Source organism: Vulpes vulpes, chromosome 16, assembly GCF_048418805.1.
Source record: "Vulpes vulpes isolate BD-2025 chromosome 16, VulVul3, whole genome shotgun sequence".
Lineage (NCBI taxonomy): Eukaryota > Metazoa > Chordata > Mammalia > Carnivora > Canidae > Vulpes > Vulpes vulpes.
Genome location: NC_132795.1, coordinates 57,455,435 through 57,599,613, shown reverse-complemented (window position 1 = coordinate 57,599,613; position 144,179 = coordinate 57,455,435). Strand labels below are relative to the sequence as shown.

The following is a 144,179-nucleotide window of genomic DNA, read 5'->3' as shown; positions in this document are numbered from 1 at the left end:
TCCCCTGCGGAGATTCTAAAAAATATCAGCGCCCACATCTCTTCCCTGGGCCAACATCTCTGTGTAGCCGGCAGCCTTTAGGATGCTGCTGATCTGGCCCAAAACTCCCTGTCGGCAAAGGAGGAGGGCAAAGCCCAGGGCGGTGGGGAATCTTGCTCAAATTTCTACAGCAGGCTATTTACCCTTTGGAGCATCATTTACTCTCGCTATGTCTGTCCTCTGCCAGCATGAAATCCCAATAGGCAGGTTCTCAGGGCCAGTCAGGAAGGCCTCTGTGCATTGCGTAGCCTGCCTGGGAAGCCAGGGAGTACATAGTACATAGCTGGTGTTGGCCAAGCGGGCTTTCTGCCAAGAAGCTCCTCAACAGTAGGCATGGACTCAGCAGAGGTGTCCCTGTTCCCTTATGATCGAGAGAGACCAGGACCGTCCTGCAGAGTGTCCTGGCAGGTGACAGGGGATGAGAGATGCAGACATGGTTATTGTAGACCACCACTGAGAGGAGCCTGTGGGAGGGAGCATGAAGATGGGAAGGTGAGCAAGCCTCAAAGTCAAACCCATCTGGTTCTGAGCTCCCCTCTGCCACTGACTGGCTGCGCACCATTAGGCAGAAAGAATAAATGAGAATTTTGCTATTTAAACACAGTGTTTCCTGCCAGGCTGGCTCTGGCTCCTGCTTCTTAGAAATGCTTCCTTCAGCCCTTGTGTTCATCCCACTCCTTCGGATGAATCAGCCCTTTGTGGGCAAGAACAGTGTCAGGCAGGCTCCTTCGTCTATAGGGGCACAGCTGGGGAGTCAAAAGAATAAGCCTGGGTCTCCAGGAGAAGAGCAGGAGCAGAGGCACTAAATCCTCGGCTCCTGAAAGCCTGTGCAGGGGGGAAGCCCCAGGAGCAGAGCCAGGACTCTAGGAGGAAAGCCCAGAGAGAGAGAGTCAGCCCACCGAAAAGAAGAACTTTGTCAACCTAAGTTGCATAACACAGGAGCCAGCTGCCTGGTGAGGTAGTGAGCTCCCCATCACACTGGAATGACATTTGTGAAGGCCATGTGGCCACTTGTGAGGCTGGTATCAATGGGATTCCTGTTTTCAGTGGACACGTGGGCTGAATGAACTCCAAGGGCCCTTCCACGCTTCGATTCTGACTAAGACTCAGATATGACTCAGAAGGCCCAAGGATGAGATTTGCAAAAGGAGAATTAGGTGGACGGCCAAATCCTAACTTCTCTCATTAGTCGTTTGAACTTGAGCAAGTTATTTAACCTCTCTGGGGCTGTTCCTTCATTTGAAGTATTGAAAGAATTATTGTATGCATTTTGAATAAGCAGGGTGGGAATTAAACCATGTCCTGTACACAGAGTGCCTGGACAGCCTCATACCCAGTCAATTCTGAAAAGACAAAGCCCCCCCGCCACCCTCCTAGCTTCCATCAGCAGCTCCCTGGTGGTCCCCAGGTTTTCCAGGAGATGCACTCGTTAGGCAGATCAGCATATAAAACCAGTCGTCGCTCCCATCCTTGGATGCCCGGGATTAAATACCGTCACAGGATCTCTCCCCATTAAGCTCATGCCTTACAGGGCCCAGGCTGTGTCACAGGGAGGGAAGTCGTCACGGTGGCCATGCCGAAGGGAAGCTACCATGGAGAGGAGCTAAACTAGGTGTAAAGGACCATGACAACACAGGCTCAGTGTTTGAGCGAAAGATGCATATCGCTGAGTGCTGCTGTGCTCTGCGCTGCTGGCCCGGAAGGCCACTTCCTTCTAGATGTGGAGCAGAAGTTAAACACTCTAACCCCCAGGGCGCCAGCTGGCTGTCTCCTACGCCTCCTCCAGGCTCATGCTAAAGATGGGAGGTGAGCATCAATCTGCTCAGCCAAAGGAGCCAGGCCCAGAGTGACACCACACACCCCTCCCTTCTATGTGCATGGGGAAAATAGGGGTCTCCGGGTGGGATTTGAGGGGTCCCAGAGCATCCCCACCTCGGTCCCTCAAACGCCTCCCCTATTAATTTACCACCCATGCTTGGAACTTAGGACTTCTCCGTTTTTAAAGTAACATTGCTTTTGTCTCCTACAACCGTGTGTCCTCAGCCCTCAGGAAATTAGAGCCAAAATGCAACTAGGAATTCCCAGTTGGCTTGGAAATCACCTCTGGGTTAACCCAGTTACCTGAGAAGCTGAGAAAGAGATAGACTTCCTCTCTGAAAAGAGAAGAAATGCATAAAGTGTCCAGAAGCCCTCTCCTCCTTCCCCTTCTCAACACACACACACACACACACACACACACACCACCAGCTCTCAAATGCCTAATTGGCCCATCCATTCAAGATGATGGCAGCTAACACTCTCATTTTGCTCATACACAAGCGATAGTGGCCAAGTGTCCAGGTCCTGTACTACCTGACACTATCTAAATGCACTTTGAACTTCAAAGAAATTCATGACAAACCTTCCAACCAAAACACAAGAACAGATGCTTCCTTGGACAGATCCAATCAGGGAGGGTGAAGGTGAGGATCCGCTAGGTATCACCACACCCATTTGACAGATGAGGAATTTGAGGGCATAAGAAGTGACTTGCTTATTATAGCCAACAGGTCGCAGAACCAGCTCCCAACCCAAATCTGCCAAGCCCTGGAAAGTGGGCTATTTTCATTATGTCACATGCATCCTTACCAGAGAGCCTAACTTCGCTTACTCCACAGTGTGGGGAGACTTGATCTGGGCCCTTTGGAAGCAAAGTTGCTCCCTTAGGCCTGTGGCTGTCAAACCTTGACAAGCATAAGAACCACCTGGGAGCTCGTTAGCCATGCCAAATGTAAGTTCTAGCCTGGGTGAGATCAGCTCTTCTCAAACTTTCTTGCGCATACGTATCATCTGGGGATCTTGTTAAAATGCAGATTCTGCTGCAGTGGCTCTGGGGTCTGGCTGAGACTCTGAGCTCCCGGGGCTGCTGTTCCATGGACTTGACTTTTGAGTGGCCCGTGAGTGAGTCTTCTGGTGTCTGAATCCTGCCATCACCACCTTCCCAGCTACAAAGCGCTGGGCAAGTTACTAAGCCTGTGTCTCCATGTCTTTATACGGAAAATGTGCATTGATACTGTACTACCTCATGGGGTTGCTTCTAGGGTTAAAGATGATCCACATAAATTGCTTAGCACAATGCCTGGTGCATAGAAAAATTACAATGAAGTGTGATTACTATCGGGGCTAGTAGTAGCAGTAGTGAGTTTTGTGGTGCACCATAGGATTTCAAAAAACAAATGCAAACTGCTAGTGTTATATTTTCCCACTAGCTTACATTTATTCAGCTTTCCCGAGTCCTGGAGCTGCTTCTAGAAATGAATTTCAGAGCTAGCAGTAGCATGGCAATTTACATTTGTATAATGCATTTTCGCGTATGTGGTGCTTATGGTATTAATGCTAACTCAATGCTTAAAACAACCATGATTTATTACTTCTCTAATCTCATGGCTGTCTGAGTCTAACTGGGTGTTTATTCTGTTGTCCATGGAGGAGCCCAGGTCTCTCTGCATTGGCTTGGGAGCTAAGTTGGGAGCCATCTGGGGCTGGACGATCCAGATAGCCTCTCACCCTCCAACTACACCGTCCACCTGGATTCTCAACATCCAGCAGTTTCACTGACCTTCTCCCACAGCACAAGGCTGGCTTCCAGAGTGAGGGTCTGGAGTAGAGAAGCTCCAACGTACACGTGTGTATCAATTCTTTACCTGCATTTTACTTCCCAAAGTCGCATCAGCCCAAGTGAGCCACACGGGTACAGACTGCACAGGGTGTGGACACCAGGGCATGTGGTTCACCAGCAGCCACTGATACAAAGTTGACCACAATTAACCAGCTGGATTAGGAGTCCCTTGTATACAGCTCACCTGCCATGTGCACTGTGGTCTCCTCACTCCTAGGACATTGTTGAGTGTATCTGACCCTATAACCAGCCTCAGGTGCAGTGCAAGTCAAAAGATGTCCCCGTTTGCAGGTGGCTTTGAGAACTTGGTGTCACACAGCTAATTAGGGGCTGCTGCTCAGAACATCCAGCTCCAGGCCTGTCATTCTTTCCCATCCACTGTCCTCCTAACCTTGCAGCATAAAGCTTTTCTGCCAGCCTCTCCTTACCCTGTATGTCTCTGTTCTCCAAGCTTCCTGGTGACATAGTTAATTATTTATAAATGAACATTTAAATGCACCAGAAAGAGTGCTATTTAAAGAAACCCTATGGTGACTCACTGAGTAATTAAAATAATCATTTATTCTGTAAGCATTTATTGGAATCTTGGTATGCACCAGGCACAGCAGGGACAGGGGTGGGGATGGAGGGACAAGGGAGCCGTACAGTTAGGAGTCAGGGCTCTTGCCCTCAGGGAGCTAAGTGACATAGGCGTCCAACAACAGATGTCAATTAGGCCTCTACTGTGCGTCCATCTCAGTGCTGGGCTCCAGAGGCAAAGTGAACCTCATTTTGGGGGGGGTGGCCAGGATGTCACCAATTGGCAAGGAAACCAATCAGTAAGCTGTCCCACACCATGTGGTCATGATGTGATGGCTATGTTCAGAAAAGGGCTGAAGGTCAAAACAGGAATCAAGAAAAAGCTTCCCAAGAACAGTGCCCTACAAACTGTCCCCGGACACACAAGAATTTAACCCAGTAGACAAGACCAGGAAAGGGTCCTGCAGGCTGAGACGAGAAGTCAGTAGAGACAATACAAGTCACTGGGTAGGGGGACAGAGGGTCTCCTGCATCCTGTGTGCAGCCTGCTTTCCTAAGACCCACAGCCCAAGACCACTTTAGCCAAAGATGCCTCCCCTCCTCATCCTTCAGGACTCTGGGCAAGGCTGTGTGTTTACATAGGTCTTCCCCTGTGACCAGTGCGGACCCCTCCCCTGCTCTCTGTGTTCATCTTCCTCACGGGGCTTAGTGCTGACCTGGCCTACTTGCTTATTATCCATAAGCTCTGTTCAGACTAACTGAGAAAGCAAGGATGTGGCTCCTCTCTGCCATCCTACTGGAATGTGCATTGCACAAGGACAAGGACTTGGTTTGGTTCATGTTGCACCCCCAAGCACCTAAGAGTCCCTGGCATCTGGAGTCAAGGTCCCTGGCAGGAGGAATGAGCGATGTGAAGCGGGGGAGTAAGCCCTCAGAGTACTGTGGCTTCAGAAGTCTCTGTTCCAATCTTGCCTCTCAAGGACTGTGGGAAAGCCATTCTCCCCACAGACCCTGTTTCCTCATCCTGCCAGGTGTCAGGCATCCTTTACCAAATCGAATTTCAGAACAGCTATGAAGGTTCTATTTCTAACAGAACCTGGGATGGTAGAGGTGGCCTTGGGAGTCTACCTGGGAGGCCAGGCCTGGCAGGAGCCCAGCCAATGCTTTATGATCAACAGTGTGACCAGGTATTAGTTCAAAGCCCAGTTGGGCCTCGTTCCAATTCAGGGTCATAGGATCCAGGTTCCAGGGAAGCTAGCAGAGTTCCATCTGAGCTGATGGAGCATCAAGAACTGACACCTGGCCTGTAACATGCAGGGGTTAGTTGCTCAGCACATCCATCAGGAGCTTCAGCCTAAGAGAGAGGGGGTGGGCAAGAGAGATTTTGAACAGGCCCCTGTGCTTTCATACATGCTAATCCCTCTTTAGGAAAAGACTTTCTAGCCCTACACATGGCAGACTCTTATCCATCCTTCAAAACCCCATTGAAATGCCACCCTTCTCTGAAAACTGCCCTGCCTTCCTGTGCAAAGTTAATCACTCCCTCTTCTGTCCTATCATGGCTGAAACACGCCCCTACAAATACTTATCTTCCCCATTCACTCAGCAGCTTTCCAAGAGCAGAGAGTTGGCCTTCTCTCCCTGTAGCTTCGATGTCCAGCACTGCACCTCCTACATACTACTCCTGATAATAACTACCAGTGATTAGGCACACATTTACTTTTGGGCTTTGTGCAAAGAGCTCTATGTTCGTTGTTTCATTTATTCCTTACAACAGCCCAGCTGAGAAAACTGAATCATGGAAGTGGAATTCACTACATGTCCAATAAGTGTGTCTTAGATCAATGAGCAAATGAAGAAGTGACTGAGTGGAATAATTCATAGTAAAGTCATTTTTATGTTTTGACTCTCTTTGTCTTCTGGAGAGCAGATAAGCACTAGGACATCCTATTAAATTGAGTATCCAACATCCTGTCCTTAGGATCCCCGGTGCCCATCATGGGAGGAGGCTGAATTAAAGGTATGAAATAAAAAAATCCCTGGTTATGAGACATAATTTCCCAGCCCTCCTGGAATGAAAGACAGGCCCTAGAAATCACGGCCTATGGGTAGACCATAATCTCTTGGGGAGCTGCTCATTCTGGAATCTCTTTTCTTCTATACTACATGTCCCCAGGCCACCTGCCTGGTCCTCCAACCCCCTTGCAGACAGATCTGTCTGTGATTTGTGTGTCTCCTGACCTGAGTTATGTACTCCTGTGGTGTCAATGCACACACATTTCTTCTCCGTCCTTTGCTGGCGAGAGCCTTTGACAGGAATTCTGTAGCCAGTGTCCTCATAGACTGAAGTAGATTTCTTCATCCACAGCTTCTCCCTGTAGCCTTGGGCTGGGAGACAGCATGCTCTTGTAATGATGGAGGATTGGTGTTGGTGTGTGAGGACAAAAGCTTGTGGGCCTCGGTCTCAGGGCCACTGTTTAGGGCTTTTGCGTCAGTTAGGGGTCAGAGATAAAAAGTGGGTGAGTTCCAGAGCTTTGCACAGGCCCAGACCCCAAAGCTGCATGTTAACTGTCCCAGGAGGGCAGAAGAGATGCCTCCTCACGGATGCCAGCTGGAGCCACAGAAACCGTTTCCACATGAAAAATCGAGAAGTTGAATGCATGACATGTTAAGCCCTGCGGCTGACTTTGGCATTCATTTCAGATCAAGAGTATGTAACATGAATAGCAATCAGAGTTTGGCATATTGCGAAGTCTTGCCAATTAAATCACCTCTAATAATAGCTAATATTTTATTGGATGCTGCTTGCCCTGTGCTAAACACTCCACAGGCATGATTTGATAGATCTCAACAACCTAAAGAGTAGACCATTGTTAGTGCTACTCTCATTTTATAGTTAAAGACACCAAAACTCAAATGGCTCACACATGGTTTCCCAAGCATTGGTGGTGGGCCAGGGATCTGATCCCAAGTCTGTGTGACTCCCAAGACTCTGTATTATTCGGCCAGAGAACGAGTCAAGCCCAGATTTGGTTGGCCCAGCCGCTTAACCTGTTAACATTAAAGGCCAGGGATTTCCAAGTCACTGAATTACACCAGAGCTTCTCAGCAAGTTCTAAGAATGCAGATGCAGGCATCTCATTAGGGGAACCTCTCACAACCAGTAGTCTGAGCAAACAACCTACCCTCCCCAACCAGCCAGGCAAGTGGCTCTCCCATCTCTATGCACACCTATTCTGACTCTTTCAGGATTCAGAATGAAGGAACTCCCTTCTCTTCCCTTCTTGAAAGACCTGCTAGCTCCAGCACCCAAAGCATCTATTGATTATTTAAGATCCTAAAGTCACCATCCAAGCACTTTCAGCACCCTGTACCCAAAGACAATTATATTCTTTGAACTTTAGTTGCTTTCTCAGTAAAATTGGGGATCATATAACTTGGTCAGCTTTAGCAGTGCCAGATCTTATAGAATAGCATGGTTCAACACAACTTTCCTGCAATGATGGAAATGTTCTAAGTGTTCTTCTGTCCAAAATGGCAGCCACTAGCCATTGGCACTTGAGTGTGGCCTAATGTGACTAAGAAATTAAATTGTTAATCTGACATAGTTTGATAGATTTCCATTTATTTGTTTTATTTTGAGTAGACTCCACACACAATACGAGGCTTGAACTCACAACCCTGGGACTAAGGGTCATATGCTCTACTAGCTGAGCCAGCCTGGCGCCCTGGTAGATTTCAATTTAAATAGCCACAGGTGGCTAGTGGGTATTATATTGGATACTGCCATTCTAGAATTAATATTAAGATAACCTCTGGTCCCACAAAATATGGAAGCCTATTCTGTATTATCAGTAATATTACTATAATAACCAATAGGACACACCAGGTTGGCCTGAGGGGTTGATGCATCAGCCATCCAACAAAGCCAGGGGAAGTGGTGGGGCCAGGGGGTGGGAGGAGGAAATATTCTCACAACAAACCAAAAAGCAATGCTCCCTGTGTAAACAAGCTTCAAAACTACTTGTCTGGCTGCCCTGCATGATGACCACTGTGCCCCTGGAACTTCTGTAAGTATTTGGTTGCCACCACAGCCTCTCACATTGGTTCGTGTATTTTTTTTTTTTAAGTTTCGTGTTAACAAAGCCATTAGCACAGCAGCTCTCTAAAGCAAAATCATGATTCTCATTTCCTAGATCAAGACATTGAAGTTCGCAGAGTTAAATGACTTCTTTGAACCATAAAAAACTGTCATTCCAAACCACGAGGCTCAAGGCAATTAGCCTATCCTCCCACATTTAGAAATGATGGAAACCTGAATCAGTGACCCTTTTATTTTTTATTTTTTTATTGAAATATAATTAATAGAATGTTATATTTGTTTTAGGCATCCAACATATTGACTCAACAGTACCATACATTGCAGTGCTCACCATAAGTGCGGTCACCATCTGTTGCCACATAACATTATTGCAATATTATTGACTATATTCCCTATGCCATACTCTTCATCTCTGTGACTTATTTACTTTATAATTGGAAGTTTGTACCCCTTAATCCTCTTTATTTCACCCATCCCCGCCACCTGCTTTCCCTCTGGCGATCAACAGTTTGTTCTCTGTATTCAAGAGTTTGATTTTTGGCACATTTTTTTGTTTCTTTCTTCATTTGTTTTGTTTTTTAGATTCCACATTTAAGTGGAATTGTATGGTATTTGTCTTTCTCTGCCTGACTTCACTTAGCATGTAATACTCTTCAGGTCCACCCATGCTGTGGAAAATGGCAAAACCCGTTTGGATAGGTAGGCTGTCCTACCTTCCAAGTTAGTACCTTCGTGGCTTACAAATGTTTACTGAATACACAAAGCATAGGGACCTTCGTGGCTTACAAAAGGTACCTTCGTGGCTTACAAATGTTTACTGAATACACAAAGCATAGGGACAAGCTCCAGGCCTGAGCGAAGAACAGATGGAGCCTGGTTCAACAGAAGGGAGAGAGTGTGGGCATGTCACACTTGGTACCTTAGGGACCCTTTGTGGGGCTCTGTTCAATTCCCCTATGCTGTGTGACCTCCAACACATCTCTCTACCTTTCTGGCTTTGGTCACCCTCTCTGGACAATATAGGTGGGTATACCAAGTGTCTCTAGGGACTCAGAAGCCTAGGACTTGAGAAAGTAATATAGTGCTTGCTGCTTGCCATGTGCCTGGCACCGTGCACCAGAGAGATACAGGGAGACAAGACTGCAAGAAGTTTTGTTCATTGGTCCTCACTATCTGCAGAGTCACCTGACCTATGGACCTGTGTGTAGAGGGGACATACAAGGACATGGATTCACCATCCTGGGCCTGCCAATTCAAGCTGTGTGACCTTAAGTAGGTCACATAATCTCTCTGAACCTTAGTTAAGTCAATTATAAAGTAGGGAAACCACCACCACCCACCTCAGAATTGGAGTGAGGACCACATGAGACAACTAAGTTGTGCGTATCTGTGATATTTGTACCATGAATGTCACTTCCTTCCCCTTCCCTTTCTCAGCCAACTGAGAGAGAGAGCACCCATTGTCTGCCAAGAAGCTTCTGTCATCAGTCTAGATTCACTACAGATTCCCGCCTAGCCTGTCTCCATCCCTAACCTATGCTTCCAAGCCCTGCTCCATGCCCCAAACATACCAAACCTGCCTAGGGAGGCAGGAGACTGAGATAAGAGGAGAAACTCAGGTCAAAACGACTGGGAGTGAGTCCCCTTCCCTCAGGATCAGATCCTTGGCCAAAATTTCCCCCTACTTGGCCCTGACAGGCTGGAAAGCTGCACTTCTAAAGGTTCCACCCAAAGATCCCACTCATACATCATCCTTCAAGCAGGAACAGCTCCCACAGCTACAAGAGAAAGACATCTGTCCCTCTCCTTCCCACCAACACCCAGAATGAGCCTAATTAGACAGTATCTTCTTTCAGCTGCCACTGTGATCAGTGCCACGGAAGTATAGAAACAGGGTGGCTCCAGGCACAGATGCCCAGAAATGCCACACATTCCTCTACCCCAGGGCCACAGGCACCTTGGCCAGTGTCAAGACTCTGGAGTCAAACTGCAGAGATCTGTTGAGGGCACAGTGAGATGAGACCAGGATAAGAACTGTTTTTCTGGAAGGAAGTAAACATTTTCTCAAAATGGGCTCTGAGCCAAGCTAACTTTTGAAATTTTATTCCTGAATTTTGGATCTCTGATGAGAAATTATATCAGTCAGGGTCTTGGCAGGAAACAGAAGCTCACTCAGCTGGTATTTTTGAAGAGATATTTAATGAAGGGACTAGGGTGGCACATAGGGGTGGGCAGGATTCAGAGAGCCCACAGGGTATGTTGAGGCACCCAGGGATCAGTAACAGCAGGAATATGGGACCAACCTTAATCCTAAAAGGACGGAGAAAGAAAAAGTTACTATCAGAGTCTGTTTAAGAATTGGAGTCTGGAAGGGAGCCACCTACATCCACTGTAAAACCAAACCAAAGCAAACTTCTTTCCTCCCAGTGTCCAGCTTTCCCACTGGCTGAACTCAGCCAGAAGTCAGAGGTCAAGAGCCCTGCAGGTGCAGCCCAGAGGAGCAGGTCCTAGGGCACAGAGCAGGGCAGGGAAGGAATGAAGGTGGAAACAGACAGATGAAGAGTATCCAGGGCAGAGGAAAAAGCTCTTGGTATCATATCTCAACACTTGCATGTATTAACTAAGTAACACCCATCAAATTCCTTACTTTTTCTTGACCCTCAGTATCTTTATCTATAAATGCATATCACCTGGTTTAGAAAGTTTCTAAAGCACTTTTATAAAAGCTGGCACAGAAAAGTCAGAGAATTAGTGATACAAAGGTGGTTGGAGAATCATAGGCTCTGGGTTCAAATACCCGAGTTTCCTATCCTGGTTCCATAAGTCCTAGTGGTATGACCTTAGGAAAGCAACTTAACCTATCTGAACCCAAGTGCATCACCTGCTAAACAGATATTGTAAGAACACCTCCTTCAAAGGGCAATATATGTAGTGTTTAGCACAGTACCTAACACAGAGAGTGCCAATAACTTGTTGACATTGTTTTTCTAGTTGATAAAAATTGAGTAAAAAGTACCTCTCAGGCATGGCTAGAGGCATGTACTTCCCTCATCCTGACTTTGCTTCCCCTAGGAGGGGGTGCTAAACTTAAATTTCTGTGCTATCCACTCAGCAGAGCCTCTCTCCTGCCTATGATTCTTTACAAGCTCAGACTTCCAGGCCCAGGAAAGACATAACTTCCCATAAACTTGGCTCCCACCCTCCACAATTCTACTGTTCCTCCACTGAGAGAGGAGAGCTGCACTCAGCTGATGGACTGTGGAAGTAGGCCCAGCTAGATGAAAGGACACTTGTCCCTTCTGCACCTACAACAAAGGTGATGATTTCACTAAATCATGATGAAGCTGGAGAAACAGACAGCCCAAAAAACCCAACCTGCTGCCCCAGCACCTGGCACAGGGCCTCAATGATACATCTGAGCACCCACAATGTGCTAGGCCCTGGGTGTACTTCATCAAACAAATAAGACACTTCATGCCCTCTTGATGCTTGCAGACTGGCAGAAAAGTTATGAATTCTACAAACACAAATTTTCACAAATGATACAGCTGTTGTGGAAAGTAATATAGGAGATCCTTGCTGATTAGGATATATAAGGTTGCAAAGTGTCCTTTTCCCCATGATTAACAGAAGAAAACATCAAAAAAGCCAGATATAATACTTCTTCTTATCATCACCAGAGTGGTGGATGCAACAAAGTTTAAATGAACCAAATTCCAGAGAGGCATTGCCCATCATCGCTGAGGAAATAGCACCCACCATCCTCATACCTGGCATCTGTAGCCCAATCTGGGTATATGCAGACAGAGCAGGAGGCTTGCCATAGGCAGAGGAACTTTGCTGAAACAAGGATAAACTAGCAAACTTTAAGTGACAATGTGGGCTGGCATGACAGATTGGAAGAGTCCAAATGCAATAATAAATCTCTCGGGCAAACAGTTCTCTCCCACAGGAATTGTGCTGAGTAAGCAGCTGTGGGAGTGGAGCTGGAAAGCAGGCATGGATCTTGCCTGCAGTGCTTGGGTTGAATCTAGAGATAACTTGAAACTAACCAAAGCTGTAAACCAAGACCCTTCTATCCCTAATCCTGATAAGATCAAAGAACCTGTCTCTCAGCAGGTGGCAGTGTGGAAAATTCAATATCGGGATGATAGAAAAAGAGAGACCTCTGCTAGCTCCTTTGAGATCATAAGTAAACTAAATTAAATTAATTAGGTTTCATGTCCTCCCAGCTCAGCTTCATCATGATGGAATCTGAATGATCACCTCTTACCCTAGCTTCCCAACACGGAAAAGTGATATGCCCTCCCTGGAAAAACAAAAAAACATTGTCTAGTTCACCCTCTATAGTTCTTTTTATCAAAATGTCCGACATAGAACTAAAAATTACAAAACAATGCAAAGAAGGAGTAAATGTAACCCATAATCAAAAGGAAAGTTAACCAATGTAAATAGACCCACAGAAGACCCAGACCCAGGAATGAGCAAACAAGGACTCTAAAATAATTATTATAAACATGTTAGAGATGTTTAGAAAAAAAGCTTGCAGAATGAGTGGACAGATAGGGCATTTGAAGCTAAAGAAGAGATTTATAAAAACAAATTGGAAATTCTAGAACTTGAAAACACCGTATCTGAAATGAAGAATTCAGTGAATGGGCTTAACAGCAAACTAGACTCAACAGAAGAAAGAGTCAGTGAATTCAAAGAGCAGGCCAGATAAATACCCAAACTGAGACAGAGAGAGAATATATGGAGGCAGAGAGAGACAGAGAGAGACACTTGTAAAATTACATTTAATGATCTAACATATGTATAATTGAAAAAGAAAGTAGAATGTAACCCACATGCATGTTCCCATCTCGGGTCTTTAAATGTGCTATTCCTTGTGCCTACATATATCATTCCATCACATTCTTCAAGGTTTTTTCAAATTTTTCGACCTCAGTGAGGTATTCTCTGACCACCCTATAAAAAATTTATTTTCACCTGCTCTCCCACTCAGAGCTGGAATTCCTTCTCCCCCTATTTGCTTTATTTTCTTTAACTCCTGTGACCATTAATGAACTATATGTTTTATTTATTTGTTAGTTACTTTTCTCATCTTCTGGAACATATGTTTCCTGGGGGCAGGCATTTTTATCTATTTTGTTCACCAAGAACATCCATAGTAGGTATTCTACAAATATTATTGATCAAATAATTGTGAGATTTAAGCCTCTTCAAAAATGAAAGAAGGCATGAAGAAGAACTTTCAGCTGTAATGGAAAAATGAGCAATTAGACAGATCTCTCTTAAATGCAAGTGACAGAGATCTAGTTCAAAATAGCCTTAGCAAAATCTATAATGTACTGGGTTCATGTAACTGAAAGGTGTGTAGTTTCATCCTTTAGGCATGACTACATCTAGTTGCTGAAGTGATATTGCAAGAAATGGTCTCTTTTGTCTCTGGGTTCTGTTTTCCCCAGTGTGAGTTTCATTCTCAAGCAGGTTTTCTCCAGCAGGTAGTAAAGAAGAATCCAGGAGCCCCAGCTCTGTGTGCTTTTAACTTAACCATTCAAGGAGAAGAAAACTTCTTCCCCAATAGTTCCAGGAAAAATCCCAGTGCGGGCTCATTGGCCAGGCTTGAGTCATATTCATCTCTGGATGGACTCACTTTGGTGAGGGAGATATAGAGCACTGATTGCCCAGACCTGGGTCGTGCGACCACCCTTAAAATCGGAGCATGGGCTTACTATTATCAGACCACACAGCCTGAAAGCAAGGACTCCTAAAAGGAAAATCAATGTGCAATCTCTTGAAAAGAGAAGAAATGCAGGGCAGATAAAAACACATGTCTACTTATGTAAGCATCATTTGGAGTGCAGGGTAGGATAACCAAGAGTGTACCAAGAAAATGCCTGAGGCCAGGGAAACTGTGAAGCATTTCAGGAAAAGAAAGAAGTTGGAAAGAGCCAAGAAAGAGTGACTAGAAAATAAGAAGGTAAACAGAGGCTTAACCTTTCAGAGCTTTATAAATCAAGTCTAGAAGTTTTGATGTAATACTAATAGCAAAGGGAAGCCCTTGAAACATTCCAAGCAGGAGGATTAATGTCAACCTGTTTTAAAGACATCCCATTAACTACCCTCCTTGGGCAGATCAAGCAGGAATAAGATTGGAGCTGGACATGCATTAAATGTGACCACTGTCCATAGGAGGAAGATGATGGAGATCTATGAAGGTGACAATAGGGATGGAGAAAGTAACAATATTTGAGAGACAATTTGGAAATACAATTCAAGCATTCTCTAAACAGATTAGGAAAAAAAAAAATAAACAGATTAGGATTTATGAATAGCTTTCAAAGCCTTGCCTGGAACATCTCTCAGCTGTCTGCTATTCTCTGCTCCTCTGACTTAGATTATAAGAAGTCTTGGTAGAAAGGCAATGTTCCTATCTCCTTCCCTTCCTCTCTCCTCCTCCAACCCCACTCCAGGACAGATCCAGCCAAGCTTTCCCAGCAGTGAGCCTTTGCTGTGAAATCATATGTAGATGAGCTGTATAAAATTGTGTGGATAACAAAGGTAAGTGAAGAGAGCTCATGCTGGCACCACCTGGGGCAAGCACATTGCCCTAGAGTCAAACAGAGTCAGGTTTTATTCCTGCCTTTGCCACTTATTAGTTGTGTGCCCATGAGCAAGTTACTTAACCTCTCTGAATTTCAGCTTCCTCATTTGGAAAATGAATAAATGACATTAGCCCGCAGAGAAGTTATAAGATTTAAAATGATTTTGTGCTTCTGAAGGCCAGGAACAGTGCCGGGCACACAAAGTAGCTCAACTGAGATGGGTTCCATTTTCCACCCTATTCTTCATCCTTAGTTGCCTAAGGACTTATTCGCACCCATTTCCCTTTTTGACAGCAATCCTTCATCATGCCCTAGTTTTGTGATATAATTTTGATAAATTAAGTGCACTTGAGAGTCATCTAATTCATTGCATTCAGCTTCAATGACAATTACTAAGTGTCCCAAGTCTCCTGGCAGGACATTGTAGCTGTTGGGTAGCCACAGGGTATTGATTAGATCCTACTGGACCAGGAACTCATATGTTTGGGCTAGTAAGGAGGAAATGTCATTTGGACAATAGAAAGTTAATATACCTCTTTAGTTGTTTGGGGCATTGGTTAGACCCCCAGACATAAAACAAATTACTGTCATTCCTCCAGACACAACCAGCTCCCCACTACCCACTTTTACTCATACTCAGTACTTACTCAGCACTAGTCATCCCCACTACAGCTGGTGACTAAACAGTGCAAAGGAAGTAAGAAAAAAATAACTCAAAACCCTTGAATGTGAGTATAACCCATGACTTGCTTCCAACCAATAGAATATAGCAAAAGTGATATATGTTTACATATAACTGTTTATGTGATTATGTTGCATTAGATTAGCACTCATCTTGGTAAAATCTCTCACTCTCCTGCTGGTTTTGAACAAGCAAACAGCCATTTAGGGCATGTTATGTGTCAAGGAACTAAAGAGAGGTTCTAGGAGCTGAGAGCAGCCTTTATCAAGAGCCATCAAGAAACAGAAGTCCCACGTCTCATAGCTCAAAACACCGAAATCTACCAAGAGCTATATTAGTTTGGAGGTGGATCTTTCTTCAATCAAGCATCAAGATGAGAACCCAGCCCTTCCACTACATTAATTACAATCTCCCAAAACACCAAACTGAGCCATGTCCAGACTCCTAATCCACAGAAACTGCAAGATAATAAATGTGAGTTGTTTTAAACCACAAGTTTATAGTAATACTGTTACACAGCAGTAGAAACCCGATTTATATGGTAAGTGCTAAATGAATGAATTAATGGCTCAGAGAATGAAAACTTAGAAAAAAAATTCTAATCAGGAAAGGGGCAGACCAAGACCATTTGATTCAACACACAAATATTTATTTTAAGCTCTATTTATGCAGAATACTAGCTAATTATGTTGAGTGCTAGTGGGGATAGTTCATTAGTCAGGGTATGCAAACCACTATAACAATAACCCCAAAACATTAACAAGGTTTATAACACACTAAAGGCTTATCTCTTCCTCTTATCAGAATCCAAGATGGGTTGTAGAGGAGTAGAAAGGGAACTGACCTCCATCCACTCCATGCAGTCATTCAGGGACCCAGGTTTCTGCATCTTGTGGCTTCTTCAACCCCTAGGCCTCAGGTCTTCCCCTGGGTCTTCCAGCTGGCAGACAAGAGAAAAGAGAGCACATGGAGAAGCATATGGTATCTTTTTAGTTAGGGGCAAGGTCTGAAAGTAAACAAGTCACTTCTGTCCTCATCCCTTGGCCACAATTCAGTCACAGGGTTTCACCTGACTGCAAGGGATGCTGACAAGTGTCATCCAGCTCATGTCCACAAGGAAAAGGGAAGGCTTTGGTGAACCCACACTCATCTCAGCTCCAGAGGGGAAGAGTGAATATACCAGGATAATTAAGCACAGTCTTGACCTCAAGTGATTCATAATATACTGATGAAAACAGGCAAGTAGCAACTAATTATAACACAAAGCCCAATAGGAAATACTCTTTTTTTAAATTTTTTAATGGAAGTCAATTTGCCAACGTATAGTATAACACCCAGGAAATACTCTTAAGAGAGGCAGAGAGAACGAGAGACAACTGATGTAAGAGACTCAACTCTACCTTTTGTTGACTTTTGATCCAGATCTATTTACTTACCTTCTCCGAGCTTCTGTTCCCTCACCTATAAAATGGAAATAATATTGCCTCCCTCAAAAGTTTGCTGCACAGATGAGATAATCCATGTAAATAAAATGTTTAGCATCGTATCTGACACACAACAAAGATTCTACAATAGCTATTATTGCAAATTATCATCATCATTATGATTATTGTACATTGCTGGGACCCAAAAGGATTTGGAAGTATTTCATAAAGTATAATGAGTTTTTCTCTATGCAGCAGATAGTTGTTCGGGTTTTTTTGTTTGTTTGTTTGGGGGTTTTTTTGCCCACATGCTTTGGAAGCTCAGAATAAGAAGGGACTCTGACCTTTGGAGATTAGAATGGGCTTCCTGGAGGAGGTGGCATTTAAAATGCAATCTTTGAAAGATCAGAACCATCTTCATGCCATGGGCTATTTCCTGACATCCAGAACAACCATCTTCTGCATCCCAGAGAGGTACAGACTGAGTGGGAGAGGATGAAGCCCATAGAATTCAGGAAAGACTAAGCAGTGACAGTGGCACATTCATCACCTCTTGATTCAAGGCAGGGACTCTGCTCCCTCCATCTTTTCTGTAGCTTGGATGATTTAAACAGGTATTTTAAAAAGAAGCTCCAGGTGATGTAGCAGGTAATAAAATTATGGAATTCATTTCCCCGGGGGGGGGGGCTGCGTGGTGTAACTCTTAAATCATTTCCCAAAAAGCTTAGTTAAATTCATGTGTGATTGATTCCTAATGGATTATCAAAGCCTGTTAGGAAGCACATTCTTAACTTTAAGTTTGAAGTCTTAGAAAACAGGTGTACCTTCCTATGATACTTCTCTCTGCATCTCTGTCATAGACAAAATATTAGGCTGCATATATCCCTGGGTTGACTTACTGTGAAAATTCAATTAGAGAATCCTGCAAGGAGCTGCCTGAAATAGCACTTGGGACCAGGAAGGGCTAGTCCAGGGCACCTGTGCCATCACTCCTCACAACAGATTCAAGGCAGGCACCACCAGCCCATCACAGCACCATCACCCGCCGAGCTCTATAATAGCTCCAGACTCTGCTAGCACAGCCCCTGGTGGAGCCCACCCCTTTGTTACATGAAAACAAGACCCAGGTCATAGAAACAATTAGCCCAAGGTGTTTGCCCCAGAGTTACCCCTTTAAAATCTCTAGCTTGGGGCACCTAAGTGGCTCAGTCAGTTAAGTGTCTGCCTTTGGCTCATGTCATGATCCCAGGGTCCTAGGATTGAGCCCCACATCGGGTTCCCTGCTCAGGGTGGAATCTGCCCCTCCCCCTTGCTTGTGCTCCCTCACATTCTCTCTCTCAAATAAATGAATTATTTTCTAAAAAATAAAATGTCTAGCCCAGCCATATAGTATGGGGAGCCAATAAAATCCAGATGCCAATCAAGTGTCTATGCCTCTAGGCCATGTGATCAAGAGAAGGCAGTCCTGAAGCCCCTTTCCACCTTCTTTATTCATAAACCTGCTATCTGCTTTATGTAATGGAGGTCTGGGCTTAGGAGACAATTGTACATGAGAGTCAGGAAGAAGAGGAAGAGGGAGGATGACATGGAGGAAGGAGGAGTGGGTGGGAAAGGCGAGAATCATGTCTGCATTCCAGTTTTTGATGTTTGACATTTTACAAACACCTTTATATCCACTGTCATTGTATTTAACTCTTATATATCCCCAGCTTCATAAAGAATGGAAAAATGAGGCTCATGGTGGTAAAGTGACTGCCTAAGACCACATGGCTCTAAAGTGGTGAAGCTAAGACTCAGATCAGGCCTCCTGTACCAACTGAGCTCATTCTCCTCTCTCACCAACTGGAATTCATTTGGAAGGAAATCTCTTTCTTTCTCTAGATCTCAGACGCCCCAGTCCTCCACATGGATTGAGAGAACAAATCAGCCCAACTAGACCCTGCCCCCTGATAGCATGGCTTATTCCCTTGGCTCATGCTATTCCATCCCTGGCTCTCCTGCTGCCCAGAGAATGAAGATGTATTTGCTGATGCGCTAGCAGAGAATGTCAGTCTGTGACAGCTGAGGGTAGCACTCAGGATACCAGATGTCCACTGCCTCCCAGGCCAGATCCCTGTCCCTCTCTAACGATGATGTTGGTGCCACTAGAAATAACCTAATTTACCAACTGCCTATTATTGATTCACCCAACAAATATTTATTGAGTGTTTACCATGTACTGGGCACAGGGCCAGGCCCTGGGGACACAGCAGTGACAAGCCAGTTCATGGAGTTGATATTGCAGGGGGAGAGGATAAGTAATGAACATGTTTATAAATAAATGAAGAAAATCATTTCAGAAGTAACAAATATGATAACCAGGGTCACCTGATGGACAGTAACTGGAGAATTTAGTAGGGCTGGTCTACTTTATATAGGCCTCCTGACAAGGTGACTTCTAAGTCAGGGCCTGAAGGATAAAGAGGAGCCACCTATGTAAAAAAGAAGAGAGAAGAACATCCCACATGTATGGAATGTCAAGTTGAAGGCTTTGAAAGAGGAAAGTCTTTGTGAAAGGAGTAGAAGGCCAGAGGGAAGCTAGGGCAAGAGTTGTTAGCCCATCTGAAAGATGAGCAAAATGAGGCCCAGAGAGTTAGAGCAGCTTGCCCAAGATCTCACAGGAATTTTTGTGGGGCATGAATTACACAGACAAAAGGATTATGATGTTGTAAACAGTGACCTGTGTCTTTGCAGATGACCAGCTTCTCTGAAAACTCCATATTTACCTCTTCCCCTTACCCTGTGCCCTATCAGATCCTAATCTTCCCACGGCAACATCATAATCAACCCCCAGGCACCTGCCTGCAGGATCGCCAGCTGGAAATGGCATTCTGGGCTGAGGTGGGCCACTTGAAAGGAGGGGAGCTGCTTTCTGTCTGCAAACGTCCTTCTCCAGTGGGGAGAAAAGCTGAGGAGGAAATAACAGTGAATGACATGATCTACGAGGCAGGTGGCTGGTTTGTTTTTCCAAAACCATCAGCTAATCTAAGGAGCTGGGCTAGGATTCCAGCTCATGATGTCTTTTGGGGGAAAGCCCTCTGTGTTCTGTTCATTGTGGTTCAGCAAACTATTCTCTGAACAATTATTTTAGCCCTTGCTCTAGATTCATCTCTAACCTCGATTAGAATGCCTGCACCCAGTCAGCCCTGAATACATATCAGTGGAATGAGTGGATGGGTATTACACAGTAAGAGAAGGATGCAAACATCTATAATCGCAGTCACTCATTCATCTAGTTATTATTTACCAATAAACACTGCATGCCATATGCATGTCTAGGACTCTGCTAGACATAAAGTGGCAGCGGATGAAAGATGGAAAAGATATGTGTTTGCTGATTCACTCATTCACCTATGTTGAGCTCCTGGATTAACATTTTGGAATGCTTTATATCCACATGGACTTAAAAGGCTTTGGAGCCAACTCTGAGTTCAAATTAGGCCTAACCATCTGTATACCCTTCGGCAAGGGACTTAACCTCTTTTTCTCCATCATAAAAGTAGGAATAATAATAATACATTTTGTCCTGGGGTGCCTGGCTGGCTCAAGCAGTGGAGAGTGCTGCTCTTGATCTCAAGATTGTGCATTCAAGCCCTACATTGGGGCATGGTACCTACTTAAAATAATAATAATAATAATACATTTCATCCTGTCTCGTACAGTAACATGTGAAGGAGGATGAGTAGAGATCCTAGCACATGATAAGTGCTCAATAAGTAGTAGCTAGTCTCATTATTATGATATATGTTATTTCTGACTCTGCTATCAATACCTTGCAATAGAGATTTTGTCCCCATTTTACAGACCTGAAAGTTGTAGAAAGTAACATGCCAAATATCTTGAGGAGGTAGAATTGAGCTTGAGCCTTTGCTATCCATGGCATTGATCCCCTCAAACTCATGCCTTTTGATTCCAAGTAACAGAGGTTTATTAGACTTTTCAGTGGAAATTTTCCCATTTGATGCTCACTTCATGTTTGGGGTCACTGAGACTATATAGATTAAGAGAGTTGCCCACAGTCAACACTCTTGCTGGAGCTGGGATTCAAACCAAACTTGCCTGGGTCTGAGATGCTCACTGTATGTCAAACAAGGTGCTCAATCCCAGATGTGAATTAAATATGGCCCAGGCCCTGTCCTTGAGGACACTCAGCCTATGGAAGAATGGACAATTAGAATGGAGATGCATCTCCTGAGAAGAAAGACTCCTAGAGAATTGGCTCTGTCTTCACAAACAAATGAAGGCTTGGGGCATCTGGGTGGCTCAGTCGGTTAGGCATTGACTCTTGATTTCAGCTCAGGTCATAATTTCAGGATCATGAGATTGAGTACCATGTTAGGTTCCACACTGGGCTTGGAGCCATCTTGAGATTCTTTCTCTCCCTCACCCTTTTCTTCCTCCCTCTACTCTCTAAGAAAGAAAGAAAGAAAGAAAGAAAGAAAGAAAGAAAGAAAGAAAGAGAAAGCAGATGAAACCCTGTTCTTTGGAAAGGGAAGGAAACATAATAAAGCAGCATAACACATAGCCACTGGAGTCAGGCAAATCTGGGTTCAAGCCCACCTATGCCACTCTCAAGCCTTGTGAACTTGAGAAAGTGATTCAATATCTCAGTATCCTCCTCTCTAAAATGGACATAACAACACTTACCTCCATAGGGGGCTTCCAGCCAACCGGAAGTAAGCTCCATCCCTAGAGTCTTACTCCTTCCCAGAGGACAGAAGTCAAAGGATGGCTAAACCATACTTTCCATGAGGGCAGCGACACCATGGAACTCATTTCCCGTGGTGTTCCTGTGGCTGGCACACAGCCCAGGCACCATGTCGATAGAGAGGTGGGTCAGGTCAGGCATCTAGGCAAAGAGGAAAAGCACAAGAAAAAATCATGGAGATATGAAACAAGGGAGAGTGTCCATAAAATTGAAAATAATATAACTAATAAGTATGGCTGCACCTATGAAGGTATAGGGGAAGTTAGACAGGGGCCTTTACAGAAGAGGAGAAGGAAGGAGCCTGTGGGCCATACGAAGGACCTGCTCCTTCCTCCCTGGTTCCTTACCTGGGAGTTGTGTGTCAAGTTTGTTCACCCCTACATTTCTTACAAGAGATCTGGGCTGGACACTTTGAATTGTCAACCCAAAGGCTATTTGAAACCAATTTATCCTTGCCTTCCTCTATTACAGAGGTTGAAAAGCTAAAATAACCTATGTGCCACCTGCCTGGAGAGCTATATACACAGTTGTGTCCAGTGAGAGGTAGCAGAAGCCCCATGGGGATCTTTTCCTTTCTAGGAGAAGTCATGTGTGCACAAGTGTATGTGTGGGTCTGTGCATGCATGTGGGTGTCCATGCAGGAGGGTGTGCATAAGTATGTGTGTTTCCCCCTTTTTGCTCTTTACCCCTATCCTCTTCTTTCTCTTTCTTTCTTTCTTTCTTTCTTTCTTTCTTTCTTTCTTTCTTTCTTTCTTTCTTCCTTTCTCTTTACTTTTTTCTTTCTTTATTTATTTTTAAGAGAGAGAGAGAGAAAGTACGAGCCAGTGGGGAAGAGGTAGAGGGAAAGAGAGAATCTCAAGCAGGCTCCATGCTGAGCACAGAGCCATATCCAGGGCTCGATTCCGCAACCCTGAGATCATTACCTGAGATGAAATCAAGAGTCAGACACCCAACAAAATGAGCCACCCAGGTGCCCCTGACCCTATCTCCTTCTAAGCCACTAGAAGACTCCAAAGGACATAGTAGCCACTGGGCAGCTATGAGGTGACAAGCATGAAGGTGTGTGTCTCTCTAGTATGGGAAGAGGAGCACTTATTCTATTTGACAATGTTTTATTTGTCTAAGTCACGCTAGGGGGTTTTCTATCATTTGCAGCCAAAAGCAATCCTGGTATATATAAGAATTTGCTAGCCATCCTATGTAGCCTTCCTAGGTAGCCTTGCTCTGGACAGATCTTTGCTGGTTTCCTTGTCTCCTCATCTTCTCCTTAGGCCAACCTTCTAGAAATTTCCAACTGGAGTCATTGAGATACTCCCCTGTCTTACACACACACACACACACACACACACACACACACAAGAGATTTAGGCTTTCCTTCTAAACCATGATCCTGTCCTCAGGACCAAGATATTTCCTTTTGCCTTCTGACTAGGGCACAAGGAATAATTTCCTTATCAGGGTGAGACCAAGGTAGAAGTGATTTATAATGATGTGGCCTCAATTTTGTGGTTTTATCTAATGCTGTTTCAGGTCCCCGGCTTCCCGGCTGCTCCGTCTGCCATGTTGAAAACACCACAAGTCCTGAATATCAGGCTTTGAAGGGGCCTTCCGGGAATCATGCTGTGGCAAGAGCAAATCTCAATATGTTTATCCTTATGCTTTTTCTTTTCTGCATTGCCTTGAGGATAATTAGGATTATGATGGCCTTTTTACTGTCATCTCTTTTACTTCCTCAATGAGCTCTTTAGCACCAAAGGGACAGACCCAAGGGAAGCTGGACATGGAGCTTATGCTGTAACAATAGACAGACGACAGAGAGAAACAGAAAGAACAGAGAGGACCAGACCACCTTGTCACCAGGGAGACCAGAGGAGGGCTCCCTGGTGTCAGGAAAAATTTACAAAGACATGGAAATGAGCAAAATCAAGTACCTAGTGTCCTTTTAGAGGAGGTCTGGGTATTATCTAGTAGACCTAGAGGGATTGTCTGCTCCTACCAGGATGAACACCTTTGACAGATTTCAATCAACTAGGCTATTTTATAGTTCTGTCAAGGTAAAAATTGTAGAAAACTCATAGTAATGCAAATGACTCTTGTCCATAGCAATGAAAATGAATTTTATCGGTAGAGATATAATTGATTTCTACCTGGTAGGGAAATAATAATTCTAGCCCAATAGCATTATTGCCCAATAGCAGTGGTGCTCAGTGTCATTTGGGTACATCCTGGGGATTGCTCAAGATGCTTTCAGGGAGTCTGTTAGGTCAAAACTATTTTCATAATAGCAAGGCATCATTTGCCTATTTTTCCTCTCATTTTCTCACAAGCATATAGCAGAGTTTCTTGCTATGATGTTACGATCATTGTTCTGATGGCTAATAGAATGTGTGCTTGTATACTTTTGTGTTTTAAATTTTTCTCAGTTTTAATTTCTGATATGGCAAATATTGCTAATATAACCCACATAAGCAAATCTTTTTGAGGTCCTCAATAATTTTGAAGAGTGTAAAGGGGTCCTGAGGGACACTTGGCTGGTTCAGTCCATGGAGTGTGTGAGTTGGGGTTGTGAGTTCAAGCCCCACGTGTAGCGTGGAGTTTACTTAAAATAAAAATTTTTTAAAAGAGTATAAAGGGGTCCTGAGACCAAAACGTTGGGTAATTGTTGCCCTATAGAATATTAGCAATTTTCTATCAGAGCATATTCATTTCCACATCCTTGATTAGAATGTGTGTGTATGTGCATGTGTTTGTACTGATTTTAATATCTTATTAGTCCCTTCATTAATTAATGAGTTAAATAAATTATTTATTCACTTTATATCTGTACAAGGATCATATCTTTAACTTTTAAAAATTACACTTTAACACTGGGCTTGAAGCAGAAGAGGGGGAGGTGAGGTGACTGGAGGAGAAGTTTGAGGGTCCCTGGCCAATTGAGGACACCAGGCAGCTCTGAGATGGCTACCATACTCTCCCTGAGTCATGCAGCCCAGAGCCATGTGGGAGCCAAGTCAGCACCTCAGACTATCCCTCATTGCTTATGCCACAGCTGCACATGAACCCTGCACAGTGGTCCCATGTCACCCATGGACTGTCCTACAGCAGGACTCCAGTCCACGCTCTAAGACTGGCAGAGCCCGTCCAGAGTTTCCTGCATGGAAATCCCTCTTTGCAATGGCCTTGTGTTTTTCTGAGTCCCTCCAAACAAAGGTTGAGGTTCTAGACACCCAGAAGCCTGATGGTGGTGTAAGGAGAAAATTCTACTCTTGGATCCTACTCCTTCTCCTGGTATTAGGCTAGGATTGAGCAATGTCACACCATCTATCTCCATGGCCAAACCCTCAGAAAAGCCAGGATATGCCCAAGGTGACACCGGTTGTCAGAGGAGATAGGAAAGGAAGGTGAGAACCCCACTTCCCAGCCCAGCACTCTTGCTGCTGCTCCTCCACTGCCTCATTATGTTGACAAATCTACTCCTTCCTGTGCTCCACTCTCCTGGGAATAAATACATTTGTAAAGGTCTTCAGTGCTCCCAAGAGGAAAATGGGTATGGATTTTGTCCCAGACTGGCCTCTTGTCCTCACATAGTTTCAGTGTCTTCCTCACCAGATTGTGGAAATGATGAGAGGAATAAACAACCCAAACAATGAGGGGCCCATAGTGGAAGCCAAATGAAAATTTGGTGACCCAAAATGCATTCCTATTTCAAACAGTCCCTGCTTATTGCTCTCCAACCTGAATGGAATCTGGGTGCGGGCCAGTGGCTGAGCAAGGTAGTATGGGAGTAAGGAAGAGAAAAAGGGGTCCCTGCGAGTCAGATGGAGGTGATGGTCCAGGAGGTTAAGGTCATCTCCTAAAGCCCACCAGGGCACGTGTACATGATATCCTCTAGTATAGCAGGTACGACGTTACAAATATATGAGCATTCCCATGATCCCCTCCCTCTGGATGTTAACAGAGGAGGATTCTTGCCTGCAACCTCAGCCTACCCCATTCCTTTACTGGGTAGATTTAGGGTAAGGTGCAAAGCAGAGAGAATCCTAACAAAATCTGAGAAGCTAAAATAATCTATGTCGGGGTTGCCAACCCCTGAGCCAAATACAGCTCTCTGCCTGTTTTTTATACAGTCCATGAACTAAGAATGGTCTTTAAATTTTGAAATGATTGAAATGAAATCAAAAAGAGAATGCTACCTCATGACCCATGAAAATTATGTGAATTCAAATTTCAACATCCGTAAATAAATTTGCATTGGCAGACAGCCACGCTCACGAATATGCTTACTGTCCAGAGCTGCTTTGGGGCCACAGTGACAGAACGGAGCAGTTGTGACCAAGGATACATGATGAGAAAGCCTAAGGAGTTTCATCCATTGCCCTTCACAGAAGTTTGCCAATCCTGATCTACATAATACCCCAAGGAAGAGGAAATAATGAACTGGGGCAGATCAAGAGTCAGGAAGAGCATAGGGGAGAGGGGGAGGCAAAGATATTTGGGGGTAAGGTGAGACTGCCACCCTCTTGATAAAGACACAGAAGGTGTTTGAAAGGACATTCAGAATAGTTTTGTGTTTTAAGAATATTCTTCATCAAAAGTAACATTTTTTGTTATGGATACAAATATACACAGTAAAAATATAAAAACATATATGAGAATAATATCCTCTAAGTTCAAGACAGTGATTCCTTCTGGGACAGCAAGGGGAAGATATGAGGGAAAGAGCAGGTGAAGCTCTACCTATAATGTATGACTCATTAAAATTTTTAAATTTCAGACGCCTGGGTAGCTCAGTGGTTGGGCATCTGCCTTCAGCTCAGGTTATGATCCTGGGGTCCTGGGATCGAGTCCTGCATTGGGCTCCCCGCAGGGAGCCTGCTTCTCCTTCTGCCTGTGTCTCTGCCTCTCTCTGTGTGTCTCTCATAATTATATAAATAAAATCTTTTTAAAAACGTTTTTAATTTAAATACCTGAAGGAAATAAACTGATAAGCGATAAAAGATGGAAAGATCATTTTGTAATAGAGATGAAACCGTTAGAATTGATTTTTTTTTTTAAATTGTGCCTGGCATGAGGTACAAAAGATATGAAAGGCCAAGCAAGAGATTCTTGGTCATAAGCTCTTTGAACACCAGTATTTTTATTGTTTTATTTGGTTTGGGATTTTGTTTGTTGTTGTGTTGGTTTTGGTTACTATAACAAGGACTACTATTTTGCCCTGAATCTAAGATATGCATTTTTTTCACATTTTGGTAACTCTAAAATAAGCCTGCCTTATACAATTGATTGTAGAACATAGTTAAGTTGGCATTTTTTTCTTTCTTGGTGCTACAGAAAACAGTTCATCTTATAATTTATAATCAACAGGATCTTAGATCCTCTTTCAAAGGGATAAATAAAGTGGATTCTCGTCTTTGGCACTCCATTGAGAGACCAAGGGAGAAATGGAGTAGTTAATTTACTCTGGGTTCTGTTAAAAAATATAAACTGAGGCATATGAAAAATTTTAAGAGTTTATTTGAGCAATGATCAATTCAAAGGGAGTAGCACCAAACCGGAAGTGGTTAGAAAGGCTTCACCAACAGGAGCTTGGGGAGAGACTTTTATAGAGAAGAGACGAAAGCAAAACAAAGAAACTATTGATTGGCTATAGCTTAAAGCCTAGTTGGCTGTTTGTGATTGATTGTCCTTAGGTTTCAATTTTATAACCTTGAGGCATTTATAGGCTAGGATTTGGGGTTTGCTTATGTAGGTTGCCAGAGCCTTGGAGCCACCCCAGTCTAATGGCCTCCTTGTTTAGTTAATTCAACAATTGACTGAAGATGTCCCTGAGTGAGATACTGCATTGAGCCGGGGCTCCATGCAGCCCCAGGATCTGTGTTTAATTACCTGAAGGGAAGGGAGCAGGACAGCTTGGGTCACACACATTGTTTATGATCACCTCTTCTTAGAAAAAGGAGAGAGTAAAAACCATATTGAGTCTTTTTGATGTGATGAATCAGAGAAAACTTTGTGCTGGTCAGCAAAACCTGACCTGGAAAAAAGATTGTCCTAATTCCTAAGTGTTATTAAACTCCATCTCCCAAAGTAAAATAAAATACAGAGCCCAGAGCAATTAAGCCCTCTTTCCCGTGCGTTAGTCATAGAAGCAAGGGGTTCTACAAGAAGTAAGTCATCTCGTGGGAGACAGAGCAGAGAGCACGCCATGCTCTGTGAAGTAGAGGTGGGGGCACAGGAGATGCTTATGACTGATTGGAGCTCCTGGCCAGAGCCCAGGACTACAGGTCAGTGTGCAAAATCCACCCTGTTGAAATGAACCCTGAGACTCAGCCCAGCTCTTCCCATCATCCTTCCCACCATGCAAGACAACACAACATTGAGGAGGCAGGCAGCCCCTGGAGCCAGATAAGGAGAGCTCCTTCCCTCTATTTATGTGGTGAGTTCCAGAATGTTGACTTCTGCAGACTCCTGTGGGTAATTTAGGTATTCTCTCATTCAACAGACATTTCATTCGACATTTTTGGAGCAGGTGCTGGGCACTGTCCTGGGTACCTGACATAGAAGGTCTCTCTTGAAGCTTTTGCATTCCCTGAACTTAAACTCTGTATAAATTGTCTCCCTTAGTTCTCTCAATAATCCTATGATGTAGGTACTGTTTTTGTCATACCTATGTTTCAGATGATGAAACTGAAGCTCAGAGAGGTTAAGTGACTCGCCCAAGGTCACACAGTTAGTAAGTAACAGAGCTGGGATTTGAGACCACAGCGTTAAGGCTCAGAGTGTGTGCATTCAACCGTTATGCAATAGCACTCCTATAGGTAGAACTGAAAATTGAATACTATTTCTGAAAATTGCTCTGCTTTCTTAGAAGTCATTCTGAAATGGGATAAAAGCCTGGGTTTCAGAAATCAGACAGGAAGTAGCATTCCCTGCTGCTGGCCTATATCTCCATGATGTTGGGAACCATGTCTGGCTTGGCACTATTGGGTCCCCTGGGACCAAGCCTAGTACATAGAAGGTACTCACTAAAGGCTGTTTCCATGACACAACTGGTGTGTGGGCCCCACTTATGCTGTGGGTCTAGCCGCCTGTTGTTATCAGATACCTCCCCTAATATCTTCCAACAATTCTTTTTGTTTGTGCTTGAACCAGCTGCTTGGGGGTTTGAATGCATCCCCTCAAAATTCTTTTTTTTTTTAATTCACAAAAGACACAGAGAGAGAGAGAGAGAGAGAGAGAGAGAGAGAGAGAGAGGCAGAAACACAGGCAGAGGGAGAAGCAGGCTCCATGCAGGGATCCTGACATGGGACTCGATCCCAGGACTCCAGGATCAAGTCCTGGGCCGAAGGCAGGTGCTAAACCGCTGAGCCACCCAGGGTTGTCCTCCTCTCAAAATTCTTATGTTGAAGTCCTAACCCCCAGGACTTCAGAATGTGACTATTTGAAGATGGGGTTTTTTAAGAGGGGATTAAGTCAAAATGAAGTCATTAGAGTACACTGGGCCCTAATCTGATATAATTGGTTTGGTATCCTTATGAGAAGAGGAAATCTGAGACAAACACACATAGAGGGACACGGGGAGGACAGACATCTACAAGCCAAAGAGAGGCCTCCGAAGAAACCCAACCTGTTGACACCTTGCTCCTGGACTTCTAGCCTCCAAAACCATGAGACAATAAATTTCTGTTGCTCAAGCTCCCCCAGTCCATGGTACTTTATCATGGCAGCCCTAGCAAACTAACATAATACCCATGATCAGTTTCCATTACTTGCCATCTGTGAATGGTGCAATTCATGACTTCCCAGTCTGTAACAAGGGCAGGCGTGCTATGGTGCTGAGCTACGCAATGTGGAGGATAAAACCTGGGGCCTTAGGGCCAGGATACCTAGGCTCAGATGCCAGCCCTGCCACCTCCATGTGCAGGACCCTGGGTGAGATGCTTCAGCTCTCCATGAGCTTCAGTTTCTTCACTGGTAAAAACAGCTAATACTCACCCTTCCCTCTTAAGGCTGGTGTGACTATAATTAATATATGGGGAACACTTGGAACAGTGCTTGGCACAAAATGAGTGCTACATGGGTGCCACTTATTATTTCTATGGTTCCCTTGGTGGAAAAACACATGCTGTGAGAGAACCAGAGAAGTCCTGTCTTAAAGATGGACTTGGAGCTGGCTTCTAACCCACCTTCCATGGGGATGTTCTTTCCCTCCTAGGGTTCTGGCCAAGTGACATTTTTCTCCCTCTGCACCCCCAGTAATGCAGGAGGGCCTCTAGTTCATACATATCTATGACAAAGAGTCTACATCGACATGAAGGCAGAGCTGGACGTGTACCCTGGCTGCCCGCCATATTTCAAGCCACAGAACCATGTAAAGGGGCTAGAAGAACCCCACTCTTTACCCTCCCCACCCACCCCCACAGTGAAGCAGGCTTTAAAAAACAACCATTTGGTCTGATCCACCCATTTTACACAGGAGGGAAATGAGGCTCTGAGAGGACACGTACAGCAGCTTGTGGCAGGGCTGCCACAGGAGGGTAGCATCTGTTCTTGACTCTGAGGATAAAAGAACCATCAAAAGACATTAATGGCCTCTGAGAGCCAGGGAGGGAAATGATGAAGGGTGAGAAGAGCAAATGGAACTTCTTGGTACCCAGAGCAGCCCTGGGACATCCGTCCTTGAAAGGAACAGAACAAGCATGGGGAGACTTGGAAGCTGGGTTGCAGGGCTCCCCAGCCTGCATTTTCATCCTCTTCTGTAGACAGCCCCACTCTGGGGCTGCTGGCCCAGTGAGGTGGTCCCCACAGCTTCTCACCCTCCCTGGCCTTTCCAGCAGGTGTCTCCCGTTATCTTCCTCTCCCTCTCACCATGAGTGAGCACTCTGTGGCTTCCTTAAAGGGACATCAGACAAAACAGAAGGAGCTGGGTGCACGGGGACCTTTAACTCTTCAGTCAAGGTCCCAGGACAGACCCTGGCCAACCTGCTTCCCACTGGCCAGTGTGCTGGAGCAGGGCTGTACCCCTCCAGTTGCTCTTCCTGAACCGGGACTTCTCCCAGTGTCCAGGGTATTCAGGCTGTGAAGAGAGGCCAATTAGGTGCTTGAAATACCAATGGCTATTTATTTACCACCAATATGAAAGCATTTCAATATTAATTAATTAATTAGCATTAATTATTAGGGCCGCTGAAATTCAGCATTGGTTAAACCCAGAGACTGATCACCAACCAGCATCCAGCTGGACTCCTCTAGGGCCCACCATGGGCTATAGAGTAAAGGCGCATTATCCTCTGGGCTGGCATTCAAGGCCTTCTAAGTAAGATCCATCTGACCCCTGCATCATGTTCCAGGTCCATCTCCCACAGCATCTCTCTGTATGCGACCCTGTGATGTCATGGAAAAAGTAGATGTGAAGCCAAAAGATCAGGATTAAAATTCTTGCTCTGCCACTTACAAGCTTACCGATAACATTAACTTAGGCTAAGTTTCCTGAGCCTGATTTGGAACAAAGGACAAACAACCATCAAATGCCCAACACCCATACTAAGCATTCATCCTCACAGTTTCCCTATAGAGTAGATCCCATCCAAAGCCTTGTTTTACAGACAAAGAAACTGAGACACTAGGCAGATTTAGGAGCTTATCCAAGATCATCGGCCTCCAAGGCATAGGATTAGAACCTGCTCAAGGTCAAGCCTGTGCACTTGACCACATCATTTCATGGCCCCCATCAAGAGGAAGTAGCTAACGTAACCTGTGAATGGGCAGTGATTACCATGAAGCTTCTTCATTGCAGGTTGATTCCTTCCCCACACATATCCCATAGGTACTTGCTGTCCCTACAGCCAACCCCAGGCTCACCAGGTGCAACCCAGTCACCCCTGCCCATTGAGCCCCATAACTCACTCCCAACACGAGCCCTTCTGTCTGCAAAGCTGCAAGAGGCTGATTGAAACAGTCCCATGGGGGTGCATACAGAATGGAGCGTTGGGGTGAGGGAGCATGTTCTTTCTTTTCACTGAGAAAGCACATGACCTTGGATATGCGCTCCACCTCAATTTCCTTATCAGTAAGGTCAGAAGTCATAGTTTCCAACTCACAGGATTGTAGTTAAGGAGAAGTCTGTGTGCTGAACACCGAGCACAATGACAGGCACACAGTAGGTGCTGAGGAAACTCTGGCTACTCTGGACAAGGCTCACCTACAAGCCAGAAAACTAGCCAGTGGAGTGTCCAGCAGGTATCAACTTGGATCATTCCAGGAATGTTTCCTGACAGGATCCACCTAAGCAGGGGACACCAGTGTGGGAATCCGCCAGCCTAGGTTCCTCAGGGAAGGTGAAGGCTAAGTGAAGGCTACCTCTAAGGTAGTTATACCAGCTCACCTAGGGCTGCCCAGGGCCACCCTGGGCCACCCTGAGAAATGAAGTGATTGTCAGCCCTCCTCCTCAGTCATCCCAGGACTTCCTGGGGTGTCCAAAGACCAATGTTCACCAAAAGTGGCCGAACCAACCTAGTAGCCTCAGGGCCTCTGGGAGGACAGCTGTCCACAGAGATGGTGGTGTCCAGATGGTTTCAATGCCCAGGTCTCAGACCCACACCTCCACCCTGATGGCCACATTAGCTATCTCTTTAATGAGAAGAGAGGCCTTTGACTCTGGATTCAAAACAAATGTTGCCCCACCTATGTCTTTCATGACCTTGTTCTTCCCCAAGTCAGCCAAGCTAGCTCATAGTCCTGGTAACCAGGCTTCCACCAGCAGCACCCGGCCCACTCCTTCCACAGCCATCTAGGGCCAGGCCCCCTGTGAACAAGACAGAGGGTGGGCAGGGTAAGCCCGAAGGGAACTTCCCTAAGGGAGGGACCCTAAGACTCAGTGCTCACCCTGAGCCTTGTCTCAAGAGGCAACCTCCAGAGTGTGGCCCATCATTGACAACCACCACCTTATCTTTCAGGGCAGAAAAATGGGGCCCCAGAAGAGAGGGGTGACTTGGCCAAGAGCTGGAATGATATTCCTGGCAGAGCCCAGCCTCCCAGAACGATGCCTTTCCATACAGATCCAATCTTACTGCCAGCCTTCAAACTCACCCAGCATGCACACAGCAAGCACCGCCAGGGGGCCAGACCAGTTCTAATTTGGACAGAGCCATGGCATTTACAAGACATATTCACATCCGAGATCTCCTGAGTCCCGTCAACAAAGCTTTGCCTGCTCTGCAAATGTGGGCCAATGCACATTTCTCCCCAGTGCCTGGGGTCCACGCTGTCCTTTGAGAAACGTAAACATGGACTGACTCCAGCGTGACAGAGATCTGACCTTCCAGGGAAGCTACCTAAAGTCTCCAAGCTCAGCATCTCTGAAGCCACCAGCACGAATGGCACCTGGCTGGCTGGATCAGCACAAGAATACATTTTTTTTCCAACACATCATCTGTGGTTTTAAAAATAAGTTGAGGGCATTGGTTTCCAAGCATGAGGCTGTTCTCTGCCTGGTGGGAGGAGTACACAGGCCTCCCCTCCCTGTATGGGCTCTTCCACTGGAGCCACGTCGAAGGTCTGGGTCCTTATCAATGTCCTTATCAAAACCCTTGCAGCACCTTCCAAAATCCTGGTCACATTGGGGAAATGGAGGTAACACAAATATTGTTTAGTTAAGATTACAGGCTTTGGAACCAGGCTGTCACTTACTCTGTTGTGACCACTGGTAAGGTAGTTAACTGCTTAATGACTCAGTTTCCTCCTCAGGGAACCAAATCAAAACAAACAAACAAACAAAAATCTTTCAAAGGCTTTTGTTTGGGTTCTAGTGTAAGAATTATGTTAGTAGGGTAAAGCATTTGGCTCCAGCCCAACCTAAAAATCTACAACCCTGGGCATTGAGGAAAGGATGAGGCACCACCACCTACACAGCTCAAACTGCTGATTATGGGATGTGGGTTGTCAAGGTTACAGGGACAGGACAGGATTAACAGGGAGAGGGTTGTGAATGGCCTGCCAGTGTAGGAAGAGATCAGGGCTCTATAGCATGGAGTACAAGCAGATTCCCCGCAGCAATGGCAAAATAATTGATTTGTTATTTATGATCGCCTGTGTCCTCTAAGAAGTGAAATCCTGGTGACCCTAAGGATCTTCCGTTCCTGAGCATGGTAGGGTGTGCCTCCTGAGAGGAACCCAGGCTGAGCCTCACTGCGCTTTGCCAAGGGAGAGAGCTTCGGAAGTTGGGGGTGGGGAGGGGGAAGGGGCTACCTGATTGGAAACATGAGATCTGGAGCCAGTTAACCTGGGCAAATCCCTTAACCTCCCTATGCCTTAGTTTCCTGCTCAGTAAATGGGGACCCTACTAGTCCCTTGCCTCTTTGGGTTGTGGTGGGAACAAAATGAGTTCCTACACACAGAGCACCCAGAACTCTCGCCTTGTCCATGGCAAGGACTCCTGAGGATCTCGAATGCCCAAGGCGTACCATCTGGATTGAATGCTTCTTTCCCTCAGAGAACCCCAAAGCCCTTTTAGTAACAGCAGGGCTCAGTTACAGCAGCACTCCACACAGCTGTTCCCCCAAATCGTAGTGCTCCTCTCCATGTTACTGTGGAGTCAGAAGTATGGAGAAAGCATCCTCCAAAAACATGTGAGTGTCAGGCAGGGAGACCAATGTCCTAGAGAAAGGCACCCAGGAAGAATATGCCCCCCCCCCACTGACCCCCACAGACCACCTTATGGCAAAGTATCATTCCTAACAGGGACAATGGGCCTGAACCAGGACTGGGAAAAAGTTAAATGAAACAAAATGGTCCATAATTAGAATGGCAATAAAAGCAGAGGGGAGGAGTAAGGCAGTGAACTCTATTAATAGTGCTAATAAATGTTCTGGGATGATACTGCTGTGTTCTGAACCTGCCCGTGGGAGGTGTTGCTTACTCTCATTTGCATATTAATTTGGAAGGAAAATGCCGGGCTCTTTCTGCTGGGATAAATCAATTCCAGTGGAAGTTCTCAGATAGGAAGCTGTTAATTCTTCTTCCGTTTTCTTCCCAGCAGGAAGACACCCATTTGCTGCAGGAAAATATTTTTAAGAGCCACCATGGTGTGAAAAAAAGTAGGCCAGCAAACCACAGGCAAAGTGCAAACTTTGCAGATGGCCCGAGCCATAATGAGCTAGGTAATGCCCAGCCTAGTGGTTCTCATGAGCCAGTGTGAGCCTAAGAGGCCCTGGTTTCGAATGGAACACCACCAATGAAGTAAAGATGGCAACCAAGCCCAACAAAGGAGGTAGGCAAGTGAACAGAGGTAGGACATAATGAGATACCACTCCTCTGTTCTTCTCATTGCTGGGCTGCCTTCCCCACATCCCCACTCCAGTCTATTCCTCCACCTGTCCTGGCTTAGTTCACCTTGCCAGCGATCCTCCTTGAGCTCTTTAGCTCCTCTCTTCACTGTACATACTCACAGCCAAGACTCTTCTGCTTCTTTCCAAATTGGACTTCCTCCTCAGACCCATGGATTCTGAAAGTCTATCTCAAGCCAGTTTCTTTCCCCAACACCATTCCCAGGGGCACACCAGGCATGTCCACCAGTAGAGTCCCCATTTCCCAGTTGGGGAAACCAAGGTGCAGCAGGATTCCATAACTGCCCCAAAGTCCACAACCAGGAGGTGGTCATCTGAGGATTAGACCCAGGTCTATATAAGCAGAAACCTGCCTCACCTGCCCCCAAGCCATTCTGCTGACCAGCTCACACTGCGTGTGACAGCATCACGATGGACCTCAGGAGGAATCTTGCCCATAGGACAAGATGCCTAAAGACAAACAGGGACACTGTATTGACCACAGCTGCTATTTATGGGATGTGGGCTGTTATGGTTCAGGATACTGCATGGGACAGGATGAACTGGGGGAAGGTTGGGAATGTTGGAAGGGGTTAGGGCACTATGGCTTTAAGTAAAGACAGGTTCTTATGTGGTGCACATTCCAGTAACAGGACATCTATGACTCTCATGCATCATGAGGTCAGCAAGGTCACTAGACTTCTCCAGGGACCCGAATACTAAAAGGAAGGTCCTGGGGAGGTGATAAGATCCTCACCTCTTTGCAGACGAGGTGCTGTGGCACAGAGGACTCAAGAACAGTCCCATGACTGCACAGCCAGCCCAGCAGCAGAGCAAATATCCAACCTAGGGCTTTTTATGCTTCCAGCGACACTATGCCAAAATTCTCCTGCTAGAACAGGCCAACAGTCATGTGGGGGGGCAGGGGGGAAGGTGTTTGTTAAGCTCAGAAGTAGAAAAAAAAGAAAGAGTAATAAGAAGAATTTGCATTTGGAAGATGAATTCCGTAAAGGATCTAGTTGTTGAAGAAAACAGTGGTGCTTCATGTCATGTTCGCTGGTGCTGGGCAGGAAAAGAGAGGCGTCTTGGGCATCCAAGGTCATGGGCCATTGTTTAGGTCCTATGGCTCCAGCTTTGGATGAGTGGACATGCCATCCATCACTCTGCCAGAGATAGGAGAGCCCTGTCAGCATCACCCCTGGCCGCCCCTCACTCCCACCAGCCCTTACTTGCAGCTCCATCCTGGCAGCTGCCCACCTGCTCTCTCCTTGGGGCACTGTCCCTTGCAGGGGGGGGTGTGTGAAGTGGGGGCCAAGGATGGAGGTTCCAGGACCAGAGGACCCATGTTCCAACCCCAGCTGTTTCCTACGGGTTGGGTGGCCATAGACAACTAACCCCCTGTGCCCGCATGCCCCCATCCCTCACATGGGGAACACCGCAGCACCCGCCCTACAAGGTTGTCCTGAAGAACACACGAGGTGAAAACCGTGAAGGGTGAGAATGGGTCTGGCACGTGGCAAGAGCTGGTCCTCCTTAGACTCTTATCTGCTACTGGCTGTCTTCCCCGCTAGCATGGAAATTCTCCCAGAGCGGTGATTCTGTTTTGTTCATTGCTAAATCCTCAGCACCCAGAATGGCTGCTGGCACTGATCAGAGAGGTCAATTTGTAGAGTATTCGTTCAAAACAAACCCTTCCAAGAAACATAGTAGGGTAGAAGGACTTGAGAGGTGGCGGAGTCGAGGTCCCTCTACGGGAGGAATGGGAACAGGTGGTCAAAACGTGAAGTGCAGAGATCCATGACCCGAGACGCCTAGGCTCTGGGTCAGACAAACTGGATCTGAAACCTCGTGGGGCTGTCGTCTGGCAGTGGGCCACTGTGCTGGCCTTCACCCCTGGGAGCATGCTTGCTCACCCAGGAAGTGGGAGTTCTCAGCCCACAGGCAGGGGAACAGCAAGGCGGAGGAGGTCACCTGCATGCCGGCAGGTGCTCAGAAAATGTGTACGTCCCCCTGGCTCTCCGCTGAGCCCTCTCCTGCCAGTGTCGCCCCCATGCTCCTGAGCAGGCAGCGACCACCTGCCCCAGCAGGGCCCCACATCCATCTGCCAGACCTCACCTCCGCTCTGCCACAGGAGAGTTGTGCTGTTTCCATTACACTCTTTAGCAGGAGGAGGGAGAGGGTTAAGCTCCTATTTTTGCTTCTACAATGCAAAATTTGTCAACTTGGCGCAGTTGACAGACTGCCTCTGTGTCACTGCGCTGGTTCTTTTAATTGCCTTCCCTGCGTGCAAGCAACTGTATATGTGTGTGTGCAAGCATGTTCCCTGCGAAGGGCTTGTTTGCTTACTTGCTTACACAGAAAAGGAGCTGATTCCAGAACGTGGTCCTATCCCCTGAGCATCTGACCATGACCTCAACTTCCAAGAGACAACGTTGGGTGGAGGGTCCCCTCTCTGGGAGTCAGCAAACTGGGACTCTAGTCCACATTCTGCCCCTTACATTATAGTAGTAGCAACAACATCAGTAATAGTAACATGACAGGTGCTAAAATGGGGCTCTTTCTGGCTTGAGTTCAAGTTCTGCCCCAAGATATCCACATTTCAGGGTAGGTGCTGGACCTCCTGTCCAGGATGTCTGAAGGAGGTAGCTGAATGCCTGTTTCACAGTGCTTCAGTGCCCACCACCTCTGATGTAGTAAACACTGGAGCAGCCTTGGGAGGGTTTAGACATTGAGAGGCTTTTATTTGGACAGTTGTCAGGAAATGGGAGTGAAGGCACCAGGATAGGCTTCAAAGAGACCAGCAGGAGAGCCTCCGCTAGATCTAGTTGGTCTGCGCACCATGGCCACTGTGCGACACATGCCTGAAGAATCTAGGACAAGAGGCTTAGCTCTTACCATGAAGTTCTTTCCAGGAAGAAGGAGATGTGCTACATCAGGCGTGGGCAAAGCAGGGCCAGATGTGGGCCACGGGGAGAGAGTCAGCCCAGAGCCTACTCAAGGTACAGAGGGAGGAAATCTAAGTAAGCAGTGGGTCATCTTGTGACCCTGGTGCGGCTACGATAGGCTAACACAGGAGAGTGACAGGACAAGAAAGGACCCAAGTCTCCAATGAGCTCATTGAGCCACTGAATGAGCCACTCTTGGCCCCTCCAACCTCAAGACCTCTTATCATGTAATACACCACCTTTTTCTAATCATTTGAGCCTTTGGAGTCTTCCATTTAATGAAGCCAAGCCAATATGAGTAATTTTCCCTGACGTATGCAGCTAACAAGTAGAAGAGTTAAAATTTGATGACAGATCTTTGAATCCAATGCTTGTTGCTAGTCCCTATGCCAAGATGTGATTGTGAAAAGTGCCGTGTGAGCTGGAGTCACAGATGTGACAGCCTAAGTCACACCGCAGACACAGCTGCACGGGAAACCAAGGAAATAAGATGCAAAGATGCTTTAAGATAGCAGGAGCTCTGGGCACACATTGGGCTATAATAAAGACTGGATAAAAGTATATTCTAAGAAATAGTCAAAGGCCCAATGGGACTGGGGACACAGGACAATGAAGCATACACAGGAACTCTCTGTGCTACCTTTACAACTTTCCTGTAAATGTAAAATTATTCTAAAATTAAAAGGCTATTTTTTAGAAGTTTAGTGGAAGATGAATATATAAGAAATCTAGGTCCAGGGACAAGTGTAATACATAGCTCTCATTAGAGCCATGGTCGTAACTGTACCTACACCTGGCCCTTTGCACAGCTATTTTCATCCCCTCCTTAAGCCTGTGAGGTGTGCATCAGACAGTGCTTGTCACATAGTAGGTTCTCAGTAAATATCTGTTGACTGAGTGAATTAAGCCTCTTTGCACATAGGGAAGCCAAAGCTCACAGAGGCCAAGTCCCTGCCCCTGAGTTTATTTGATTCCAAAGTCCAAACCCCTTGGACTCCACCACTTACCTGGCTTTGGGGTTAGAGCTGTGTCAGAGCTGCGGTGGTGGGGTGTCCCCAGGCTTCTCTCTGCCACTGCTCCAGGCTCCAGCCACTCAATAGCCTGGTTGGTGCTTGGGAAACTTAAAAGCAAAGCACTATAGCCTCTCCATGCCCCTGAAATCAGCACCATAAATCTCAATTCTAAAATTTAATAATATTTGTTTTTGCATTTATGGCCTCATTATTATAGAGCAGTCTGCTTCGGCTCAAGGTGGCTGTAGGAAGTGATTTCATCTGATGGACTTACTCAGGTCACCCACCAGGCTGTGATCTGGCTTCTCATAATGGAGAGATAACAAAGCTACAGGAGGGGAAAAGCTGGCCAAAATGATTCAGAATGGCATGGTGGAGTGGGGGGGGGGGGGCCTCCCAATTAATAGTGTGCAGGGGGATGGGGGCACAGTTTTTAAGGATCATAGATGCTTCCTGAGGGTTTAGGTGGGTTCCTAGGCATTTGGAATGTTCCGATGTTTAGGAACCCACCTGCTTGGGTGGCAATAATTCTAATAGAAGAACTCAAAAGAAATGGGGGAGATGGGGTGGAAAAGTGAAATTGGTTAGTCCCTTCCCCTCCACCCAGTCCTCCTCTCTAGGCCTGCCAATTTCAAACACGAAAATCCCATCTGTCCTCCAGAGTCCATGTCAGAGTCCACCCTATCTCTCCCTCTCTCACTCCCTCTCTCACATACATACACACACAGCCCCAAGGACAGTGAGTCTCTCACAACTCTAAGCTCCTGTCAAACGCTGCACCTGTATTTCAATCACAGTGCTTGCCAGGGTCCACCTGGATTGGACAGTCAACCCATTCATTCATTCATACAACATATATTTATTATGCACATACTATGTGCTATGTTCTGAAGATGTCTTTTTTTTAATATTTTATTTATTTATTCACGAGAGACACACAGAGGGAGGCAGAGACACAGGCAGAGGGAGAAGCAGGCTCTTCACAGGGAGCCCAATGCGGGACTCAATCCCAGGACCCCGGGATCACAACCTGAGCCAAAGGCAGACACTCAACCACCGAGCCACCCGGGTGCCCCTGAACACATCATATTGATCAAAACAGATGTGAACCCTACCCTCATAAGCAACAGTCTAGTTGCTCCTATGTGAGTCTGTCCACACCTCCTTCCAATGCATTGGGTGTTTCTAAAGGTAGGGACCTATCTCTTTTTCATCTCTGATCCCCAGTGCTTCCTCCAACCCCCATCACATGCTTGGAGAATAGTGAATGGATGATAGAATCAGTCAATCAATGAATCAATCAGTCAATCAATGATAAGTACTAGACTGTTTCTCTCTGACTTAGAACCTTCAAGTAACCACCCCCCCCCCCCATTGTCTACATCAGGGCTAGCAAACTATAGCCCGTGGGCTAAATCTGGTCCATCACCTGTTTTTGTAAATAAAGTTTTATTGGAACACAACCACACCAATTTTTTAAAAATATATTGTCAATGGCTGCTCTCATACCAGAATAGCAGCAATGAGTAATTGAGATGGACATGGTATGACCCATAAAGCCAAAAAATACTTACTATCTGGTCCTTTACCATAAAAAGATTTGCTGACTTCTGGTATACAGGATAAAGCCCAACCTTGTAAGAGTGGCCTCAGGGCCTGTCCAGCACACATCTCTCCACTCCTTCAGTGTTCCAGTCACACAAAACAGGCCACAGTTCCTTGACAGGCCCAGCCCACTTGGGCCTCAGGGACTCTCCAGCTGCCCAGCCCACCAGTGCCTAGGAACTCTCACCTGTTCTTCGCCCTGTTCGAAATAGTCTTGTCATACAGACATGGCCAACAAGCACATGAGAAAATGCTCCGCATCACTTGCCATCAGGGAAATACAAACCAAAACCACAATGAGATACCACCTCACACCCGTGAGAATGGGGAAAATTAACAAGACAGGAAGCAACAAATGTTGGAGAGGACATGGAGAAAAGGGAACCCTCTTGCCCTGTCGGTGGGAATGTGACCTGGTGCAGCCACTCTGGAAAACTGTGTGGAGGTTCCTCAAAGAGTTAGAAATAGACCTGCCCTACGACCCAGCAATTGCACTGCTGGGGATTTACCCCAAAGATACAGATGCAGTGAAACACCAGGACACCTGCACCTCAATGTTTATAGCAGCAAAGTCCACAATAGCCAAACTGTAGAGGGAGCCCCAGTGTCCATCAAAAGATGAATGGATAAAGAAGATGTGGTCTATATATACAATGGAATATTCCTCAGCCATTAGAAACGACAAATACCCACCATTTGCTTTGACATGGATGGACCTGGAGGGTATTATGCTGAGTGAAATAAGTCATTCAGAGAAGGACAAACATTATATGGTCTCATTCATCTGGGGAATATAAAAATTAGTGAAAGGGAATAAAGGGGAAAGGAGAGAAAATGAGTGGGAAATATCAGAGAGGAAGACAAAACAAGATAGACTCCTAACTCTGGGAAACGAACAAGGGATGGTGGAAAGGGAGGTGGGTGGGGGGTGGGGGTGACTGGGTGACGGGCACTGAGGGGGGCACTTGATGGGATGAGCACTGGGTGTTATGCTATATGTTGGCAAATTGAACTCCAATTTAAAAAAAAAATTTAAAAAAAATTTAAAAAAAAATAAAAAAAAAATTTAAAAAAAATTTAAAAAAATGAAATAGTCTTGTCTCCAAACCACGCAGCTCCCTCCAAGACTTCACAGAGAATCTGCTCAAGTATCTCCTCTGGACTGTCTGCCTCTTCCTCCCCTTTCCCACCCCACTTCAGGGGATCCCCCAGGCTCCCAACACATCCGTAGTTCTCTCTACTATGACCGTTATCACTCTGTGCTGGAATTCTCTCTACTAGCTTTCCTCCCGAACTAGTTCAAGTTCCTCTCAGGCAAGGACTTGTCAAGGATGCGGTTGTTCTGGAGATGTCTTATTTATTGCTGTCTTGCAGCAGCTAACCCAGGACCCACACAGGCCAAGTTCTCAGTGAATGAATTGAATAGAACCGGCTGGTCCTCCATGGCTTCTCTCACTCCCATATGCTCCCCTCCTCAAGTGCCCAGCTTCCCGCTGACTAACAGAGAACAGAAGCACAGAGTTCAAAGAGAAAATTCCAGTTATATAAACTGAGATGATCTGGGTTTTGTACCTGTGCATGGGGCTGGGGAGCAGTAGGGAACCTGCATGTGGTGGTAACACAGCAGAGCCCAGGAATGGGCAAGAGCAGAAACCCTGAAATCACGCTCCCATTGGCTGCCTCGACTGCCTTGTTGGGACCAGCTGAGGGTCCTTTCGATGGCAACTCAGAGCCAGAGGTGTCACCAGGTCCTGGCTAAAGGCCAAGGGGACGCACTGGCTGACACAGGGGGCCACTGAGGTTGCATAAGTGCTCTCTGCCTACAGAGCAGCCTCACCTAGAAAGCAAGGCTGTGGAGCATGGCAGCAGGAGTGGGAGGGTGCCCAGTGGGCCTGGATGTGGGACATTGTGGGGGGCAGGAGGAGATGGGGAGAAGACCAACCACTCATCTGGGAGCACCAGCATAGCCTGTGGTCCCCTGTTACCATGACATCACAGTATCAGCTACCTCTTACAGGTGCAGAGCCACCTCCTTATCACTCACAGGCAGCCCACTTCTTCCACCCACCACCACCACCCTCCCACCCCTGCCCCGGCTCACCACACCATGATCCTGACCTTCATGGCTTCAAAAAGCAAGAGTGAGATTAACACCAGGCAAATGGGGAAGGAATAACCTTGGAAGGCTGCAAGAAATGGAGGCCACCTATTAGACCAACTCAGAGTCACCGGAGGTTGGCAGGAGGGCAATCTCGCTCTGCCTGAAATCCCCAAGAGCTAAGAGACCAGAAGGTGTTTGTCTGATGAACTCTCTGGCGCTGACTCCCCTTGGATTCCCTCCTTCCTCCAGTTCAAATTCTGTTCCTGCCCAAGGACTTAGGGGGCTTTCAATCTGGATTGTGGCTTCTGTTTGGGATCTAAATAGACTTTGGTTGAGAATAACTATATGCACATGGTCTGGTACCAGGAATGCCCTCCTGGGAGCAGTGGCCTTAGAGGGATCCTGGAAGAAATGGAAATGAGAGAGATGTCCTGGCTCACGGCATCTTGGGAGATTTTCTCATATGTTAATGACTATTGGCAGGATAGGAGTGAGGCTACAGATGTTTCTCAGGGAACCAAGATGGACCAAAGTTTTATATCATTTAAAATAAAACTTGTTAGAGGCTCCTGGGTGGCTCAGACAGTTAAGTGTCTGACTCTAGATTCTGGCTCAGGTCATGATCTCAGGGTTGTTGGACCAAGTCCCACATAGGGCTCCACGTTGAGTGTGGAGTCTGCTTAAGATTCTCTCTCCCTGGGATCCCTGGGTGGCTCAGCAGTTTAGTGCCTGCCTTCAGCCCAGGGCATGATTCTGGAGACCCAGGATCGAGTCCCGTGTCAGGCTCCCTGCATGGAACCTGCTTCTCCCTCTGCCTGTGTTGTGTGTGTGTGTGTTTCTCATGAATAACTAAGTAAAATCTTTAAAAAAAAAAAAAAAAAAAGATTATCTCTCCCTCTGCCCCTCCCTACTTGTGCACAGAAGCACACACTCTTTCTTAAAAAAAAAAAAAATTAAAAGTTTTAAAAATCTCCTTTCATTCCACACATTTCGCAGACCTCACGCAGTTCCAGCCCCTTCCCCCACCTCTATTCTCAGAACCAAGCTGCACCCCATTAAGTAAAAAGGGGTGCATCAGGTAGGAATGATATGATGGCCTCCTTTCAGGGTTCTTATTCCTTGGGGGAATTCTCAGCCTATTAGGCTGTCACTGTGAGTTCTACTGAACAATCACTCAACTTCTTGATGTAGAAGAGACTACTTGGCCCCTCCAGCTCCAATCCCAATAGCTCAGAGGATCCCTGAATGATGTGACTTCTGCATATGCTCTGGGACTGTTTCCCAGCGTATGGTCTCCAGGTCAGCTGCCACAGGACCTCCTGGGGCTCTTACTGCAGATGCTTGAACTGTCCTCAAAACTGATAGAATAGGGATCAGGGATGGTACGGACCTTCTGCACTTTCACATGTTCCCTGGTGAGCCTGAGAGCCATGAAAAATAATACCCCTAGATGAACGGAAATGTGCATTCTCCCTGGGGAATATAGGAATGGAAACTCCGACTGAAGCCAGCATGGCCCTCACCACCCACCGCGTCAACAGAGGCACTGAGTCTCCTCTCTCCCCATCGATTCTGTAGTGCCCCAGAGGGAGCCACCATGAGCCCCCGCCTGCAAAGGAATTGCAGCAGCCTCCTGACAGGTCTCCCTGCCTTGTCCCTCACCCCTATGGTCTCCTCTCCACAGAGAGGACAACCTGTTTTGTAAAATAAATGACATCACATCACTTCCCTGCTGTCTATCCTCCAACGGTTTCCCAGCACACTAAGAATCAAACCCCACATCCTTACTATAAGATGTAGGACGTCACCTGCCTCCACCTGCTCTCCAGATGGTTCCCTCTCCACTCCCTCTGCACTCCATGCACAAAAGCCCCTGCTGTTTCTCGAACACGTGGGCCACATACTGACTTCAGGCTCTTTGCATCTACTGGCCCCTCTGCCCAGAAAGGTCTTCCCTCTAATATCCACTTGGCTCACTCCCTGGCTTCCTTCAAGCCGGATGTCACCTCTTCCAAAAGTCCTTCTCAGTCCTCAGTGCTTCCCATCTAGAGAGCACCCCCATCACTTTCTACCCCTCCGCCCTCCTCAATATTTCCACATAGTGCCTGATATTATGTCATACATTGTTCATCATTTGTTTTCTCTCTTCTCTGCTGGAATAGAATCTTCAAAAGGACCAGGTGTCAGTCAGGATTCGCTAGGTTCTGCTGCATTAATAAACCACCCCCAAAGCTCAGTGCTTCAGAAGCACACAGGTTCATTCCTCACACACTGTCCAACAGGGGTCACCCGTGGATTGTACTCCTGCATCACCGTCGTCCTCACCCCAGGCCTAGGCTGAAGGGCAGCCACTGTCTGGGATTATAACCGGGATGGAATAGATAATGTGGCAAAGCATGAACTAGCTCCAACACATAATTCCATTCAGATTTCATTGGCCAAACCTGAAATTGGTGGGATGGCCAAATGTAATCCTTCTCCAGAAAAGGGAAGTGGAGTTTGGTGGACAATGACCAATCTGCCAGAGGCTAGGAACTTTATTTTGTTGGCTTCTCTATTGCTAGTGCCTGAGACAGGGCCTTCCTTGACTGGTTGCTTGACTAGTATTTGTCCAATGGAAGGTGGAGTGAATCCCAAGTTCGGATGGCAGCTGCACTTAAATCGAAGGCTGTATGTGCCAGAAGTGAGGCTGCCCCAGCTGAGTCAGGCTTGGAGGTTTGTGACACAACCCTGGATCCAGCCACAGGAACTAGAGAGATGGTGGCAGAGCAGCAACCTCGAATGACCCGAGCCAGGGGCAGCATAGAGACCGCTACTCCAGATGCCCTCCCAATGAAGAAGTCCCCCTGTCCTCCTCATAGGATCCCTCAGGGAAGCAAGGATGGGGCTCTGGGATTGGGCAGGGTGGACCCCGAGGTACAGATCAGCTGTGTGTACACTCAGGGACCCAGAGACTCTGAGCTCAGATGCCCAGGCCAGGTCGGGTCTCTCTGGAGACCTGGGTCAGGAGCAAGCTGGTAGGCCAGGACACCAGAGCTTGGAAGACAGAAAAGCAGCCCCTAAAGGGCTTCTCCCAGGAGCAAGGGATGGTTCTGAAGCCCAGAGAGGGGCAGTGACTTACCCCAAGTCACACAGCTTACAAATGGCAGAGTCAGGGTTTAACTCAGGATCTCCCTTTCTTGGTCCACTGCGAATGGCACACGGGGAACAGCAGTGGGGAACATAACAGTGACACTAGGCAACCTTTCCAGTACCCTTTCTCTGTGCCAGGCAGTATTATAAGTACTTGTTATGGATTTCCCACATAACTTCCATAATCACTCTGTGAAATAAGTTTTATTCATACCCATTTTCTAAATGAGGAAACTGAGACCTAGCAGGGTGAAGATATGGATCCCAGAGCACATGGCTGCTAAGTGGCAGCACTAGGATTTGCACCCAGGTCTCTCTGACTCCAGAGCCCATGCTCTTATTGATAATAGGCTAATAGGCCATGACACCAGCAGCCAGCCGTGGCCACTACAGATCCAGGGGGAGAAGGCAAAGGACACCAAAATGAGGGTTGAAGACCCACCTTGGGAACTCAAATATCTGGAGGCAGGAGACAAGCCCTAGAAACTCAAACCAAGGGCCAGAGCAGGTCAGGGACAGGGCCAAGGGACTGAGGGCTAGAAGAGGATATGGATCACTGAATAACAGCAGTGGCATTCATGTAGTGCCTTCTGTGTGCCCGGCAGCCCAGACTCTCACCGTGTACTAACTCATTTAATCCTGACAACACCCTGCGAGGTGGGGACATCATTCCTCCACCTTAGTGATGAAGACCCTGAGACAGAGAGAGGTTAACCAACTTGCCCAAGGTCACACAGCAAGTCAGCGACAGTCAGGATTTGAACTCAGGTCTGGTCCCACTTTTCGCTGCTGCTTTGCAAGCACAAAGCTGCATGGACAGTCAACTGGCCTCCAGGATCCATGTCAAACATGTCTGGGGACAGCAGTGCACTGCTTCATTAGGTGGTTTAGTCCTTCAGGAAATGTGCTAGTGTTTAGAAGCTTCTGGTTTATCTTGGGCTGAGGCCTGCCTCTCCTTGTAAGTTCCCCTCACTGGTCCCAGCTCTGGCCTCCATGACCCAGGGTCGCAAACAACCATCCATGAGGATTGCTCTCCTCTCCGTTTTCAGCACTCCCCGCTGGCCTCAGCACGTACTCAGACCCTCACCTTCTCTCCCCAACCCCTGGATGAAGGCTGGAATGCCAGCATCCCTCCAAATTCAGCTGGTCCTGGCTCCCCAGATACCACTTCCCAGCATGCGTGGCCTCAAACAACACACCCAGGCTGGCCAGCATCTTCTAAACGCACACCCTGATTTTTCACAGAAATCCTGCCTGTTTTCTGTTAGGCCTGAGCTTATTTTCCCAGCTCCTCCAAAAAATGCCCCTGGGCATATGCTGTCTTGCTCTTTCCAGGCCTCATAAAATGTAGTATTTGCACAGGTGCAAAGGAAGTGCTGTCCAGCTGAGCCTCCCCTCCCCGCTGGCAGGTGTCCAGGCTCCAGGCCTGCTGGCAGCTCTGCCCCTCAACTTTGTCCAGGGCTCCCCAACCCTTCTTTTCAGAATCTTTGCCCTCAGACATCCCCCGGAGGGGTCTGGAACAGAGCAGCGACTGTCAGGTGAGTTCTGCAGGACAAGCATAGTTGCTGGGGGATGAAGTGAGAGACAGAGCAGGATCCATGGTCAAGTGAGGTTGAGAAACCCGGGTAAGACAAAGCAATACCGTTTCTTTGCTGTGGGGTTCCTCAGGACATTGTGTGTGCTCAAGTGCATCAGAAATCCACTTACAGGCATCATGCCAGTCGTAAATATTTATTGAGCACCTATTATATGCCAAGGATTGTTTAGACACTAGGAACATGCCAGTCAATCAGATAAACCAAAAAATAAAGTCTTTTTTGGAGACAGATGATAAATAAGGAACACACCAAAAAAGGCAACATACACAGGATGCGAGAAGGTAGTAAATGCTACGGATTTGAGGGTTTTTTTTTTTAAACTTTTATTTCTTTAACAGAGAGAGAAAGAGAGGGAGAAGCAAACAGAGGGAGAGGGAGAAGTAGACTCCCCACTGAGCGGAGAGCCCATGCGGGGTTCAATCCCAGGACCCTGGGATCATGACTTGGGTGGGAGGCAGACGCTCAACTGACTTGAGCCACCCAGAGGCCCTGGATTTGGGTCTTTTTAAAGCAAGGTAAGAGGGCAGAGGAGGACCAGGAGGAGGGGCAGGTTGCAACTTTAAATAAGGTGATCAGAAGAGGTCTTGTCAAGGATGCAGCATTTGAACAAAATATGAAACAACAATATGAAAGACATGGAATGAGTTGGCAGGACCAAAGAGCCAAAGGTATACCTGGAATATTGGAGAATAAAAGAGGAAGAGGCACCAGGGTCCTTGGCACTATGGCATTTGGGGCCAGATCATTCTCCTTTGGGGGAGGGGGGCTGAACTGTGTGCATGGTAGGATGTTTAGCACAACCCTAGCCTCATTCAGCAGACACCAGAAGCACCCCCTCACCCAACTGAGACAACCAAAAATGTCTCCAGACATTGCCAAGTGCTCCCTGGGGGACAACCTCCCCCTCTCTGGTTAGAACTGGGCACTAAGGGTTAAAGCCACTCCCTTCGTCTCACACCAATCTCATCCCACGTGAACCTGCAGGTGGGTAGCGGGTCCTGAAGTGTTCGAGCAGAGTGCGCCCAGACGCCGAGCGTCCTCGCGCCTCCATCCCAGTCCCACCGCTGGGCCTGCTCCTCCTGACAGTATCCTGAGTGCGTGTCCCTCACCCTCCCAGCAAACGTCGATGTCCTTGGTCTCACTGTTCTCAAGGCAAGCTCCCGGGAAGCTCTAGGGCCATGGAGCACTGAAGCAGGTAAATTGATGGATGGCCAGAGTGGACTCGGTTCTGCCACTTTCCAGCTGCAGGACCCTGCAAAACAGGGATGTTGGTGTTCACCTGCCTCATCCAGCCTCCAGAGGCCTGAATGAGAAAACATTGGTGAACGCATCCAGCGAAGTGCCTGACACAGAGTAGGCTCTTGCAAGCTGGTTTCTGCTCAACACCTTGTGTTAGTTTTCTGTGGCTGCCCCAACAAGTGGCCACTAACCTGGTTGGCTTAACACAGCAGGGATTTATTCTCTCGCGGTTTTGAAAGCCAGAAGTCTGAAATCCAGGCCCTGGCAGGGCCATCATGCTTCCTCCGGGGGCTCTCGGGAGAATCCTTCCTTGCCTTCTCGGGTTCCTGGTGGCACTGGGGCTCCTCCAGTGGTGGCTGCATCACTCCGGCTCCGCCTGAGTCCCCCATGGCCCTCTTTCCCATACACGCGTATGTCTCAGTATCCTCTCTTCTTAGAGGGATGTTAGTCCTTGCATGTAGGATCTACCAGAAATCAGGATAATTGCGACCTGAAATCCTTAACGAATTGCATCTGCAAATACTCTATTTCCAAACAAGACCATGTTCTGAGGTTCTGAGCGGACATGAATTTGGGGGGATGCTACTCAACCCGGTACCTATCTCATGGTGAGGCACGCAGGCCAGGGCCTTTGCCCTGTACCTCTGCTCTGATCGCGGCAGGTCTTTGGCTGACAGCCAGAGCCTCTGTTTCCCCACCTGCAGACAAGACCTTCCTGGGGTTCAGGTAATATTCCAGGGCCGACCTGGGCCAGGAAAAAGAAGTTCGCTCCCTGACATTTCCTGTCCTGGGTTGGCCCAGGGGGTCCCTGGGGACTGTGAGGGGCGCGGTGGGAGCCCACGTGGAAGAAGGCAAGGTGGGCAGCGGGGAAGCCTGCCCGGTTTAAGCCTTTCCTCGCGCGCGCACCTGCCCTAGGCCAAGGCGGCCCGTGCAGGTCAAACCTGGGCCCACAGCGCCCCCTGGCGGTCGGCGCGACGACGCGCCGGGTCCCCGCGCTCACGCAGCCCTGCGCGGCGGAGGTGGCTGCAAATGAATTTAGCATCAGCACAGTTATTTAAATTGTTTTAATTAATCACAGATTGAGCAGTAAATGAACCACTAAGTGGAGAGAGAGAGAGAGGAATGAGCGAGAAAGAGGTGTAGGGAGGAAGGCAGCCCTCGGTGTTGGCCTAGAGAAGCACACTGACCTGGGGGGCGGGGGGAGGGGCCCGGGGCTGGAGGCGCGGTTGCAGGGCCCCTGCTCCCTGCGCGCGTCCTCCCTGCGCTCCTCCCCGCAGGCCTCGTCCAGCCGCAGCCCCCAGCCCCCAGCCCCCAGCCCCCGGCAGGACTGGAGGAGAGGAGCGCAGTGGGGTGCTGCTCCCCTTCGGGAGGACGGGAGCTGGGCTAGAGGGCCGAGCCCCAGGACGGGGAGGAGCACTTAGTCAGAATGAAGGTGCTTGCGCAGCGCCCAGCGCGTTTGCACCCATTACTGTGTCTGAACACGCGGGGTGTGACACCAGGCGACCCGCCCCGGCGCTTCCCGCGTGCGCAGCGCCTGGATCCGGCCTCTCCGTCTGCTGGTGGAACTGAGGGAGACAAAGCCTGAGGGCGCCCAGATCTGCGAGGCTTTTCTCCCTGAGCAAGACATTTCCGAGCTGCTCCTGGCTTCCCCATCTGTAAAACAGGTTCCGCACCGTTCGCTGGATTTCATACAGGATCCAGCACCCTGCAGCCTGCAGGCCTGTTTTCCTGCAACCCATGAGCTGAGCGTGTGTGTCTCTGTGTGTGTTACGTTGTTATGTGGTTGGAAAAAATCAAAAGAATAATATTTGATGGCATGTGAAAATTATGTGAAATCTCAATTCCATAAATAAAGTGCTCTTGGCATTCAGCCACGCTCATTCCGAGGACTGTCTGTGGCTGCTGGCAAGACTCCGCAGCAGCTAAGAAGTTACCACAGAGACTGTATGGCCCCAGAAGCCTGGAATATTGACTATCTGACTGTTTACATAAACAGTTTGCCAACTCCTGGTATAACACATCATCGTTTGTAAGATGCACAGTTTTTATGTACCACCAGCAAGGGAAAACACTATCAAATCAAACTACACCACAATACCTTTATAGGATCTAGTTTTTTTTTAACGTGATATTTATTAAACGTTATTTTAGACTATTTAGACATAGATTTTGTATCACACTTGTGAATACATTGAAAGGAACAAGTGCTCAAAATAAGTTAGATAAGGTACTCCCTTATGGACCAGCTCTGGGGAGTCACTTTTTGGCTCAGAATCACTTTTGTTCTGGGTTTGCACACAATATTGTCCTCAGTGCCTCTGTGTAATGCAGCAAGCATGTCTTGAAAGATGGCTTTGCTGTTGTCTGGGGACTTTCTTCCCAGCTGCTGACACTTGATCTGGAAGTTTCAATTCCAGTGCACAGGCTGTGACATCTATGTCCTGACTTCTGCCCGGCCAGTGGTAATTTTAAGACACATCCCAATTTCAGAAATGGTAGAATGTTGAGGGTGGGTAGCAGAGTGTGACATGAACCATAAACGTTTTTTTAAGATGTTATTTATTTATTTGAGACAGAGAGCATGCACAAGCAGGGGGAGGGGCAGAGGGAGAAGCAGGCTCCCCACTGAGCAGGGGGTCCCACATGAGGCTCAACCCCAGGACCCTGGGATCATGACCTGAGCCAAAGGCAGATGTTTAACCAAGTTACTCAGGTGCCCCGAATCATAAACTTTTTCAGAATTATAACCATTGACAACTGGCTAGGAAACAACAGAAAACAAAGTAGATCCAAGTTCTATTCTCAAAAACCTACAGTCTAGTGGGTTCAGAAGACAATAGATAAAAAAAATATATATATATATGGTTTGTATCAGTGGCTGGTGAGTGCTCTGAAGTAAAATAGTGGGATAGAAGGAGGAAATAGAGAGGAATAGAAGGAAGAGGTAGTGAGGGAGGAGAAAAGTTAGGTGCTATTGAGTGAGGTTGTATCAGGGAAGGCCTCCTGGAAGAGGTGATAATTAAGCAGAGACCTCAGGGAGAGAGGGGATGAGCCACAAAGCCATAGGGACGAATTTTCAGCAGGTCAGGGGGAGGAAGGTAGAAAATGAGGTCAGAGAGGTGGTCTCGAGCCAGATGAAGCATGAAAGAATTCTGGATTTTGGTTCAAATTTTTTGGAAAGCAACTTGGAGACGGGGTAGGGTTAGAGCAGAGGAATGGCATGATCTGACATGTATTTTTAAAGGGTGGCTCTGACTTCTGTGGTGTAGACTGCAGGGGTTGAGCAAGAGCAGAAGCCAGGAGACCAGTTAAGAGGCCAAGGGTGGTTGTGTGGCGGGAACAATGAGAAGTGGTCAGAATTTGAATCGATTTTGGAAGCAGAGCCAACATAATTGCTGATGGCCAGGAAGGGGGTGCAAGAAGAGGAGGGATGCCAGGGATGACCCCAAGGGTTTGGTCAGAGGGATTAGAGGGGCAGAGTCACCATCTCCTAAGATGAGGATGCCTTCAGTCAGGAATCCCACATGGGACCCGCTCAGTTTGAAATGTCCGTTAGAGAGCCGTGCAAAGACCCAAGTAGGCATCTGAATGGACAGCTCTGCATTCCAAAGGAAAGGACCCGACTAGAGACAGTGACCGTGAGCCTGGACGGGGTCACACAAGGAGCACGTGTCAGTGGAGCGGAGGGAAGTCTCCTCGGAGGCCAAGCCCTGGGGCCCTCCAGCAGAAAGAGCTCAGAAAGAAGAGAAGGGACTAGCAACAAGGCAGAAGAAGCCACCAGTGAACAGGCTAGGCCACTGTCCCTCATGGGTCCTGGAGCAAAATGAAAATGCAGGACCCCTTGCTCGAAATTTTAAGAGTATCAGGATGGCCGCAGCAGGTGAATGAAGCTCGGGGTCCTGTGAGCATCAGTGGCTGTGCAGATGCTCAGGTAACACGTCTATGAAGCTGGCCCTGCAGGTCGGGTAGGATGCAGAGGCATGTGGAGTCCCAGAAGCCAGGAGATAAAAAGTATTTCAAGGAGAAGAGAAAGGGGTTGAGTAAATGAGGACAGAGGACCAACCAGGGGGGTGGGGTGGGGTGGGGTGGGGTGGGGTGGCGTGGGGTGGCATGGTAAGTTCCTTGTGGGCAGGAGGAAGGAGGCTTGCCTGGAGTAGGCAGGGCCGTGTGGAAGTGCTTGTCATCACAACTACTATCTCTGTGAAGTGGGAAGCACGGACATCCTTGAGATGGACGATGGAGGGGGGGTTTCTGAGGTTGAAGAGGGAGAAGCAAATATGAAACAGTCATCCAGGAAAGTGTTTGGGAATGAGCCCTGTCCTGTACTCCAGTCAGTCTCTGCAGTAAGAAGGAGGAGGAGGAAGAGGAGGAGGAGGAGGAGAAAAAAAAAAGATCATTTTGTATCAAGACCTAGAATACACACATCCCACAAGATGCCATTTAACCATGTCATGTTCAGTGGGCTCTTGCCTTTTCTATTCGGTTTCCTCTCCTTTCCTTAATGCTGGTTAGACCCACTAAATTGGTTTCTTGACCTACAGATGGAGCTCGACCTGTAACATGGAAAACAGTGGTCCAGGAAGCGCAGTTGCCTTGAACACAGCCTAGGGGCTGGCTTGAGTTAGTGGCCATTGCTGGAAAGGAATACCTGGGTACAGGTGTGGAGGGAGAGAAAGCTGGATTGCACCAAGAGCAGAGTTTTCTCAAGCAGGTGCTGCTGAGCAGGAGAAGGGCAAGTGGAATGGGGTGGACACCAGGGAGGGATTTTACTTTGGGTCATAGCATCTAAGGAGGGAGTTAAGGATGCGGGGCAAGAGGCAGGGATAGGATGGCAACGTGGGCAGGACAGAGGTTACAGGCCCTGGAGACAGGCACCCAAGGGGAGTGACCAGGAAAACAGGATCAGTGGCTAAAATGTGGAACTGGGGGAGGGACAGTTGCCAGGTGTTGGTGAAAACAGGGTCTGGGTGTAATTATGGGGATGATGGCTAAGGTAGGGGTGAGGACAAGTTCCCTTGGAGAAGAGAGAAGTCTAAGGGACCAAGAGGCTGGGTGATTGGGGGGATCCTAGGCCCCCAGAAACCCATGTTGGAGACAAGGTAGGAAGCCAGGGCTAAAATAAAAGCTTCGGCCCCTGAGACATGAACTCAGAGTCTAGAGATGGCTGTAAGGAAGAAGGGGTGACAAGAGGCTTTAAAGGCCTAGTCTGTGGCCTACCCTGGACGACAAGGATGGGCAGGGAGTCCCCGCAGTGCACCGGGTGTGAGTGACCGGAAAAGCCAACTGGAAAAGCAGCCAGGGGCCCTGGGGCACTGGGGGTGGGGGGTGGAGGCAGGGGATGCAGGTGTCCTCCAGAGCAGGGGCACTGGGAATGCACTGGGAGGAGGCTGAGTTCCCGGGGAACCTCGCTGACAGCGCCGTCAAGTTCCAGAAGGTACAGCCAAGGGGTCCAGGTGGTGGGGTCCTCAGGGCATGCGGAGGTGGGACAGTCTGCCCAGGAGGGAGGAATAGCTTATCACTGACCTTGTTTAGACTCTGTAGGTGCGTGGTGATAGTAAGAAGCAGGCTGACTTATATTGGTGGGGGGGTCTTATTTTTAAATTCTCTCCCGTCGTTCTTGCCTGAACCCAGCTGACAGCTGCCTCCGACTCCCTTGGGTGTGCTGCAGGTTTGGGGAGGCCAGGGATGTGTGGCATGGAGACAGATCTGGGACCCCGAGAGCAGTAAGGTGGGTTTAGCCACTCCAAGGCTGAAGTGGCTAACGCCCCAGCCCCCGTGGAGCACCCCCACCGTGGGGCTTCTGCACAGCTGCTCCCTGAACCATGGCAACCAGCTTGGGAGCTGGGCTCTGAATAGCACCATATTGCACAAAAGGAAACTGAGGCACTGGGAGGTCCATAGCATGCCTGAGTGTCCACAGCTTCCAAGTAGGAGGGTTGAGGCTCCCACGGAGGCTGCTGGCTCCAGAGTCTGTCCTCCAGGCCCTGTGCGGCCCTGCTTCCCTCAGGGCTCCCCCGTGATAATCGAGGCTTCTGACTTCTTGTCCTGGCTGCTGTACATGGGGCTATGACCCCCTCCTGAACCACACCAACGGCTGTGTCCTTGAGATTGAGCACAGAGCCAGCTCCGCAGGCCCGAGGACCTCAGCGTGCAGCCTCAGGAGCACCCCCCCCCACCCCACATCTAATGAGGATGGAGAGGGACGGGTTCCCGAGACACAGCAGGTGACCACTGGACACAGGGTGAACACAGGAGTCCACACCTGTTGTCGGAGATGCTAAAGTTCCTCGTTTGAAGCAGATCGAGTTGGGGGACCATAACTAGCATCCAAAGTATCCCAGCTGAATGTCCAGGAGGGCCTGCTGGGCACAGGGTCTGGGGCAGAATAACCCAGAATGTGGGGAGAAGCCAGCCTCGCAGGGTCGAGCCTCAAAGAGATCTGGTGGCCAGGCCGTAACCCCGGGGGTGGGAGGGTTCAGAAAGTAGGGCAGGGCCCCGTATGGGACGACTGCACGTAGAGCAAGGGCTGCGGGTGCAGCCTCAGGCCGTTTCCATCCAGGCCCGTGAGGAAGAGGCAGGCGCACCAGCCCGAGGTGGACCAGCCCATCCGGGCCTGACCTCCGCCAGCACCAGCTGGGTCCTTTAGACCAACATCTGAACTCCCCTCCGGGCCAGCTCCCTTCTCCACAACGTGGGGATGGTAAAGCACTTGCTGGAGGCCTGCCACGCAGACTCGGGATGATTCTTGGAGGCACGTGGCACACCTCATGTTGAATAAGTGGCAACTCGGAATATTTTTGGCCTCCTTTGCTCCCTTAGGCTTGGCCCACACTCCATGCCCTTCCATCGCTGCGTGTCCAGCTTATGCACATCCTTGAAGTTGCAAGCTAAGATATCATCTCCTCCAGGAAGCCCTCCCTGCTTTCTCCCCCTCCAGGTCTCAGTATATGTCTCCCCTGTGCTTCTCTCTATCAAGCTTCAGTCACCTGCCTCTTCAGCCCCTATTAAAGCATGGAGCAGAGCTGTATTTACCAAAACTGGAGGCCAAGGGAGTGGTGAGAAGGGCTCATGCTACATGCTCTGGTGCCTTCTCCCACACACATTCAGATCCTACTGGTCCCCAGACCTGTTTTTTATTCATGCAGCAAATTTGTTGGAGCTCCTGTCATATCCCACATCCTGCTCTTGACACTGAAGATACAAAAGTGAACAAGGTGGTCATAACTCCTAATATCTTTGTGTCTGTTGTGCTCGGGCAGCAGGAAGAGACACACAAGGAAATATATAAAACATAAGATAACTGTGGATCAAGGTAAGTTTTAGGAAGGAAATGAAAACATGCAGAGAGGGACTAGGGCAGGGAGTTCCTTTAAATGGAGCAGTCAGGAGACACACTTGAGCAGAGAAAGGAATGGGTGGTGAGGGGGAGGAGGAAGCCAGGCCAAGACATCCCCTGTAGAAAGAACAGGCAGCAAGTGCAAGGGTCCTGAGGCAGGGCCAGGCTTGTGTTGGTGTGTTGAAGAAACTGAAGGAAACAGGAAGGTGTGCTCGGGGAGCAAGGGGAAAAGGTGGTGGGGAAGCCGATCAAAAGGAACGCATAGGTCAAGGTAATCCAAGTGCAGTGAGAAGATGTTAGAGGTTGTAGACAGGTTGTAAGCATGATCCGGCTAATGTTTTTAAAAGGATGGGTAAGGGACGCCTGGGTGGCTCAGTGGCTGAGCTTCTGCCTTTGGCTCAGGTCATGATCCTGGGGTCCTGGGATCAACTCCCTCATTAGGTTCCCCGTAGGGAGCCTGCTTCTCCCTCCACCTGGGTCTCTGCCTCTCTCGCTGTGTCTCTCATGAATAAATAAAAAAAAAAATCTTTAGAAAAATAAAATAAAATAAAAAATAAAAGGATGGCTGATGGAGGGCAAAGAGAGAAGCTGGGGGGCCGGTCAGGAGGCATTCATGGTTGTCCAGGCAAGAAGCAATGGTGACAAATAAGCAAGTGCTGGAGGCGGGATAAGCGTGGGTTGGGATGTATTTTCGCAGCTGAGACGACAGGACTCTGAGTGTGGAGGGTAATGAGGAGGTCCCGGCTGTGAGGGCTGCAGCCAGGAGGTGGCTGCCTTCTTTCCAGCTTTGATCCTGCTGGAGCTGCCCACCTGAGCCTTGCCTTTCATCCCACAGCCACCCAGTGGACGGATGACTGCCGGCCTGGTGTGCTTTTTTCTCCCCGCCCTGCCATCCGGAGCTAACACCAGCGCACAGAGTTATTCATGAGCCCAGTTCTCCTCTTCCCTGAGAATTCCCACAGCTTCTGCCTCTGTCTGAAGTCACTTCCCATTAATATAAATAAATAAAATACCCAGAACCAACCACAGCTCTGCCCCACGCTTTGCCATTCGCAGAGGGACTTAACATACTTTATCTCCTTCAAGTCTCAGAAGCCATGATAACGCCTGATATGTATTGAATACTTACAAGCATCAGGCTCAGGGCTTCACTTACTGTTCTGGGCTGAATCGTGTCCTCTCCAGAAAAGGTGTTGAAGTCCTAGCTCCTAGCCACCAGGACCTTATTTGGAAATAGGGTCTTTGCAGATGTCTTCAAATTAAGGCAGAGGTCAGTAAGGCAGGTCCTAACCCAATATGACTGTGGCCTTCTAAGAAGGGAAGAGACCCCAAGACAGATGAGCAGGGGAAAAGGTCTCATGCCATCAGAGGCAGAGACTGAAGTGATGTGTCTACAGACCAAGGGACACCAAGATGTCAACAAGCCTTGGGGGCAAGGTCGTACTATGACCAGAAGACAGAGCCCGAGATGGGTTCCTCCCAGACCTTTGGATTCCTAAATCCCTTGGCTCTACAAGCTTGCCTTGTTCACATTCTTTGATCTCAATGCCTCACTTCTGAGCAGTGATCACACTTTTTAAAGGGTCCTCAGGGGCACCTGGGTATTTTTGCTGGTTAAGCATTGATTCTTGATTTTGGCTCAGGTCATGATATGGAGCTCCACGTCCAGCCCCATGCTGAGTGTGGAACCTGCTTAAGATTCTCTCTCTCCCCCCAACCCCAATCATGCACTGTCTCCCTCTCTAAAATAAATCAATCTTCAAAAAAGAAGAAGAAGAAAAGAAGAAGATGAAGGAAAAGAAAGAGAAAGAAGAAAAGAAAAAGAAAGAAAGAAAGAAAGAAAGAAAGAAAGAAAGAAAGAAAGAAAAAGAAAGAAAGAAAGAAAGAAAGAAAGAAAGAAAGAAAGAAAGAAAGAAAGAAAGAAAAAGAAAGAAGGAAGGAAGGAAAGAAGGAAGGAAGGAAGGAAGGAAGGAAGGAAGGAGGAAGAGGAGGAACGAGGAGGAAGTCATCCTATGGAGTTGAGGAAAGAGGAAGGAGGAGGCAGAGGGAGGTCCCAAATCCAGTGCCAGCCTCTGGAGTCCATCTCCACGCCTTCCTGCCACGTGGATTCCATCTGTCTGCACTGGGCCACGCGGCGGTCTGTGACTGGACAGCTCGTGCCCAGCCGAGAGGCCTGGGAAACCCAGCTCTGTTACTTATCAGGCTCTGCACCCTCCTGTATCTGCCCCCAGGGATGCCTCTTCCCGACTTGGCCGCACGCCCTGCGTGGGTGGCAGCAGCTCTGGCCGCGGAGGAGGGAGGGTGCAGGAGACCCAATCATCTTCCACTTCTCCAGCCCAAGACCCTACTCAAAGGACCTGGACCAAAAAAAAAGGATGCTTTTGACCTCCCCAGCCATGAAAGGGAACTCCGGGATGGGGAAGAGATCTCCAACCTGTGCAGAGTGACCCTGACGTGTGTGTGGCCCTATCTCCAGTGATTCCTGGGTGTGCCAAAAGTATTGTCCACTTCATCAGCCTCCAGGGGCCCGGCCAGGAGGTGGCCAGCCAGGGCCGAGCAATCCAGAGGCCTGTGTGAGCCTGGGCACAGATGGATGCTCCTCTGGTTTCTTCCCTATTAGCCCTGTAATGTAATACACTGTGCGTAATTGGTACATGAATCCAGAGACGCACTCCCTTCATGTTCCGCGGGGCTTGGTGGAAACCTCCCTGTGTCCCTCTGCCTCGCTCGGGCACTTCTCCAGCTGGACACTCTGACATTTAAGAGCAGATACTTTGTTGCAGCCTCTGAAGTGGGGAGTGACATGTTCTCAGGCTCTGTAAGTGGCAGCGATTCGATCACCGGAGGGGACAGCCTCCCTTTTCTTTCCTAGAAAGCAGGTTTGTTTCTAGTAACACAAGGAATGGGAGAGGCCAGGCATGTGCCAGTGGGGCAGGTGCTGGCAAGCGGGGCCCACTGTGCTTATCCAGGGCTGTCTCACTCCCTGCTGCATCACCACCCCAGCTGCCTCCCAGCCCTGTTCTGCCGGTGGGCCCCACAGCGTCCCTCAGCCAACGCTTCTGTTCTAGCAAGGAGGCAGTGCACTGGGAAAAGTCTGGGTTTGGGAGGTCCACAAACCCAAATTTAAATCTAGTTCTGAGTTCCCAAGCCAGGTGACTTTACCTCTCTACACTTCAATTTCTTCCTCTGTAAAATGGGCGTGTCATACCTCCCTCCCTGGCTTGTGGTCATGGAATCTCCCAAAAGATCTGGCACAGAGTAGGTGCCCAACAAATGTCCATCTGATGATCCATCACTAGGTCTCCCCGCTCCAGCCCTGGCCCCCACCCCATCGAACAGTCATGACCTGTTTTCCATTATGTCAAAGAATGAGCCGAGGAAATTGCCCCGGGGGAGGCCTGGGCTCTTCACTCCAAACACACAGCTGTGAAGTCAGTGATCCCCAGGGTGGTTCTCATGCAGTTCCTTCCATGAGCCAAGACAAGAATCACCAATGAACTGGCCACTTACAGAGACATCCTGCCTCAAATGTCCCACTCCACTTGACACCAGGGCCCCTCGTGGCCCAGCACACCACTGGGCCAACCAGCCATCAATTCCACAGACTGGGGGGTACTCACGTCCCCTGATGCTGTGCACATGATGTGCACATTAATTTCATGTGAAAATGCAAATCTCACAAATGAGGCGGGATCTCTCGTGAGACCAACGAGTGATATTAGAGGATGGTTCAAATCACACACGATGTCTTTGACAAATGCGTAATCAAAGCAGGCTCTACAGCTGAAGTCCCTACTTCTCCATTTACTAGTCGCACAACACAGAACAGCCAACTTTACATCCCCCCTCCCTGTACCTCAATTTCCTTAGAGCACACATGTAATGACGTCTCCTACTGCGTACAGTTGCAGCAAAAATAATTCCAAGAATATAAACAAAGAGCCCTGTACATGGCGAGCACTCAAAAAATGCTAGTTATTAGTACTGTGTAGAAGGGTTAGGCCTGATAATAATGAAAAAAAGAGAAATTGAATGAGGATAATGAAGAAGTACCTCAAAAGAGAATAATTTCAATATCAAAGTACAGAGAGAGGCCCTTAGGAAAACTTATGATGCCCTCAAGCATTTTTGCAAAAATGACCCTCTCTATAGTGGTGGCATGAAAATCTAATAAGAGGTGAAGGTTGTCCTAACAGACCATTATACCATTTTGTCAGAAAAATCCCACCAGAAAGAGAAAATGTGATCCATTCTTTGTTCATTCTAAAAATTAGTGCACTCTTTTAATTATAGTGAAATAGTGTTAAACATAAGATACAATTTTCTGGCTTTCATTACATTGAGCTTCATGTTGCAGAGACAGGTTGGTCTCATCCAAAAGGGTGACACATGCAGCTGGCATTGAACAGAAATGGAGCTGAGGTCCTGATGCGGGGTTGAAAACTTGCCCTTGTGTGACATAAATACCCCCATGTGGCTGGAGAGGGGGCCCAGGCCAGGGGCAACTGCAAGCAGGAGAATTTCTTTCTTTCTTTCTTTCTTTCTTTCTTTCTTTCTTTCTTTCTTTCTTTTTTTAAGAATTATTTATCTATTTGACAGAGAGAAGGAGAGAGCATGAGTCAGGGGAGGGGCAGAGGGAGAGTCTCAAGCAGACTCTGTGCTGAGCTGGGAGCTTGAGCCCAGGACCCCGAGATCATGACCTGAGTGGAAATCAAGAGTTGGCCACTTAACCGACTGAGCCACCCAGGCGGCCCGGCCCCTCTTTCTTTCTTCTGATGGATAGATATTGTGCCAGATACTGGTCTAGATGCTCAGGATACTGTCATGAACAAATAGACAAAAAAATCCCGACCTTCATGGGCTTACAATCTCGTGGGTGACAGTGATAAGGGATAAGCTCTAAACCGCAGGCATACTAATCAAGTAAATGACGCAGCACGTAGGAAGGAGCTAAGTGCTCTAGAAAAAGAAAAGGAGGCCTGGGGATACCAGAGCAGAGATGAGCAGGGAGGGCCTGGCTGAAAAGGTGATGTTGAAGCAGACGAGAAGGAATTAAAGAGCCAGCCTTGAGGCCATGTGGGGGGAAAAGCATTCCAGACAGAGGGAACAGCATTCCAGACAGAGGGGGGAGGGAACAGTGCCAGTGTGTCTTGTGTGTTCAGAGGAACTGCAGGGGTCCTGTGTAGCTGCAGAACGGTGGCCATGGGAGTCAGATTTCACAGGATTTTTGGGGCTGTTGGTTCTCCTCTAGATCCATGGGGGACAGGACAGGTGCTGGAGCAGGGACATGAGCGGTGGTGTCTGTCTGAAACATTCAGACCAGAGACAAAAGGAGAAAATCTGGGGGCCCAATGCAGAGCTGTCCATGGCAGGGCCACAGCTGGAATCCCCCAGAGGACAGCCGAGGCGGTGGCGGGAAGTGGTGGGTTTCCACACATGTCTGAAAGGTCTAACCGACAGGATTTGCTAAAGAGTTCAATGTGGGATGTGAGGGGAAAAAGCTGGGTAATTCCTAAGTTTTGGGTTTTGGCCAGTTTGGGCTCAGGCCTGGAGCCTGAGTCGGTTCCCCAAGCTGAAGCACCAGCACCCAAGTGGGCAAGGGAGCGATGAGTGATGGAGTTAGTGCCTACCGCAGTACGGCCACCCGCCACAGGAGGCCTTGAAACACTGGGGACCTCTGTGCACTGGGCACCATGCTATGCTCGGATGGTCTCATTTAACGCTTACAACAAGCCCATGACATGGGCATGATGAGGCCACTTAAGAGAGGAGGGACATTGAGCCCAGAGATGTCACCAGATGGTACAGCTGGCAAATGGCAGAATGAAGACATGAACGCGGCCTTGTCCAACTTATGGTCTGTGTGTCCTGAGCTGCCGTGTAACCCTGCCCTGCCCCAGGCCAGGCAGCTCGTTTCTCCTCTCTGGCCTGCTGCCATGTGCAACAGATGACACCGAGGGGCTCCCCAGCTCTAGCATTTTCTATGCTGTGAAGTCAGGAGTCTCCTGACTCAGGTGCTGGCGGCCTTGACTTTCCCACTAACTGACCCAGGGACCTTGGGAAGCTTGCTTCCTCGTAGGCTGAAGTTTCCTATTGGAGCCAGATGGTCCCTCCAGGCCTTTTCTGCTCAAAAACACTCTGTCTTTTCCAGAAAGTTCCAGAGGGCACCACGGTCCCTTTCAGAGTGAGCAACAGATCTCACTGCCTTCTACACAGAAAACCTCCCAGAGCAGCCCTGTGAGGCCAGCGCCACTCCACCCGCCCTTCTGCCTGTCGCCGCGCACTGGCAATGGGAGGACCTGCGGGTTGGTGGCATCAGGCCAGACACACTCGGGGCTCCTCTCAAACCCACCTCACGCCAGGCCTGCTGAGCCCCAACGCATGCTCCCTTCATCTCTTCTGTTTCCCTTCATCAATCAGGAAAAGAGCAGCTCCAAGTCAGGGCTTCATTCCAGCCACAACGAGGTCTACAAACACCGCCAGTCCCAAGGCACCATCCCCAGCACTCCCACGACAGCCACACACCTCGTCTCTACTGGCCCTCGCAACAACCGAGGAGGGAGAGTTGTTTGATGAGGACGTGGCAGGGAGGGTGTAGCCAGGCCCAGAGACAGGGTCCTCTGCAGAAATATCCCACCTCCCACCACCCCATACCCAGCTCTGGGCACACTCACCTGCATCTTTTCTTCAGCCAACCCCACTGTCCGTGTTACTGTCCCCACCTCCACAACACCTCCTTCTCCCCATCCTATCAGAGACTGCTCAAGTGCCACCTCCTCCAGGTAGTCCTCCCTGATTTTCTAGGAGGGTGGGGAGCGAATCTAACCTTCCATCTGAAACCACAGAGGTAGTTTCATCTTTTTTTAAATAAATACTGTATATGCTGAAGGTGTACAATGTGATGATTTGATGTTCATATACACAGTGAAATGATTACTAGAATCAAGCAAATGAACGGGTCTCCTCACTGTGTGTGTGTGTTTGTGTGTGTGCATGTGTGTGCAAGTGTGCATGCATGAGTCTATGTGTATGCGTAAGTGTGTGCATATGTGTGTGTATGTGTGCAGGTTCGTGTGTGTCTGTGTATATGCATGTGTGTGCACGTGTGTGCATGTGTGGGTGCGTGCGCATGTGTGCATGTGTATGTGTGTGCGCCTGTGTGCATGTATGTGTGCGTGTGTTGAGAACACCTGAAATCCACCCTGCTAGCCATTCCCAGGACCCATGAGGGCGCTGTCCCCGGTGGTCACGGTGCTGCACAGCGGACTCTGGATGCCTCTGTGCTGCATAATCGCAGGCCTGTACCCTCTGAGCAGCAGCCCGCCCGAGCGGCCCTCCTGCCTGGGAACCACGGCCCCTCTGCTCCTGTGTTCTGTGGACCTTCAGATTCCCCGTGCAAGGGAGATCGCGCGGTCTGCTGGGGGTCACACTCAGCATTGGTTTTGAGGACGAGAGGTGGAGGTGGAGAGAGCTGTCTGGCAGGGTGGGGCTGCGTTCACGTCACCCCGCCCCTGTCTTTCTGTACTGGCAGCCAAGGCGGGACACTCTCTGGGTGTCCTTTTCTCTTGAGGCCTTTGGGGCTTTAAGTAACTGATCCGTTTGGGGTACAATGCTAGTTGCAGCAGCCAAGGCGGCCGGAGTACGTTCCGCAGGCCGGCCACTGCCCCTGTGTGTTCAGTCCTGGTGACAGCCCCGTCACCTGAGTTCCGCAGGCAAACCCACCTTACAGGAGAACAGACTGCCTAGAGCACAGTGTGGGAATGACTTGCCTGAAGTTTCCTACCTCCTCTCCTTTGCTGTGTGGCTTTGGGCAAGCCATTGAACCTCTCTGATCTTCGACAAGTTATTTGACTGCTTGTGTGCCCTGGTTTCCTTCCGGAAAACCCCATGTGTATATAATACTCAAAAACAGATAGAGGATTTTTTAAATTAGTATCACCTTCACCATCACTACTCGGTACAATTACAGACTTGCCCAAAGAGATAAGAGGGTCTCAGCAAATATTCCAGGAAGGAGGGAGGGAAGGTAGGCAAGAAAGAAGGAGTGAATGAAGAATGAACAAATGAATGAATGAATGAATCAACACCACCCCCCAGAGAAATTTCTGGATTGCAGAAGAGGGGCAAGAGGACATGAAGTGTATTTAAAAGATACTCCCGAGAATAGGCCTGTGGGTGCAGAATAAACAAAGCCCCACGTGGCTGTAGCTCCTGCACAGCCCTGCAGCCCTCCGCTGATGTCTCCCTTCAACACCCAGAGCACCAGTCCTACAGCCATTTGCGCCCTGATGGATGGGGATGCAGATGGAAATGTCAATTGATCATAATTGGTCCATAAATGGACCCCATAACACAAGCTATCACTTTCAGACCCCAGGGATGTGTTATTAATATTTCTAATTTATGGGCTCATTTGAGAAGTCATCGGGGGTGACAAACCTAATAAATCGTGGGTTAAAAGGACTCCAGACTGCAGCGCACGGGGCCTGCCGCGCGATGGGTGGTAGCCGTTGAACTTTTGAGACAATCATAGCAACTGTCGCCAGGGAGACGGGCTGCAAAAGCGAGTCTGGAGTTGGCGGCAGTGACAGCTGGAAGCAGATTATCAAGAAAGGACAGGATTTCCTGGTCCAGCCAGGGTGGCGGGGGAAGAAATCGCCAGGGGCTTTGTGCCTACCTGTGCTGCCTGGGTCAGCCTTCCACAAGCACACGCACCAACGCCGCAGCCACCTTCGCCCCATTTCACAGACAAGGCAGGCAAGGCTCAGGGGCAAGTCACTCGCTCAGCTAACAAACACTCAGGCTGGGATCCCAGGGGGGGCAGCAGCCGTTCAAGGGTCTGTGCTCTCACCCACGTACCCCTCTGGCCACTGGGTCCCATGGCCCCATTCCATGAGGGGGGCACTGAGCCCCAGTGATGCAGCCACGGGCAAGCATGTCAGTGACAGAGCTAGGATGAAGACTCGGGCACCTCAGTGTCTGTCTCTCGCTCTTTCTGAGGGGTTTCTCTCTGGCACGTTCCCTCCATTCTTGTCTCTGCTTTTATCCCCACTTCTTTTTAAAAAAAAAAAAATATTTATTTGTTCATGAGAGACACAGAGATAGGCAGAGACACAGGCAGAGGGAGAAGCAGACTCCCTGTGGGGAGCCCCATGCAGGACTCGATCCCAGGACCCAGGGATCATGACCTGAGCCAAAGGCAGACGCTCAACCCCTAAGCCACCCAGGCGTCCCTCCCCACCCCCGAACAAACACATTTGTCACCTGCCATGCTTACATCTATTTGAACTGTAGCATGCTCACATCCATGAGTTGAGGCTTGGGGCTTATAGCAGCTTGTCTCCAGGAATGAGGACATGGACATGGACTTGCCGGCCGCTGGTGACACCCACACCTCAGTGCGCTTGCTGAAACTCTCCCTCTGGCCACACTCCCTGACCCCGCCAGTCACGAGGCCTTGGTACCACCTACCTTTGCACTTGTCCAGGCTTCCTCTGCCCGGGGCCGGCCAGCTGCCCTCACACGGATACATTCCTGACGGTCACGGGCCTTGTGCCTCACCCTGCCGTTGCACGTCTCTGCTTCAGCGTGTTCAGTGTTCATAATTGAATCTGTCACCAGAAAGTCCACCTGACTTCCCTCCTCTGGGTTTTTAGGGGGGCCTGCTCATCATAGCTCCCAACTGCGAGCTGCAGTGCAGGCTATGGTTGTGTACCTCATATTCACACTTCCCTTCTTGTTACCGATAGAATCCTGATTTTATTCGGGCTGGCAATATTCCCGGGTTCTTAAAGGCTGCATTTCTCAGCCCTGCTTGCAGTTGAGAGGGGAGATTGAAGGGGGCGAAAGAGAAAGTCGCTGTGAGGGGTTACCTCCAGAGAAGCTCCTGATGGGGACTTGATGCAGATTAAAGAATGCTCCTTTATCCCTTCCACCTGGAATTTGAACCTCACGCCTGGAGCCCCAGCAGCCCGCTTGGACTGTGAGGCAACCTTGCCAATGGAAGACGATACTACGGCAGTAGACCTTGATGACAGTGAGTCTGCCGAGCACAGCACTGGCCTGACAACCCCGGGGGCTCCATTAGCATGACAGAAAAAATAAATTTGTATTATTTAAGACATGTATTTCTGTATTCTGTGACATCCAGCTGTGCACGATGCTAATATGCTAACTCGTGCATTTTCATTCAGCAGACGCTCCCTAAGCACCTGCTACGTACAAGCCACTGTGTTAGGCGTGTGGTATGAAAAAGAAGGCACAGCTCTTGCCTTCAAGGGTCTCATGGTGAGCGGGATTCCACAGGCAAACTATGGTATGATAATGGTGCCAAAAGAAAAACCGAGAGAAGTTTACTTGGTATGAATATTTTATTGAGCAAGAAAGTGTGTTTGTGAGCAGGAATCCTTCAAACCCAAAACTGGCATGAAGCTCAAAGGCACGATGTTACAGGATGCCTTAGACAGAGGCAGTGAGGAAGCTGCCCCACGTGAACAGTGATTGGTTATTACAACAGGGTTTCCAGAAGCCGGGGTGTGCTTAAAAATGATTATCCCCGCCATTTCAGGGAGATGACTTACATCCCTTTTATGGCCGCCAGAGACGTTTACAAGAAATCACCTCAGTTGATTTTGCTCATGTTCATGAAATAGGCTAGGTCTCATTTTGCCCACACAGCACAGGGTTTTGTCTGCGTGAGGGTTTTAAAGCCCAGTCCCCAGTCATCATTTTATTCTAATAGTGGGAAGTTTGGAGACTGAGGGACACAGGGGAGTAACAGCGGCCACGGGAGGGGACAGGGCCCAGCTGAGGAGGGCAGAGGAAGGCGCCTGAAGTGCGTGCTCATGCTCAAGGACAAGGAGTCGATTTGAGGCAGATCACGGGGAGTTTGCTTGCCAGGCTGAAAGGTTCGGATCTCCCACACCCACACCCCCACACATACACGCACGCACACGCGTGTACACACAGGCACTGCAGCCATCCTGAGCCTCGTGAGGGTCTCCCTACTACCCAGGCTCCCTCCTGCCCTCTGGCCTTTACCCAGGCTGTCCTTTCTGCTGGAACGGTCTCCAGCCCCTCCGGTTGGCGAGCCCCCAGACGAATGTCCACCGTCCTCTCTGGGTTGGGCTGTCACCATCCCTCACGGCGTGCTTCCTCACATGGTTCGGTTTCTCACAAACACTTCACGCCTTCAGCTGACTTCTGTGCCGCCGCCATGGGCAGTTTTTCCTTTGCCTCTGCTGAGGTCCCTGGGGTTTCAGCACCTCGAGTTTGAAGTTCACGAGTGTATCAAAAAACCTATGGCTACGTTTTATCCAGGATTCCTCTGTTGGAGCAGGAACACATTGCCTCCACAGGAGCTAACGTCTTCTTGTTGAACTCATGTGCCTGGTTCAGGGCCAACTGGGAAAACCCCAACGAGGTCACCAGGAGTCCCAGGCCCCCATCCTTCACAACACTTGTTATTATTTGGGGATGACAGGTGGATTGTCCCGTTCCTCATACTCGTGTTCATTTACATCCCACCCTGGAAAGGGTTTGAAGAGACACCTAAATACAGACAACCCAGCACATACTTCAGAGGAAGGAATGGATCAAGAAGCCAAGGTGAAGGAACGCAATCCCAGCGCACTCTAACATCCAAGAAGCCAGGGAGTTGTTTAAACTCCTTCCTAGGAGCCACAGAGAAAGCAGAAACACAACTGCAGGTGGTCAGGATGACAGTGACTCTAAAATTTAGAGAACTACCCTGTTGCTCAAGAGAAGTGGACTTTTTCTGGATTGGTGGTCTGAGAAGAATTCTATGGTGCGTTCTCACAAGGAAACACCAGGTGAGCCCCAGCAAAAGCCAATTCCTCAGAATTCTGGGGAAAACATTTCTCTCCATTTCTTTAGGTGTGTGTAATGTGGACAACAGATAGTTTGTACCATAGACTATAGTAGGAATCAACCTGTGGCAGAGACATTTGTTACCAGCTCAGGAAAGATCTATGAGTGTTAACAATCAAGTGAACCAACTTCTGCATAAAGAGAAGCTAAAGGAACACCTGAGAGAACATCTGTAGAAAATACCTGAGGGAACACCTGTGGGAACACCTGAGGGAACACCTATAGGAACACCTGAGGGAACACCTATAGGAACACCTGAGGGAACACCTATAGGAACACCTGAGGGAACACCTGTGGAAAATACCTGAGGGAACACCTTTAGGAACACCTGAGGGAACACCTGTGAGAACACCTGTGGAAAATAGCTGAGGGAACACCTGTAGGAACACCTAAGGGAACACCTGAGGGAAAACCTGTGGGGAAAACTGAGGGAACACCTATGGGAACACCTGAGGGAACACCTGAAGGAACATCTGTGGGAATAATGTCCTAGTCCATCAAGCTAAGCCATAATTACCTTAGTTTAAATTTTTTTTTCAAAGTATGTTTTACAAATCTCCCAGGAAGGCCTTGGGAAAACCCCAATTCTGCACCCCAGACACCTAATGTTAAGCAAATACCACCTCCTGGTGAGTCCCCCAAATGGCTCAGTCGGAAAATGTAGCCCTAAGTGACTAAATGAGGAAATGCAATTCACAGGTTGTTGAATAAAAGCCAATTCAATGTTGGAGGACATCTGCCAAAAATGACAATTGAGAGGTTGGAGCAGTTCATTCTGAGCCAGTTTTTTCTGACAGTAATGAGACCATTCCTGATCTGTGACAATAAAACCATGTCATCTGCATAGAAAAGACTTTTAACTTTCTGTTCCTCATAGCAAAGGGCAATTCATTCAGCTCATCCAAAAATTCTTTCAAGCCATAAACTACCTGTTAAAGGGTACGACTGTAACCGATCTTACCCTACAGATAAGGAACCAAAGAATACTGGAAATTGTGGTCTGACTCAGCGGGACAGTTTCTCCCTGGGCTGGTCCTCACTCTGCACTAAGGCACATGGTTCTATGGAAACACCTGTGGCAGGATGGGGCTTAGTACTGAGTGCCTCTAGTCTAGACCATAATTGGTTTCTCTCCACATAATTAGTTTCCCTCCACTGAGTCAAAGGCCAAAATCAGTCATTGCTGTTGCAATTTTTATATTGTTCCTGACAAATTTTTGCACAAGTAACATAAAAAGGTCAAGAGTGTGGAATAAATGTGCTGAAAACCCAAGGGCTTCTTTCTACGAAATATCAGCCTGAGAAACCCAGACTTGTGATTTATGAAAGAGAAAATTGACAGACGGCTTAGCTGGAATATCAAGTAAACCAATCAGTCAATCATTTGAGGGGGAACAGACGATAGGCCTTTACAGAGTAGGTTAATCTACCCTTTGGGTCCATCCAGACAAGACCATATGGGTAGAATTAAGGAAAGCGACAGCTTAGCTGTTGAGGACTCGAAATGTGATGAATCTCGAACTAAGATGAGCTGTAAGTTTGAAATACACATCAGAATTCAAACTCAGCACACGCAAAAAAAGAACGCAAAATATCTTATAAATAATTTTATATGGTTACTTGTTGAAATAATATGTGGATGTGTTGGGTAAATAAAATATACTATGAAAATTAACACCATTAAATGTGACTACTAGGGAACTTCTTTTTTTTTAAGATTTTATTTATTCATGAGAGACACACAGAGAGAGGCAGAGACACAGGCAGAGGGAGAAGCAGGCTCCCTGCAGGGAGCCCGATGTGGGACTCAATCCCAGGACCCCAGGTTCACAACCTGAGCCAAAGGTAGAAGAAGCTCAGCCACTGGGTCCCCCAGGTATCCCGACTACTAGGGAACTTTTAAATCACTTGCACACACCCTGGGGTAGACATCTCCAGGATGGCCCCCAATATGGCCTTCCTCCTGGTATTCACACCTTGGGCACTCCTCTGTAGGAGGGTTGCAGGAGGCTTGGTCTGTGTGACCAACAGAATAGGTCAGGAGTAACGACACGTCACTCCAAGATTAGGTTGTAAAAAACCCTGTAACTTTTGCTTTGTTCTCTTCCTTGATACCAATCTCACTCTCCCTCCCTCCCACTCCCACTCTTGTCACTTATTCCAGAGGCATTTAGCTTCTATGTCATGAGCAGCTCTATGGAAAGTCCTACTTGATGAGGAACGGAGGCCTCCAGCCCACACCTGTGTAGGGAAACCATCTTAGAAGCAGGTCCTCTGATCCCAGTCCAACCTTCAGATGGACTGCAGCCCAACCCACATCTTGATACAGCCCCATGAGGGACTCTGAGCCAGAAGAACCCAGCTACGCCATCCCCAGATCCCCGATGCTCAGAAGCTGTGTGACATAACAAATTCTAAGTCTCACATAATTTATTATACCATCATAGGTAACTAATACATGCAATATATTTCTATTGAACACCACTGATCTCAAACGAACAAAAAATTGTAACCCTGAAGAGCAGAGGTCCTTAACCCTGGTTATACATTCAGATCACCTGGAGAACTTGTTGACATTCTTGATGCCCCAGCCTCACCCCAGAACAACTGAATCGGAGTCTCTAGGGATAGAGCCCTGGCACTGGTGTCTTCTAACACTTGCCCAGGGGACATCAAAGGCAACCAGTGTTGAGCCCATTTCTCTGAGGAAATGCTTCTCTGTCATGGTGCTTAACCCCACTTTTTTCCCAGGCCCCGGCCACTCCTGGTATGCACCTGAGTCCCTGGGAGCTGTTAGAAATGCCAAGTCTCCAGGCCCCAACCCAGGTGCATGGAGTCAGAATCTGCAACTCAGTGAGCTCCCCAGGGAACTGGATGCACTGAGGTTTGAGAAGCTCTGATTCTGGGCCTCTGTTCAGAACTGGTCCTCAGAAATCACACACTCCAGATTCCTGCTAAGGGAACCAGATCCCAGAATCTGACCTCCCTAAGCTTTTACTAGGCATGAATTGTCCTTGCACTCCCACACTAAGGGATTCAGACATGACTAGTGTGGGAAGGGCCAACCCAAGGAGAATTTTGTGAAAGATTTCCCCCCACCCAAGATCCTAAGTTACAGCCAAGGTTGAGAGGTACTGCCCAAGGGCAATGACATGGGAGATGCCCTCCGTTGACCCAGTGGGTCGTTCCCAGAATCCTCCCATCTTCTTCTCATGTCACAGTAGGAGCAGGAGTTTAAAGGTATTGTTTCCATTCAACATGAGGCACATACAACCCAACTGCCCTGTCGATGTAGGTCTAGAACCTACCTGCGGAAACAGCAATATCTTCCAACCTTAGAGAGAAAACTTACCATGTGGGTCTTACCCTGAGCCCACGTGTATATCTCAGCAAGACGCTTTCCCAAGGCAGTTTCAAGAGTACAGCAGAGGACTGGCCATGCTTACCTGCATCACATCCTTGAGAGCACTCCCCCCATATGCTGCCCCGCCACCATACGACAAGGTTTATACTTCAGGATAGCTATCGTGGTTGCCCCCAAAGCCCTCTTTGCACCTCAGATCACTTCTCTGGCCACAGTTCAAGAATTGTATTATTTCTACGCTCATTGAGTTTTCTTGGTGCTTTCTGATGGTCTTTATCAAACCAAGAACCATGATGACAAAATCCACGTTTACTAAGTCAAAATGAACCAACGGAGCCAATTTTAACTTCGTCAATGAGAAGTGATAACGGATGAAAAAGTGATAATGGATGAGGGTAAACCCAAGGCATCTCTTGGCATTTCAAGAGATTCTCAAACAAGCAATTTCCGCCAACATGGAAGACCCACTCCCCTCCTGGCAATAGCCCCATCCTTTGAGGTACAACCTTGAGTCCTAATAGCCTCGGGCATGGCATTACCCACAGTTGAAGTGGGAAGAATATTATCACTTTGTCTCTGCTTAAAAATCACCTTCCTGAAGAGAGGAATAAATAAGAAAGGCTAACCGTAGTACGATTTACAGTAATTATTTTATCTACTTGTCTGCTTGCTAATCATGTCTTGTCTCCGACCTATCACCCTATCAGGCAGGAGCTGGTCTTCATATATTTCTCCTACTTAACCTCGTATCTGACACCCAGTAGGCACCAAATGAATGTTCACTGAATGAAGGATCAAATAGAAAATTTCCCCAGATCCATGCCATGTATGAACACCCAGAAATATTAGTCTCTAAATCCATTGGTGAAGAGTAGTCCTCTCACTGGATACAGACATCCAGAAGGAAATATGTTCCAGGGGCACCCGGGTCACTCCATGGGTGAGCGTCTGCCTTCAGCAAAGGGCATGATCCTGGGGTCCTGGGATCGAGTTGTGCATCAGGCTCCCTGCATGGAGCCTGCTTCTCCTTCTGCCTGTGTCTCTGCCTCTCTCTCTCTGTGTCTCTCATGAATAAAGTAATCTTTTTTTTAAAAAAAAAAAAAAGAAGTATGCTCTAAATATAGGAAACAGTCACTTATATATGCAACCATTCATTGACTCCAGAGCGGCTCAAGGAGGACCCTGCAAGCCCTAAGCCAATCCTGATAGTCTGGTCTTCAGAGGTTATAATGACTGGCTCTAAATATATAATATAAATGGAGGATTTTAACCATCACACACAACCCAAGGTCCAAGTGGACCGCACAAACCCTTCCGGGGAGATGTGACTCAACTTGACCCAGGCCCCAACCTCGCTGGTCATCAAATCCCTGGGGTGGAGGGTGCTCTGTGGTTTATCCTGAGAACTAGATGTTGCCTTTCCAGCATAGGGTGCCTCTAGAATCTGCCCAGCCTGCTCAGAAGGACAAGTTCTCACTCCCAAGAGTACTCTGCTCAGAGGCTCCTGGGAAAGGCTTTCCTCCACAATAAAAAGAGTGGGGCACGGCAACCCCACTTGTGTGCAGATGGGGCCAGAAGCCCAGACCTGCTGGAACCATCTACCAGCCATGTGGGGACAGCACAGAGACAAGAGCAGGGCACAGGGGATGGCAGAGGAGAAAGCTGGAAAGTGCCTGGCCCTTGATGTTGTTATCACACCTGAATTGACCAGCCCCGGATCCTCCAACCTGCACACCCTACCAAGTGAACTCACAAATGCCTAGTATTTACATCTCTCATGTTAGGCGTTTGGATACTTACAGCTGAACACATCCTGATACACACTCCTTCCTGGACACCAGCACACCCAGCCCATAATGTCTCTCCCCTTTGTCCCTGATGTTTGCTTTAACCCCACAGCTCGTTTCATGAACCATTGCTCCAAGAAGCACCCCTGGTTCTGTACTGCCTGGGGGAGGGGCGTTCACATCTGAGGGAACTAAAGTACCTTCCCTCACCTGGCCACTCTCTCTGGCTCATCATCCTGTTTTGTTTTATTTATAACATTATCACATGTGGAAATTATATTGGGCATATATTTATCGTCTCTATTCTCAAGGTAAGCTCCAGGAGAAGAGGAAGCCCATCTATTTGGATCACAACTGTTGTCCCAGCACCGTAGTCACGGTCTGGCACATCGGAGCGGGTGCTTAAAAAATATTTGATGGATGCATAAATGAACAGATGGCTCCAACCTACTTTTCCAGCATGTTCTTCCTAAATACTTCTTCGCAAAATGAAATCCTTCTCCCATCAATGAAAGTCGGAACAGTGCACCATGCAGGGTGCCTTTATTTGCTTGTGTGTTTTACAAGAGAATAAATGAAGGAGCTCGTGTGTGATGACTCCCCTGCCTCTCTCCTTCCTCCAAGTCACAGCTTCCTTTGATCCACACAGCCACTCAATCTCTGACTCCTCTGCAGTCCCACAAGAACCACCCCCCTGAGCCCTAACCACTTTCCACCTTGTCTCACTGGCATGTCTGCCACCATGCTCCCTCCTCCCCACCCCACCCCCCAGAATGTGAGTCCTTTGGGGCAGGGTCTGTGTCCTGTTCGTCTATGTGTCCCTCCTGGTTGACACACAGAAAATGCTCGGGGCACATTGGTGGAACGAGCAGAGTGCAAATGCCAGGACTGTGGCTAGTCGTGGGTGATGGGCTGGAAGGAGAGCAAGTGTCCAGGTCCACACCTCACGGGGTGTTTCCTTAACCTGCTGGGGAGCGAGGCTCACCCCAGAGAGAGGCAAAATATTAGGAAATCAAATGAGGTGCTGAAAATGACAGGTGTAGTGACTCTGGCCACTTCTCTCTCTGGGACTCGGTCCATCTGTACAATGACAAGGTTGGACCAGATGGTCTCTGGGGATTATGGCAAAGGGAGCAGGATTTTAGCGCAGGACCGACTTGGGTTTCAACACTGCTTCTTCTGCTGGTTAACTGTGTCGCCTTATATCCATCAATCCACCTCTCTGGGCACATCTCTGAGGTAAAACAGCATGAATGACACCCACTTGGTAAGACTGTTGGGTAGATTAAATGAGGCGGTGAGTGGAGCTCCTAGCTCCATGGCCTCTCCTCTCGTCCTTCCTGCTTCTATTGCTTCGGCCCCTGAAGTCCCTGTCCCAACTCTTGACCAGCCATCGCAAGCATCGCCCACATCTTTCTCTGCCCCAAGTGGAGGGAAACAAGTCCTCCCAATCAACGACCCCTGTAGCCAAGCAACGGCGGCCTGACCACTATGGGACTCTGGCCTCCTGGCCATGAGTCTGCAGCTGGCATCTCACTGAACATTCACCAAGCTGGTTCATCTTCCTCCTGACACAGGGAGAGCTTCCATTTCCCAGCTCCCTTGCACATAGGCGGGGTCATGTGACTCATGCTGGCCCCAGAATATGAGCAGGAGTTACATTAACCACTTCCACATCTGACTCATTAAAATTCCTTCCTTTTCCAGGCAAAACTTGGAGGGTGACACTATCACTATTTGGAAGGGGCTGGGTGTCCAACTACATCTAGACCTTGGCATGAGTAAGCAACGATGTGCCCAAGACTGGAGGGCCCGCTTGTTACTGCCAGGGAGCCCAAGCGCCCCTAGCAGCACTGGATAGCCTGATGCTCCCGGGGGCACCATGTGTAAAGCAGGACGCGTGATCTTTACCCTCTCCCCATCTCAGGGCAAGTCCCTCACTCTCTGGACTCACCTTCCATAAGGAGTGGGAGTCAGCCTTCCCCGCCCCCCACCCTCTGCAAGAAGATCCAGCTTCTAGTGTCCCAGTGCATGTTCCCAATCTCTTCAGGGGCATCTAGTGCTCTTGTGCCAACTGGCAACTTGTCCGCAGCATGGCATCCTGGAGCCCCCACTGGAACATCCACTATGCCTCCTCGATCTGGGCCACAGTTTCCTCACATACGCCCTAAGAACTCAGAAGGCGCCCCTGCTCTGACATCTACAAGCCCAGGGAAGTGTGTCAGACGGTGACACCCAGCAGATTGCACCCTGGCCCAGCCACCACGCAACCCATGAACTCCCCTCACTGAGCAAACACGTTTTATTGGGCCGGGGGACACTTCCTGGCCAACCTGTTCCCATCCTCCCTCTTCCTGCTCCCACCGAGCCAGTTCCCTATCATGGCACCTCCCTGAGGCCCCCTTGCCCACCCTTCAGATCCACTCTGCCCCCTGCCCCCTGTTCCCAACACCTGGATCCCTGGCCTTAAGGAGGGTGGAGAGTTCCTTTTCTTATCAACTCTTTTACTGCCCCCTCCTCCCTGATTACACAGTAATTGGGAACAGAATTCCCCGTAAGGACAGGTGGATGCCTTGTCAGCTCCCAGCCAACAGTTTACAGGGCAGACCGAGAAGGTCTCCTTGGTGCTGTCTCGGGAGACAGATCAGGGGCATACAAGCCTGGAAGAAGCAGAAAGGAAACCAAAAGGAAGGGAGAGTCACCCTGGGTCAGGAGCCTCTGAGAGGCTTGTGAGGTGAGGCCAGGGAGACTGGAAGGCAGGCCAGAGACGCCGGCACTCGCCCAGCCCCGTCCCAGACAGCCAGCCTGTGGGGGTCCGGAGACCCCCAATCTAAGCCCACACCTGCCAGACCACAGAGGCCCAAGAGCTCCAGAAAGCCTACTCTGGAGTCTGGAAGCACCAGACCTAGAAGTCCAAGAGGGTTTGAACACCTCTTGGGTGTTCAAAGGGTTGAACACCTTTCAAGCTGCAGGGTGGCCCGGATCTCAGCTGGCCCCGGGGGCCCAAGGGTGGCACTCGAGCCTTCCAGAGACTGTCCAGAGCCAGCAGGAAGGGGCCACAAGTGGAGAAAAGGCAAAAGTGGACGTCTCCTCTTCCTTCCAGCTCTTTGCCTTGTTCCCCACTGACAGCGACCTCAGGGGCCCCAGCATAGCCTGGGGATTTTGAAAGCGACCACGCCGGAGAGGACCCTTTGCAGCACAACTGAAACCAGCGGTGGCCATGGTGGCTCCCTTCCTGCAAGAGCTCTGAGCCCATGGGCATGGGAGACAGCATATTCCAGCTCTCCCAATGTGACCTGCCTCCTCCATCCCAGGAGTATCCCCGTGGAGACAGAGCTGTGCTTGGATAATTGGACATGAGGCTCTCCATGCTCCACCTCTGCTTGCCCTTTTGATTCCAGGATTTTCAGGGGAGGAAGTTCGCCACCCTCCACCAGCATCGCCCTGGGCGCACACAAGGTCCCCCTCTGCCCCTCCTCACAGCCACCCACGGAGGGCATCACGGCAAACCCTGCCCTCTGCAAGATATGGAGAGGAAATGCCCGGGGCACTGTGGGGCCCCCAAGAAGCTGGAGTTGTCCTTCTCCATCGAGGAGATCTTAAAGAGGCCCACTGAGAGCAGCCGCGTGGTCAAGACAGAAGGGGCAGGTGGACAGGACACCCGGCCAGCAGCAGGTGTAAGCTCCGGACTGGAGAGGCCCCCACAGGCCCAGCCCCAGGGTAAGTGTCTTCTGGTCATTTCTCTCCCACTCCTAGATCCCCAAGAGCCAGCTGGGCTCAGGCAGATAAAAAGCCGCTCCCTATCAATAGAAGGGAGGACCCCAAAATTCAAAGAGAGGTCAGGTGCTGGGCCAATAGCCTGAAGTACTTTTCTGTCTAGCCAGGACTGGGCTTTTTCAGATTCCAGACCCCAAGTTTCTGTCGGCGCAGATGCAGGGAAGCGGGTTCCTGTAAGCAGGCCACAACTCAGACGCCGGGTCCCATTTATTTACACAGCATTCCCGCTGGGTGGGTGCTAGCCTAGAGCCTCCTCTTTCATTTCAGTGGAAAGGCATGATTATCATAACCTGACAGATGAGGAAACTCACCTGTGAAAGAGAAGAGGTAGATTATGTGCCCAAGATACACAGCCCGTGATGGGAAGACCTGAGAGCAGGACCTGGCTCTGGCTGCCCCCCAAACCCCTGCTCAGCCCGACAAGGTCTTCTTCAGGAGCAGGGTTCAGCCTGCACGTCTCCTGGCAGCTGAAGCTTCGCCTGGGATCTGCCCACCCTGATCACCTTCCCAGGCCAACGGCCCACCCCGAGGCATATCCCCAAACACCAATGACAAGACAGATCTCAGAGCTCTCTTGAGAAGCAGTTTGAGGAAGGGCACCAAGGTGGACATGTGCACCTGCGGGGAGGCAGGAGTCCTGGGTGGCCCTCCCCGGCCTCCCCTGGGCTGCCGCGTGACCTCTGAAAGGTCTCTTTCTCTCCGGCCTCAGTGTCGCCTCAGGGAATGGGTTGAGTGAAGGAAGAGGAAGCAGTCAGGGAGGTCAGGAGGGTCTGCTGGTGCCTGGTTGTTAGGGAAACTGGAGAATTGTGGGGGTTTCTCAGTCTCTCCCCTTTCACCCCCTTTAATCCAAGGAAAGGCTGGAAAGGCAGCTCCAGGGTGCTCAGGATGTCTTCTCCTACCATTACTGAGCCCCACTACCTCCCCCAAGTTCAGTCTCCCAAGACAGGCTTGCACTCAGCTCCAGGCAAGGGGAAAATCCTGGAGGACTCCCTGTCCCTGGGTAGCTGGCAGGTTTCCCCTGCTGCTGAGTCTCTCATAGGAGAGGGTCCCCAGCTTCGCATCTAGAAGCTCACTAACACCTTACAGTGAATTGAATGAGCATTAGAAACAGTTCTGAGCGTCTAACCCGAGTCTCTCCTGCTGCAGCTACACAAAATCCATGACTGTCTTCCCCGTCCTAATGAGAGAGAAAGAGGGGTGGGGAGCAGGGAGAGGGAGAAAGAAGGAGGGAGAGAGGGAGAAGCCCAACCCCCCTACCAGAGCAGCTTCCCTTCCCCTAGCCTGACAAGGCTGATGGCAAAAAGGGAGGCACTCGTTTGGAACCTGCCCCCAAAGATGCTGGCAGGCTCACATCAGAAGTCCCGCTGAACCCAGAGCAGGTTTGCAGAAATAGCACCAGTCAGGGTGGGTGGTGCCCGGTGGCTCTTGTGGCACATCCCTGGCTGTTTCTCATGGAACTACCACAGTCGTGAGCCCACCTTATGGATGATGCCCCCAAGAAGAGCATCACCTGCACACACCACGTGAATAGTTAGCACTAGCATTGCACCCCGGTGGCCTGCAACTGTCCACTCGAGGTTATTCCTGGATGCGGCTTAAATCTATACATCTCCCGTCACGCTGCATTCGAGCATTTCCAAAAGGCTAGTGAAGATCCCACTGGTGGTTTTCTAGATGAGTTTGAGGACTACGCAGACAGAGCTTATTCGTGTCAAGAGTTCTGTAGTTATTCCTACACTAACTTGCTATTTCTGACACGCAAACAGTTATCCATTTACGGTCACGATGTGAGGCTTTCTTTTAAGATGGATTTATTTATCTGGGTAAAACAAAAAGCCTATTTGTGAAAATGCTAAGCAAATAATAATACGGATGGGACGCCAACATGTCAGGAACTACAAGCCTAACGTGCAGACATGGCCCACGAGCTGGAGTCTGTGAGACTCTGGGCAAGGAGGATGGGGAGCTGGATTCCAGAAATCCGGTCTCTGAGCCCCCATCTGGTACCACTAATTCACTGGAGGACCTCGGGCAAGCTGCTCCCCTCCCTGGGCCTCCGTTTCCCCATCTGGAACATGAAAGAGCAGGACTAGAATGTTCCTAAGGTCCCTCCCAGCTCAGGGGTGCCGTGACCAATTCCACAACAAATCGGTGGCTGGAAAGCCTCAGTGGTATCAGTCATGGCCATTTTCTGGCAGAGGCTTCCTCCCTGCAGAGGGGAATGGAGGCTGTCCGAGCCAGGCAGGAGCAGGGTAGCCGGGAGCGGTGAGCAAGAGGGCTACTGGCCTCAGCAGTGTCCGCCTCTCCCCGCCTTCCTGGGGCCCCCCATCCCCACCCAGTGCTTGCTGCCCCTGCTAATGCCCCCTCCACGTCTCTGTCCTGCTTTCTTCCCTCAGAGGATGGAAGGCAACAGGACCAGAAATGGTGTGTCCAGGACCCCCAACCCCAGAAATAAAAACAGAGAAATAAAGTTAACACTTGAAGGGCTTCGCAGAGTGACTCACAGAAGGTGACTGGCAAGCATGACCTCTCTCTGTCCCCATCACCTGGACAGCTGGTAAACACAGAGAGCTCTTCAGGTTCAGCACCCAAGGGGCCCAGGAATCAGCATTCTAGCAAGCTCTCCCAAATGACTCTGATGTCAGTGGTCCAAGGACCACGCTTTGAGGAGGCTGAGGCCCAGGGAGGCAAAATGGCTTGTTCTGAGCTACAGGGCCAATACATGTGAGCGTGGGGCCAGCTCGCTCACCTGGGCCAGGGCCAGTGCTCTTCCTCCCTGGCTTCTCATGGCAGTGAGCCTCATCATCTCAGGCTTGGATCCTCCCACATCTCCAGTCAATGGAAAAATCCAAGTGGTCTACCTGCTTGAAATGATGCTAAGCCCAGCTGTCCACTCACTCCTGAGAGAGGCAGCCCCCTGAGGCTCAGGACCCTCTGAAGTCACAGGAGGTCCAATCACAAGGAAGCCAGACCCGGGGAAGAGAGAGGTCATTTGTGCCACCCATGGCCCTATGCAGGGAAATCGTGATGCCTGGGGCAAAAGGGAGGGCAAGGTGAGGAAGAGCCCACCCCAATGGCTTCTGATCTTTCTCTCTCTTTAAACGCCTCCAAACCTTTGCCCTTCCAAAGCCACTGCTCCTCCCCCTCCTGCTTCTAACTCCTTTTCCTCTTCTTTCTGCTCCCTTCACACACCTCTTCTTCTCCTGGTCCTGTTGTAGCAAATCACGGTACACTGAGTGGCTTAAAACAACAGAAGTTGATCCTTACAGTTCTGGAGGGCAGAAGTCTGAAGGAGCCCCTGGTGTTCCTCCTTCTCCTCTCTCTTCCCCGTCCTCCCTACCCAACCACCCCATCTGGAACCCAAGGCAGTAGCACTGCCCAGCTACTGGCCCTGGGAATTGGGATTCCTGGCTGAGGCTGCAGCCAAACCCAAGGGTGTCTCGTTGCCTTGTGTGAGCAGCTCTGTCCCAGGGGCTCCCACCAGAGCAGACAGGAGTGGGGTGGAAGGAGGAGAGCTGAAAGCCTGGAGTCCCTTAGGATTAGTATGGCTTTGGTCTCTCTCTGCCTGGGCCCCTCTCTCAGTCCCTGCCGCCAGAGCCACAACCTTAAGAGACCATGGAGACGCTCCTACGGGGCACCTGCAGGCTCATTCTAGAATTGAGAACCTGGCTGAATCTTAAGCCCTGTGGGAGTATAAAACAGAACAAGGCTTGGTCCCAGCTTGCAAAAAGCATTGTCTTCCTGGGGTTTCCCTGCAAAAAGCAGACCAGAAGGAAAGGATTGGAGCACCAGGGGTTTATGTGGACGTGCAAGGACACCAGCACGGAGGTAGCGAAAGCATACAAAGAAGGGACACGTGATGAAGCCAGTGACCATGGTGGGAAATTAAGCTTAAATCCTCTGAGAAATGGAGCAACTATACTCCCCAGAATTATCTGGACTTTTGAGCTCAGAAATACACATCGTGGCAGTAAGAAGTTGATCTGAAGCATGGAAAGGTCTGAGGGACGCAAGCAGGGCATGGACAGCTTTACTCTAATGATAGGGCCCCGGAATATCAGAGCCAGGGGAGATCAGAGTAGACACACAAAACATTGGCTGTCATTTAAATTTGATCTATCCATTGTATTCCTCATCCAGGCATGCGACAAAGAATGACTAAAGTCTACTGAGTGGCAGGCATATCTACTGCTGCACAACGAACTATCCCCAGACTCGGTAGCTTAAAATAACCATAAACAATAATTGTCTCACTCAGAGTCTGTGGATCGGGAATTTGGGAGTGATTTCACTGAGGAGCTCTGGCGCAGGGTCCCTCATGGGATTGCAGGAAAGATGCCATCTGGGGCTGCAGCCACCTGAAGGCTGAGCCACAGTAAAGGACTGCCTTCTAAGGTGGTCACTCTATGGCTGTTGAGTTGGTGGCAGCTCAGTTGGCTGAGGAGGAGACCTCAGTTTCTCCCCATGCAGGGCCTCTGCATGTGCTACTAGAGTGTCCTCGCAAAGTGACAGTGGCTCTTCTCAGGGCGAGCAATCCGAGAGAGAGAGAGAGAGAGAGAGAGAGAGAGAGAGAGCAAAGTAGGAGCTGCATCCTTTTACGACCCAGCCTGAGAAACTTGATAGCAGCAGTCCCATTGCATTCCATTTGCTCTGCACATCAACTGAGTTGGGTCCCATTAAAGGAGAAAAGAATCCCTAGGGAGGAAGTGTCCAAGAATTTGCAAACCTATCTCAAAGCCACCACAGGAGCTCAGTTGGGAGTGGGATGATGTAGGGAACAAAACACAAGCTCAGCCTCTGCCCTCACGTAGCTTCTAGTCCAGGAAGGGTGACAAATAGCCATCTGATAATCACAAGCGAAAGCAGAGACAGCTGTGGTGTCAGGAAGAAAGTGACATGGTACCAAGGGCCTATGCTGAGGGACGTCTGGTCTACCAGTGAAGGCTTCCAGAGAAGGTCATGGTTGAGCTGCAATCTGATGGTTGAGTGGGGGGAAATGTGGATTCTCCCCCACTCTTCCATGCAGAGGGAGCCCCAAGGGCAAGGACTTAGCAGGAGATGAGATGTTCAAGGGAGCAAGATGAGGTCTGAGAGCTAGAAAGGAGCCCAGCCATGCCGGGCCATCGAGGGCATGGTGGGGTTTCCTATTTTTGCTTTATATCCCAAAAGGAATGAAGAGCCATTGCAGGGTTTTAAGCAGGAAATGGCGCAATGACCCGTATTAATGAGAACCCCTGGGCTCCAACTGATGAAAACCATCTTGGGTTAGCTGAAATAGAGAAGGAAATGTGTTGCCTTGGGGAACATTAAGAAGTAGTTTCTCAGACAGAGCTGAGAAGTAGTTTCTCAGAGAAGATGGCTGAGAGAATGAGGTATGTTTGGGCCCTGTCTGGAGTCTACTTCTTGCTGTTCCTCTTCTTCTGTCACACTATTCCATGCTGGGATGATGGTTTCTCATTTCAGGGCCCTTATAACTCTTCATAGGTCACCTTCAGCCTCCAGATGTGGAACTCTCTGTTTTTGTTTTGTCTGTTGATGTTGTTTAATCAATGGTGTGTTCCCAAAGAGGTCTGCTTCTGGGAAGGTGGCAGTTGTTAACCCATTTGGGGCCAAAAGCAGCCCCTCCACTGTTTACAGGACCCTGTAGCTTTGCATACCTCTCATCTGAGCATTCTGCATCCCTGCACTTGGGCTGGACACGAAGAGAACAGTTAAGTCCCTCTCAGTGCAGGGCAACTAAATACAGACACCCCCACCCCATTGCCTAGGGACAGCACAAAACATGTACCAGCTCCACCGCCGTGATGTCTGACTGTGCCCCTGCATTGCCACAAGTACAGACTGGAGAGGAATGGGGACAGGACGGAAAAGCCCGTGAAATCAGCCCCTTGCTGCCCTGTGCCAGTTCTCTGTGCCGCCCCCCTTCAGTAGGAGTCTCACCAGACCTATGCATGTTGTCACAAGAGTCACATTGTCACGACACAGATAGTACATACAAACCTGACCACGTGCTCCCAGGACACAGGGGAGGGAATAGTGAACTGTGTTTGAGGTCTTCCAGGAAGGCTTCAGAAAGGCGGTGACCTCTGAGATGGAGTCACGCAGAGAAAAGGAGAGGACATGCCAGGCTGGAGAAAACATGGGCAGGAGGCCTGAGGGATTTAAAAAAAAAAAAAAAGAGTATGCCTTTTGAGACACAAAGAAATCCAGCATGGCTAGAGTCTAAAAATCCCAGAGCCATGGTAGAGGGGAGGAGGGAAATAAGGAGACAGAAGGTCAAGTGAGCCAAGCCAAGAACTTTGGCCTTTATTTACACACATTGGCATCTTTAAAAACCTATGTTTAGGGGATTGGTGAGCTTCCCCAGGGATGCATGGCCAGAGCTCCATGGACGAAGGGGAGCTGAGCAAGTAGCACTCCGGGTGGGGGGCCCCCCCACAAGCGTCAACAAAGGAGCTCCACCACTATCTGTATTGTGGGGCTCCCCACACAATTCCCTTTAAACAAAGGACACACCTGCTATTAAAAAAAGGAAAAAGATATACAAATGAAAAGTGCAGGGAAGTGAGTGTGTGTGTGTGTGTGTGTGTGCACATCGGCTGAGCTCCATAGATAAAAAGCACGAAAGTGAGGCTATGCAAGGAGAAGATAACAATCCTCGCTCTGCTGAGAGAGCACTTACCTGGTGGCAGGTTGGCGAATCCTCTGCCAATGGGCTTCTCCGTGGTCTTCCCGCAACTGTTTCCCTGAGGGATTTCTTTATTTTCATCTCTTCCCACCCTGGCTGTAGTCTCTTCACTGTTGTTTACTCACACAAATAATCCATGTATATTATAGAAAAATAGAAAACACAGATGCACAAAAAGAAGGTAAAAAGAAGTGTAGCTGTAACTCTACCGTCTCATCATCTAGAATTAACCACCATTAACACTTTGCAAGAAAGATACATAAACACAAAAAGAAAAACTAAGGGAAATTTTTATTTTTACCAATACGGAGGCTGATAGTTCAAGCCAAAAGTGCTCATTATTTAAATTTATTACTTAAAAAAAAATGGTTGTGCTTTTCCAGAGATTCACAACAGCCCTTGGAGAAAAGGAAACATTTGATTGGTTTGAGTTTTGACAGATGAGTAGGAGTTCACTAGACAAAGAAAGAAGACAGGCATTCTAGGCAGAGGGAGCAGTGAGTCCAAGCACCTAGAGAATCAAAGGGCATGCCCAATTTGTGGAATCGAATCTAGAAGTCTTTGGGTGGGACTGAAACAATGGAAAAAGCGGTTGGGAAGAAAGCAGAGGATTCTGGAAGGGGAGGACTTGAAGAGCCTTGAATGCCATGCCAAGGAGTTTGCCTTGTATGCTGTGGACTCAAGAGAACTGTAGGAAGTCCATGACCAGACTAGGGAGAAGAGCCCAGCCCAGGTCTGCCCTACCCTGCGCCCTGCCCGCATGTCCAGGCCGTGTCCCCAGCCTGCAGGAGGGCTCCACAGGGTGCCCCGGATCCCCTCCAGGCTGAACCCACTGCCTTCGAAAGGCAAGAACAAGGCCCATTTCCAGAGACTTCATCCAGTGGCAAAGCTCCCTGGGGCCTTTAGCTGAGCAGCCAGGGCCAATTAGCAGACCGCGGAGAAGGAGCAATCAGGGGAGGGAGCCGAGCGCAGAGAAACATCGGTTTATAATTAGGTGGCCTAATCACCTGTGTAAATTGTGTATTTCTTATGATCGATGTGCTAAATGGCTCAGGTTTAATTAAGTTCTGCTGACTCGTTCTCTTTGAAGACCCACTGAAGTGTGATTCACAGCTCACGCAATTAATAACAGGGAGAGGAGCAACTTGAAAGGGGTGGCAGTCCCTGCCACCTACCTGCACCCTCTCCCCACCCACCCTCTGCCCTGCCCTGGTGCCCTAGGCCCACTGCAGTGGGTGGGCTGCACTGTGGCCACCGGCTCCTTGGCTTCTCTGCCAAGAACCTGGTCACCAGATGCTGGGCCTGGACAGAGCTCAAGGACTTTCTCACTCCCTGTCCTGGGCTGGAAAAAGGGGATCCAGCACCCCCATCATCCTCTCCTCAGGGTCACCCAGGATATCCCAGTCCTTCCTGATGATCAAGAACTTTATCCAGTGCATGGCGCACTCCCACATTGAGCTCCTATTTCCAGCTTCTTATTGAATGAGTTTCCTTCTAGTTCCAAAATTCCACTGGCCAAGTGCCATCTTCTATCTTCTTCTCTGCTCCATATCCATCCATGCTGTTCTCTCTCACCTCCTTCATCCACTGTGGTCTGTAACCTGTGTCTGCCATGCTGGTCCCTCCCGCTCCTTTCCTGGAGCAACCCCCTCCTGCAGGTGGTGAGAAAACTGAAGAGCAGGCCTTCATCTTTCCTTAGCCAACCTCTCAGAAACTTCTCTTCCCATCCCACCCTGCCCTGTATACCTTGGGCAGGTCCACTCTGCTCCTAGTCACCACCCAGAGCTCCTGGGCCTGTCCCCAGCCACCAACAGAGAGGTGAACGTGGGCCAATCCACCATCCTTCTTATTTGCCCTAAACTTCCCATTTCCCCAACGCCATCAGAGTTGACTCTATAGCTGATGGATCCTCTCTTTCCCAGAGATATGTGGGAATTACAGGAAATTGCAACACTGGGAGAAACTTAAAGTTAGACCCAGAGTATGACTTTTCCATGAATCCAGTGCAGAAAACCTCTAAAGTAGCACTATCCACTAGAACTTTCTCCAGGGATGGAAATGTTCTGTACCTATGCTGGCCAATATGGTGGCCACTAGCCACATGTGGGTCATTGCACTATGGCTAGTATGACTGAGGAACTGAATTCTTATTTTATGTTATTTAAATAGCTACATGGATATGGATACTGCAAATCTAAGGAGCTAAATTTTTAACAAGTCCTACCTCTGATCCAAACCTTGTTTCCCTGAAGCCAGATCCAAGTCTATCCGTCTCCCCCGAAACTGCTCCTCTGGTTAGGTCTCATAAATCAAATTTCAGGAAGTCCCACTCACTGGGAGTGATCTCAGCTCCAGGACCCCTCTATCCTTACCACTCCTTTTTACAGTCCTCCAATTTGAGGCTATTCAGTCTAGAATAACATCCCAAAAAGGACTAGGGGATAGTGTTGACTATCTACACCCCAAGAACCCATAGTCAGTCTTGAGGGAGAAGCTTTGGCATTCTGAGTCCTACAGGCTGGTGGACTTGAGGCTCAGCCTCTATCTTTCTACCACTACAGATTTGGGGCATGTCTGTTTATTCCCTGGAGAAGTCACTATAGCCACTGGATACACACTTGCACACACACACATACACATTCATCGCCATTATTGTCATCATCACCACCACCACCATTATCATCACATCAGCATGACCATCATACCATCCTCATTACCACCACCACCACCATCATCATCATCATCATCATCATCATCATGATTATCTCATCTCCCAAAGACAAACATCTATCCTGAGAAGATGTAGTTCAGAACTGGTATGAAAACATATTTTTCTAGCTGGCCTGTAATTTGCCAGGCAGCCCACTATCCAGGAAGTCAGAGGTCATTTATTATGTAGAGAAGACGTAGATCCTTTCCTTCTTCAGCCCACCTCCAAATCACAACCTCCGGTCCTGCCAGAAATACAGAAAGGCCATATACATTTTAACAGTTGCTTGCTTAGTTATACAAATGGGAACATGGAAAAAATTATTCTATTAAGGACTCTATTCTTAGCCATGAACCCTTGTTTTCCCAAGTTTCCTTCTAGAGAATGGAGGAAGCACCCTCTTTTAGTCATCCTCTACAGTCTGTTTCTAATCCTCTGTTCTCCATGCTGCTTGCATTCCCGTGTTCTGGTTCTGGTTCTGTGTTCTTTGTACATAGCTCTGTACTCCCAGAAGAATCTTAACTCCATACACTCCTGGGCACCACAGTTTGCCCAGCCAACCTGGAATCTTCCATCCTGTGAATTTCTGTTTGCAATGTCTTATAAAGCTATGCAGTACTACTATCACCTAAAATGCTGACTTTGTGAATGAATGAATGACTGCGATATTGTCAGCATGGCTTTTCCGTTTTTGTACTCCTGCAGACAGGCCCTCAGTGCCTACCCAATGCTGGGCACAGAGGACATATTCCATAAGACTCAGTGACGGATTGGCATTGCCATCTGTTTCTGCATCAATTCTGATTGGCTTCAGTTCTACCCCTAAACACACCACTAGTTCTAAAATAGAATAAATATGTTTTCTCAAAAATTTTAAAAAGAAAGTAAACTTGAGGAGGGAAAGGGGGTAGGGAAGGAGAGAGATCAGTTCCGATCCGGTGGTTCACAGTCCAGGAGCTTGCTCTGGTGGGTGATAATGTTTGAGCCCTCACTGTCTGTGACTCCAATGAAGCTCCCAAGAGTCAGTGAAATGAGTCCATGTAATTTGAGGGAATCAAAAATTATTAACAACAAGCTTGAGGGGTCACAGGGAGGGGTGAGGCTAAAGGCAGACTCTGAGATGCCATTTCTAACACAGAGGCCACTGGGCTTGATTAATCCCAGAGATGCAGGAGCAGTTTCAGCAGAAACCTCCCCTCCCTGGCATTCACCAAGCAAACTGGATCCCCAGGCAGGCCCGGGGCAAGGTGTTTTAAGCCATTCAGCTCCACCTGAAAAGAGAATTTCAGTATATCAGGGTATATTTGGTCTGTTCTCCCCTATTCCACGGGTGGGGAGACTGAGGCCCAGAACATAAATGAAATGTGACCCACGTTGTAGAATTCAGGAACAGAGCTCAGGTCTCTCAACGTCCACTTCTAGCGGGTTCCTTCTAGCAAATGATAGCCGAATGGAAAGCAAGTGCATACACGCACACACATGTGCACACAACACACACATGTGTGCACACACATCACACACATGCACATACACCACACACACCACACATGCATGCACATACACATGCTCTTCAGTTGTTAAACCATCAAAAGTGAAATCCATTCTTCACCCAGTGTCTACTCCAATTGTACGCTTGTAGTAGTTTTAACTCTTATTTGGGGGGAGAGGAGAAAGTAAGCTGGGTGGGAGAAAGGACATCTTAGCAGGATCTCAGATCCACATCCTCTTTCCTAGTCATCCCATCTAACCTATGACATCTGACATCAGTCCCCCAAAGTGAAGGGGATTTGGGGAGAGGGTTTGTATTTCTCCTACAATTTCTAAAATTACATCAGGTAGACTTACTCTTCTGACTTCCCTGGCCCTTCTCCAGAACAGCTGTCTCAAAGCCCTTCTTCATCCCTCCTGCCCTAACCCCTCCAGCTCCCTCACTCTCTACTGGAGACCTGGTCCGGCTAACCTGCCCCAAGACTCACATGATATCCTCACCTGTGTAGGGAGCATCACTGCAGTCACCCCATCTGGTGCCCTTCCAGAGCCCTCTCTCCTTGGTCTTCAGACATGTTCCAGGCAACTCTCTGAAACTTTCCCAGCCTTCTCCTTCCCTTCTAGCACCTTCTCAAGATATGAGTCCTTCTCCTACTGCCTCCACTTCTCCCCAACCACTCACACCTCAATCCATATTAATTCAATGTATATTTGTCAGAGTCTCTACAAGGTATCAGATGCCACATTGGGTGTATTTTGGGTAATGCAAACACAAGTCCTCATTCCTTGGCTTCTGCCATCATAATTCTGCCCAAGGAGTCTTCCTGTGGTCCTTAGTGTCCACCTAAATACCAAATTCCTGACCACATGCCTCAAATCCATCTTGGAACAAGGCAAAGCTAAATATACACATGTGCATGTGTGCATGTGTGCAGGCCAAGGCCAGGGTCCAGCACCACACCTGGAACGTAATAGGTATTTGATAAACACACTAATATTTTCTGACTTTTCTTTCTCTTCACCCTCTCTTGTTTTTAATTCTATGTGCACTCTTTCCTTTCCAAATCTCCCTTCCCCTGTGTTTACTTGGGTACTGCTTGTGTCTGAGCTTCCTCTGGCTCAGGTCAGGTTTTCCAGAAAACAGACTGATAGAGATTTGCTGGAGAACATTTACTGGGGGTTTTTCATGATGTTATTATGTCTTTTCTGTTTTAGTCCCAGAACCATACACTCCCTCTCCAGCTTGCAACTCCCATTCTTCCTCCACGTGCCCAGCATACCTTTACAGACTTGTCTGCAGTTGCTGCCTCTGCTTTGCCACATCCCTCCTCCCACCACTGTCCACTGAGCCCTCACTCAGTGCCCTCACTGCCTATTCCGTGGGACCACTATGACCATCCTCTGTCCCTGTTATAACGAATCTATCCCTAACATGGACACAGCTGAGCCTCTTTCTCGAGATAGTTTCTTCATCAGGTGTCCTCCTTTTCCTCCTACCTCAAGGACCTGCCTGTCATGGCCTCTTTTGCTGATTTATCTTGGCTCCCTTATGGGCTGCTGAGCCTCTACTCAGTGGAGGGGCCCCTCACTCTTCTCCACATGCACTTCCTGCCTGAATGATCCCAGCCATTCCCAGACTCCCAAAGCCAAATATATAATGACCCTCTTCAAATTTGAGCCACAGTCCCAATACCCACTTTGAGCTCAAACATATATTTATCTGCCTATTAAAGAACTTTTTTTTTGAATACCCAATAGGCGTCTCAAAGTTAATGTGTCCTAGTAAAATAGCTGATTCCCCTTCATACACACACAATGCGCAGACCTGGCTTCATGGGCACAGGTGTGACCAGTGTAGTTGCCCACAGTACTGCACACAGATGGAGACCTGGCACTTGGGGTTTAATGTTTATGGTCATCTCAAAGTTCTTAATAATTTAACATGTAAATCTGTGGGTTTTTTTTAAAGATTTTATTTATTTATTCATCAGAGACAATGACAGAAGCAGAAACATAGGCAGAGGGAGAAGCAGGCTCCCTGCAGGGAGCCCAATGCGAGACTCAATCCCAGGATCACCCCCTGAGCTGAAGATAGATACTCAACCACTAAGCCATCCAGGTGCCCTGGATCTGTGGGGTTTTTTGTTGTTGTTGTTGTTGTTGTTGTTGTTTTTTAGATCTGTGTTTTTTAAGTGAGGTTCAGTGGGCCTAGGAAGCAAGCACCAGGACCCTGGAGCCTTGACTCAATGCTCAGTGCCCCTCTTACCATCTCTCTGCTTCTCTGGGATGGGCTTGAGGCCACTTGTTTCTCCATCCCTACCCAGTGAACACTGCCTCCTCCATCCTGTGTGACTCTGGGGATGGGATAGGTGTCAGGGTATGTATGGGAGGAGGGTCGTGGTCAGGTACATGCATCCTCGTACCAAGACAAAGTATGGGCCCTGGATCCCTGTGAGAGTCCACAGTCACCCTGTTAGTATCCCTGTGCCCAAGGGAGCATGACCTTACACAGTAAATTTTAAAAACTAAGCAAACAACGACAACACAAAAACACACTGCCAGGTTGAGAGACTGCAGAAGAACAGAAATAGATTTTTTTTCCTACTTTTTTGAACAAGAGAACCCACATTTTCATTTTGCATTAGGCCCCAGAGATGATGTAGCCAGCCCTGAGTGGACTCAAGTCTGGACAATTGGACTGGAAACAGGTTGTAAGGGACTGACTGCTGGGAAATTCAGTCTTTACTTTGTAGACCAAGACTGGCAAGATTTTCCTGTAAAGGGCCAGATGGTAATTATTTTAGGCTTTGCAGGCCATATGGTCTCTGTTGCAACTACTCAAAGCTGCTTGCAAAAGCAGCCATAGACAATATATAAACCAACAGGAGGGCTGCGTTCCAATAAAACTTTATTTATAAAAACAAACAGTAGGCCAGATTTGACCCTCTGACTATAGTTTGCCATGTCCTGTTGTAGACAAAGGAGAGTCATTGAAGGCATCTGAGCTGCAAAAAGGACAGGCACAGGAGTTTCTAGAAAGTTATCTTGACCTCACTGTTCAGGATGGATTGGAGGAGTCAACCTAGGGTGACCTGGTTTTGCAATATGTTGCAAGACTCTCAACAAAGGAGCCAGTGGCCAAGATTCTGTAGTGGGCAGTTAAACCAGGTAACACAAAAGCGTCATCAGGGTGCCAAACCACAGATCAGTAACCCACCTTGAACCTTCTGCCATCCAGAGGAAAGAAAGAGCAAGAGGAGGGTCCGAACCACCTTCACCACCGAGCAGCTGCATGAGCTGGAGAAGATCTTCCACTTCACCCACTACCCAGATGTCCACATCCGCAACCAGCTGGCAGCCAGGATCAACCTCCCAGAAGCTCGGGTGCAGGTACAGCAGTCCCCACCCTCAGCCCCCAACCTCAAGGCTTGGGGGCCATGGGTGAGACCCCACATATCATGGACCCTCTAGGGCTGCCCCAACTGGAATTTCCCATTGCCTTTATCCCTTGAATACAGTCATATTTGCCAAAGATTATTTCCAGAAAATGAGGTCACCATAGTTACAAGATGGTTTCTCTCTCTGGGAGGTGGAAATGAAGCAAGGGGGCATCAGTGATGGCCGTTGGTATCGGCTTCCTGCCTTCCCTCCCCACCTGGCTATAGCTCACCCTGCAGCCTCATTCACAAAATAAGTGTTGACAATCTACACCAGTGATCATCAAAGACCAGTGGTCTTTTCCTGTAAAAGGCCAGATGGTAATTATGTTGGGCTTTGTGAGGCCATACAGTCACTGTCTAAAACTTTATCGAGGAACTCTACGATTTGAATTTTGTATAATTTGCATGTGTCACAAATATTCTTCTTCTTTTTAACTTTTCCCCAACCTTTTAAAAATGTGAAAGCCATTCTTAGCTCATGAGCCATCCAAAAACAGGTAGGAAGGCCAGATTTGTCCTGCAGTCTTCAGTTTGCCAACCCCTAATCCAGATCTCATGGGCATCACTTTGAAAACAGTATAGAGAGGGAAAGGACCATCCATGGTCAGACACCTGATTTAAGTACCAGCTGCCTCATCTAGAGGCTGTCATTTCTTCACCTTGGAGTGTCTGTGGCTTCTTCTGTGGTTAGAGATACAGTAGCCCCTTGTCAGTCACCAAGGGTATGTATGTCCCACCTCTCTGCACACCCCTAATTTTGCAAGTATCATTCTAGCAAATCCAAATCCAATGGTTGCACTGTTGGCTGGCTCTAGAACACTTCTCTACATCACTATTTTTTTTCAATCAAATATATGGAAATATGATGGACTCATTCCAAATTCAAAAGCTGAGCCAGGGCCCATGTCAACATTTTACACTTGATTTTATCCCAACCTACTTTTCTTCCGGCGAAGGACCACCCATGTTGTAGACATCCCCCTTTCTCCTCCCATTTAGAATCAGTCAGGAGCTAAGTGAATAGCACCTGCATCTGCTGTAAAGCTGCCTCGGCAGAAAGGCCAAATACAAATGCCCACATGTCAGGGACAGCCAGGGCACCCGTGAATACAGAGAGCTGCCAATATTCAACCTATAGATGCCAAGGGGCCCACAGGGGCTGCAAGCTGGTGGAACTGCCAGCAGGAAACAGCCCACGATGAGTTTTATTTCATCTGCAGTGTTTTAAGCCTCAAAGAGTTCACATAAAAATCGAGATTTCCGCCTTAGATATTGGATGGGCCTGTAATGCCAGGCTCACATTTCTGCATAATGACTGCTAGCTGAAGCCAAGAAGCTGTGCCCTTCGGGCTCTGTTCACCACAGACCCCGCCGTTCCTGCTTATAGGGCATCCAGCTGCTCAGCTCGTGCGTGAGCCCCCAGCCCCACAGGCACTGAAGGTCCTGATGCCTGGTGCCCTCTCAGAGGGCAGACCTCCAAGGAAAATCCTGATGCCATGGAGCTTTCTCAACTGTAAAGTGCCAGTCCCTGGGGGAAGCAGCGGTATTAAGCTTAGGGGGAAGGTAATGGATGGAGAAAGGCCTTGCTACAGATCTACATCCTCTCTCTCGCCCATCCCAGATCTGGTTCCAGAACCAGCGTGCCAAGTGGCGGAAGCAGAAGACTGGCAGCCTTGGAGCTTCACAGCTGCTGAGTGAGGCCGGCTTGGCCCTGGCAACAAACCTGGACATGGCCGTGAGTAGCTGAGGCTCTAAGTGGGGCTGGGGGGCAATGTCTGCAAACATCCCACCCAGACCCAGAAGTGAGGAACCCCAGGGGCTCTGTGTGCAGTAAAGAGTACAAGGGAAACTCTTCCAGAAAGAGCATGGCCGAGGGCGCTCTGGATGTCAGTGGGACCCGCCACAAGTCGTTGTCCCACTCCATCCCCATGTCCTCATCCACTGAGGGACAATCCCAGTGCCTCTCCTTCCTCCGGGGACTGGCTTGTATTATTGTGCAGGACTTCACAGTCTGAGGAACAGGCAGGCAGGGAGTAAGGGGCAGCGCACAGAGTTTGGGCAGATAGGCTCGGAGTCAGACTGCCCGGATTCGAAGCCCACCTGCACACTTAGCAGCAGTGTGGCCTGTCAGAGTCACGTCACCCCTCAGAGGACAGTAGTAGTTCAATGAGGGTGAAATTGCTGAGACATGAAAAAGCTTGGCACCTAGGAAGTGCACCCCGAGCATGAGCTGTCTGTGGGGTCCACACTTATGGGAGGGCGTGCCAGACGCAAACCAGCAGGGGCACAGCAGCATGCAACATGGGCAGGCCCATGCTTAGAGGTGTGTGCGTGCCCGCAGTGACACTATCAGGGAGGATTTCTTTCTTTATTCATTTTTTGCTAATGCAGAAACTGGGCACCAAGAAGCAAAGTGACTGTTTCACATCAAGCAAGTCCTGTAAATGCCAGGTTTCAGAACAGGTTTCCCAGACCCCAGGGCACACATCTCTCCCCCAATATGGTCCATGCCCAAATCCTGGGGGGAAAGGTTGGGAAGCCTCAGGACAGCCCCAGGTGAAGCTTAGGACTCACTTGTCTCTTCTAACTTTCCTCTTGTGACAGGGCCCCATGCTGCCGCCCTCCGCTCCACCCCTGCTGGCCCTTCCCACGGGGTGTTACCCATCAGCTCCAGGCCAGCCCGCTTCTGCCTGGTTCCCCGGCCAGATCACCCTCCTGCCAGGCCACCTGTGGGAGACACAGCCTCTCCTAGGCTCTCTCATTCAACAGACCTGCATCCCTGCACTGTGCTGCCTTCCACCTGCGAACCCCAAATGGGGCAGCCCCTGTGCCACCTCCACATAGGGATGGAACAACCTCTCGCCAATGGAGCCGCTCCCCTCTCCAGGTGAAAAGGAGGGCAGGAGGGTGCCCGGGACTCTAGGGGAATCAATCTCAGCACCCAAAGATGGCCCACAGCCTGGGAAGCTCCCTGAGCACACCCCGGGGGGAAGGTTGCATTGCACTCAGAGCAAAGTGAGCAATACGGGAGCTCTCATCGCTCTTCCCAAGTGGTCCTCCGGTCTCAGAAGACAGAGGCTGCATGAGATCCCGAGATGAGCTCTGGAACAAGGAGGGCATCATCTTCACTCATGATTCCTCTAACTCGCTGTGTGACCTCCAGCTCGTTACTCATCATCTCTGGACCTCATCTACAACACAGGCAGTTGGACAAGGAGACTTCTGAGGACCCTTCTGGCTCTTCTTCAGTGAGGTGAACTGTGGTGAGAACAGGGGATTAGAGGAGGCCCAGGAGGGGTTGTCTGGTCATTCCTGATACATTTATTGAGCACCTACTGAATAATCTATAAACGGAACTGGATCTAGACACGAATAATCGAGTCTCGCCCCCAGGAGCTCAGTCCAGGTTGGCCCAAGGGGTCACGCTGAGCTTCCCTTACAAGCAGAACACGCGCTCAGTGACCTTGCAGTTGGCCCATGCCTAACAAATTCTGTATGGCTTTGACGTGAATGTGCAAAGTGGAAGATAAATATAGGGAAAGTTGGTTTTTTGTTTGTTTGTTTTTTAATTTAAGACAGAACATTGTATCTTTGGTTATCCTGCTGGACTGGGGAGGGATGTTGTATTTCCAGTCTGAATAAAGACTATGAGAGTAAGCTCTTTTCAGAGTTTATTTTCCAGGACTAGTGCAAGGAGCCAGCTGGAAGGCCAGACTCCCTCCCTTGGGATTGGCCCTGGGGAGCCTGAGGACTCTGCTGTTTCCTTGTAGTGAGACCTTGGACAAATCACTTGCCCAGTGTGAGCCTCAGTTTCCACTTCTGTAAAACTATGGTAGTAAGCCCCATCCTGCCTGCCTCGAGAGCAATGGGGAGGCTCTAAAAGGGAGTGGAAGTGCTGCCCCAAGTGTGAGGTCCAAGCCCATTGGGGATGGTGGTGTCTCCAGATCCCACTAGGACAGGGCTGCTTTGGGTCCCAGGTCTGGAATATGCCACTCCTACCTCCAGGGAGGCCACCTCCAAGCTTCCCTTTGGCCTGAGCACTGCCGAGAGACATCCTGCTGTGGAGGATGGGGCCTGCTCCTCCTCACTGGGCCTGCTGGGCTGAGCTCTGCGCCACAAATCACAAGTTTGGGCAATCTGTCCCAAATTCCAGAACCTCTGCAATCTGGCCCTGTCCCCGCTGCAGCCAGGAGTTGGATGGGGAGCCTGCCCTCCCTCTGATCTACTGTAGAAGCTTGCCACCCCGTCACGCTGGCCTGAGCTTTCTCATTTGTGAACCGAGGGCAGCCATGCCAGCTCCAGCCTCAACCACGCACCCTGCCAGAATCAGACTACGGCCCACAAACGTGACCGGGCTTGGCAACCTTACAAGTGCCAAATCACTCAGCGCCCAGGAGTGTTACGCTGACACCTAGTCTACAGCAAGCTCTAGGTGAAAGGAGAAGGCTAAGGGCTGGGGGAGCCAAACAGCCCATCAACAGGGGGTAGGGCTAGGAAAGTGCTCCTACAAACACCAGGTCCCTGGCTGGAGGGGAGGGACACCTGCTTCCCTGAAAGCATCCACTGGGGGCGCCTCAGGCGTGACCCCTCCGCTGCTCACCACCCCCCCACCACCACCTCATCCCATCCCCTGCTGGAGTTCACTCCATACCCTCTGCAGCAGCACCCCCTCTCACGATGGGAATGCCCCTGTTTCTTCTCTCTGGCTCCCAGCCCATTTCTCAGGAGCAGGAGAAGAGGTCGACAGCCCCCCTACATCTGCAGGGTCATGAAGCCCTGGGCCAGGCAGGGCACTCTCCTTTTAGACCCCTTGCAGCCATTTCTCAGGCCCTGGTGGACATGAGGATCAGGGACAAGATTGCAGATGCCTCTTCAAGATGGAACAGAAAGGCAGAGATATGCTCCGTCCTGGGGTCCTCCTGTAAGGTTGGGTTCTCCAAAGAAAAAGAACTGTATGTATATATATTTTTTTCCTTAGTATGAGGAATTGGCCTTCATGGTTATGGAGGCTGAGAAGCCCCATGATCTGCAGTGGGAGAGCCAAAGACCCAGGAGACAGTGGACGGCAAAAGATCCAGTCGGAATCCGGAGGCAGGAGTAGACCAAAGTCCCAGGTCGGAGACAGGCAGAGAGCCATTCTCCTTTCCTCCCTTTGGTCCATTCAGGCCTCATGTTCACTCACACAGGGTAGAGCAATCTGCTTTATTCAGCCTACCGTTCAAACGTTAATCGCACCCAGAAACATCTCTCAGCTGCACCCATTATATCACTTAGCCAAATATCTGGTCACCCCATGACCCCAGTCAAGTTGATATAAAATTAACCATCACGATTCGCATCCCCTTTCTCAGTCACATATTCTCCTTCCCCTAGAATCCTCTAGAAAAAGGGTTTCTTGTCAACCATAAGAAGTTCAGGTGACCAGAACGTCTCAAGTTCAATACAGATTTAAAGTTGATTTGGGGGGAGCAACTCTTCCTCCCTAAGGATTTATATTTTCCCCATAAGAACTATTTTATTCGCTTACCTTATATCTGTGGTGCAAAGGAATCACCTTTATTATTATTATTATTATTATTATTATTATTATTATTATTACTATTATTATTCATGAGAGACACAGAGAGAGAGAGGCAGAGATACAGGCAGAGGGAGAAGCAGGCTCCCTGCAGGGTCCCAGGACCCCGGGATCATCACCTGAGCCAAAGGCAGACCCTCAACCGCTGACCCACTGAGGTGCCCCCAAAGGAATCACTTTAGAATCCATACCAGCTGTGTGACTTTGGGCTAGTGACGTGCCCCCTCTGTCGAACAGCTTCTGGTCTTTCAGGGTTTCTGTGACAATTAAATGAGTTAGTACAGCTCAGCACATGGCAAGTGTAGAGAAAAAAGCCATACTCCCAACTCTCCCTTCCACTTCTTTCTACTTCTGATCTTGAGCAACTATTCTGACCCCAGACTCTATGCTAGGAGTTTTTTTGTTGGTGGTGGTGGGTTTTTGTTTTTGTTTTTGTTTCAAGAGAGAGAGAGAGAGAGAGAGCATGGGGTTGGGGTGTGGGGCAGAATGAGAGGGAGAAACAGACCCTTAAGCAGATTCCACCCCCAACACAGTGCTCTGCAAGGGGCTTGATCTCATACCCTGAGATCATGACCTGAGCTGAGTCAGTCAGTTAACTGGCTGAGCCACGCAGACACCCCTCTCCTAGGAGTTCTTAAACCAATGTCCCAGAGGCCAAAGAACTCTCAAAAGAACACACAAAATTGTGTCCTTCTGTCTGTTTATTCTTCCCAGGGAAAGGGTCCATTGCTTTCATCAGCTTTTCAAAGAGCACTCTGCAGCTAAAAATAATCCTAATAAAGAATCCTTGTCAGACATCCCTGAGTCAGATCCTGACAGGCTCATACGTCTAGCTGTGTGGACTAGAAGCTTGAGAAAAGTTAAAGGATACCTTTTTAAAGTAACATCGTACATATGAATATAAAATGAACAAGTGCCAAAGCTTTATTTAACTCTCAGATGAGGGAGCCAGTAAGACGGCCCAGCATCTCCAAGGATAGCTGAGAGAAGGGACATGGGTACCTAGGCCATCAGGAAGGCTGAAATGAATGACAAATCGAGGCACAGCGCGCCCATCGCCACCAGGACAGAATCAATTGCATCTCCACCAGACACAATTCATTTGCATTTCTATGGACAAGAAGGCTTTGCATTAATGCCAGTTTAAAAAAAAAAAACTGCAATTTAAAGAGTTGAATGGAGCTCGAGCAGAGGGAGAGGCACTGATACACCCAAGACTGTGCTAGACTGAACACCTAGTAAACTTTTCATGCCTATTTCAGAGTATTTCGTGATTCTTCCTCACCTAAAGGCCCTGGATCTCTGCATCTCCCCTTCCTCAATTATTAAATCGACGAGATAACAAACCTGCCTCGGAAGACAGCTGCGGGATTAGAGTAGATGACGTTTGTAGTGTCCTGCACTTGTAAAACACTTTACAAATGCAGGGAATTATTTCGTATTGCTTTGCAAAGTCCTCTAGAACTCGAATTTAAATGTCTCAAGTTTAAACATCTATATCTAGAAGCTGTTTAGGAAGATGGTAACATTTCTGTAATATCTATTGACCTTTTACAGTTCAATTCGTAAGAAGGCTAAACAAGCCTTGGAAAATAAGCAAAGAGTGGAAATAAGAAATTCACAGGGAAGAAAAACATACAAATAGATACTAAACATATAAAAATACACTTAACCTCATCCATAATTTAAAAATGCAAATAAAACAGTAAGGAAATACATTTTTTTCCCTTTCAGATTAGCAAATGCTTAGCATCAATAAGGGGTTGATATACACACTCGCTCTCACACATAAGGAAATGCTAATTAGGAAATCATTTTGGAAGATGAGTTGACAAACATTAATATTCTAAATGCAAATCTCTTTGACCTATGATCGTATTTGCAAGAACTCATCTGATAAATACACATGGGTATAAATACCATATATAAGAATGTTCGCCAAGGCTTTGTGATAACAAAAACCGGAAACCACCCACGCAGGAGACTGGCTGAGCTGATTACAGTATATTCATCCAGCTATTAAAAATAATGAGAGAAATTGAAATGCACCTCGTGGGAAATTGTCATTAGACACGTCATTAAGTGGAAAAAGCAAGCTGCAGACGGGCATTATGATCTCATTTGAGTATGAGAAGGATAACGATGTCCTGATATATAAAAACATCACCTCTATGCGGACAATTTCTGCATACATTGGCTTTCGGTCCACAACAAATCACTCCAAAACTCGGTTGCTTGAAACAGCGATTTCTTTGGCTCATGTCTCTGGCTTGACCAGTTCTTCATGGGGACTGGGCTGACTGGGCTCATCTCTTCCGGGGCTTTGCACACATGTGTGGGGTCAGCTAGCCAGCGGGCGGTGGTCTGGGACAGCCTCAGTCACAGGCAGGTCTGGGTCCAGCACGCAGTCAGCTGGGTGACAGGGTGACCAAGCCATGGGTCTCTCCCTGGGCTTCCATACAGTGGTCACAGGATCCAAGCCTCTTGGGGTTTGGGCTCAGAACCCACAGGTCACTTCTGCTGCATTCTACTAGTCAAGTTAAGGCACAAGACCAGCCCAGATTCAAGAGGTGGAAAACAGACTCCTCTTGACAGGAAGAGCTGCAAAGTGTGTGGCCACGTCCACAACCCACCACGACCCCCGAACGGCCATCTCATCAGACTTCTTCCCTGCGTTCTCTTGGTACCTCCTCCTGAACGTGTAGTAGGTACCTCAAGCTTCAAGTGTCAAACTGAACTCTATTTCCACCCAGCCCACACCTGCTTTTTTCTTGGCCTTCCTCCTCTCGGCACTGGTGACAGCTTTCCACTAGTCCCCCAGCCCAGGGTCCTGAGAGTTCTCTTGACCGCTGTCTTTCCTCGTGGAGCCAGTGAATCCAGCGTCAGCCCCCTCTCCTTGATGCCAGCGACGGGCATCTCCCCACTGCCTCCCTGTGTTCGCCCACCCACACCTGGGCTCCACTCTCCACTCGGCATCCAGTGATCCTGGGACAACGTGAGTCAGCTCACGACTCTCAAAACCCTCAAGTCCTTTCCTGTCTTACTCGGAAAAAAGTCAAAGTCCTTCCTGGGGCCGACATGAAAGGAGGTCCTGCCTCCTGCCTCTTTCCCAGTGTTCTCTGTCCTCACCACCCTGGCCTCCTACCAGCTGCTGCTGCCCCAGGGCTTTAGTGCTCGCTGTCACTCTGCCTGAATCTCCTTCTCCAGCTATTGGCCTGGCTCCCTCCCTTCCTCACAAAGCACCCACAGACCTACCCGGGCCTGACCACCCTAGCTACAATAGCACACATACACATCCTCTCGCCATGTAGCCCATTTTATTAGTTTTATATCACTTATCAACACCTGATATATTATGCATCTGTCTGTTTATTGTCTGTTTGCTGACACGAGAATGAAAACTCTATCAGGTCGGGGATCTTAACTGATTCGCCCAGTGCTATGTTCCCAGTAATCAAAGCAGGGCTTGGTATGTAGTAGGCACTCAATGTTTGCTACACATGCATGAACATGCACGCGCATGCATGTGCACACACCCCTCAAATGCCTAGACAGTTCCTGGACAGATACACAAAAAGTGACAGACAGCAATGACTTCCAGGAAGTGGGCTGGTGGTATCACATGACCGAGAGAGAAATGTTTGTTTTCCCTGTTGCCCTGCAGTGTTTTAAACGTTCAAACTGTTTGTCATTAAGTCTATAATTTTATGAATCAAAATGTTAATTAAAAAAAAAAAACAGAACAATACATGTTTTTTCTCACTTTTCCTGTGCTTTACGATTTCCGTTCTGTTATCCAAGAAAATGTTTTCTGGTGCTGGAGGGATCCCCTAAGAGGGGCAAGGGGTCACCCAAGGAGTCAGTGCTGAAAATCACCAGAGGGAGAATAGAGGCCTGGAGCTCACTCTCTGGTGTGACGAGGACTGACACGGGACAGTGAGGAAGAGCGGACAGAGGGATCTGGGACCAAGAGCAAGCAATTTCAAGTCCTTTCACAGAAAACAGAACGTAGAGCAAGCAGGCCCAGAATCCGGGAAGAGAGGGTACCTGGCCAAGACCCTTGGTGCAGGATGGATCTTTTTTTAAGTTTTATTTATTTATTTATTTATTTATTTGAGAGAGAGAGAGAGAGAGAGAGCACACAAGTGGGGGTGAGGGGCAGAGGGAGAGAGAGAAGTAGGCTCTTTGCTGAACAGGGAGCCCGGCGTGGGGCTCAATCTCAGGACTCTGGGATCATGACCTGGGCTGAAGGCAGATGCTTCACTGACTGAGCCACCCAGGCAGCACCGTAGGATGGGTTTTTAGAGTAATCTCCAGGACATAAATGCAGAAGACAGTCAGGTAGGAAGCACCTCTGATGGCAGCGAGGCCAAGAAGCTCATTTGCTGCCTCCCAATCTAGCAAGAGAGCAGGTCTACATGGGAACAGAAGTAACACCTTGAGCTAAACGCTCAAATGAAGGTCTGAACAACACATTATTGGAGACCCAAGGATGAGGTGTCCAAGGACTGGCTCCTGGTGTCTGGCCATGAACGAAGTTTCTGCACAATTTGGCCAAAGGTAGAATTCACCTTTGACAAGATATTGAGCCCTTGCTCTGTCTCAGAACCTTCATTCAGGGCTGCCTGGCCCCACCCAGTCACCCAGTCTGGACTCCTGCAATGAACGCAAGTCAGTGGAAGTAGAAGACAAGTCCGAGTGGGGCTGTGTCTAAAATCCAATTTTGTCTCTGGACCTCAACCTGTCTGTGCACACTACTCCCCTCTGCATCAGCCGGGATCTCCAGCTCACATCTTCCCAAGGTCATGACGAGAGAGAAACTCTCTCCAAGGGTGAACACAAAGGTCCTGGGGTTGGTGCCACTGGCTGTGTCTGAGGCACAGGCCGTCTCAGTCTGTTGATCCATAGGACTGAGGTGGGGACCCAATGTTCTGACTGACTCTAGCCGCAGTTAGAAGTTAAGTCAGCTCCACCAACACCACATGGATTGAGAGTAGAGAAACAAGGGATCCCCTGGGAAAGTTGGGATGCTGATACCAAAAAAAAAGGAAAATGGATTCTGGGTTGACAAGTAACAGATGTTCACTATAAAACCCAAAGTGTTGTCTGACTTACACACATTTGGAATGCATTCAGTGGCAAAAAAAAAAAAAAAAAAATAGAAAGCCAAACAGTGGCTTACACAGATATGGACTTAAATTTCTCACATAGTAAGAAAACTGGAGGTAGGAGCAGCATGTCAATAATTCTCTTGATCTTTCTCTCATGACCACAGAGTGGCTGCCTTAGCTCCAGCCATCACATCTGCATTTAAGTTAAGAAGAAGCAGAGACAGCAGTATCAGTGGCATCTGATTCTTCTATTAGGAAAAACAAAGCTATCCCAGAAACCGCCCTCCCCCACCCCCAGCAGACTTCCACTCTTTAAGACTCTTGATCCAAGGGGATCCCTGGGTGGCTCAGCGGTTTAGTGCCTGCCTTTGGCCCAGGGTGTGATCCTGGAGCGCCGGGATCGAGTCCCACGTCGGGCTCCCGGCATGGAGCCTGCTTCTCCCTCTGCCTGTGTCTCTGCCCCTCTCTCTCTCTTTCTATGTCTATCATGAATAAATAAATAAAATCTTTAAAAAAAAAAAAAGACTCTTGATCTGAGACTTTGTCACCAAGTCACACTTGGATGCAAGGGAAGCTGAGAGAGCAAAGCAAGTCTTTTGATTTTCCAAGCATCTATAATAGAGGGTGGCAATGGGGGAGGAGGTTGAGGATGGATGTCTGGGAATCCAAAATGACTCTATCTGTCACACAGGCCTTGTGGCAGTGACTTGCTTTGGTGACAATTCCAGAAATAGAGCCAGATCCTGAACCCTTTGACTCCAGAACCACAGCTCTCTCTCCTTTGCCACGATTTCTCTGAAACTCAAGCTGCAAAGCCAGAGCAACCAACCAAATAAACAATTTTTCTTTTACACAAAGGAGGAGAATCACTTCATTAAAAGATAACAAGGCCCAAGAAGATGGAGAAGATGAAGGGCAGTCGTCTGCCTCTCCTCTCCTTCTCCCCTTTCGGGGACCTGTTGAGACTTAACCTCTTCCACAAAGGGCCCCTAGGTGCTCTTCATTCAGACTTGCATGGTATAAATTAAACCCCTGCCTGGGAATTCAGGAAGCCTGAGCTGGGTCCCACCCCTATCATGTGTGGCTGTGGGTCACTTTGCTCCCCGCTTTCAGCAACTCAGCGTCCTCGTCCATAAAATCACAATGATCAAGATGGTCGCTCGGGTTCTAATATTTTTTGTTCCTCAGAAAGACTGAATCTGAGCCCAGACTTGCTGTCTGAGTTTCCAAGAGACATTGACTGACATCCTTTATGGTCCTTGGGGTCCTGGGCAGAAACTGGTTCAAATAAGCACTGACCTCTTTCCTCCAGAAAGGCAGAGATCAAGATTCATAACTATGGTTTGCCATGGGCCTCAGGCTCTGCCAAGAAAGGCTCCAAATGGAAGCTATTGCTAATGTTTCTCTGGGGCCATCATCGCAGCTAACAAAATAGTCCCCCCTTGGGTCTGAAACACTCCGTTAATTGTTTGGTTCCCTGATCTGGAGTGAAACACGGTGAAGAGCAAAAGGAACTCACTCCATCACACAGTAGGTAGGGCTTTTCCACTCTTTACAACAGAGCCCTACCCACCAGTATCATCTTAGGAAGCTGTGAGTCTCTCTCTCTCTCTCTCTCTCTCTCTCTCTGTGTGTGTGTGTGTGTGTGTGTGTGTGTGTGTGTGTGTGTGTGTGTGTTGTAGTAGCAGTAGTAGTAGTAGAGAAAGGTCTCTGACCACAACTTATCTTTACTGTTTCTCCTCCCTGTCAGGCATGTTCCAGCTTTAAAGAAGCCACTAGGTGACCTTGAATCTGACAAAGGAATGAGTAATCTCCAGAATCAAACAAGGGTTTGTGCATCCCAGGAACATTCAATCTACTGAGGCAAGCCAGAGAAGACTTCCCAGAGGAGTGAATATTTGACTTGAGCCTTGAGGGATGAGTAGGAGTTTGACAGGTAAAGAAGTAGGAGGAGAAAAGCACTCTAACTTGTCTACATGGAAACAGATGGATTTACCAAAAGCTATGAAGTGTAAGTGTTAGGGCCCTTCTTTCCATGGGCCCTTTCCAAGATCTAATTTCACATTTTCTTGCTTTTAAAGGGACCCTCAAATTGCTTAAACTTCAGGCTTTATGAAATTGTATCTGATACCAAATGTAAAAGATGCGACATGAACAGAGGAGTAAGGATGTCTGGGGTTGCATTTTTCTTGCATGCCAAGCCAGATCCCCACATGTTCCTGGTGTAATCAGGTAGGGGCCACCTAACCAATCCAGGAACCTATTTGGACAATACCTGAATGGGTTCAGTAACCCCAGTCAACAAAAGGATTGGCTGCAGATGGTAGACCCCACACTCAACGTGAAAGGAGAACCCGGTGGAGCTCTCTCTGCAAGGTTCAGCTCAGCACACTGTCAAGGGCAGCTTACATTTCCTAATAGCAATGCCAGGCTATCTGTAATAAACCCTAGTAAGGATCTTTAAAGCAGTGTGGCCAAAGGATGGATATCTGGTTTCAAGGACTCCGTGCATCCCATGCCACACTCAGACCATGCTATTGCATATGGGGTCATCATTCCTTACTTCCAGGCCCTCAAGAGCACATGTTGGTCTTTGCTGGTTCATTTGCTTGGAGTCAAGTTGGAAGCCCTGAGTCTATATTGAAGGATTTCAGCAAAAGACTCTGCCTGAAGATGCTCTAAAGGTCAGCCCTCTGCTGTCCTTGTTCATGGAGCAGCAGGAGGCAGATAGTTATCCAGCTGTCTCAGCTACCCAGGCAGGACCCTGTGCCCACATCTTTGCTCTGGAGGTCCCTCCCCAAGAGTCGCCCTGGACCCAGCTCTCCCGGAAGACATGCACTTGTATCCAGGTGCTCATGGAGCCTATCAAACATTGTTTGCTAATGTCTCAAAGGCCAAAGAAAGTCACATAGCCACGCCCAGCTATGTGGGCAGGGACTATACAACTGAATGCAAACCTAGAAATGTAGGTCAAAGCAACGGTCACCTGAGGCACCCACCCCATGGCACATGATCCTGAGCAACTTAATGAGAAATGGGAAATTTCTCTGCACCTCACTTTTCTCAGCTGTAAAGAGGAGGACCTAAAACTCAATGCTCTTCGTAGTCCCTCCTCGTACCAGCCTTCCTATAATGACAAAATCACAGTGGAAATGAAGCTTGACGATTGACTAAACCAGGACAAAATTTCACTCTGAATAATATAATATACATATAATATATGTAAGTATCCTATATACAATATAAAGTATATATATAATATAAAATAGAAGATTCCTTTGGACCTGGAAAACCAACCAGGAAGAGAGGTGGCTTAGCAATGGTCCATGAGATATAGGTGGTTTATTCAAAGGTGAGCTCAGTGGAAGTTAGCAGTGGACTGAAGCCCCCAAATGATTTATTGGAGCCTCGGGCTGCATGAGTAGAAGCATTAGGTGCAGACTGAAAGAGGGGATACTCCTCTATAATCCAACCCCGAGTGCCGTGATGCATTCTCTTCTTGATGCATACTCTTAAGAGAGAAGAGCAGACCACCTAGACTCCATTCAGCAGAGATGACCTGTAGAGAGATGAGGCTGACACCATCTGAACCCGCAACACCCTTGGTCTCACTAAGAGTGGATCAACCCGCCATTGTGTGAATCCTGGTGTAAGGCAGTGGGGAGCACACAGCGCCATCTGTGGGTTGCTCTTGCCTTAAAAATTGCACTTGACTCTGGTCATGCTCTAAACTTAACTACCTATTTACAGGAAGTACAAAGCATAGAAGAACACATTAAATATCACAAATAAATGGGCAGCCTGGGTGGCTCAGAGGTTTAGTGCCACCTTCAGCCCAGGGCCTGATCCTGGAAACCCAGGATCAAGTCCCACATGGGGCTCCCTGCGTGGAGCCTGCTTCTCCCTCTGCCTGTGTCTCTGCCTCTCTCTATGTGTCTCTTATGAATAAATAAATAAATAAATAAATAAATAAATAAATAAATATCACAAAAAAGCAATCAGCCATATTCAGAATATGGCTAGCCAACAGGACAAATGATTGTTTCTCCAACAAATCTATGGTGTGGAGAAAAAAAAATGGGGACAAAAATGTTACAGAATAAAAGAAGCAAAGGAGATACAACAAGCAAATGCAAGATAGGTATCGTCTTTGTATCCCAATTTTTAAAAAACAACCGCAGAAGAAAAAAATCTTAGATACCATCAAGAATTCTGAACATGGACCAAGTAATAGAAAATATTGAAACCTTCTGTTAATTGTGTTGATTGTCAAAACAATATGGTCTGGTTTTCTAACATCCTTTTCTGTTGGAGACTAAAATCTTGGAGTTTGCTTGAAAATGGTTGGATTTTCTTAAAAATACTCTAGCAAACAAACACACAAGCAAAAGAAGGAAGGAGGGAACAGAGCAGACGTGGCTGGAGAAATGTCAATCGTTGAGACTTGTCGACAGGCATGCAGGGGGTTCATAAGCTATCCTCTCTACTTTAGCACATGCTAGAGAATCTCCATAATAAAAATATTTTAACCCAGAAACCATTCATCTGTTTAAAAATAAAAAGGAAGAACAAACAGAACAGAAAGGAAAAGAACATCTAGAAGGCACAGCTTCTCAAAACCAGGTCTCCTGAGGGTGGTATGAAGGAGCCAGGGATGCTTGGGAGGCAGATGAGGGATTCCAGGGGATCTAAATGTGAGCTCAAGTGTTTGAAGAGCTTGTCTGGACTAAGAAGGAAGGCTTGTTCTGTGCAGCTCAGGTGGGCCACAGTGGGACCTCTGCGGAAGTTACAGGAAGGCAAGTTTAAGGTCAAGGCAAAGAACTAACAGATAAGGTTTTCCAAAGGTCCCTTCTCTGCGAGCCCACTCCAACCTCTTCTCCATGCACAGCTCTTCGGGATCCCTGCATGTCAGCCACACGACATCACGTGAGGGTCCCAGAAGGCGCCAGGTACATTCCTATCTCACACCCTTTGCCCTGAGCATTCCTTGGCCGGGAATGCCCTCCCCCCAACCCAGCTGTTGGGATGCTCCCCATGCTTCAAGGCCTGACTCAACCCTGCCCTCCCCCATCGCCCTCCACCTTCCCTTTGAAATAACAACCTACAAGGGCTTAGAACATGCTGGTGGCTGTTACACGCATGTGACTTGGAAGTTTAGAAAGAGCTTACTTTATCTTTATAGACCAATAACAAAGATCAATTAAATGTTATCCTTTATAATGACTCTTCCTTTTTATTCCCGCAACATCATGTACTTCTATTATGATAACAGTGGCTCCCGTGTGGGGCGGGGGGGCCTACCCTGTGCCAGATACTTTCATTTTCATGCCAGTCCTATGATGCAGGCAGGGTCAGAGTGGAATGCAGCGTACTCGATGTCACATAGCAGAGGTCTAGTTTAAATTCAGATTTGCCTTTGAACCACTGCGTATGTATACACTACTACTCATCATATGAGTGGATCAGTGGTGTATGCATGTGTGTGTATGTCTACAGAGACACATATGTTGTCCAGCATAAGATAAATGTTCAGTAAATATTTGATGGATAGATGATTGAATAAATCCTGCATTATAACTAGTTTTGTATATACTCCTCCACAATACCCCCCACCATGGTAGACTTCTGGATAGCAAGGATAAATCAACAGGACTAGCTTCCAGGACTCCACATGAAGTAGAAGAGCAGTCCTCGCTGGTAAGTATGTAGACTCAGAGAGTGGCTCCTGACACTGACCACCTACCAAAGTCCTGAGGAAGTCAACAGAATGACAGAAGGCGAGGAGGAGCCAATGAGGTCCCAATAGGGTCCCCTCCGCCAACCCTGGACTGCTCCCCAAGCTGTCAGAGCGTGGGGGTTTGGGAGAAGTAGGCCTCTCTCCTCTTCCCCAGCTGCCAGGGCCCTGACCGCTGGGTGACCCTGGGGGTGGGGACCTGTACTCCTCAGGGGAGTACAACAGGGTTACAGCCCTGTTATCGACAGGAGGCAATAAAGTCATTTTGTGGTAATTAGAATCATAACCAATTTAAGTCATTTTACAGCTCCTAAGCAATTACCTGGTGATTCTTATCTTCTCAAGAATCCTGACATGTTATTTGAAGGAGGTCATAAACTAAGAACCTGGTTGGGGGTTGGGGAGAGACAAGAAAAGATGAGAATGGCTGCCCATGGTGATGAGAAAAGAGAAGGATGTAAATGCCCCAATGGTCTGCCTGCCCCTTCATCAGGTGGGGACAAGGCAGCCCTATCCTTGTGGATTTAGTAAGAGAAAAACATTGTATCCCTAGATGGTTCCTCTCCAGAATCATGAAATCTCAGAGCCACAAAGGCTAAAGCAACATCTATGGTTCATTAGATGCTCATAGACGTTGGATGAAGAACATTCCAAGGGTGAATCTGTTTGGGAGACCTATAACCTGGGTCTCTCAGAAAGAATCAGAAAGCCCATTGTATTTTAAAGGTTCTGCAAGATCTACAGAAAAGAAACCAGGATTTACAGGAAAGTTGAACTCAGTAAAACCCCACGTGTCTCAGACTTTGACCACTGAACCTTTTCACTCCCACAGGAAATCTATTAATAACACAATAAACCTCTAGAAACATGAACCAATTTGTCCACGTTTCCTTCTCATTGTTGGGCTGAAAGACGGATTGGGTTTCTGCTCTGTGACACTATAAGCCCCTGGTTAGGACAGGTAATTGCACTTAGCAGTTGGCAGTCTGCCATCGGTGGATATCCTTGGAAGATAAAGGGGTCTTGGGGCACAACCTCCATTTTTATGTCTTACCTGAAAGGCCATGTGAAGGAGGAGGAAGAAAGACAAAGAGAATCTTAGACAAACCAAAAATGAGGCCACCCACTAAAGCTCATCTCCAACAAAGATAGGGAGAGATTTTTTTCCTGTGGGTACCAAAGGAGCAAAACCAATCCAGTTACAGAAGGAACTTTTTAACAGTCAAAGTCACAGACGGCAAGGCAGACGGCCTCAAGAAGGAATGAGCTCCTTGACAGCACGTGTGTCTGAGCCGAAGCTGAACGGGCCCTTAGGAGTATAGTATTCAGTCAACTAGTAAATATTTGAGAATCTATGTTGTTCAAAACACTATCTGAAGGTGAAGATAGAAAAATAACAGGGAGCAAGTTAAACTTCCTTCTGTATTAGAGTTTATATTCTGATGAGGAGGAAAGACAGATAAGAACTGAGTGGAGGGGCACCTGGGTGGCTCAGTGGTTGAGCGTCTGACGCCTTAGGCTCAGGGCATGATCCTGGAGTCCTGGGATCAAGTCCCACATCAGACTCCCTGCATGGAGCCTGCTTCCCCCTCTACTTATGTTTCTGCCTCTCTCTCTGTGTCTCTCATGAATAAATAAATAAAATCTTTAAAAAAAAAAGAACTGAGTGGGCAAAAATGAACATAATAATTTCAGAGAACTACAAAGATTTTAAATGAGTGATGTGATAGTAACAGGAGAAGGTCTGATTGAGTTAGGGTGACCAAACAAAGCCTCTGTGGGATCAAAACACTTGAGCTGAGGCCTAAGCAATGGGAGGAGGCCAGCTCTGAGACAACCAGGGCAGTGTCCCATGCCTACAGTTCAGCAAGTCCAAAGGCTCTGCAGTAAGAATAGTTGGGGCATGTTCACTGATGCAAGGAAGGCCAAAGTGGTGGCCTTGCATGGCCTGACCCCAGGATGAGTGGGGTGGGAGAAGGCTGTGGATGAGCGTGGAAAAGTACAGCACATTCTAGCATTCAGAAGCTGACAATCCCATGCACCATGTGTGGTTCTGGGAATCCATGAGGACTCTCCTAACTGAGTAGAAAGAGATGGCCAAGTCCCTCTCCCTTGACAAACGTCAACAGTCCGGCTCTGACATTAGTTCCCTCACCAGACAATTGGAAGTCATAAAACTGGTTTGCAAAGACACTGCAAGGATCAGTGACTACATAGTTATCTATGAAGCACAGGTGCAGGACTATGTGCCATTATGAGCACTTCATAAATATTACTCCTTGATCTCTCCTGGCAGCCATTCAAGGTAGACACTCTTACTATTCCTACCTTGTCAATGGGAAACAGAGGCACAGACAGTCACCTAGCACATCGGGTACACAAGCAGATGCTAAGTACACCTTAGCTAGCATCTGCTGACATTAAAAGTTTCTAGGGGGTGTAAATAAAAATATTCTCTAGGATCTTCATGTTGCCTTACATCATTTTCAGAGCTCTCAACCGGGAGCATCTACACATCCTTGTAAATAAATTCTCAGTAGGAAGTTGCTCAAATGAATCACATGGCACTGATATATATACTACCCACCTCTACAGCATGAGGATAATCAAAAGTCTTACAGTCATGCCTAGGGGCACCTGGGTGGCTCAGTCAGTTAAGCATCTGCCTTCGGCTTGGGTCATGATCCTGAAGTTTGGGATTGAGTCCCACATTGGGCTCCATGCTCAGCAGGGAGGATGCTTCTCCCTCTCCTCTCCCTCTTCCTCTGTCCCTCCCCCCGCTCATGAACTTGCTCTCTCTCTCTCTCTCTCAAATAAATAAATAAAATCTTGTTTAAAAAGAGTCTTGCAATCATCTCTGCCCAAATTCCAATGGCATGTTTCACAAAAATAGAAAAAAAATGATCCCAAAATTTGTACAGAACCACAAAAGACCCCAAATAGCCAAAGCATTCCTGACAAAGAGGAACAAAGCTAGAAGCATCACATGACCTGATTTTTAACTGTATTACAAAACTATAGTGATTAAAATAGTGTGGACTGTCATAAAAACAGACACATAGACCAACAGAGCAGAGTCCAGAAAGAAACCCACACATATGTGGTCAACTAATCTATTAAAAGTGTGCCAAATGGAATATTAGCCATTAGAAATGACAAATACCCACCATTTGCTTCGACGTGGATGGACCTGGAAGGTATTATGCTGAGGGAAATAAGTCAATCGGAAAAGGACAAACATTATATGGTCTCATTGATTTGGGGAATATAAAAATTAGTGAAAGGGAATAAAGGGAAAGGAGAGAAAATGAGTGAAAATATCGGTGAGGGTGACAAAAGATGAGAGACTCCTAACTCTGGGAAATGAACAAGGGGTAGTGGAAGGGGAGGTGGGCAGGGGGTTGGGGTGACTGGGTGACAGGCACTGAGGGGGGCACTTGGCGGGATGCGCACTGGGTGTTATGTTATATGTTGGCAAATTGAACTACAATTAAAAAAATTTTTTAAATAAAAAAATAAAAGGGTGCCAAGAATGCACAATGGAGAAAGGATAGCCTCTTCAATAAATTGTGTCAAGCAAATTGCATATCCACATCCAAAAGGATTTTCATGGAGTCCTTATACCACTCACAAAAATTAACTCAAAATGCATTAAAGGCTTACATGTAAAACCTGAACCATAAAACGGCCTGGAAGAAAACAAAGGGAAAAACCTCCTTGACATGGGTCTTGGCAATAATTATTTGGATATAACATCAAAACCACAGACAACAAAAGCAAAAGAAGACAAGTGATTACAACAAACTAAGAGGCTTCCACAAGGCAGAGGAAACCAGCAACAAAATGCAAAGAATGGGAGAAAATATTTGCAAACCGTGTATCTGATAAATATGTAAGGAACTCTTACAACTCAATTGCACAACAAAACAAAGCAACCCAATTTAAAAATGGGCAAAGGTCAATAGATATTTTTTCTAGTGAAGATATACAGATGGCCAAGCACATGAAAAGGTGCTCAACATCACTCATCATCAAGGAAATTCGAATCAAAATCATGACGAGGGGCACCCAGGTGGCTCAGTGGTTAAGCATCTGCCTTCAGGTCAGGGCTTGATCCCGGGGTCGCAGGATCCAGTCCTGCATCGGGCTCCCTGAAGGGAGCCTGCTTCTCCCTCTGCCTGTGTCTCTGACTCTCTCTCTGTGTCTCTCATGAATAAATAAAGAAGATCTTAAAAAAAAAAAAAGACGAGACATGACCTCACACCTGCTAGGATGTGGTATCATCAACATGGCAACAGATAACAAATATGGGTGAGGATGTGGAGAAAAGGAACCCCTTGTGCACTGTTGGTGGGAATGAAAATTGGTGCTGCCAGTATGAAAAGCGGTATGGAATTTCCCCAAAAAATTAAAAATAGAACTAACATGGAGGGACCTAGACGGTATTATGCTAAGTGAAATAAATCAGTCAGAGAAAAACAAGTACCATATAACTTCACTTATATATGGAAACTGAAAAACAAAACAAATGAACAAAAACAACAACAAAACAGAAACAGACTCATAAATATAGGGGGAAAACTGATGGTTACCAAGGGGGAGGCGTGGGGGATGGCAAAATAGATGAAGAAGATTAAGAAGTAACAAACTTCCAGGGCTGTGGCCAGCATCGCGTGATGTGTAGAACTGTCAAAACACCATATGATGAGATGAGCGCTGGGTGTTATACAATATGTTGGTAAATTGAATTTAAATAAAATTAGGGGCACTTGGGTGCCCCAGTGGTTTGGCGCCTGCCTTTGGCCCAGGGCGCAATCCTGGAGTCCCGGGTTTGAGTCCCACATCAGGCTCCCAGCATGGAGCCTGCTTTTCTCTCTCTCTCTGTCTATCATAAATCAATCAATCAATCAATCAATCAATCAATCTTTAAAAAAAAAGAATTGTCGAATCACTATGTTGTGTACCTGAAACTAATAGAACATTGTTTATCAACTATACTTAAGTAATAAAAAAAATTTTTTTAAGAAATAGTGGAAGGCAGGGGGACAAAAAATTCATTTTAAAATTCAGGAATAAATAGACCCATGTGATCAAGCATCTCCCACCACCATAACTGCAGACAAGGAATCACACAGTGGGGTATTCACACTACCTGGCACTTTGTCCCCCACAGACGGTTTCTCTCTCTCTCTCTCTCTCTCTCTCTCTCTCTCCCCCCCCCCCCCCCGTCTCTCTACTTGTTGCAAATATCACAAAATACTCAGTGCGTCAGTAAAGAAGCCTATGTAGGTACTACCGGGTGACTAACATTTTACTGTCTCAGTAGCTGAACTTCAATATAATTGGTTTCCTTTCAAGCCTTCTGAATTTTATTTCACCTGTTCTGAAAGCATCGTTCAGCGAGGGGGCCCCTAGCACCCGTGGCCAGACGACCAAAGATCTATCCACCAAAAGATGGGATAGATAGCTCCAGAAAGGGCAGGACCCGGCTCCCTACAGGCTGCCCTGCTCCTGGCAGGAGCCCCCCTCACTGGAGACCCCGAAGGCTCCCTGTACTCTGCAGGCCAGCACCCAGTCCGCCTCCCCACTACTGCACCGTTTCTGCCCACAGACGAGCCAGCCCCCTTGCTTGCGTCCTGCCCACAGCCTTCCCTCTGCATCCCGCCTCCCCCGGTCAGGCCCACTCTGCCCCATGACCTTTTTTGAAGAGCAGGGGGGGGACCCGCTTCTTGGGCCCCACAGAGAGATGCCGTCTGTAGCTTGAGTGCTGATAAACTGGAAGCGCACCCCCAACGCCAGATCAGGCCACATCCGTGGAGCACCCCCCCCACCCCCGCAGCACCGAGCCCAGCTCACCACCACCTCTGAGGCAACCCAGCCGCCCCGCCGTCTGCCAACTGGCTCTGGTCCCTTCCAAGGACAGGAGGATGGTGCCCAAAATGCTTCCGATGAGTTTAAAACCGGAATTAAAGATATTCCATCAATTAACCTGACTCAGATCTTCAAGCACACTGCCCTCCAGGGAAACTTGGGGAGATGCTTTGTCACCTGGATGCTCACTGGGGGCTGGGGTGGGGTGGGTCACACGGTTCAGGTGGTATGTGGGGGCCCCGCTTAGCAATTTTGCTTTCCAGGTGGCCATCTGCTCCTCATTCTCCAGACTGTTTCCAAGCCCTGGGAGAAAATGTAGTCCAGGGCTGAGGAAGGAGGATTCTAGGGTAGCCATGGGAAGATTCTAGATTCAAACCCAAACTTTCCTCCCCTGCTGGATGCATCTGGACAATGGCCCCCACAGCCCTGGGTCTCAGTGTCCCCATCTGTAGAATGAGAAAGGAAGATTGGCTAATCCTTCTCTTCAAGGCTTTAGGCACCAACATCAAAACCAGAGTCTGTGGGCCAAGTGGAGGGGGACGGTGCTGCCCCTGACTAGCGCTATAGAACCCACAGCCCCCTGCCATGAGAAAGAGCCCCTTCCTGGAGACAGGATGTCCAGGGGTCTTCAGCCAACAGTCCAGGAAATGCAGGGGGCCCAAGGCTATGCTCAGAGGCAGGTCTGCCTCTTGCTGCGTCTGAACCTTCCTCAAAGACACACTTCATTCTGGGTCCCATCGAGTCACTGCCATGCTGGCCAGGGTGAGAAGGTTGGTCTAGAGCCCTCTGGGAGCAGCACACAGGCAACAGCGCATGCCATCCCTGCCTCCCCGGGGAGGATCCTGGGAGTGAGCACGCAGACGACCCTATGAGGACACCAGGGTGGGGATCATTGTCCTGAAAAGTCTCTCATGCCAACTCTTAGTTTACTTCAGGGGGATGGGGAGGCAGAGAGGCAAAGGGCCTTGCCCAGGAGCACAAGGTGGTGCAAAGAGAACTAGACTCTTCCCATTCTTATTTATTTTATTGATTTTTTTCCTTTAATGACAAAAGGATGGCATGTTTGCTGCAGCGACTCCAACAACACAGAGGTGATGTGTGAAGACAATTATCACCTCTCCCTCACCCCCTCAACCCACACCTAGGCATGGTGAGCCTGTGCTCCCCAAGGGTCCCCCACAGTGGGGGTAAAGCCACCTGCATCTCCTCAGCTGGTCCCAAAAGGCACAGGAGAGGAGCTGGCACTCCACAGCGGATGGGGGCTGCCGGCCTGCTGTATTCAGATGGTTTCTTCTCTCGGCCCCGCTGACCTGGAAGAGAAAGGAGCTGTCAGCCTTTTTGCCCTAACATAGATGCCAGTGGGGATTTCTAGAAGGCGTCTTTAAAAAACCCTTCTATGCCACACAAAAGGCCATCCTTCCTGGCCATCTGTCCTCACCCAGCTTCTGACTTCATCACCTCCAGCTGGTCTCCCAGCTTCCAGGATCACCCACTCAGTACCTGGCTACAGCACTACTGGAGTGAGCCTCCAAAAACACCCCCTTGCTGAAAACCTTCCAGTGTCTCTGTGACCCCAGCATTTCCCAAGACATCCAGGCAGTAAGTCCAGACTCCCCCCCACCCCCACAACCTTTTGTGATCTGCCCCCAGGAAACCTCTCCAGCCTCATCTCTGGTAAAGCCTTCCAGGCACCACTTCTTTCCAGCCACTTAAAATCACTCACAATTCTTGGAATAGATTACATAGTTTTTAACTCAACTTTCTATTTGGGGATACTTATATATTCACGTGTAATTGTCAGAAATCACACAGAACCATCTCAGGTACCCTTTACCCGGTTTTTCCAGTGGTGACAACCTGAAAAGCTAGAGTACAGTATCACAACCAGGATACTGGCATTGACACAGTCAAGGTACAGAACATTTCCCAAAGCGCATGGATCCCTCGTGTGGCCCTCTGTAGCCATGTCTTTCTCTCCTGCCATCGCTCAATCCTTAACCCCTAGCAACCACTCATCTGCTCTCCATTTTGTACTTCGGTCCTCTCAATAATTTATAGGAATGAGATCACACAACATGTATCTGTTGGGGTTGGCCTCGCTCACTCGGCATTGTTCTGAGATCCACCCGAGCTATGGCATGTGCGGGTAGTCTGCTCCTTTTGTTGTACGCATGTACCATGGTTTGCTTCATCATTCACTCACTGGGAAACATTTGCATTATTTCCATTTTGTGGTTATTGTGAATAATGATGCCATAAATATGTGAGTACAGATTTTGTGTGAACCTAAGTCTTCATTTCTCCGGGAGGAATGCCCAGGAATGCAATGGCTGGGTTGCATTTTAGTTTTTCAAGAAACTACCAAGCTGTTTTCCAGAATGGCTGCACCATTTTACATTCCCACCAGCCACATATGAGCGATCCAGCTTCTCCACATCCTCACCAACCTTTGATGTTGTCACTATTTTTAATTTTAGCCCATATGATAGATATGTAGTGAAATCCCAACATGGTTTGCATTTGCATTGCCCTGATGGCTAGTGACATTGAATATCTTTCCTTGAGCCTTCCTTCTGTATATCTTCTCTGGTGAGAGCTCTTCATCTAATGCCAGTCATGTTCTAATTGAATTGTTTGGTTTTTCACTATCGCATTTTGAGAATTCTTTATATAATATAACCAGCATGAATTGGGAATAACTGTTATTATCAAAACTAATGATCCTTAGCACCTAATGACTATTTAGCAAGGCATCATGCAAACTGCTTTACCTTCACTATCTCATTTCATCCTTAACCCAATGAACGCTAAGTGCAATAAATCAAACAGAGAAAGACAGATGCTATAAGATAGCACCTATATGTGGACTTTAAAAGAGCCAAACTCAGAGAAACAGAGTAGAATGGTGGCTATGAGGGGCTGGGGACATGGGGGAAATGGGGAGAGGTTGGTCAAAGGGTACAAACTTCCAGCCAGAAGAAGAACACGTTCTGGAGATCCAATGTACAGCATGGTGACTATAGCTAACGATTATAGTTAAATGTTCTCACCCCCCCCCCCCAAAAAAATGATGATGACTCAAGGGGATGGAGGTATCAACTAACTCTAGTGTGGTGATTGTTTTGCAATATAGACATGTATCCAATCATCACCTTGCATACCTTAAGCTTATACATGTTGCATGTCAACTATATTTCAGTAAAGCTAGGTCGCCGAGGTGGGATGAGGGGGAAAATAACCCAATGAGATGAGTTCTGTTACCTCCACTCCCACGTAAAGAGTCCAGGATTCCACAAGTGGGTGAGCTGCATGTGGTTGCAGAGTCAGTGTAAGGTCAATGTAGGCTGGGAATGGAACCTGGATCTCTCTGCCTCTGTCACCCTGTGTCCAGGTAACATGCTACAAGACATTTCTCCTCTACATAACTTGGACCAATTCACAAACCACTGTGGGAGGGGCCTGGGTGGTTCAGTGGGTTAAGTGGGCCTTTGATTCAGATCATGATCTCAGGGTACTGGGTTTGAGCCCCAAGTCGGGCTCCCTGCTCTGTGGAGAGTCTGCTTGTCCCTCCCCTCAGCTCATGCGCATGCTCCCTCTCTCTCTTTCTTTCTCTCTCCCCCTCTCTCTCAAATACATAAATAAAATCTTAAAAATAAATTAATTATCCTCACCAGCATTTGTTGTTTCCTGTCTTATTAATTTTAGTTATCCTCACCGGTGTAAAGTGGTATCTCATTGTGGTTTTGATATGTATTTCCCTGGTCACAGGATGTGGAGCATTTTTTTAATGTGCCTGTTGGCCATGTGTAGGTCTTCTTCAGATAAATGTCTGTTCATGTCTTCTGCCCATCTCTTGACCAGACTGTTTTCTGGATGTTGAGTTTGATAAGTTCTTTACAGATCTTGGATACTAGCCGTTTATCTGATATTTCATTTGCAAATATCTTCTCTCATTCTGTAGGTTGCCTTTTAATTTTGTTGACTGTTTCCTTTGCTGTGCAGAAGCTTTTTATCTTGAAGTCCCAATAATTCATTTTTGCTTTTGTTTCCCTTGCCTTTAGAGATGTGGCTCACAAGAAGTTGCTGCAGCCGAGGTCAAAAAGGTTGCTGTGTTCTCCTCTAGGATTTTGATGGATTCCTGTCTCACCTTTAGATCTTTCATCCATTTTGAGTTTATCTTTGCATATAGTATAATCTTCTGCATGTGGCTGTCCAATTGTCCCAACACCATTTATTGAAGAGACTGTCTTTTATCCAGTGGATATTCTTTCCTGCGTTTTCAAAGATTAGTTGACCAGAGAGTTGAGGATCCATTTCTGGGTTTTCTATTCTGTTCCACTGATCTATGTGTCTGTTTTTGTGTCAGAACCATGCTGCTTGATGATCACAGCTTTGTAGTACAGCAAGAAGTCTGGAATTGTGATGCCCTGAGCTTTGGTTTCTTTTTCAAAATTCCTCTAGGTATTTGGGTATTATCTGGTTCCATACAAATCTTTGGATTCTTTGTTCCAACTCTGTGAAAAATGTCCATGGTATTTAGATAGGTATTCCATTGAATGTGTAGATTGTTTTAGGTAGCATAGACATTTTCACAATATTTATTCTTCCAATCCATGAGCATGGAATGCTTTTCCATCTCTTTGTGTCTTCCCCAATTTCTTTCAAAAGTGTTCTGTAATTTTTAGAGTTACAGATCCTTTGCCTCTTTGGTTAGGTTTATTCTTAGGTATCTTATGGTTTTGGGTGCAATTGTAAATGGGATCTATTCCTTAATTTCTTTTTTTATTTCAGTCTTATTGTTAGTGTATACACATGCAACTGATTTCTGCGCATTGACTTTGTATCCTGCCATGTTGCTAAATTGCTGTATGAGTTCTAGCAATTTGGGGTGAAATCTTTGGGTTTTCCATACACAATATCATATCATCTGAGCAGAGTGAGAGTTTGATTTCTTCTTTGCCAATTTGAATGAATGCCTTTTATCTCTTTTTGTTGTCTGATTGCTGAGGGTAGGACTTTTAGTACTGTGTTGAACAATGTGGTGAGTGGGCATCCCTGTCATGTTCCTGACCTTAGGGGAAAAGTTCTGTTTTTTCCCATTGAGAATGATATTTGCTGTGGGCTTTTCATAGATGGCTTTTAAGATATTGAGGTATCTTCCCTCTATCCCCATACTTTGAAGATTTTAATCAAGAAAGAATGCTATATTTTGTCAAATGTTTTTTCTGCATCAATTGAGAGGATCATATGGTTCTTGTCTTTTCTTTTACTAATGTGTATTAATGTGATCTATTGTGTTGATTGATTCGCAAATGTTGAACCACCCTTGCATCCCAGGAATAAATCTCACTTGGTTGTGGTGAATAACCCTTTTAATGTACTGTTGAATCCTACTGGCTAGTACCTTGGTGAGTATTTTAACATCCATGATGTTCATCAGGGTTATTGGTTGATAATTCTCTTTTTTGATGGGGCATTTGTCTGGTTTTGGGATCAAGATAATGCTGGCCTCATAGAACAAGCTTGTAAATTTTCCTTCCATTTCTATCTTTTGAAACAGCTTCAGTAGAAGAGGTTTTATTTCTTCTTTAAATGTTTGGTAGAATTCCCCTGGGAAGCCAATCCAGCCCTGGACACTTATTTCTTGGGAGGTTTTTGATGACTGCTTCAATTTCCTTGCTAGTTATTGGTCTGTTCACGTTTTCTATTTCTTCTTGTCTCGGTTTTGGTAGTTTATAAATTTCCAGGAATGCACCCATTTCTTCCAGATTGCCTAATCTGTTGGCATAGAATTGCTCATAATACGTTCTTAAAATCGTTTGTGTTTCCTTGATGTTGGTTGTGAATTCTTCTCTTTCATTCATGATTTTATTCATGTGGGTCTTTTTTCTTTTTAATAAATCTGGCTAGGGATTTATCTATCTTGCTAATTCCTTCAAAGAATCAGCTCTTAGTTTCATTGATCTATTCTACTATTCTGGTTTCTATTTCATTGATTTCTGCTCCAATCTTTACTATTTCTCTTCTCCTGCTTAGTTTAGGCTTTACTTACATGTTGGCAAGGATGTGGAGAAAGGGGAACCCTCTTCCACTCTTGGTGGGAATGCAAGCTGGTACAGCCACTCTGGAAAACAGTATGGAGGATCCTCAAGAAGTTAAAAATAGAGCTACCCTATGACTCAATAATTATACTACTGGGTATTTACCCCAAAGATACAGATGCAGTGAAAAACCGAGACACCTGCACTCCAATGTTTATAGCAGCAATGTCCACAATAGCCAAACTGTGGAAGGAGCCATGATGTCCTTCGACAGATGAATGGATAAAGAAGATGTGGTCTATGCATACAATGGAATATTACTCAGCCATCAGAAAGGACAAATACCCATCATTTACATCAACATGATGGAACTGGAGGATATTTTGCTGACTGAAATAGATCAATCAGAGAAAGACAATCACCATATGATCTCAGTTTTATGTGGAATATAAGAAATAGTGTAGAGGACCATAAGGGAAGGAGGGGAACTGAGTGAGGAAAAATCAGAGAGGAAGACAAACCATAAGAGAGTCCTAACTCTGGGAAACAAAGGGTTGCAGAAGGGAAGGTGAGTGGGGGATGTGATAACTGGGTGATGGGCATTAAGAAGGGCATGTGATGGGATGAGCACTGGGTGTCATACTATATGTTGACAGATCGAATTTAAATTTTAAAAAAAAATTAAATAATTAAAAACAAACCTATATGGGACAGTCATTATAAGCTATTTAAATCCTCAAATCTATAAAGATCACAATCAAAATCAGATGAAGACTTTAAAAGTGATTTAAGCATTAAAAAGGAGTGGATGGGAGAGCAAATCACAGGTGTCGGGCACTGTGCCTCCCATAGAGCATCTCACGGGGTCTTCTCCATGGCCCTGTGGGGTGGCTACTGTTGTCTTCACTCTGCAGAAGAGGAACAGAGCTCTCTAGAGGAAAAACAGCATGCCTGAGGTCAAAGGGCAGAGAATAGTGAAGCAAACTCTGGAGCACAAGACCACTTGTCTCCAAAGCCCTAGCTCTTTCTAGCAGGTGCTTAGTTCATGCCTCCATCACTTTACATAATTACCATTTTTGTTTCCTCTTGTCAAAGTGGCCATAGTCCAAGAAATGAAGGAACTAGAGGACAGGCCTCATCCTGCTGATCCCTGTGGGTTTGAACCCATTGAGTGTAACGGCTTAAGTGCCAGACCCTGGAAGTCCCAAGCTCGCATCTAGTTTGATCACCACCTCCCCAGCTGTGCAAGCTTCTTTAAAAGTCCTCACCTATGAAGTGAGGGCAATAAGAGAGTTGTGGGCCCAATAAGGCAATGGACAAGCCAACTTGGTATGATCCTCGACACACAGGAGTGTTCCAGCACTAGTGCCGAGATCTGGGGCTGAGCTCCCATGTGCCCCACCCCAGGCCACACTCTCGGACTGGAAGGTGTGACCCATGGCCTCCAGGATACATGGCACCTGGTTGAGGAAAGAAGGCGATGAGACAACTAAATCCTGAGGTAAGGGTTTGAAAGTGTGGCAGGGACGCCTGGGTGGCTCAGTCAGTTAAGTATCTGACTCTTGGTTTCTGCTCAGGTCGTGATCGCAGGGTCCTGGGATTAAGCCCCGAGTTGGGCTCTGTGTGCAGCAGGGAGTCTGTTTGGGATTCTCTCTTCCTCGCCCTCTGCCCCTCTCCCCCTCGCCCTGCTCATGCTCTCTCTCCCTCTAAGAAATAACTAAATTTTTAAAAATAATAATAAAAATTTAAAAAATGAAAGTGTGGCAAAAGTAATCCTGCCAAAGGAGTTCAGTAAAGGATGAGAAATGATTGTATGCTTTGAGGGGCCTGGAAAGATTTCATGCAGGTGGGATAGATTCCTAGACACTGAGAGAGGCAGAGATGGAGAGAAGTGGAGGTCCGGCTTTCCAGCAGGGGTGGGGTGGGGGGGATGATCAGCTTGAGCAAAACCCCAGAGGCAGGAAGAGAAGGCTGGTGGGCAAGTGGCAAGGGACCTGGGCTCAAACAGACTTGGGTGTGAAATTCCAGGGCCTCGGACTCCCTGGGCTTAGGTTCTTCCTTGAAAATTTCACAACGATGCAACGGATGCAACCGAGCCCGGGACAAAGTTGTTTTCTTATCCAGCATATGATCTCTGAAATTGCATTTACAGCTCCAAAGCAAAGTTCAGTTTCGATTTGCAATTGACCCCCAGGAAGGAGAGGTTTATTCCTTGTAGGGGCCAAGGGCGGCCACCCCCAAAATGTGCCGCTTTAGCATATCGATTCTTTTATTTACTTATTTCAAGGATTTTGCCTATTTATTTGAGAGAGAGAGAGAGAGAGAATGAGCAGAGGGAGGGGCAGACTCCTCGCTGAGCAGGGAACCGATGTGGGGCTCGAACCCAGGACCCTGAGATCACGACCTGAGCTGAAGGCAGACACTTGACTGACTGAGCCATCCAGGCACCCCGGGGAATATTGATTCTTTAAATAAAAGTCACGTAAGAGAGGATCTGTGCAGAAAGGACACTCGGACTCTCCTCTATCCCCCTGGAAGCAGGAAATAAATCTCCCATGTGAAGATTGCCCACCCCAAAGCAGGAGGTAGAGAGACATCCCCATCCCCAGACATGGGAAATTTAGAGCCGAGAAGGCTGTAGAAACAACCCTGGTTACTTCTACGACTGCGTGACCCCAGTCCAAATGCTGTTGAGAATTCCTCACTAACTGAGCCTCCTAGAGTTAAGTGTTCTTGGACCTGTGAATTCCTCACAGAGTTATTGTCTCTTTGTCTACAAAGTATACAAACCACCTGCCTTGGTCATTTCTTTCGATCTCGATTTCATTATTGGGCCTCCCTGTGCATGTAGTAAAACTCTGGCTCTTTCTCCTGTGAATCTATCTCTTGCCAATTTTACTCAGTCCACCTGGAAGACCTTGAGGGGCAAGAAAACTGTTTCCTTCCCTCCACCATTCACTGAGCACCCACTGTGTCCCCAAGACTCGCCAGGGCTGGGGGGTTGGACAGCAGACAAAACAGACACCCCTGTGCTCTCTGGATTCCCTCTCTAGGAGGCATCAGATGAGAAAGCAGCTTCTCACATGGTTCCTCAATTCTTTCACTGTCATTGTGCCATGTGCACAAAGGTGAACGTGTGACAGGGTGACGACCAAACCGGGGGCTGAGGGCAATTGGACGGTGCAGGAAGCCTCTGGCAAGACCAGGGTAGAAGTCCCACAGGGAGCCGATCTCCACCCCGTGTGCCGAATGCCATCCTCCCACGGCCCCTCTCTGGACTCTGGACAGAGAGCCAGCCCACTCTCATGGCCCCAGAGGAGAGAAAGGCCTGGAAGCCAGGACTGTGGACAAGAACAAGAGCCAGGATACAGGTCACTGCCAAATGAGGGTTGGTGGGGCCCAGATCCCTTGGGGGGGAATCATGGTATTTCAGTCACGTAGCAGCTGCTGACATCTGGAAAAACCCCCGGCACAGGTGAGTTGCATGCTTGGGCTAATGCGCGTGGACCTCAGTTGCCGGTGCAGGAAGGGATGCCCGGGGGGTCTTGGAGCAGGCTCTAAACCACACAGCTAGGGACAATTTCAGAGTTCAAACCCAGGGCCGTCTGGCCGCCCAGCATTTGCCCTCTACTGCCTCACGCTGCAACCCCCGGATCCCATGGGGAGGACAAAGAAACACGACCTCCCTGCAGCTGGGTCCTGGCCCCCTGTTGATGGCCTGAGCCGGGCTCTCTGCAAAAGGCATCTGGGTGCTCTTCACGGGGCCCCCCAGGGACAAGCAGCCTCCCGGGTTTGCTGGGAGTGAGAGGAAGGAGTGAGGGAATCCTCCGCTGAAGGCCCAGGCTCACGCAGCCAGTGCTGGCATGCCACCAGCACAACTTCTTTTATGACAGGAAAATGCTCCAAATGGACTCTCGCAAGGAGGTGTCATTAAAGAGTTCTGTGAGATCCAGAGCGTAGGGCACAGGATTAGAGTGCGGGCTGGGGTCCAGGGCACTCCCCAGGGGTACCCGGCTCGCCCTGACCTGCATCTCTGGTGCAGAGGGACCCTGAGGCCTCTGACCCCGACGGAGAAGCCAGGAGGCAGCAGGCGGGGCTCAGAGTCCCCAACCTGCCAGTGGCAGCTGTGGGAACCGCAGCCGTGCAGTGGGGATTCCATTCAGCATTTATTGACACAAATACTTGCCCAGGGAGGTTGCTGTGAGGCGTGAGGAAACAAAGAGGGGATAGGAACCAGGGCATCAACCGCATCTCACACCTGGTGGGCCCAGCTGGCAGGACGTTGCCGCATGGCCACTGTCCCCCCTCTCTGGTGTGATCCCTGGGTGAGAACAGTCCTGAGCTGGCCATGCTGTGCCCTGACCCTAAGAAGCCATTCAGGGGCATGTGGCCCTGGGCAAGCCACTGGCCCTCAGCTTCCTCGCTGAGGAAGGAGGACCACGGATTTGAGCTCAGATCCCAGCACCCTCAGACCAGCCACAACACCCCACAAGCTGCCAGAGTAGGGGTTGCAAACATTTTCCATAAAGGGGTAGTAAATAGGCTTTGCAGGCCTGACAGTCTCTACAGCAAGGACTTAACTCTGCTGTTGTAGCTCAAAAGGAGCCAAAGCATAAGTGAACGGGTGTGGTTGTGTTCCAGAAAACTTCACTTATAAGACCAGGCAGTGGGCCGCATTGGCCCCCAGCCTGTGATGTGCTAACCCCTGCCTTAAAGGGGCCCCAAAGGGACTGCTGGACTCTTGTGGTGATAAAGAGGATTTGAACATGAAAGTCTCTGCGACTGGACACTTTTTTTGACCACCCCACTAAATCTGTCCTGCCGTTGACACGATTCTTTCTTTTTTATTGGAGTTCAATTTGCCAACATATTGCATAACACCCGGTGCTCATCCCGCCAAGTGCCCTCCTCATTGCCCATCACCCAGATTCTTTTAAAACTAGGGTAACCCCCAGTAGGATGCACAGCAAGCGCCTTCCTCAGACCAGATTCCTAGCGGGTGAAAGGCCTCCCCCCACCATTCCAGGCATCACCCCCCTACTTCGGCACTTTTCAGAGACTGCCTCTAGAACAGGTGCAGCAGCCAGTGGGGTGTCCAGAAGAACAGCCCCAGGATATTGGTTCCAAGATCTGCCCCCTCTGAAGGTAGAAACCAGGACTCCGGTGAAGCAACTTGCCAGACGTCTCAGAACCAGGGAGTGTGCGGGCTGGAACTAGAACCCAGTTCTTTGGCACCAGAGGCTCCACCCCACGCATCTCTCCTGGAATCATCCCAAGCAAGGGCCCTTCGGATCTACTTCTCTGAGTCCTAGAGGGTGGAGGGCCCTGCAAGAGAGATGAGAAAGATGACAAAGGAGAGTCTGGGGAGCTTCTTCCATTACATAGGATATGATCTCAGTTAGACGAGGTGTTGTCCTCACCATGAACAGATGACGAATTAGGCCCAGAGAGGAACAGAGACTTGCCCAAGGTCACACAGCCAGGAAGTGGGAGCCAGGACATGAACCCAGGCCTGTGACCCCACACAGCAGGGCTCGGTTGACTTCTCTGGCCGTGCTCTTCCCTTCCTTTTTTTGTGCTCAGAGAGGGGCAGGAACCAGAGAAGACATAGTCTGCAGACAGCATACAGGTGAGAGCCCAGGAAGGTGGCACTCAACCCCAGTGCCCTGTTTTGGGGGCACCAACCAAGCCCATGGGTGTTCATGAGTCCCAGCTGGGAACCGTCTATAGTGAGCCCCCTCGTTCACATGGAGAGAAGCCTCTGCAGCGGGAACACCAGCGGGTCCGGTGCCCGGGGAGGATTATCAGCTGCCAGGAAACACCTGAAGGTCTTGAACTTCTGAACTGCTCACCTCCACCTGAACCCAACGAAATAGCCGCTTTGCTCTTATGACTTTACAGCCTCGACTGTAAATTCTTCCTTGATCCCGCTTTATGGCTGCAGGATGAAAACACATTCCCGGGCATAGCCGCAGTGGAGGGCACCCACCAGCTTTATAAAGTGGCGCTGGCACAGCTGCAGGGCGTCCTGGGGCTGCTCAGCGGGAACCCCACCCCCACCCCACCGTGGTCCCAGGGGGGACGAGTCACCCGGACCAGGCCCCCCCAGTAAGGCACTGCAGAGCCCTGACAGTGAAGCAGCCGTCCCAAATCCTGACCCAGGATTGCAGCAACCCCTGGCATGTCCCTGCCATGTGGCCTCAGTGACCTCAAACAATACTGAGAAATGAGCCAGGTTGTAAGATGATCTTCAGTCTACAGAGGAGGGGCCTGTGGCCCAGAGAGGGAGCAGGTCCAAGGCCACACACATAGCCCAGTCAGGACTAGAACTCAGGTCCAGAGCTCTGACACCACACATTCTTCTAAACTTGCATCTATGGGGCAGGATATTTTAGCAGAACTGGGTCAGCCTCATGGAACCCTCAGCCGTCCTGGGGCACCAAGTATCACCCACCACTTTGCAGACACACTCTTGCATCACACAGGTGCTCAAGAAGCACCCCCTACACCCTCCGATAAAGAAAGGAACCCTTACCACCCCTGCCTTCCGCCGGAGGGCCACACATCAGCACTGCATGGCCGGGCCCCTGCCCTCACATGTTTGGAAGGGGAGGCCAGGCCTGTGCAGCAGCCCCACCTCCTCTTCCCAGGTTCCTGAGAACCACAAGGGCATGAGCCCTCTTGCTCTTCCCTGGGGAGCCCTGTCCGTGGGGGAATACAGGGAAGGACTGAGCATGCAGGGCGGGCTGGCAGACCCTGGCCTCTGGAATTAAGCCACACGCTCCAAGCTCAGCTCACTCAGTAACAAAGACGCTATCCCGGCCCATCCGCCTTCTCCCCACATCTTACTCCAAGGTACAGATGTTAGTGTGTTTGGGGGACGGCAGGGTCCTCCCCTACCGTGACAACTGTCCCCCCACCAGGCCTCTTTCTGTGTTATTTCCACAACTCCTTGGCTATAGGTTCTTTGGAGGCCCTGACTTGTGCCTGACCAGAGGGAAGCAGCCCAGGGGACAGAGGACAAAGCCCTAGGAGCGGGGACCGACGATTAGCCGGAGATAACCCACGTTCCAGACGGCAGGTTTGCAGGCAGGCAGGGGCCAGGCGTGAGCCCTGCTCTGGGCCCGGGAGCTCAGGCTCCAGCCTCCACCCTCAGCCTGACTCGCCGGCCCTCCTCGTCCCATCTCTTCAGCTTTTTGGACCAGAAGTGACTAGGGTAAAGGCAGGGCACCGAACCCAAGGATTTCATGAGAGGGGTCCAGTGCTGAGATCTAGATCCTTTCCATCCGGTTCTCGACCTCAGGCTGCACCTGAGAAGCCCCTGAGAAGCTCCTGTAGAGCTCAATGGCCGGGTCACTTGACTGCTGAGCTGCAACGATGGCCCGTTCCCTGCTCCAAGCCAGGAAACCTGACTTTGAAGCCAGAACAGCAGGTCGGAAGCTGGGAGGCTGTGGAGAGGTGACACCGGGAGGCATCTGAGTGTCAGGAGCAGAGATAAAAAAGCGTCAGCATGATGAGTCCAGCTGGGTCTCGGAGCCGCTCTGAGTCCCAAGTCCGGCCTCTGGCTCACTGGGAAAGCTATTCACTTGCTTCTCTTGAACACTTCATCTGTGAAATGGCCACAGTGACGTCTCCCGCATACGGTCGTTGCGGGGATTACATAAAAAGGCCCTGCCTGCCATGTAAGCAGCATTCAAAAATGTCAGCTTTTATTATCACTGGCAAGCCGTGCACGCCCCATTTCCAGAGCAGGCGGGGAGCGTGGCTGTCAAGCCTGTGGGTTGGGGAGCAGGTGAGCCTGGGTCCGAAGCCGGCTTCACTCGCCTGCTGTATGTCTTTGGGGGACTCCTTCCCCTACACTGGGGACACTGGACATAACATCATCCTCTCATCCTCGTAGGGAATACAAGTGCCCACTATGGTATGAGGCACCGGGGGGCGTTCAGCCCCTCTTCACTGGCCATCCCCCTCCCTCCAGTAGTGGGTGCCAGGAGCCCACTGTATGGGTTCAGGCCATGGAAGGGCATCAGATGCTAAGGTCAGGGGTGAGTCTGCCCCCCGGGGTGAGGCACCTGTTTGCTTCAGCTGCCTACCGTGCAGAGTAGGAAACCACTTTATAGACTCAGAATTAACTTTCGGGGGCACAGGCAGAGGCCGGGGGAGAGACCAGAGCTCCCAGGGCCACTGGGGAATTGCACCTGGGGCTTTGGCCCCAGCACAAGCACACTGAGCAAGGGTCACAAGCTCTCCACATCAGAGCCAACACTGAAACTTGCTCTTCCAGCTGGAGGTCCTCTTTGCTCCTGTCTCAGGGTCCAGGAGGAGAAGGAGGAGTGGCCTTGGAATCTGGCCCACTGTGTCCCAGTCCCGCCGCCTATCAGTGATGCCCTGGCCCTCATGAACCTCAGTTTCCCCATCTGTAAGATGAGCACAGGTCCCTAGCACAGGGGTTCATCTTAAGGACCAAGACGCGTTGCATGAACATGCAAAACCTTCTAGAAATCCTGAGACAGGGTCCCTCCTTTACCAGCTATGGGACCTATGGGAAATGACTTCATCTCTCACAACCTCAGTTTCTCTATTTGTAAAATGGGTATAATGGTCTGTACCTCATAGGGGTGTGGCTAACATTCAGTGAGATAATGTCAGTAAGAATTAGGACACTGCCTGGCACATAGTAAGTGCTCAGTTCACAGTAGGTCATGATATTGTCACTGTTGCTGGCCCTGTGGCACCTAAGGCTCTCTCCCCTCCTCTGGAGGGCAAGCATGGCCAGCTCCTCTCTGCAGTCAAAGACAATCTTTGCAATCCCTGCAAAGGGGCTCAGTGGTGCCCCCAGCCCCTGGGAACTAAGCCATCATAAGACAAGGAACTCGTGGCCTAGATTGGCTCATTGTTCAGAGCCTGGATGATGCGAGTGCCTCCACCTGGACTTCTTTTCAGCTCGCCTAACAAATCAATAACTGCTTACCTTGGAGGAGTTTTAATTAGTTGGTGCCTGCTGAGTACTCTGCTGATAAACTAGCCTGCTATTCATGCTAAGTGCCTGCCTTATGGTTGCTATTTTTATTATTATTGCTGTTGCTATAAGATTCTCATTCCCTGAGCCATATAGCTGGCTTTCTAAAAAAGACCTCAGGCTTGAGCCTCCTTCCCAGAAACCTGGGCCGAGAGGCCCGTCTGGACAGCTCACCTCACCCCTCTCTCCTCTATGGCTCCATACCCTCAGCACAGAGGAAAGAGGCTTCCTTTCAGTACCAGGAAACATCTAGCCCCACTTGGTCTCTGCTTTCCCAAGCCACAGAGTCACCCGGGCTCTCTGACCCTGGCAGGGAGGTTTACCTCCCTTAAAACAGCCCCCTGAGGGGAGCGGAAGGAGAGAACATTTATTAAGCGTCGACTATGTACCAGCCGTGGTGCAGCGTGCTAACTGCCAGAACCTCATCTGGTCTTCAGGGCAGATGCCAACACGGGTTCTGTTTTTCCAATGGATTTGACACAGGCTCAGGGGGGTGAGGGTACTTGCCCAAGGTCACAGTGTCAGCAGGGAGGGAAATGTGGAGCTGAGCACTGGTATGTCTTTCTGGCTCACTCTCTCCTAAGCCCCCAGGGCACCTTTTTAAAATTTATTTATTTTATTTAAATTCAGTTTGCCAGTGCTCATCTCAGGGCACCTTTCCGGGCCTTGGCCAATCAACTCCCCCCACTGTTTACGTCCTTGTCAGAGGCTCCAGGACCTCAGCAGGCTTGCTTGTCTTGCCCACTTTCAAACCTCCCTCCACCTACTCCAACCTTTGGGATCTGGCTGCACAGTAGGGCAGGACGGGGAGCACAGGGCATGGCCTCATCCAGTCAAAGGCACACACCATAGACCCTCATGATCACTACTCCAGGGAGAAGGGACACCAATAACAAAATCACTCCTTTTTGGAGGAAAAGGCAGTATCCAGGCTGCATGGCAACGTGGGCCAGAGCCTGGGCAGAAGGAGCAAGGAGGCGCGTGTTCAAACCATGCACATGCCTCTCACTAGCTGTGCAGCCCTGGGCACCTGGGGAAGCTCCAGTCCTTGACTATGAAATGGCCATTCTGGTAGCATCTGCCTCGCAGGGATGTCGGAAGGATTGAGAAAAGCTTAACATGTTAACCAGTGCAAAGTGGTCCTTTTTACTGTTTGTAGCAATTATTATTAACATATAACAAGCAATTGCCCTGGATCAGGTGCTGTTCTGTGTAATTATCTCATTTTATTTCATTTATTTACCACCAAGGACACTCTAGAGATTCTACTTTACATTTGGGAAGCCTCCTGCTGTCTCTGCCTCACAGATGGGAAAGACAGGCTGAGAGAAGTGACTTGCCCAAGGTCATGCATTCTTTTTTTAAGATTTTATTTATTATTTGACAGAGAAAGAGAGAGAGCACGATCAGGGGGAGAGGCCAAGGAAGAAGCAGACTCCCCACTGAGCAGGGAGCCAGATGTGGAGCTCGATCCCAGGACCCTAGGATCATACTTGAGCCAAAGGCAGACACTTAACTGACTGAGCCACCCAAGCATCCCCAAGGTCATGCATTCTTTTTTTTTTTTTAAGATTTTATTTATTTATTCATGAGAGACACAGAGAGAGAGAGAGAGAGAGGCAGAGACACAGGCAAAGGGAGAAGCAGGCTCCATGCAGGGAGCCCGATGTGGGATTTGATCCAGGGACTCCAGGATCACACCCTGGGCCAAAGGCAGACCCTTAACCACTGAGCCACCCAGGAGTCCCAAGGTCATGCATTCTTATTTCTATTTGGAGGATTTTCCTTCACATGCAGTTATAAGAAATAAGAGAGAGATTCTGTATATCCTTTGTCCTGTTCCCCTCAATGGTGTCCTCTTGCAAAATAATGTCACAGCCAAGAACCCAGAACCTTCCATCACCGCAAGGATCCCTCATGTTGCCCCTTTGTACCATACCCACTTCCCCCAATCCACAACCTTGCCTTAACACCAGTTAGAGAACTTCTTTATCGCTCCTTTACAGGGGGTCTGTTGGTGACAATTCTCTTCATTCCCCTTCACCTGAGAATGTCCCAGGTTCCCTTCATTTCTGAAAGATATCATCCCTGGGTCCCAGAACCAGGTTGACGTTTCCCAGGGATCTCCTGACCGTACCCTTTCTGAAGTCCCAGCCAGTCTGCCTTCTTCTCTCCACCTCCCCGGGTCTCGTTATGTTTGTTGTCTACTTAACATCAGGGTCCTCGGTTGCACTTATTAGGAGGAAGAGGGAAAAGTAGGTGTATGTGCTGCTCTTCCCAGGAGCAGGCGTTGCACACACACGTTCTAATATGTGATAGAATCTGGTTCAAACTCGGGCAGGGGAGCCTCAGACACGATCGCTACCCTGCCACCCTGGCGCCTGAACTCCTTCAGCTGTGCTCTTCGGGGGCAGCCCGTCGCTGTGAGGTCCTCAGAGGCCACGGGCCAGAACCTCTTCTCCAGAAGAAGATGAAAGTCCCGTCGGCCCAGACAACTTGGGAGAATGTGGACAGAGACCTGGCCGAGCTTCCATGCTCACGTTCCGCTGGCATGTGAGCTGAGCCATTTAAATATGCATGAGACCCACTTACTAAGGGCCAGATGCTTGTTGTTCCCGTTCATTCATCCATTATTTAGTGGATGCGAGTTACTGGGGATACAAAATCATAACTGCCTTTTTAAAATCGTGCTCTCAGTTTGTACCAAGCACTTTGCAAAGCACTTTCTATATCTTCTTGGTCTCATCTCTTACTCCAATCTCTACTGTGGGAAGCAGGGCCTCGCAGCCTTGGCCAGTTTTACAAGTGTGCCCCTGACAGTACATTTCCCACGTCCTGTCCCCAGGTGCCTGGGGGACACCCAGTCTGCGTGCAGGGCAGCTGACACCCCACCGGATGATTCTTGACCAAGAGAGACAGGTCTGGTGGATAGATACTTCCCTCTATTTCTTTGGGCAGATGGCTCCGAACCTAACCCAGAAGGCTCTAGAAGGTACTTCGGGACCCATTGTCCCAAGATGGCCAAACTCTTATCGAAAGGATAACAGGTCCTTGTGTGGATTTTCCTTCTTCCCTGTGTGTATTCCCCCAAATCCTCACTCCTCCTCCCTGGATCACATTCCCACATAAGCTACCCACACACCAACCTTTGCAGGAACACATGACAGAACTCAAGTGGCCTTAGAAAGCCAACCTCAGGATGACATTCCAGGACTGCCAAGGACCCCTGGAACTCAGCATCACGGTTGCTCATGCCCTCACCTGCGGTGGACCAGGACAAGACACAGATGGACAATGAGACTCTGAGCCATACCGTGGCTGTGGCCCTTGACCAGGCTCAGGGAGAGAATAATTAGAAAGACTGTGGAGTCAGGCAGCTTTTCTTAATGGCTCAAGAAACCTTGAAAGCCAGTGACAAGCCCAGATCAGCCAATTATCAACTCAGGGCAGAGGCATGCTCCCTGTGCGGCAGCATAGGATTCCCTCCCCTCCTGCCACTGCGGGGCATGGTGCGCTGAAGACAGGGCCTGGGATCTCACTCAAGGTGGAAGGAAGCTAGATGCATAGCCACCGGCCTCCTACGACCTCAGGGGACTAAGCGAAGCCCAATGGGGACAGATTGGGGAACCCACCCGAGAGCATCGAACCAGATTCCTCCAACACGCCAGGCTGGTAGGAACCTCCCTACCCCTTTCTTAGAGGAGAGGTGCTCCCCCGGCCTGCAGACCCTGCCAACCCTCCCCTGAGGCCCATGCCTCACCAGCTGATGCCCCCACAACTCCTCCTTCGTTGCCTGCTGGACCATGAACAGCGTCAGGTCTCAGCACAGCCCAAGCAGCTGAGAGGTCAGGTGGCCACCCTGGGTGGGGGCAGTTGTCACACTGAAGGAGCTGCAAGCCTCAGCTGAGAAGTAAGGGCCCCGGAAGGGAAACATGAAGATGGGCAGGGAAGGGTCTATTGCTGAACTCACCCACCTATAACAAGGCATTCTCTGCTGTGGTAAGGCCACTTGGAGCCGGGGTGACCCGCGGCGGGGATGGCCCCTTGAAGGATGCTCCGCACTAGAGGTGGGGACACAGGAGCTGTGTTGGCCCGGCATTGAGAACGAGGCCAGAAGACCTAGGGGGCAGGAAGTCTTCCTGGATTTATCATGCAAGATGGGCAGACTTGCCCTTCACTGAGGCAACAGGGAACACACCTGGGGAGTCGGGCAGGGCTGGAGGAGAGTAAGCCAGCATCTCTGAGAAGCACGGAGGCAGCTGTCCTCAGCAGGTGACAGTTCCAAAACATCATCCTGACAATCGCTTTCAGGGGCCACTTCCAGACTCCAGTCCTTTGCCTGGGTTTCCCCCAAAGGTCTATGTGTGGGTAGTTCCTTCGGGATTGAGGACTGAGAAGAACAAGCATGGAAAGTCAGAGAAGTCCATACGAGGACCGGGTCTAAGGGGGGAAGATGCCACCACAGTGCCCGGCATCAACTGAGATGGCTGTTCTGGCTGCATGGCCGGGTGTCCTCTGCCGAGCCAGACAGAAAGGCCCCCACACAGAGGACTCACCCCTTAGCCTCTGCCCCAGGCTCCGTCCTGGGGGCGTCCCAGACTCAGGCGGGAACCCTTCGTAACTCCAGGATGTCACTGCTGCCCACGGATGCAGGGCAGCCCTGGGCCCTTCTACAGGTGAGGAAACCGGACTGAGCGCGGGCTGCCCAGGAGCCCCCACCCCACCCCCATCCCAGCCACACTCTGACCTCCCGCCTCCGTGTGACTCCGTCGTGGCTTCACCTTCCACTGCTCGTTGACAAACTCGTCACCTGTCATGAAGGCAGAAGCCATCATTATTATCAATAGTGGTAATGGATAATTAAACAATAAATGCACTAATCTCATTATGCCATTTATTTAATTAATTTATTTTAATTCATGTCATTAGTTAATACGATAATGTGTTCCTTCATCCGAAGACAGCCTGCAGGCTCTCCGAGCTCCGCGTGTTACTCCTAATGGGTTTTCATACACTGGGAAGGAAGATGTGGGGAGCTGCTCGCAGTCACAGAGTGGCCCGATGGGGGTCACTGAGCCCATGGGAAGCCCACTGTACTTTATCTGCTGACGCTGGGCCCCTGCCTCCCCCACCCCAGGCACTGTGCTCTCAGCAGCCCTCTGGCCTCCGCACTTGCTCTTCTGGCCTCCTGGAAAGCCCTCCCTCCTCTTCTCTCTGAGCGGGAACACCATCCATCTTCAGGACTCAGCTCAGGAGTCACCTCCAGCAGGTGACTGGTGTCGCCCTGGCTGGGTTAGGTGGCTCTCCAAAGGGACCCCACCGAGCGGACATCACACTCGTAAAGTGTCCCCCGAGTTAGAATGCAGATCTTTGGGGAGATAAGGCTGGGTTAGGACAACACCAACAACCACAAAGGGAGGTGGGTGGGGGGGATGGGGTAACTGGGTGATGGGCACTGGGGAGGGCACATGATGAGACGAGCACTGGGTGTTATACTATATGCTGGCAAATTGAATTTAAATAAAATATATTTTTTAAATCGAGAAGAAAAATATTTTTTAAAAAACCCATAACTGAAATGAACAAGGGGTAGTGGAAAGGGAGGTTGGCGGCGGGTGGGGGGGGTGACTGGGTAACGGACACTGAGGGGGGCACTTGACGGGATGAGCACTGGGTGTTATGCTATATGTTGGCAAATTGAAATCCAATAATAAAATAAAATAAAATAAATTTTAAAACCCCACAACCACCCAGCAGCGATTATCCTTCACTGAGCATGTTCTCTGCGCCAAGCGTTTTCCAGAGCATACTGCAAAGAGCCACCTTTAATCCTCACCCAACATTGAGTGATGGGAATGGTTTCCTTTTTCTTTTTTTTTTTTTTTATTTAAACTCAATTTGCCAACATATAGCATATCACCCAGTGTTCATCCCATCAAGTGACCCCCTCAGTGCCCGTCACCCAGTCACCCCAACTCCTCACCTACCTCCCCTTCCATAACCCTGTGTTCATTTCCCAGAGGTAGGAGTCTCTCATGGTTTGGCTCCCTCTCTAATTTTTCCCACTCAGTTCCCCTCCTTCCCCTTATAATCCCTTTCACTATTTCTTATATTCCACAAATGAGTGAGATCATATGATGATCGTCCTTTTCCAACTGACTTACTTCACTCAGCATAATACCCTCCAGTTCCAACCACGTTGAAGAAAATGGTGGGCATTCATCCTTCCTGACAGCTGAGTAATATTCCATGTGTATATACACCACATCTTCTTTATCCATTCATCTGTTGAAGCCCTTTTCTTTTTAAATATATATGTGGAAACAGAAACTTCAGGCAGTCAGGACATTTTGCCAGAGCCACCCACCAGACTAGAGACTCAAACTCATGTTCAGGTGGCTCCTAAGCTGAACTAGGCTGTCTTATTTGTCTTTGAAGTCTCTACCATTCGTAGCACGGGACCTACTTACTAAACGCTCGTACAATGAATGAAGGCCCCAAGTGCCCCCCTAACAAATGTGGATCCCGTGGGAGAGACACAGAAAGACCCCACAGCCAAAGGCAGGGTGACGGTAAGTCTAGAGGAGTTCTGTTATTCTGCTGATCGTCCACGGTAGCATTTAAGGACATTAAACATTTCAGTTCTGTTGATGGGATTACATTTTATTCTAAGGCTTAAAACCACAAACAAAAATAATAATTCCATTAGTTGAAAATGGTAATAATGCTGGTGAGTATGAATTTTATTGCTATGGTAACTGTAAAGCCCAGAGATAATAAATAAAAAGTTCCCACACGTTTGTGGGAAGTACATTTTGGTGCCGATACTCCATCAGGCATCATAATTCCATTAGTGGTTAAAATTGTAATAATACCCCTGACAATAATTTTTATTGCTATACCTGTAAAACACAAAGATAAGAAATAATTTTGTCAACTGGAAAGTGGTGATAATAACTCAACGGTGTCAGTGAGGAAGTCTGTGGTTAGTAAGAAGTCGGTGTGACTAGCATCTCGATTTGGGGGGTAACATCTGAAACAGTGACTCAAAAGCTGTTTTGAATTTATTCCATTTCTTCCCACCATCTCTTGTTTTGGCAGCAAAGAAAGAATGTGCCCTTGATGGTGGCTCTGTCATTTTGCGATCCATCCCGGGGCTCAGCCTTCCAATCTGTTGAATGGGACCCTGCGGACTCTATTTCAGGTTAGACTACTATTCCAGGATACAACCATTCGGGACAGAATGGTGACCCTGGCCACAGGGAGCCTCTGATGGGGGTGGGGGGATGGGAGGAGATAGATATTAACACTATTCCCATACACAGGCTTGCCCATCGTTGGAAGGCAGCGGGAATGAAGGGCAGGGGAGCCACCCCACGGTGAGCTGATTTTTAAGACTCACCCATGAGACTCGGCCTGTACCCCAGATGGAGGTGCCTCTCAAAAAGCTCACCTGCGAGCCGCTTTCAGCATCGTGTCTGTGCCCTTGTCTGGCTGCCATGCCTCTGGAGAATACCGGCCCCTTTTCTCTCCTGTGCAACACATCTACCCTAGGACTGTCCTGGGATCGGGGATTCTGGGAAACTGCAGCTCCCAGCCTCTGCTCTGCGGTGAAAGGAGAGACAGTGATGCTGAGCTGGCCACACCCAACCAGCATTATTAGTAAATTAACATTTGCTTAGAGATGTAAAGGGCAAGCTAGGGGGAGGGATGTTTTAGGGGGACCTGAGGGACTTTAGAGATTTCCCAGGAAGGCTTCCCGGAGGAAGTGACACTTAACTTGAGAACCAGAGGTTAAGAAACCTCCCTGAGAGCAAAATGCAGGGGAGAAAGCACGCCACTAAAGCCAGAGTCGGGACTAAGGTGAGGCAAACCAGGTGTCACCCCTTACAGCACCTGGCACTCGCCCAGGCCTCCCAAGCCGCACCTGAGGAGCCTGGCCGGCTCCAGCCTGAGCTGAAGGATCCTGGGGCCCTCCAACACAAGGACGGCTGGGTGTTAAAAAAAATTTAGTGCGGCCTGAGTCGTCTCTTCCAGAAGATTCTGGGCTCTTTAATACGAGCCTGGAGGCCATCACAAGACCATAAAGTGCATCTGCTATGAGCATCGCATAATGTGTGACCTTGTCAAATCCTCTATGGCATACCCAAAACTAGTGTAGCATTGTGTGTCCGCTACACTCAAATAAAAAATTAAAAATATAAGTAAATTAATCAAAAATAAATTTTTTAAAAAAGAACAGAAAATGCAGCTCAGGATGGTTGTCCCCGGGGGGACTGAAAGACTGGGTGGGTACGCGACAGGAGCACCTTGCTGGCTCTAAGGCTCCAGCCCTCCGTGCTCCGAGCACAAACATTCACCGAGAAGCCGTGGATCTTGATCTGATCTCCTAAACCCATTTCCTCCCACTGCAGGTTATTTATCCATTCGTTATTTTATTCACCAAACATTTATTTAATGCCTCCCTCATGCTAGTCACCTTCCCTTCTGCGATCGTCCTCAATCCTCAGGCAGCCTTGCGGGGAAGGTAAATGGGACCACCATTCCCCTTTTATAGATATGAAGGCTGAGGCTTACAGAGGTTATAGTAAATCCCGAGATTGGCACAGCTTGCAAGCGGTGGTTTCGATTTCAGCCAGATCTCCTGCCCCCCAGTCTGGGGTCCTTCACACCACACTATGGGAACCTGGGGACATGAACACAATCGAGGCTGAGAATCCAAGATTGCTAGTGAGCTCCAAACCGAGCAGACATTCCCCGACCAGGAAGACCAGGCTAGGGGACCCACAGGCTTGTAGGAGCCGAAAGGGCAGTCTGCTGTTTTAAGATCATGACAGCAGAATTAGCGTCCTTGTGCACAAAATTCAGGCAATAATCCCTCCCTCACAGGTTTGTTGTTTAGAGCCACCACGTACATTTGTGCAGGTTGTGCACTGCATAACTCTAGAGGGCACCGTCCATGGTAGCATCAAGGATCTGCTTATTAGTTGTTTCCAATTTGTTTATGAGTTTCCCAGTGGGTGGCGGGAAAGCGTATAAAAGAATAGGCACCAGGGATCCCTGGGTGGCACATCGGTTTGGCGCCTGCCTTTGGCCCAGGGCGCGATCCTGGAGACCCGGGATCAAATCCCACATCGGGCTCCCGGTGCATGGAGCCTGCTTCTCCCTCTGCCTGTGTCTCTGACTCTCTCTCTCTCTCTGTCTCTCTGTGACTATCATAAATAAATAAAAAAATAAAAAATAAAAAAAAAGAATAGGCACCAGCAGGAGTGCTGGTGTGAGCCTTCCAGGAGACAGCGTGCAGCTAGCGGCTGGTGCAGCGGGGGCCCCTGAGGACGGAGCTTCCCAGCCCATTGTGCCGTGAGAGCCCACGGCCCTGCAGGACCTGCCGCACAGTCTCATCACCACAGACCCGAAGATGAGCTGGGATAATGGGTACGAAGGTGTTCCTGCAGGCACCCTGGGCCACCGTCAAGTGCAGGGAATGCACATGTGGTCAAGGACGTCAAGGGGGGCCCTGGCACCGTGGCGAGGCCTGGATCTACCCAGGGAAGGTGCTTCCTGTGTCATTGGGCCACGGCGGGGTTTGGGCAGAGGGGTGTACTGCTCGAAGAGGGGACAGGACACCACAGCCCCGCAGGGGTGGCTCTCGGACCCTCTCATTAAAGCAATTTGCAGAGTTTGCATGGTGACTTTCCAGGGAGGGAGGAGGGGGGCGCCCACACCACGGCCACAGCCGAGGAGACAGGGAGAAGAGATGGACAGATGGACAGAGTCAGGGCTGGTGGTGGGGTGAGGGGGGAGCGGGCGGACCCCAGGCGAGAACTGGGGGAGCAAAGGGAGAGGAAGTGAGCAAGACAGAGGCTGAGGGACATGGAGACGAGAGATCAGGAGAAAGACCCAAGAATGATGTAAGTGTGTGCCTGAGTGTGTGTGTGTGAGACACAGAAGCAGAGGAGCGAGGGAGAGGCGGCGGGGGGCACAGGCAGGGGCAGGAGAATGCATCGCAGGTGGGACCGGACTGCAGGGCTGTGGAGTCTCAGCTCCGCTGTGCGGCTGTGTCATCGCGGGCAGGTGCCCCAGCTTCCCCGCCCCGGGGTCTTCACCCTGGCTTCCCACCGCCCCCATCCCACCCTCTCCTCCACTGTTGCCGGCACCGGGAGATGACGGAGGTCACCCTTGGGAGTGTGGCGGATGACGGAGGTGCCCTGATGGTGGTGGTGACAGGCTGGTCTGGTGGGGGGCACAGGCGAGTCCTGGGGCCTGGGCAATGGGGGGCCTGGCCTGAGAACCTGCAAGGTGGGGGTTCCGTGTGGCTCTGGGGGGAGCCACCCGCCCCCTTTACCAAACAGCAAGGCCGGTCCCGGAGGGTTTTCTCTCAACCCCTCTGAAGCTCTGATGGCTCTCGGTGCCCTCCCCATGCCGGACCCCCACACCGGGCCTTTTGGGGACTCGGGCGGGGTTCCCATGGCAGCAGCTGTGGAAGAGCGGCCCCAGGAAGCAGCCCCATGTGCCCGCACGTCTCCCCTCTTCTCTGAGTGTGAAGAGCCCATAAAACAATTAGAGCCCCATGTGGCCCTCCTGCCGAGCCGGAGGGCGGGTGTTTGTGCTCCATCGAGTGTAATCAGTGCCGAGATAAGGGTCCCCCTTGCAGCTGTGGGAGGAGATAGGCGGCCCCATAAACCCGGGTCACCGGCAGGGCAGGAGGGTGAAAAGGCAAAGGGAGCAGCAGGCAGCACCCCGCCCTGTTCCAGAGAAAGTCTCCAGCTGGAATTCTGACCTGGGACAGGAGGGGGCTCCCTGCAGACCAGCGCGGGGGGTGGGGGAGGCGCGGGGGGCTCCCAACAGCAGCAGATTGGGGCGGGTCCTTTCTCTGCTTGTGCCACACAGCAGCCAGTGCGGACTTGGGGAGGCCGGTCCCCCACATCTCACCAACAACCAGGGTTGACATTGAGCCCGAAGCACAGCCACAGGCAGACCGTGGATCGTTTCCATCCTGCACCCACAACTCCGCCCGTGTCGCCCCAGGACCACCCCACCGCCCAGCCTCGGGGGGCCACGGGTCCCCCAGTGTCCTGGCGCTTCTAGCCACACTTGCATCAGGTCCAGTGAGACAGTGTGAGGTCCCTCCAGCTTCCTAAGCTGGGGAATCTTAGAGGAGAACAGCCCCACCTGTATCCGAAAGCCAGAGGGCCATGGAGAGGACGGAGGAAAGAGCAAGCCTTCGGTGCACGCCGAGATCTGGCGTGCCTTTCCTCAAATGCTTAATTCATTTCATCCCAACCACAGGGTCACAAGATAAAAAAAAAAAAAAAGTCCAGCGTGACCCCCAGAGAAGCATGCTGGCAGGCTGCTGAGCGTGTAGGGTGCAGCCCAAACTCTTGGCCATCCTGAGAAGGAAAGGAAATGAAGCAGTGCAGCTGTCAGGGCCTGGCAGCGGCCTGGATGTTCTTGCCATGTGGGATACAATTCCCAGGAACTGAGGATGGGGCCTGAGGTCAAACCCCTTTGGGGCAAGAGGTGAACCAGGGGTGGGGAGGCCAGTGAGCTAACAGTTTCCTTTTGAGAATCAAGATGTATCCTCAGCCATCCCTTCCACACCCTGATTATCAGTTACCTTCACCTATAAAACAAGGGACTTGGATTTAATGATTCCTCTATTCCTCTGATTCTATAATTCTCATCCAACCACTCATCCACTGGAAGGAAGGAGTATCAGTGGAGAAGGCAACTCGACCCAGGTCAGAGGTGGTATGTCTTGCCTTAAAGGGTACAAGTTTAGGAGATAGAGTTGGGCAGGGCTGCCATGTATGTTTGTTCAGGTCGCACACTGCACAAAGGCGCTCACCCAAGGAGGTGAAGAGGGGTTGCTGAAATACTGCCTGGATTCGGGTGCTGTGCACCTGGTACAGTGCTTCATCGCCCTGTAGGAGGCACCTTCCAAGCTGCACAGATGTGCCCTATGAGCTACTGGCAGCCTTGAACGTGAGAATTCTAATCTCAGCTTTGATACTTTCTAGCCCTATGACCTCAGGCAACTAGAGATCCTGAACTTCTGTGCTGTCATAACAGAAATTGGGATTGTCGTCTCCTGGCAGATGTGATGTGAGGCTGAATCGAGAATATATCTCCAGGAACCAGCACAGCACCTGACCCGTAGCAGGGGGTCAGCTGAGTCTCCCTCCCACCTCTTCCAACCTGAGTCTCCCTTGGGGAAACGTTCAGTGGGGTTCTGCTGTTGGAAACGGTTGCCCCTTCCTGGTAATTCCTCCCTTAGAGATCATCTGCCAATCATATTGTCCTTGCATGCCATTTTCACCCAGAACGCTCTGCAGGGTAGGACGAGCGGCCTCCCTACACTCAGGAAAGCTGAGACCAGATGGAAGTCTGGGTGCAGACATCTCATGATAATCATATGAGTGGATTTCACTGCAGCTTGCGAACCCAAGCACGCTCAGCCAGGAGTACCCTCCCCCTAATGGTTCCTGCATCTCCCCCCTCCTCTTGGCTCTTCCCTTTCCCACGTAAGAAACAAAAAGACTGAATGGTGGGCATGCACCCCAAGTGCTGACGCTGGAAGACCCTGGAGAGGTCACCTGGTCCCATGTCCTCATCCAGGATGCACGTCAGGCATCTTTGGCCATCATCTAGTTTCCTTATTGTCTTGAACTCACTTGCTGCCTTCCCCGCAGTGCTGAGGACCAGCGGCTAACAGCTTCCTCAGTGGGCAGGATCACCTCATTCCCGAGCTGGTGAGGCACCAAGGCCATTGGGACGTGTTTCTCAGCCCCGTACTTGCCTGCAACCTTCCAGTGTGCCCTGGGTTATTTGTTTGTGATCAAGTCTTAACTTTCGAGACCACCATCCTAAGACTTTTGTCTCCTAGAATTTGGAGAATGTGAATACGTCTAGAAAAATCTGAAACATCACTCTGTATACGTTGGGCCCTGCTCCAAACCTTCAGAGGCTTCTCCCTTTCCAATTGGAGTAACTCAGTCCTTTAAGTGGGCCTCTGCAATATGCCCTGTGGATAAAGACACGAAGGATGTTCAGTTTATCCCCGTAAGGGACTCACAGTCTGCTTGGGGTAGGAAGGGTGAGTGCAAAAGAGGCCAATAAGTATGACAGAAACGTAAGCAGCCATAGTAAATGCTTCAAGGGGCCTGGGGGTGGGGTGGGGTGGTAACAGTGAGCCATGACACATGCATGGGGACGTACAAGCCTTTGACACTGAAGATATTTACTCCAAACTGACATTTTACAGATCTATATGAGAGCCAGAAAGGGACCTGAGTTATCCAAGGTTGCACAGGGAGGTCGAGGCAGACCCAGGACTAGAACCCAGGATTCCCGACTGCATTTGGGTTCTCTTTGCTCTGTATTCTAGCGGTTCTCTTTTATCAGTCCCCTTCTTCCTAGAGCACATCCATAGCCTGGCGCTATGAAAACAGTACCAGGATATTGCGAGTGGGGACTGGAGACCTGAGTGCGAATTTCGGTCCTCTGTTGTGTGACCTCGAGCAAGACCCTTAACCTGAGTCTCCTTTTTCTCCTCTGCTCTTCATCTACCAAATTCCAGCTCCTGTAGGGCAGGGCCAGCATGGCATTTGTCCTCGCCACGACTGAACTGGGGGCTTTGAGAAAGGCAATAATGAACAGGCCCCGAGCAGGAACATTCAGGCATCTGGTGCTTGGGAGACAAAACTTAACAGGAATGAGAGGTTCAGAAAGTGTCAGCACCCAGATGTCCTGAGAATGAATGCACAGAAGATGGAATGTGACCAAAGAGGAGGGTCCCTCATATTGCTGATACTCCACCAAACTACTTCTTAATAAATGTGGAGAAAATGTCTGTTAAAGGCTAAAAGTTGGGGACACCTGGGTGGCTCAGTGGTTGAGCATCTGCCTTTGGCTCAGGACGTGATCCTAAGGTCCTGGGATCAAGTCCCACATCGGGCTCCTCGCAGGGAGCCTGCTTCTCCCTCTGCCTGTGTATCTGCCTCTCTCTGTGTCTTTCTGGAATAAATAAGTTAAATCTTTTTTTAAAAAATCTTTTTTTAAAAAAAGCTGAAAGTTGGCAAAAGTTCTGGTCAGCTGACTGCTCAGGTCTCTCCCAATCCCATAAATGAAGAGTTGCCAGATCCTGGCTCCCAGCACCTGAGAAACGAAAGCACAGGGGGATCTCAGGCAGTCCCCACCTTTGCTGTCTCCTGCACGACCTTGGGCAAATCCCCTCACCTCTGTGAGCCTTGGTTTCCTCATCTGTGGAGCAGGGCTCACTGACCCAGAGTTTAAGGGAAGGGTTTGAGGAGGGGGTGCGCCATCCAGGGCAGCCCACGCCGGAGGCACCACACCAGGCACATGTCAGTTATTACACACATCTCAGTCCGGGGACCCCATGTCACATCCGTGAGCTACAGGATCAGTGGTGCTGGGGCAGAGCCTGGCAGGAATTACTGCTGCTGCGGTAATTGGGTCTTTTAAAGCCATTTGCTCATTTTCTCCCCATCTCCCAACAGGTGGTGAGGCTGAATGCAGCACATTCCAAATGTGCAGAAAACCCAGAACAGGATTGTTGAGGAGACAGGCTGGGTAGGCTAATTAAAATGGGCGCATCTACAGACAGGGACCTGTCACTCCTGAAAGCCCAGGAATTCTGGGAGTTCATGTTCAGCCATCAGCCAACACTCCCTCTAGTAGACACTAGGACTCCAGAAAAAAGTGAGTCAGAATCCTGCTTCCAGAGGCCAGGGAGGCCCTCGCTCTAGTGTGGAATGTGGGGCAAGCAGGTAAACGGAAAGTCACAGCCCACCACAAAAGATGTCACAAGAGCAGGACCTCCAGGCTCAACGGCAGTGTCTTGGGAGCTCACTGGGACACAGAGGAGGGGCCACCTAGGCCAGGCAGCATCCCAAGTGGGGAAGGGGCACCCCAAGCAGAGGAGAATAGCCAGATCAGGTCCAGGACAGGGAGGCTAGGAGAGAAAATGAGCCCCCATTGGTTCTTCTACAAGAGAGCCCCACAGCCAGTGGGCAAGGCCAGAGCCAACTCAAGGCCATTCACCTGGGAGAACATCCCAGGGGTCAGCTGCACCATCCCACCGGCTCCAGGCATTTTATACCAGACCTCAGGCATCACCCAGCCCGTCCCCTCATGTTGGAGAGGTGTGCTCCTCCCACCTGCCAGTCACCCTGCCTTTCCTTCCCGGTGAGCCCAAGAAACACCTCTTCCAGGAGGCCTTCCCTGCCTCTGCTGGCAGACATGCTCAGACCTCTGTTACAGAACTTACGGAGCACCCAGGATTTACTCGCTCGCTTCCTCACTGTGAGCTGCTTGCATGTGCTCAGCACAGCACAGTTTGATCTAAGTATGAGGACAATTATATTGACAGTGAGGAAAATAAAAGCAAAAAAAAAAAAAAAAGGAGGAGGTTTATTGGTTCATGTAACAGAATTGTGACGATTGGGGTAGGAGGTGAAGGGGCAGTCACACAAGGAGAGGCCAGTTCCGGCACGCAAACGCATCCTGGACACCTTCTCGTGTCCCTCTCGTGTCTCTATTTCTCTTTGCTGGTGCCTCTCACAACCAAGTCATTGACCTCCTTGGGCCTGATGG

General features: G+C 48.8%; 1 protein-coding gene and 1 long non-coding RNA gene across 2 annotated transcripts; one reads left to right on the top strand and one right to left on the bottom strand.

Moving 5' to 3' along the window:
* The first annotated feature begins 76,634 nt into the window (after positions 1 to 76,634).
* On the top strand, positions 76,635 to 94,054 carry ISX (intestine specific homeobox). The gene is made up of 4 exons (XM_026011028.2): positions 76,635 to 76,827; positions 91,009 to 91,160; positions 92,832 to 92,945; positions 93,815 to 94,054. Exons 1-4 carry the CDS (start codon positions 76,635 to 76,637, stop codon positions 94,052 to 94,054), a joined length of 699 nt encoding a protein of 232 aa, XP_025866813.1.
* Positions 94,055 to 130,119: 36,065 nt separating this feature from the next.
* On the bottom strand, positions 130,120 to 137,250 carry LOC112929161 (uncharacterized). Its single transcript, XR_011997809.1, has 4 exons — positions 136,018 to 137,250; positions 132,763 to 133,374; positions 132,539 to 132,683; positions 130,120 to 131,825 (listed from the first exon to the last, which is right to left on the bottom strand). It is a non-coding gene; the product is annotated as an uncharacterized lncRNA (long non-coding RNA).
* Positions 137,251 to 144,179: the final 6,929 nt, after the last annotated feature.

Coding starts and splice junctions, on each gene's coding strand:
- ISX (XM_026011028.2), top strand. CDS start 76,635: ATGGAGAGGAAATGCCCGGGGCACTGTGGGGCCCCCAAGAAGCTGGAG. Junction 91,161..92,831: donor TCCCAGAAGCTCGGGTGCAG/GTACAGCAGTCC, acceptor CGCCCATCCCAG/ATCTGGTTCCAGAACCAGCG. Junction 92,946..93,814: donor CAACAAACCTGGACATGGCC/GTGAGTAGCTGA, acceptor CTCTTGTGACAG/GGCCCCATGCTGCCGCCCTC.